This window comes from Ammospiza caudacuta, chromosome 14 (assembly GCF_027887145.1).
Source record: "Ammospiza caudacuta isolate bAmmCau1 chromosome 14, bAmmCau1.pri, whole genome shotgun sequence".
Taxonomy (NCBI): domain Eukaryota; kingdom Metazoa; phylum Chordata; class Aves; order Passeriformes; family Passerellidae; genus Ammospiza; species Ammospiza caudacuta.
Window position 1 is genome coordinate 1,699,592 of NC_080606.1, and position 121,896 is coordinate 1,821,487.

The window sequence follows — 121,896 nt, forward strand, 5'->3', positions numbered from 1 at the left end:
CTGTCCTGGCCCAAACACGGGGGCAGAGCCCAGTTCACCCAGTTCTGCTTCCCAGTTCACCCAGTTCTGCTCCCCAGCTCCACCAGCCTGGCCCTCACCCCACACTGAGCTCAGAGCTGGCAACTGGAGCCCCCAAATTTGTATTTAGGGAGAGCATCAGATGGAGAGGCAACAGAGTGAGTGCCAGCAGAGCCACCAAACACCTCCCATGAAATGTTTACACTTTGCTCCAGAAAACAGCGTGGGGAGCAGTGGGAGGAGTGAGCAGCCAGGAAAGCTGACATTTGTGTCATTCCTGCCAGCAAAGCTGACATTTGTGTCACTCCTTCCAGGAAAGCTGACATTTGTGTCACTGCCTGCCTCCAGTCCCTAACCCTGCAGGTTGCACAGTCCATCCCTTGTTTTAGCACACCAGCTGCCTCTCCCTGGCAGCAGGGCTGTGAAAACCCACCCAGCTCCACTCCAAAACAACATTGCTGTGCCTCACACTCACTGCTGCAGCTCACAGAACCCCTCTGAACGTGCTCAGGTGAATTTTGGGGTATTGCCAGGGTCAGCCAGCCCAGGAGGGGATGGCCAGTGCCATCCTGTCAGTGCCAGCTCCTGTCACCTCCTCTCCTTCCCTGCAGGACCCTGCCTGGCTCAGTGGAGGGTTCTAAATTAACGAGCAGCAATTCCATCTCTGTTTTCTCTCCTTGTGCAGCCCATCTCTGGTGCCTCCCCTCCTCAGGGGTTACTCAGAGCAGCTGAGCACCTCCCTGCTGGAATGTTTTATTGCAGAACAAGATCATTTCCTCCCTGCTCAGTTTAACCCACTTCACTTCTCCAAACTCCCGTTCTGCTCTGAGCACACATTGTTAATTTATCCCTGGTTTTTCCAAGGTTCACATCACAAATGCATTTTTGATTAACTTATTGTCCCACTTTTATCTCGACTGACTGGTGAATAAATTGTTAGGAAGGGTGTTGTAAAAGGGTTGGTGAATTTGGGATTTCCAGTTTGGCCTTGGCAGGAATGGGGACAGCAGGACAGAGTGAGGGACACTGGGAATGAGAGCTGAAGGTCTTTAGGATTGAAATGAGAGCAGAGATGGATGCACAGGGAGTGGAAACCACAGGGGTTTTGTGTCACAGAATCCCAGAATGGGTGGGGTGAGGTGGGAAGGGACCTTACAGCCCATCCAGACCCCCCTGCCATGGGACAAGAGGGACTGAAAGGGAATTCCAGGGGTGGTGCTGGCAGGGATTGTCCTGGGGTTCCTCAGGGTCATCTCAGAGAGCACAGGGGCCTCCTCAGCAGCCCTGACCTTCACACCCCAGCCCTGCAAACAGGGCCTGGCACGTTTCCAGAACATTCATCCTTTGATCCAGGCTTTTTCCAGGAGGTTTTTCATCCAGCAAAGAAAGGGAACTCAGCTCTCCAGTCACCAGCACTGGGGATTTGTGTGCACAGAAGGACCTCAGGGGAAATCCAGATTTATCTTCCTGTTGTGAAGCTGAATTTCCTCCTCCTGCAGCAGCCAGGAGTGTTCATGGAGAGGGAGCAGAAGTGTCTGCAAGGATGGATCCAGGGCTGTTTGTGGGATGGATCCAGGGCTGTTTATGGGATGGATCCCAGGCTGTTTGTGGGATGGATCCCAGGCTGTTTGTGGGGTGGATCCCAGGCTGTTTGTGGGATGGATCCCGGGCTGTTTGTGGGATGGATCCAAGGCTGTTTGTGGGATAGATCCCAGGCTGTTTGTGGGATGGATCCCGGGCTGTTTGTTGGGTGGATCCCAGGCTGTTTGTGGGATGGATCCCGGGCTGTTTGTGGGATGGATCCCAGGCTGTTTGTGGGATGGATCCCGGGCTGTTTGTTGGGTGGATCCCGGGCTGTTTGTGGGGTGGATCCAGGGCTGTTTGTGGGATGGATCCAGGGCTGTTTGTTGGGTGGATCCCAGGCTGTTTGTTGGGTGGATCCAAGGCTGTTTGTGCAGCCCCAGCTCCTGACCCTGGGCACCCCCAGCTGCTCTGAAACTGCTTTTGCACCCCCAGAGCCAAAGGGATGCAGGAGATCTGCCCCAGAGGGAATTTCCTCTTTGCATGTGCTGAGTTACAGCCACAACCAGAGGCACTGCTGACATTCTGGGTGCTCCCACTCCACAAGGCACCTTCCCCGGAATCCTTCAGGGCTTCCAGCCCCAGAGCACATCTGCAGCAAGGAATTCCATGGGGGAATTCTGTGGCCTGTGCAGCAGCATTCCTGTCCATTCATATCACCTGTAATACCTTTAAATTCCTTCAATCATTCCTGTCCATTAATATCATCTTTCCTTTCACATCCTTTCTATCATCAATGCCTCTTCTGGATTCCTCCTCACTCTCCCCAAATGGCAGATTAATTAGGAATTGCTGATTTCCTGCCCCAGGTTTCTACATTTCACACCCCCTTTTCTGCCTCCTCTCTGGAATGAAGGATTCAGGAGCTGTCAGTTTTCCTCAGGAGCCGTTTCAGGGGTGGGGGAGCAGCCTGAGAATTCCAACAATGCCTCAGACATCCCAGACCTCATTCCACGTTTCATGATCAGGCTGAATGCAATTAAAATTAGTGAGACTGAGAGATCAGCAGTGCTGGCTAAGCCACTTTTACATTATGAGCTCTTAACTGTTTTTTTTTTTTTTTTATTAAGTCAATTTTATCTCTCCTAATAAAGCCAATCCTTCCACTAGGATGGAAGGGAACAACAACCCCGCTCAAACTTTCTGCATGATGAGCTTTCATTTCACTCTGTTTGCCTCTAAATTTTGCTCTTCCCCTGCAGTCAATATTTATAACTTCATCCAGTGAGGAGGAATTTGATGGTCTGGTGTTGATGGGAAACTTTGCTTTGAATAATTCTGGTTTTACTGCCTCCCTGCTCAGTTGGGAATAGGAAAAGCCACATTCCTGACTCTCTGCTCCAAGAGGAGCTGGGACCATTAAAGGTGAGGAACCTGCTCCAATCTCTGCATGAGAAGAGCACCTTGACAGCAGCATGGACATGGAAAAACAACATTTCCCTGGGTGTGAAAACCCAGAGCACCACAGGGAATATTTCTGTGTCTGCTCTGGGGTGCCCTGACCCCCAGGGCAGCACTGACTCTGACCCTCATTCATGGAGAAAGTTTCCCAGACTTCAAGATAGACTGGAATCCACTAAAGTGTGAAATAGATTATAGAGAGCAGTGCAGGTGTATCACTTGGTGTGAAATTGAGGTTTTGGGATTTTTAGTGTGTTGTGGATGGAAGCAAGATGGGGGCCACAGGGTGTCATCCTGGGCTTCTTCTTCATGCTTTTTCTTCCTCCTTCTCCATGGGTTTGGGTGGCATTTTGTAATTGGGCAGGAAAGTCCTCATTGTGGGCTTCCAGGGATCAGTTATTGGGTTAAAAGGGGAAATAATCCAGGCGTCAGTTCTTAATTGGATAGTTTAGTCTTAAAAGACCTTGTGACAAGAGATTGTTGGCCATTTTGTGCCTTCTAATGAAAAGCTGCTGAACTCATGGTTGTGAGGCTGTTTTACTGATAAGAAATAATAAACGCCTGAATCTGAACATGAACTATAAGAGATAATAAACACCTGAGTCTGAACATGAACTACCTCCTCAAGTGCCTTCAATCCAGACCCAGAGAAACCAACAACTGGGAATCCTCTCCTGGGGCCACCCACCTGTACCCAGGGACACTTCCACTGTCCCAGGGTGCTCTAACCTGGCCTTGGACACTTCCAGGGATCCAGGGCGGCCACAGCTCCTCTGGGAATTCCATTTCAGGGCCTCCCCACCCTCACAGCCCAGAATTCCATCCTCAACTCTTACTGAAATCAAGGTTTTCCCAGTTTTCTGGGAATTTTAAATTTTGGAGGAGGCAGAGCTGTGCCATATCAACCCTGTCCCTGTCCCTGGCCAACACTCCCTGAGAGCCACAATCTGCAGATTATTGATGCAATTCCTGACCTGTGGCAAGCCTTAAATAGAGGAGATTCAGGAAGTGGAGATCTGATAGTGTGAGGAATGTGAGTGGATTAGTCATAGAGGATTAAGAGCAAGCATTTGAAGAAAAGCTTAAATGTAGCATAAAAATATATTAGAATCTTTTCAGACATTCCTTATGGGCTTAGCTCATTGGCAAAGTGTTGGGGAGGGTGAAATGTAATAAAACCAGAGGAAAAACTCCCCTTGCACCAATGCAAACAGGGAGGAATTTGCATTCCCAGGTCTTTGCATATGTATTTGGGTGAATTTATATAAATATGCATTTAGACACACGTTATGTATAGATTTTCACTTGACATCAGACACTTCAGCAAGCAGCAGGGTATAAAAATATAAAAGGAAAGTTTCATGAAGTGCAGAAAACTTCAGTTGGCGAGGAAGGAAGAACTTGGGGATGAGATATAAATAAAGGGTGACCAGGGCTGGGAGAGCCTTTGGCAGGTCCCCTCCTGCCTGGCAATGCAGAGAGATTGTCACAAATTAACCCCAAACAGCTGGAACAGCTGTGCACAGGGATGGATCCTTGAAATCCAGGCCAAAGGAAGCTGCACACCAAGCTCAGCCCCCAGGTCCCAACCCCAGGGAAATCTCCCTGTTTGAGAAGCCAGGTGTGTGCTGAGGAAGGCAGGAGCCTCCCTTGAAATGGGAAATGTAAACTGTGAAACCCCTCCCTTTGAATTGTTATTGTTTTGAAATTAAGGGGCTCTCAGGCAAAGATATGGGAGTAGGAATAACAGTTCTTTATTAGGAAAAAAAAAGATAAAAATCAGTAATAATAAAACCCCACTGCCAGAGTGAGAGCAGTCCCTGCCCCCTGTGTGCCAGGGCGGTGTCCCAGCCCCATGCCATGGGGGCTCAGCCCTCCTGCAGTGCCAGCTGTGGCTCTGCTGCAGCAGGGATCCTGCACAAGGGGGGAGTTTTCCTCTGCAGCTCCAGGGCTGCTGCAGATGGGCCTGGGCTCCCTCTGGCCATGCAGGGCAGCAGAAAGCTGCTCCTCTGGCAATGCAGGGGGCAGAGGCTGCTGTGCTGTGCCAGGCTCAGATTGTGCCCAGGCAGGAATGCTTGGCTCCTCCCCTGGGCGGAGCAGCTCCCCATGGGATGCTGGCATTGGATCAGCCCTGCAGGGACACTCAGTGGCCATGGACAGCAGAGATCTCCTGCAGGGAGGGTTGGTGTGGGAGAGAGAAAGGAAAAACTGCCCATGGACAGCAGAGAACTGCCCCAGCTCTGACAGATTTAAATAGAATTCACATCCCCATTTCCAAGCCCAGGCACCCCAATTTCCCTGTGCCAGGCCCAGGCTGGGGCTGTGCAGGAGCAAAGCTGCAGAGAGCTCCCTGCACTCTTTATTTGCCCTCCAAAGAACCAGCTGGGGCTGAATTCTCCCTCCAGCATTTTCCCTCCCTGAATTCTCCCTGGAGCCTCTGGAAACAGAGCCTGGGTCAGCTTCCCCCTTTTCTGGGAGAGGAAAGCAAGGAATGGGGAGTTCTGCTCCAACCAGGGCTGCAGTGCCCACCGAGGGACTCAGCTTTGCCTTTGGTGCTCTCTGATGTGAGGATTGTTTTCCTGGTGTGACATCCTCATTTACATCCTCTCTAATCCAGAGGCTTCATTAAGAAGTTGCCAAGAATCAACATTTTGACTGTTCCAGCCTTTAAGTGCCAAGGCTGGATCATTTTCTACAAGCTGGAGGAAGGAAAGTCCCTCTGTAGGCAGCTGCCACTTGTTCCATGGCTGCTCGAGCCATTTTTGGCTGCAGCATTCGCCCTCCCTTGGGTTTTTACCCTCCCAGGACACATCAGTGGCAATTCCCCTGGTTCCCAGCTCCCTCCATCGGTGTCCTGCTCCAGGATGGATTTTCTGTGGGGCAGGATGGAGTTTCCTTTGGGCAGAAAGCTGCTGGCAGCAGAGGAAGGAGCCAGCCTACTCTGCACAGCTCATTTCTGTCTCAGAGTGTGGACATGAGGAAGGTGGAGAGGGTGGGATGTGACTTCGAGGCAGATGGAAATGCACCAGAACAGTTGCTTAGCACCTATAAAAGTCAGGCCCACTCCTTCACAAGATCCGTGTGTATTTAGGGATCCACACTTGAATTCTGGCCTCTGAATAACCCAAACCCATGGCAGCTCTTTGGGAGTGTGTGCTGATGGAATAAACAATGGTATTAAAGTATTAAAAGTCACACAGGGCTCAAATTTGCTGGCCATTAATTAGTGAGAAATAGCAGGAAAGGGACTGGAGGAGCCCAAGGATTCCTCAGCCCGTGGGGCAGCAGGGATCAGCAGCAGCTCCAGCCTTTGTCTGAGCAGGAGATGCAAATTAAAGACAGAGAGATGCAGATTTGAGACAGAGGTGGATGTTCCACCTGGGCTGTTGGATGTGGGGCTCGGGAATGGGTGCAGCATCCATTTCTCTGGGGCTGGATCCATGCAGCCAGAAACGGGCAGAGAAAAGGCTGAGAAATGCCCGACAGGATGGATGTGCTCAGAAACGGGCAAAGAAACAGAGCCAGAAACGGGCAAAGAAAAGGCTGAGAAATGCCCGACAGGATGGATGTGCTCAGAAACGGGCAAAGAAACAGAGCCAGAAACGGGCAAAGAAAAGGCTGAGAAATGCCCGACAGGATGGATGTGCTCGAAAGCGCTCGGGAGCTGAACACATCCCTTTCACATTGCTATTTCCTTCTTGATTAGGAAAGCTCACCTGATGAAAGGAGCGGGAAATTTCCGTGTTCAATGGGCAGAGAAGGGGAGAAAGCCGCCGAATTCCCGGCTGCTCCCTGCCTTTGTCTCGGCTCTGTGCCGGTGGCCGTGGCTGGCTCGGCTCTCTGGCGGTGACCTGATTCCGCACCGCACGCTCCTCCCCGCTCGGTGAGGCTCCCATGTGATCCATTCTTCCCCCTAAATAAAGTTGACAAATTCGGCCGGGCTCAGATGGTGCTGCCGAGGGGGTGTGCGGAGCTCCGGGCTCGCTGCGGCTGCGGCAGCGCCGGCTCGGGGACACCGGGGGGATCGGGGCTCCCGGGGATCCGGGGCTCCCTGCTCGCTACCGGGGAATCCTGCCTAGCTCGGGGCTCCCTGCCCGGGCTGCAGCCGCGCTCAGCCCCGCAGCCGGAGGACGCGGCCGGAGCAGGTGAGTGAGCGGCTGCGGCGGCTGCTTTGTGCTGGACGGACAGAGGGACGGAGGGACGGAGGGCAGGGGCCGCGGGGCGATGCCCAACCAGCCCCAGCCCCGGCCCCGTGCCGTGCCCGGAGGGATGCGGGGATTCCCGGGGAGCGGCGGCGATCGCGGGGCGCGGGCAGCGCCTGCGGCACAGCCCGGGATTGCTCCGCTGCATCCCGGCCCCGCAGCCCGCGGGGACACGGCTGGCACGGCTGGCACGGCACCGTGATCCCGTGTGCAAGGCTGGCACTGGGTTGGCGCGGCACAGCACCGGGCAGCGTGGGATCGGTGTGCCGGTGAATGGCACGGCACGGTACTGGGGCAGGCTGGCGCGGCATGGCACGGCACTGGGCAGCGCGGTACCTGCTTGGCACGGCACTGAGGTACCTGCGTGCAAGACTGGCACGGCACGGTGATACCTGGGCTGTGAGGCTGGCACGGCGCGGCACCAGGACAGCCAGGGGCCAGACTGGCACGGCATGGTACCCGCGACTGGCACGGTCCCTGGCAGGCTCCCGGGCTGCCCTGCCAACCCGCTGCCCCCAGCCCAGGCTGCTCCCTGTCCCCACCGGGCTCCTGCTCCTGTGCCAGGTCTGCCCCTCCTGCTCCTGCCCAGGTGTGCCCCTCTAGGACACCCTTCTGCTCCTCCTGCCCAGGTGTGCCAGGTGTGCCCCTTCTGCTCCTCCTGCCCAGGTGTGCCCCTCTGGGCTGGGTGCCCCTCCTGCCCGAGCTGCATCCCCGCTCCCAGAGCTGTGCCGGGCACCCCTGGGCACCCCTGCCCTGCTCTCCATCCCTGAGCCCCCCATCCCTCCTCCCGCCCCCGAGCTGTGCCCTGGGGTGCCCGTGCCCTCCCAGCCTGGCAGTGCTGCCATCCCCACCATTCCTGAGCCCACACCGGGGCTTTTCCCGGCTGGAATGGGGTTGGCAGCCCAGAGGAGGGGCAGTGCTGGCAGCACGGGATGCTCCAGGCTCCATTCCTTGCTCACCAGCTCAGCTCCCCGGGCTGCAGCTGGGCACACAGCTGGGCACACAGCTGGGCACAGCTGGGCAGCAGCTCCTGCTCACCTGCAGCTCCCAAATCCCACAGAAACTGTGCCCAGTCTGTGCTGTGGGAAAAGAAATGTGATTTCATTCCAGAAATGTACAGACAAAGTAGCTGCCTCTAAACTGACACTCATCACTCCCCCTCCCAGCCCCTGCTCCCTCCCACACCCTTTAACTTCTTTCCCTGCACAATTTAAAGGTGAAATTCCCTGAGCAGTGAATTTATTGCAGTCCCAGACTGGGCCTGTTCATCAAGAGCAGGAGAATTTCCCTTTGAAAGGAGATGGACAAAAACTGGAACGTTCAAACAATCTCTGGCTCTTTTGCAATATTTTTTAAAAGAAATCTATTCCTGCAGGAGTTTCAGTCAGATTTTAGATCCAAGAGGAAGGCTGCAGTGTCCCAGCTGTAATAGATTTCCTTGCTCCTGGTAGGGCAGGAGAAAATGGGAAAGGAGAGATTGAATAGGGAGGGGGATGCAAACCCAGATCTGATTTGTTCATCCCTTCACAATTAGGCCAGAATGAAATCCCTCCTTCACCTGCACCAAATGAGAATTCTCACAAAATGAGAATTGAACAAAAGGCGATTTGTTGGCCCTGGTTGTATTTTATGGGGGTTCTTGGGTTTGGGGTTTTCATTTGAGTTCAGCTTTAAACAGCTTTAGTTTCCATTTTCCTTCTGACTCAACCATTAATCATCCACCTCTACCTGGACTTCTTGTCCTGGCTCCAAAATCCTGGAACTTTGGGGCAAACTGAGCTTAAAAGCAGCAAATGGGAAACAAAATATCACTGTGCAATTTAAGCTCAGTGCAGGTTTGGAGACTGCTCACCCCAGGGTTTGTGTTTGCACAGAATAAATTCTAAATCATGGGCCAAGGGGAAATTCCCAGGCTGCCTCTGCCATCGCAGGATGGAGCTGCCCCTGGTTTGGGAGGGGAACAGCAGTATAAAAAAATGAGTCTGAAGCAAATCAGCAGTGAGTGAACCAAAAAATATCATCTCAAAGGGACAAAGAATCCCCATTTTGCAGGGTGTGCTCTTGAGCTGAGCAGGAAAATCCACCCTCCAAAAGCAGGAATTGGGGTGCTTGGAGAAAAACAACCCAGCAGAGCTTTTAAAAGGAGTGAAGCCTCTTTGGAAGAAAACACCTGGATACAGCACTGTTCTCCAAGCTTAAAAGGGGGAAAAACCAAACCCTTTCCTAGAGAAATAATAATAATAATAATAGTAATAATAATAATAATAATAATAATAATAATAATAATAATAATAATAATAATAATAATAATAATAATAATAATTCCCTGCTTTAGGGAGGGAATCCATCAAATGTTCAGTCTGCCCATGGCTGGGGTGCAGTTTGCTCCTGGAACAGGAACCATTCCAGAGGGATTTGGACTTTGCACAGAGCAAAGCTGAGATTTGCCAAGGCAGGCAGTGAGAAGGAGGCTGTGATCACACCCTCAAAGCTGCTGCTGTTTATCAGATCACACTTAGGCTAAATTAACACATTAAACTATCAGAGGTCACCAGTAAAATCAGTGGGATGGAGATCAGCTTGAGAGAGAGCCTAAAGTCAGGCACACCTGTGGCTTTAATTAATCTCCACTTCAAGGATTACTGGACTAAAATGAAAACCAGAATTACTCACGTGGGTCCTCTGTGAAACAAACCCCAGGAAAGCAGCACCTTACATTGATGGCACTGCTGAGCACAGCCATAAATTACATTTATGGCCCTGCTAGCACAGCCCCTGCCCACAGCAGCTCCCAAAAATGGAGTTCTCTGGATCCCAGAAATCTCCAGGGGTGGTTTTGCTCAGGATCCTCCAAACAGAGGGAAGATGGGATCAGGTTCTGCTCTGAAATTTCCTGGTTTTGTTGTGCACAGAGTTCTCCCAGCCCAGGGAGAATGAGGATCCCACCAGACACTGATCCTTTTATAGGCACACATCTTTCCACTGGCTCGTGGATCTGGAATGAGAGATCCCAAACCTCCCAGCCTTTTCCTCTTCTTCAGGAATAACAAAGGCCGAGCACCTGAACAGCAAAGGAGAGCAGAGATTTCGGTTCACTGGGGTAAAAGCAGGGCTGGAGTTTACTAATTAACTTAATTAAAAGGTTAATTGGCCTGCTCCAGCCCTTCTCTAAGGTGCCAGCTCTGGCACTGGGGCAATCCCAAGGGAATTGTGCAAATAATCCTAGGGGTGACCACTTGGAAAAACTGAACCCAGATCTTGGTTCCTCTTTGGAGATTAATGCTGCAGAAGAAAGAGGCACAAAGAGGTTTAATGTGAGGGCTTTGCAGGGGAATCTGTGGTGTTGAACACCCACAAACCTGGTGACCCTACAGATGCAGTGCCTGGGAGCAGCACACACCCCAAAGGACACAGAACCCCCCAGGAATTAAACTCAGCAGCACTTTGGACACTTGAAACCTGCAGATTTCAAAAAGAATGTAACCATCCAAAATTAAATACATATATATTTATGGGGCTATTTTAAACACTCTCAAAGCCTGGCCTGCTGTTCCTATGAGTTTATAGAAGATGCAGCAAGGCTGAAACATCTCCCTGTGTTTTTCCAAGCGTTTTCTGCCTTCTCCCATCCCTTCCTCCTCCTTGTTCCCCTCCCACTGCTCCCACTCCCTTTTATCTGAGCACAAGTGCTGGAGTTGATGTCTCCAGCTCAGGGGGAGGAGGAGAAAGGGCCCTTTCCAGCCCAGGTTGAAGCATGAGGTACACCTTTCATCCCAATGTTTTCACATCAAAAAGATGCAAATGCAGAGAGAGGAGCTGCATTCTTCCCTAATGCAATTAAAATGGAAGAGGCAATTTGAAAGGCTGCGGGGGAGATTTACAAGGAAGCTGAAGGCAAAAGGGAAGAAAGCAAGCCTGAAACTATGTTCAAAAATCAATATATATTTAGGGTTACGTAAATGGAGTAATTCAACGGTGGGAAGAGCACAGTGAGGGGAGGATGAGGAGGTGAGAACAAAGACAGAACCCAAGGCTCTCCTGCTGTCAAAGAGATTTTTTCTATCAGCTCTCAAGGAGGGTTTGTGGTTTCAGGGCACTCACCTCTCCTTTGGAAGCTGTTTTTGTGTTCCTTTAGAGCAGGGCTGTTCCTTTTCCCCAGGTTTGATGTCCTGATCAGCCCCATCAGGAGGTGTGAGTTATCCCAGGGTCAGGGATGTGCCATCAGCTGCAGCAGCTCACTGGATTCCTGCCCTTCATCCTTCCAATAAACCTGAGTTATCCCAGGGTCAGGGATGTGCCATCAGCTTTTCCCTTTGGAGCTGCAGCTGCTCACTGGGATCTCACTGGGATTCCTGCCCTTCATCCCTCCAATAAACCTGAAATTCCCAGACATTCACTGAACTCAGCCACTCAGACTGAAATCAAAACCAGACTCCTCCAACTACATAGAAGCCCCAAACCGTGTCCAGTAAAACTTAAGTCTGCTCTTCCACACATTATTTGGATTTTTAAATTTATTTATTTTGGGGAACACAGTGCAAATTGTCATTTCTGTCTTGACTGCAACACTGATAACATCATTGTTGCCATGTCTGGCAAACAGCGGCAAGGTTTGCCCTAATGAAAGGGAGGACTCCCAGGGAAATCAAAAAGCTGTTGATGAACATTCTTATCTCTTTTCAGTAATTCAGTATTTGACAGATGCCAATAACCTGAATTCATCTTGAGACACTGCCTTTTTTTAGTCATTTCCTTTGTTCCTCTCACACAAATCTCTTCCAAGCCTCTCTTACTTTCCACCCTCAAAAACTGTAAAAAAACCTCAAAAATCTATTTCTCTCTGAGGTTCTCAAAGGTCAGACTTGGAGAACAAAGGGAAGACAGTGCCTGTCCTAAGGATATTGCAAATCAAGGAGCAGATTTTGTCTTCCCCATCTTGTACTGAGTTGTACTTTACTTTATAACTTGCTAAAAAAGACAAGGGAACATGAGCCAGGGCAGGAAGGTCCATCCCAAAGCAAGGACGTGCTACACCAAGAGCCTGAGCTTGTGTAAGTCCCAGAGTAAAACAGGATTAGTTCATTAAAAGCTTTAAAAATGAATTCAACTTCCAGATATTCTAATGTACTTGCACAAGAAGTTTATTCTAACATATTTCCAGATTTAAAAAAATAACATTATTTTTGTCAATACTTGAATCTTTGTAATATATTTTAATGGGAATTAAATGTGCCCAGCCCTGAGCTCCTGATTGCAATGTTTGCAGTGCTCAGGCCAAAGCCACTGAAGGCTTATGACTCACACAAAGCCAAGCAAACAATCTCAGCTTTATTTATTCTCTGCTGCTGGAATTCAGCTGAAGCCTGGGAGAGGAGGAGGTTTGGGGGATTTAAATGGGAAGTGCCTCCTGAGGATGTGCTGCCCCTTGTATTTCTGGGTTCCCAGATGGAGGAAGGAATGATGAATCTGAGTCTGTGTTCTTAGAAGGCTCATTTATTATATTATGATTCTATATTATATTAAAGAATGCTATACTAAACTAGACTAAAGAATACAGAAAGGATACAGACAGAAGGCTCAAAGGATAATAATGAAAACTTGTGACTCCTTCCAGAGCCCTGACACAGCTTGGCCCTGATTGGCCAAAGAGTGAAAACAACTCACACGAAACCAATGGAACAATCACCCGTGGGTAAACAATCCCCAACCACATTGCACATGAGCTCAACACAGGAGAAGCAAATGAGACAAGAATTGTTTTCCTTTTCCTCTGAGGCCTCCCAGCTTCCCAAATTCTGGGCCAAGAGATTTTTCAGAAATTTGACTACCCATGGTGCCAGTGAGATTCCAGAGGGTGGGATGGTAGCTGAGCTGAGGTTCCCAAGGGCTGAACCCCTGAACCCCACCGTGTTCCTGTGCTCTGGAGAGGAGCCCAGCCCCTCTGCTGGCCCTGCCAGGCTGCTCTGTGCCAGGGGCAGCTCCCCCAGCCCTGTGCCACCCCCCTGCCCTGCCCACAGGAGGAGCCTCTTCCTGGGCCCTGCTCCTGCCTGTGTCCACACCAGCCCAGCCTCCAGCCATGCATGGCACTTTTGGGGTCTGTCACCATTGCTCTCCAGTCTGGGTCCCCAATCCTTCCCTGAGCAGCAGCAAGGAGCATTCCTGGCCCTCAGGCAGCAGAGGTGGCACTGCTGTGACCCACAGGAGCAGAGGTGGCATTACTGTGTCACCCATGGGAGCAGAGGTGGCACTGCTGTGTCACCCACAGGGGCTGTGCTGGCCCTGCTGTCACCCACAGGGGCAGAGGTGGCCCTGCTGTGAGCCCCAGGTTTGGTCACTGTCACTCCAAGGTCACAGCACAGCACCAGCAGAGCCCTCGGGGGCTGTTCCCAAGGGATTTACCCAGAATTGCCCTTTCCTTCCCCAGATGGAGCCGAGCCCAAGCAGAGCTTTGCAGATCTGGGATTTAAAAGCTTTCCTGGTTTGGTTTGGATGTCACCTCCTGCCCTGGTGGGGCAGTGACAAACTCACCCTGCCCCTCTGGAGCAGCACAGAGCCAGCCCCATGGTGACTTTGTGTTCTGTTCTCTCCTCCCCAGGAACCCGAGAGCTGTGGGCACAGATGAGATGAGACCCAGGCCAAGGCAAGTGTGACAAGATCAGATTCCCCCTGTGCTGAGACATTCCCCAGTCTGGATTTCCCTGGCCAGGTGGGAACTTGGCTGCTCCATAAATCAGAGAGCATTTCTCAGCTCCTCAAGTGCTTTTATTGCCGTTCCTTTCTGCTTGAGAGAGATGTTGAACACACAGGGAGCACTGCAATGTTCTGTTGTCACCCCTCCTGATGCATGGCTTGCCAGCAGAGCCCCTTGTAGACATTCATCAAAGATGGGCCTCTGGGTCCCTCCTGTGAAATGAGCTTTCCTTCAGCTCTCCCTCAGCAAAATCTGAGTTCTGAACTCCCTTGAAAATCCCCATTTCTGACTCTGTGAGCATATTGTTCCAAACTGGCAGGAACTGTTATTTACATCTTTTAGCACCAACAGAATGCTGAGCTATATAAACAGTGGTTATTACTAATCAGAACGTGCTGTTAATTAGGAAAAGAGACCCTCGGTTCTCTGTGAGCCTGAGTGGGATGAACTTTATTTCTATAAAGAGGATGAACTGCATCCTATCAAACACAGCATCTCCAAACAATGATGCTCCAAGATCTCTGAAACCTAATTTTGGCCTCCAAGCATTTGGGAGGAGGGTGGAGGGGGTTTGGAGCAAGCTGTTTCTTGAAATAAATAGCCCTGAACGTGCTTACAGCTCCTCAGAGGAAAATATCCCGAGGCAAATCCCCCTGTCCCGATTGGAAACGGGAATGCAGAGCAGAGCAGCCTCGTTCCTCAGGTTTAACTCCAAAATGGGATTTGGATCAGGGAGGGGATGGGGAGGGCAGAGCAGCTTTGGGCTTCATAACTGCTCAGATGAGTGAATTTTTTAGGATTTGTCACACACAGCTCATATCAAAGGCAAATGATTTAAAAGTCTCTGAAATTCCAGCAGAACTGTGGAAGGGAGGGGGGCTTAAATTCAGTTTACAGCTCAGTGCCTGTAGGGGAGCTCACCTCTCCACTAATCCGGGTGGTTTTTCACCCAGGACCTTTCTCCTGATCCCAGATTTGCCATCAGTGAGGAAACCTCCTCAGTCCCACTATAAAACTCCAGAGGATTTAACCCCAAACTCCAGCCCAATCCAAGAGCAGATACATAGAAGAGGGGAAATGAAACCCCTTCATTAATGTCAGAACTCCCATTTGCAGCTGATTTTGTTACTGTGGGTAACGTACAAAACAGGCCTTTGATTTCCCTCTCTTCTGGGAACATTTTGGGAAAGAAAAAAAATCTTCCACTGAAACAATTCCTCTGATAGAAAGTTACACTTGTTGCAGCACTTGGTTTGCTTTCAGCCCCAGGACAAGCTCTGCCTCAGCAGAAAACTGATTGGATTTTCTCCAATTATCTCTTGCAGAAAACAAGGATTCCCAAACTGGCAGCTGGCTGAGCTGATGAAGAAAGCAGCACATTCTTGACCCAAATCAGGGAGAAAGCTGGGATATAAAGTTGGGATAGAGCTGACCCACCTGGGATAAAACTGACCCACCTGGGATAAAGCTGGGATAAAACTGACCCACCTGAGATAAAGCTGACCTGTGCTGGAGGCTGCAGCTCCTGCTCTCCACTGCTGAGTGTCCCCCATGCCTGCAGCACCCAGAGGTGGCTCCTGGATGTGACAGGGCACTCCTAAACCTGCTTCTCCAGGATCCTGAGAACACTCCCGAGTCCCAATGAGGCCCAAGCTGAGGGAGGCTCCTGGAGCTGCCCTTGTGGCCCCAGCAGAGTATGAGAACTTTGCTGCTGTGAACTCCACCGGGGACACGGAGAGCGAGCAGCTGCAGGGCTCCCTCTCGTCCACCATCGCCCTCATCGTGGTGCTGGTCATCCTCTTCTCCCTGGTCATGACGTCCCTCGTCACCTACTGCTTCCACAAGTGGAAACTCAGAGGGAGAAGACTGCAGAAAGCACAAGAGGAGTATCAGAGAGACCAAGAAAAGAGCATTTGCCAAAGCACACCTGAACTTGTTTCATAAAAAGAGTAAACCAGGATCCACCATGAAAGACTCTTGAATTACCGAAAATGAAAATAATGAGAGAACTGCAAATTTGGGATTTCCAAGCAAACACATCCTTGTTTTATCTCATTTCTAAGAGTTGTTAGCAGTTTGGAGATTTCCTACAGCTTTATTATACATATATATATATATATTTATACATTTAGTCTCATTTGTGCAAAGTAAAACCAATGCAATGATGTATTTTTAATCTCTTCTGTCATTTTAATCCTTGCTGGGCAAACTGGCAGTGCCTGGCAGGGTGGGCAGGCCCTGGCACAGGTGCCCAGAGCAGCTGTGGCTTTCCCTGGATCCCTGGCAGTGCCCAAGGCCAGGCTGGAGCAGCCTGGGACAGTGGGAGGTGTCCCTGCCATGGCAGGGCTGGAATGGGGTGAGTTTTTAGCTCCATTTCAAACTTAACCAGAATTTTCTGTACATTTTTCCAGTATTTTAAGTATTTCAAATATTCCAAATTTCACTCTGTTGCTCTCAGTCTTTCACAGAGCCCCTGGAAGGTGAAGAGGCAGATTTGGGGTACCCAGGGGGGCTGAGCTGTGCTGGGGGTGCTGCAGCGAGAGGCTCCCAGCCAGGCCGCTCCCCCAGAGCTGCTCCTGGGCCACATTTCAGTGACATTTCAGTGACATTTCAGTGCTCCCTTCACACCAGGGCTGTGCTGAGAGCTGCTTGTGGCATCCCAAGTGGATTAAGGACATCCAGTGTTAATGGAACTGAAATTCCTAAGGGATAAAACAGCCTAAACCCCTTTTTTAAAATTAACCACCTTTTTAAACCACCCATACCACAGAGTGTTTCTATTTCCATAGCCTGTCCTGTGATGTCACAGAGGAATGACAGATTTCTTGTGAGTAGCACATCTAAGTAATCTTTTCTAACCGAGTGATGGATGTAATATTAATAAATGTCATTGTTTTATAAAGTAGGAACCATGTGAAGTTGCCACCAGCCCCCTGCTCAAGTCTCCAGCTTGCTTGCAATTACCAGTTCTGCTGTATGTATTTTTAAACAAGCTATAATACTGTGATGATGCTGTAAACTTACCTCTGTAGGAAAAAATGTTCTATTTCAAAATGTCAGGATGAAGGATGTAAATGTTCTGAAAGTGCTATCAACAACAGCAACAACAAAAAAAGAATTTTCACAGAATATTCTAAGGGATTCTGTTACATGCTACAAATCTATTTTACAAGGGTATTTATGGATCATACAGCCTAGTCTGTGAGAACAGGACTATTTTATTACAGAATAAATAAATGAATAAATAAACAGTGAATATCCATGCCCAGAAGCTGGAAAATGTTTGGTTTGTTTGTTTTTTTTTAAGTACCCTGATCAATTCTTTGGGTAATCTGGAAAATGGAGGACCCTGACAGAAGGAATCCACTCCCCCTCATCTCCCATCCACATCCTGGTGCTGTCAGTGCTGCCAAAGAGCTTCAAAATCAGTTGTGGAGAAAAAGAAATGGACAAAGAGTTGCATGAAACCAATGCAAATGTGGTGTTGATAGGATTAATATCAGTGGGTAGGATTAATATCTGTGGATAGGATTAATATCTGAGGATAGGATTAATATCAGTGGGTAGGATTAATATCTGAGGATAGGATTAATATCAGTGGGTAGGATTAATATCAGTGGGTAGGATTAATATCTGGTTTGCCATCATTTGAAGGCAGAGCAGGCAGGAAAGCAGCCCTGGGGCAGGCAGGGCTGATCTGCACACTCCCAGTGCCTCCCTCAGGGGCACAATCAAAAGTCACTCTCTGAAAATCACATCCAGTGGTAATAAAATCACAGCTTGAGGAATGCAAGGAGATTGGAAAATGCTTGAAGAATGCAGAGCTGGGAGCACTGCAGCCCTTGCTGGAGGATGTGTGGATGGTTTGAAGTGCTCTCAGCTCAGGGTTCACTGAGAGCTGGGTGCCCTTGTCCTTGGTGCCAGCAGATGAGAACTTTTGTCAAGTTCCCAACAGGAATAAATGAGTTCAGCTCCTTTTCTTGGAACCTCATCAAATTAGCTGTGGTAAAAAATAGAATTAAAAAACCACCCAAGTCTCACCACACCCCAACCCTGCGAGGGGAATTTCTGAGGAGGCACTGAGGGACCCCAGGGGAGCCTGGAGCATTGCAGATATTCCTGGAACTTCAGGGAAATGTTCAGGATTAATGGAAAGAGGCCACAAAGGTGCTCTGAGGGCTGGAGCCCCTCTCCCATGAGGAAAAGCTGAGCTTTGGGAGTGTTCAGCTAGAGAAGCGAAGGCTCCAGGAACGTTCCTGTACCTGAAGGGGGTCACAGGAAAGGTGGGGGACAGCTCTGAGCAGGCCCTGAGGACAAGGGAGGGTGGGTTAACCTGCAGGAGGGCTCCTTTAGACCAGATACAAGAAGGTTTTTACACTGAGGATGGGCAGGCCCTGTAATAAAATTCCCAGAGAAGCTGTGGCTGCCCCTGGACCCCTGAAAATGTCCAAATCCAGGTCAGACCAGCCTGGAATAGTGGGAGGTGTAAGGTGGCCTTTGGGGGTTAGGTGGCCTTTGGAAGGTCTCTTCCAACTCAAACTCTTCTCTGATCCTACACTGGACCACTGGGACCACAAAGAATTTCCTCTACTGAGGAAATCCAACTTTAAATATCCCAGAATTGTGGGATGGTTTGGGTTGGAGGGGACCTTAAAGCTCCTCCAGTGCCACCCTTGCCAAGGGCAGGGCCACCTTCCACCAGAACAGGTAATTTGGGAATGTTCAGCTGTGTTGCCAGCTCAGATCCAGGGAGTGAATGCCACTAAAACCTCATTCCCACTCAGAGCTGCTGGGACTGAGCTGGAAGTTTTTCTAGAGATACAAATTCCCAGAGCAGGAGAGATGGCTGGAAAGGGGACAAGGAATGAGGGAGCCCGGAGTGCAGGGTGGTTTTTATAAAGCTAGAGCAAATGAAAGGGAAAGTTACAGTGCTGCAGTCCATGGGAAACTGATTTTAATGATAATGTGAGGAATGCAAGTTTCTCCAAAGGCTCAGTTATAAAATCCAACACCCCAAAAGTGGATATCAGCACACACAGAGCATGAAACAACTGAGATGGGAGAAACCTTCTCTGTGAGCACAGAGCAATGAACCCCACCACATCAGCAATCACCCAGAAGATGAAATCATCCAGGCTCTGGGTGCCATGAAAGCCACAAAGGCAAAGCTGCAGAGCACTTTGAAGAGGCAGATTGATTTGTTTCACAGCCACAGCCGCTTTTCCCAAGGAATCCCTCTTGAGCCACCCTGCTCCTTTCATGCCCCAGCAAGCACAAACCAGGCAGCAGACGAGCCAATATTCCTTGACCAGAGTTTTGAGGTTTCTTTGGATCAAAAGAAAAATCTCCTGCTGGAGGGAGGAGCTCCTGGAAGGGGAAAAAGGAAGATACGTCACCCACCCTCTTTCCCACATGGCAGAGTTTTGGATCTCCAGCCTCAAAAAGTGCAGGATTAGAAAATAAATTATTTAGGAGATCAGATCATCCATTCCATTGGCATAAAGAAAACACTCAGATCTCAGAGTCACTGCTGATAAAAGAATGAAACAACTGTAGTGAGCAGCAGGAAAATGCATCCAACAGCCATCAGCAAAATCTGCTTTGATTTTGCTGAGGAGTTACCTGAGTTCTGTTTGTAACATTTATGCAAACAAACGGGAGCTGTGCAGGCACTGTGTGTGAGCTCCACAGACAAACACTGTCAGACACATAACCCAGATAACTCACAGTTCAGATTTACAGAAAGGCTGACAGCAGCTGCAAAGGAATTTCAGTAGCTCCAGAAAGGTTCAGTGTTCTGAAAACAGATATATCAACATGTGCATGGCAGTCACTCTTTGTGGGTCTGCAAGGGCTGAAATCTGTGCTACAAAATGGCAGTTTCCAAGGATTCAGTTCCTGATCACCCCCTGTAAACCTGACAGCCCTTCCAAGGCCCCACCTGAAATTCTGGGTGCCTCTCCCAGTGTGTGCAGAGACTTCCAGAGGCTCAGAGAACCAGGGAGTGCAGAGCAAAACAAGGAACAGAGGTGGGGCACCCAGGAGGAGATTGGAAAGCAGGAGATTTAAGGGTTTAAACATTTCCAAGGATCCCAGAGCAACAGGAAGGAACAAGCAGAGTTTATTCATTATCCAAGTGCCCTGCAGGACAATTCCAAAGGGGATGCTGTTGGGGCAGTATTTTTGATGGACCATTGAAGCTGTTTGCAAGGACAAGCAGCACTGAGGAGCTCAGGGCTGGGCTGGGCTCCCACCTGGGCTTCACCTACTCAGGATCCACTCCCAGGGAAATCACTCTGAGCAGATTTTTAAGCAGCAGAAGGCAGAACTTTACTAACACTTCTGTTTATATCCCAGCATTTCCCTCCAGGTTTTCCATGGTTTGTGGGAAGGGAGAACAAGAGGCTAAACAGCTCTCAAGGACTCTGATAAACAATCCAGAGCAGAGGAGGGAAACAACCCCATGAAATACAAAGCCCCCTTAAGGCAGCAGTGAGGGCTCTGGTCCCAAAATGGGGGAAGAAAATGCAACAGGGGGATTTGATTCCATCTGCTTTGGCACAAAAATGCAGTGTGGGTTCACAGATAGGGATATCCCTCCAAGGTTTCCACAGAGATGGGAATACAGAGAAGTCAGGATATGGGAGGCTGAGGAGAGTCAGGCCATGGCTGAGCCCCTGCTCTCAGCTTTGGTCACAAAGGGCTGCAGAGGTGCCCAGAGAGCAGTACCAGGCTTTGGAGGCCACAGTGAGGATGATTTCACTGTCTAACCCAAAGATTCCCACCGTAATTCCATTTTATTTGGATGTGTACTGAACCCCAGATCCAGTCTTTGAACAACAGTGACTTCCTAAGCTTGAAAAACTACAACAAATTCCAAAGTATTTTCTTGCAATTTCTCTCCCAGTTTTCATCTGTTTCTTGTTTTTCTCTATCCTATATAGATTCCATGATTAATTTATTATCATTTCTCATCCCATTGGCACCCCCAGTCCTGCTGATTAATTTCTGTTACAACCTCATTAATTCCCTTCTATAAATACTTCATTTCATTTTACTGCTTTTTATAGTTAACTTTGCTTTTTGTCTTCCACCTGGGGCTCTCACTTTCAATTTACCATGAGGCAGTGGGCAAAGCCTGAGCTGAGATGCAGTAATTACACCTCCCTGCCCTGGCAAACAGAATCATTTATTTTCCTTATGGATGGAGGCAGCTGGGAGCTGCTCTGCAATCCCACAGCAATCCCCCAAAAAACAATTCTTCTGCCTCGCCAGATTAATAATGGAAACTGCTGGCTTCTGGAATTTGAGAAACCCATGGAGATGGATTACAATGTCCTGCAACATTTGCATTGAGGAGAGGTTGACTCACACCCCAGGCAGGCAGATCTGGTTCTACCTGCAGGAATATTAAAGCTGCACCCAATCCATCACTGCCACAGCAGCTCAGATCCAAAATCATTGGAATTCTGGAGCTGACTGCCCACAGGAGGCTCTCCCAGTTCTTCACCCACTGGAGTTATGGTCCATTCAGTCTTTCCATTCCTGACCCTTCAGCCTTTGCCACAAATCCCTGGGATCCTCTGAAGGTTTGGGAAAGCTTCTGAGTGCTTCTCCTAGAAGTGTGAGCATGTCCTGAAACAGAAAGCAAACATGGGATTATTCAGGACTGTATCCCTGCCATTTCTCATGGCCTGTAGCACACACCCAGCTCCTCAAGCCCAGCCAGAGGGGCAGCACTCATCCACACACTGGTGGGTTTGAAAGGATTCTGATTAAAAACTCTGGCCCAAAAAGCAGACTTCTTCCCTGAGGAGGGACAGGGAAAAGCAGCTGGCCTTGCATGGGGGAAAAATGGGAAAAAGTGAAGCCTCACCTGAGGCTGAAGCTCTCAGATCTTAGGTAGGGAGTGAGGAAGAGTCAAAATGCTGAAAACTGGAATTACACTAGGGAAGAAAGGAATGTGTGGTACAGCACAAACTCCCAGGTTGTTCAACATGAGAAGAGACCTGGGAGCTGCAGGAAGGCTCCTCCCTTCAGGCTCCCCCTCCCAAGGAGGGAGAGAAGAGCTCTTCCTTCAGGAGGATCTGTGACAGTGTTCACAGGGGTCTGAGGATGAGGGAAGAGATGAGGATCTGACTCCATGTTTCAGAAGGCTGATTTATTGTTTTATCATATATATTATATGAAAACTATACTAAAAGAATAGAAGAAAGGATTTCATCTGAAGGCTGGCTAAGAAAGCAGAGAATGGAATGATAACAAAGGTTTGTGACTGACCAGACAGTCCAAGCCAGCTGACTGTGATTGGCCATTAATTAGAAACACCCACATGAGACCAATCCCAGATGCACCTGTTGCATTCCACAGCAGCAGATAACCATTGGTTACATTTTGTTCCTGAGGCCTCCCAGCTTCTCAGAGGGAAAAATCCTAAGGAAAAGATTTTTCAGAAAATACCATGGCTGCAAGGATCCTCCTGAAGAGCAGCCACGGGAGGCCTAGGGAATTCTGCACATTTCACTGCTCCCCCAGCTGCTCCAGAGGCAATTCCTACCAACAAAGCTTCCATCTCTGGGACACTGGCACAGAGACAGGAATTGCAAGCAGAAATCTCAGAGTATCCCAGAAAAAATCCCAGTATTCCAGAAAAACCTCAGCCTCCATCAGTGTCCTAATGCAAGATTCCCAAAGGGTGAGCAAGGAAGCCCAGTAGGGGCAGTCACCCCCTATCACATCATTTAATTTGCCATTTCAGCTTGGACAGAAAACAAACTGGGGAGGTACAATCAAAAGGGACCCAAACCCATTCCAGGACAGCCTGGGAATGACCTTCAGCTTCCACAAATCAGCAACTCCAATGACTTGAGGAGAATGTTGGTCCCAAGCACTTTATTAATGAAATGGACCCAAATTCTATTTTGGTTTGCACTGATCTCAATGCCATAAATCAGGGAGAATCTGAATTACAGATTCTTTCATTACAGCACCTATAAAATGTAGCATGAATTTTTTTCAACAATAGTTGCTTACCCTGGAGTAAAACTGTTCTTCCAATTTCTCTTGGATTAAAGCACCTTCCAGCAGAGTCTTTTTTTGCCTGAGAAAGGCAACCTTGGCCAGCTCTGCTTCCTTCTGCTGGCAGCCAGGACAGGTTGAAACCTCATGGATTTCAGCTTCTGTCACCTGGAGGAGGAAACTTTGATGCCATGAGCAATGTCTGGCCTGGCAACTTTAAGAACAATAAAAAAAAATACACTAAAGACAAAAATTGGCTTTTTAGGCAGTGGTAAAATAATTCAGAGTCACAATTCCATCATCTATAACTGCTCCTATGCTGACTGTGTGCAAGGCTTTAAGCAGCAACCAGAGGAGTTATGATTATAAATTATATTTATATATTTTATAAATAAATTAAGAGGCAAATAAACTCTGGAGCCATTAGTTCAAACATGCAGCTCTGAGCCAGGATCCAGCCCAGACTCTGCAGCTCTGTCTGTGAGATAATCAGTGCTGCCAGTGATTCCTGGGTCAGGTTATCCACCATGAAATCTTAAGCTTATTTAACAGCATTACACAAATCCCAGGGTTTGTGCTTTTATGAAATATCAATGGTTTTATCTGATCTAATTGACTCAGATTCCATCTGGCTCCATAAACACATTCAATTGCTACAAAGACAGAGGAATCAGCCCAAGGAAGTCCCATCCCAGGCCTCTGTCTCCTCTTCCCTGATTTCTCTGGACAAAAATGTTGTGGGGAACTACAACAGAACCAAGCAGATGAAGTCACTTTTCTCAGGGAATGTATTCCCACAATGGAAGACAAAGAAAGATAAAATAAAAAATTCCACTAAATTTGCAAGGTAGATTAACATTAACAGAAATTTTAAAAGCAGATGGCTGAAATGTCAAAATTGTTTTAAAAGACAGGAAGGCTGAAATAATTATCACATCAGAACTGACTTTAAAGTGTTGTTTTTAGATGCAGGGCTGAGGGGAGGAGCTGGACATAAAACCCATCCTGTGGTGGGAAAAAACCACTGGACTGGTGACAAAAAAAAAAGATTTGCATAGGGTAAAGATGAGACAGAGGCTGAGGTCAGCAAGATTTTATTGGAACAGTTTTCATCAATATTATCTAATACCTGAGAAAGCTGGGAACACAGGGAGGTTTTGTTTTTGGAATTCTTCTAATCCTGGAGTCCCAAAGACTTCACAACAAATAATATGCAGAATAATTTGATAAATAATAGGAGCAAACACAATCAGAGAAAAAGGTTTTTCCTCTAGCTGGCCCAGGGCTTCTTGCAAAATAAATTATGACCCCAGCCTTGCTCAATCACACAAATTAGGATTTTATCAGCAGACAATAGTTTATGGTGATTATTTGCTACCAACAGTTGTACAGTGATGTATTGTGACAGTGTTCACAGGGGTCTGAGGGTGAGGGAAGAGATGAGGATCTGACTCCATGTTTCAGAAGGCTAATATAATTATATTATATTATATTATATTATATTATATTATATTATATTATATTATATTATATTATATTATATTATATTATATTATATTATATTATATTATATTATATTATATTATATTCATACTAAAAGAATAGAAGAAAGGATTTCATCAGAAGGCTGGCTAAGAATAGAAAAAGAAAGAATGATAACAAAAGCTTGTGGCTGGGACAGAGAGTGATTGGCCATTAATTACAAACCACCACACGAGACCAATCCCAGATGCACCTGTTGCATTCCACAGCAGCAGATAACCATTGTTTGCATTTTGTTCCTGAGGCCTCACAGCTTCTCAGGAGGAAAAATCCTAAGGAAAGGATTTTTCATTTAATGTGTCTGTGACAATGTCTGAGAAATGAGAAGATTAAATCTTGGGCTGTCAACCCAAAACCTCTTCCAGTGGCCTGAGCCTGGCATCAGTAAGGTCTGCCTGCCTTGATCCTCTAATTATGGCTTTTTTCTGCAGTGGTTCTCCAGAATTTAGGGGAAATCTCCCTTTGCCTCCCCCAGTACCTGTTTCAGAGCCTCCCTGGTGTTTTCCAGCAGGATCCTGTTCATCAGCTGGGCAGGAACAGCACAGGACTGTCCTGGCTCAGTCTGCCTTGCTGGGGCTCCCCAGTGCAGCCTCCTGCCCCTGCGTGCCTGCTGCTGCTGCATGCTGCTGATCCCGCTGCTGCAGAAACGGCTCAGAGCTCCCAGCTCTGCCTGGGAGAACCCAGAAACTCCTGAAAGCAACAGGGAAAGGCATCAGTGGCTGTGCCAGGGACAGAGGAATGGCTGCTCTGCACCTGTGTGAGCTCCTGTGGGCCAAGGAGTGTCGGTTTCTCGGCTGTTTTATGGCCTGGAAAGGCCCGGGGTGGCCTTGGGCAGCCCGCGCTCCAAAGGACGAGAAGAGGCTTCAGGTTTTTTCTCAGTCTTCAGTGTTTATTAGTTTTTTATCTAAAAGATTTTCTCTCGGCCCGACAGAGGTCTGCACAGCAGCCAGCCATGAGCACACTGAGCGCCCCCGGGGCGGTCACCTATCTTTATACTCAAAATTATGTATACAATATTTACCTATTTTCCCCAATACCTTTCACCCTTATTGACCAGTGCACTTTTAGTAATAACCAATCCCAAAGTGCTAACATCACCACAGAAGATGGAGGCCAAGAAGAAGAAGAAGAAGAACAGGACACGCCCCAATTCCTCCATCTTACTTCTCCAGACCCCCCTGTACAGAAATTCTAAACCCTGTGTTTCACACTCTAATTAACTTATCCCTTCACCATTTATCCCAGTGAAATCCTCCCATCCTCATACAGGTGTCGTCTCCCGTGCAGGATCAAAGTCCAGCCACCGACACTTCTGGCAATATTCCAGGACTCCCGAGCCCCCCAAGGGTGGTCTCGGCCACTCTGCACATCAGTCCTGAGGTGCTGAGATCCCACAAAGGAGAGCCAAACCCTGCCTGCAGCAACGCAGAGCACGGCTAAACACAAACGGGGTGGCAGCTGTGGCAATCTGCACGGTAAATGGCTCTAAAATAATAATTTACACAAGTGGGGATAGAATCTGTAGGAACCTGCACAATAAATGGCTCCAAAATCAGAATTTAAACATAAATATGGATGGCAGCTGCAGGAACCTGCACAATAACTGTCTCTAAAACAGGCTCCAAAATCAGAATTTAAACACAAACGGGATGGCAGCTGTAGGAACCTGCACAATAAATGGTTCTAAAATCAGAATTTAAACACAAATGTGGATGGGAGCTATACGAACTTGCACAATAAATGGCTCTAAAATTCTAAAATCAGAATTTAAACACAAATGTGGATGGGAGCTGTAGCAACCTGCACAATAAAAGGCCCTAAAAAAGGCTCCAAAATCAGAATTTAAACATAAATGTGGATAGGAGCTGTTGGAACCTGCACAATAAATGGCCCTAAAACAGGCTCCAAAATCAGAATTTAAACACAAATGGGGTTGGGAGCTGTAGGAACTTGCACAATAAATGGCTTAAAAATCTGAATTTAAACACAAGTGTGGATGGGAGCTGCAGAAACCTGCACAACAAATGGCTCTAAAATCAGAATTTAAACACAAATGGGACAGCAGCTGTAGGAACCTGCAAAATAGTTGGCTCTAAAATCAGAATTTAAACACAAATGGAGTTGGGAGCTGTACGAACTTGCACAACAAATGGCTCTAAAAGAGGTTCCAAAATCAGAATTAAAGCACAAATGTGGATGGGAGCTCTAGGAACCTGCACAATAATTGGCTCCAAAATCAGAATTTTAAACACAAATGTAGATGGGAGCTATAGGAACTTGCATAATTAAAGGCCCTAAACAGACTCCAAAATCAGAATTTAAACACAAATGGGAGGGAATCTGTAGGAACCTGTACAATAAATGGCCCTAAAATCAGAATTCTAAACACAAATGTGCATGGGAGCTGTATGAACCTGCATAATAAATGGCTTTAAAACAGGCTCCAAAATCAGAATTTAAACACAAATGGGGATGGGAGCTGTAAGAATTTGCACAATAAATGGCTCCAAAATCAGAATTTACACAAATGGAGATGAGAGCTATAGGAACCTGCACAATAAATGGCTCAAAAATCAGAATTTAAACACAAATCTGGATGGGATGGGAGCTGTAGGAACTTGAACAATAAATGGCTCTAAAATCAGAATTTTAAACACAAATGTGCATGAGAGGTGTAGGAATTTGCACAATAATTGGCTCTAAAATCAGAATTTTAAACACAAATGTGCATGAGAGGTGTAGGAACCTGCACAATAAAAGGCCCTAAAATAGGCTCCAAAATCAGAATTTAATCACAAATCTGGACGGGAGCTGCAGGAACCTAATTGGCTCTAAAATCAGAATTTACACAATTGGGGATGGCAGCTGCAGGAACCAGCAAAATAAATGGCTCTAAAATTCTAAAATCAAAATGTAAACACAAATGGGGTTGGGAGCTGCAGGAACCTGAACAATAAATGGCTCCAAAATCAGAATTTAAACACAAATCTGGGTGGGATGGGAGCTGTAGGAACTTGCATAATGAAAGGCTCTAAAACAGGCTCCAAAATCAGAATTTAAACTCAAATGGGATGGCAACTGCAGGAACCTGAACAATAAATTTGGAGCCTAAAACAGGCTCCAAAATCAGAATTTAAACACAGATATGGATGGGAGCTGTAGGAACTTGCACAATAAATGACTCCAAAACCAGAATTTAAACACAAATGTGGATGGGAGCTGTAGGAACTTGCACAGTAATTGGCTCTAAAATCAGAATTTTAAACACAAATGTGCATTGGAGGTGTAGGAATTTGCACAATAAATAACTCTAAAACAGGCTCCAAAATCAGAATTTAAACACAATGTGGATGGCAGCTCTAAGAACTTGCATAATAAATGGCTCCAAAATCAGAATTTAAACACAATTGTGGAAGGGAGCTGTAGGAACTTGCATAATAACTGGCCCTAAAACAGGCTCCAAGATCAGAATTTAAACATAAATGTGGATGGGAGCTCTAGGAACCTGCACAATAAATGGCTCCAAAATCAGAATTTAAACACAAATGGGATGGCAGCTATAGGAATCTGCACAAAAAATGGTTCTAAAATCAGAATTTAAACAGAAATGTGGATGGGAGCTGTACGAACTTGCACAATAAATGGCCCTAAAACAGGCTCCAAAATCAGAATTTAAACACAGATGTTGATTGAAGCTGTAGGGACCTGCACAATAATTGGCTCTAAAATCAGAATTTTAAACACAAATCTGGATGGGAGCTGTAGGAGCTTTTACAATAATTTGCTCTAAAATCAGAATTTACACAAATGGGGATGGCAGTTGCAGTAACCAGTAACAATAAGTGACTCAAAAATCAGAATTTAAACACAAATGGGGATGGGAGCTACAGGAACTTGCATAATAAAACACCCTAAAAGAGGCTCCAAAATCAGAATTTAAACACAAATGTGGATGGGAGCTGTAGGAACCTGCACAATAAATGGCTCTAAAGGAAGCTCCAAAGATGGGAGGAAATAAAAAGACAAAAGGTTAATGGCACAGGATAAACAGATTAGCAAAGCAAGCAGTTAAACACTATGACATTAAATAAACTGGCTGTCAATAATACAGATTTAGCACCTCACCACCTGAAACTGCAACTTGCTAAACCCAAATGAATTAATATATCAAGAGAGATCTCATCAATAACTCTAAGGAGCAATTTGTAAGAAAAATTAGAGGCAGTGTCCACTGAAGGCACTCTGGAAACACCTCCAATAAATTCCACAAACTACAGAAAGGCAATTTTTTTTTGGAGGAAATGCAATTAGAAAACACTTCTTATCTAAAGCTTCAACAATCATTTCCTAAATTCTTTAGAAGATCTTATTTCAAAAACATCATTCCCTCTTTCATCTTCCCTTATCCTTCCCAGTGGCACATAAAAATAAATAAAACAGAGATTAGACTTCAGCTGGGCGGGTTAGGATGGATTTACAACTTCATTCAGGGCTTTTGGGGAGATTTTCCAGAGGCTCAGAGCACAAGCAGGGCAGTATTTCATGGCCAGCAGCTCAGGATGGGCTCTCCAGGTTTCCATGGGCAGATTTCCCCCAAAATCAGGCAGGTGGTGACTCCAAAGTGTTTAACCCCAAGGATTCACACCCAAATTCCTGCTGGGAGCTTGGGTTCTATCATTTGAACAACCCCTCCACATTTTCTCTTTTCAGGATTAAATTCAATTTCCAGACTTGGCATTCCAGTGCCACAACACAAATCCTCAAAAGACTGAAAAACTGGAATATAAAACTTCCCCCAAACTTCCCTGGGATTTATTTAGTCCTGAGTGCACAGGACACAGTTGTGGAATTCTGCAAAGAAACTGAGCATCTCCTCAGAAATCCAGTGTTTCTAAAGGATAAGGGAATCCATAATTAAAACTAAAACAGGCTTCATGGACAACATGGAAAATATGTTTAAGTTCAGAATTGAGCACCACAGAGCAATTTACTCCCCCTAAGATGATGTTTCAAAATTATTAAAAGGAAAGACAATTTATAGACATATAACTGAGAATTAGCAACACCTTAAAATGAAATTTAATTTAAAAAAAATTCTGAGGGAGCATCAGAAATATCTGAGTGGAAACCTCCATTTCAGTCATCAGGTGATTTTCCTTACAAGAATTGTGTAAAAAAGTGGAAATCCTATGATGATGTATCAAAATGATTAAAAGGAAAGACAATTTATAGACACATAAACAAGAATCAGCAACATCTTAAATGGAAATTTAATTAAAAAAAATTCTGAGGGAGCATCAGAAATATCTGAGTGGAAACCTCCATTTCAGTCATCAGGTGATTTTCCTTACAAGAATTGTGTAAAAAAGTGGAAATCATGTGCCACTTCTGGGTTTAATCTCACTAATAAAGCAGGTTCATTTATGCTGAACACAGAATGAATAAAAAGATTAAAAAGTTACCATTGTGAGGGGGGAAAAAACCTAGAACAAAAGCATTTGAGTACTCAGAGGGAGAAGTAAAACACATCAGGTCCACTGAGCATTTAGTGACAGTTTAATACCAGCCTGAATAACTCACTTAAGGTTCTTCTGACATCCACAAGTGCAATTTTATTAAGAATTGGTTTCTAATAATGCATAAATCCTGTGCTGCCACACACCCACCCATCTGCTCATCTGCACTTCCAGACTTCAGAAGAAACACTGGCAAACACAGCAATTTTTAAACCTCACTGCACGACTCGGTGCTGGAGTTATTCCTCCACATTAACTCACGCTTAACAGGATGTTCAGAAAGAATTTAAATTAGGGATCAAGGACTAGAATTTTTCTGAAAGAAACCCAAAAAAAGATGAGGAAAGTTTGTCTTTTAACTGAAGTATTTGCACACTCAGATCTCCCCCAGGCGTGGGAGGTTCACCTGCCCAGGGGATCTCAGCTCCTGCTTTGGGTTGGGTTTATTCCATGTAGATTCCCTGTTTTCCATGTGTGATCCAGACCTGCTGCAATGTTCCTTCTGCAGTGCACAGAATCCCTGCCAGTGCCCATGGCTGCTCCACAAGCACATTTTCTCATGTTTGTTACTCCAAATCCAGTGTTTCCTCTCAGTAAGGCAGAGTAGGGGACAAAAGCAGCCCAAGTGACAGCAGCACAGCTCAACCCCAGCCCCATCTCACCCAGGAAGGTCACAAAGCGTGGAATGTTTAGGCAGAAAAGCTCCACAGAGTGCAGGAAGCAGCCCAGGAGAGACCAGCTAACCCTCATGTCTGCACCCCAAACCCTGCTGAGGGAACTCAGTGACCTGTGTAGCTTTTGTAGGTTTTTTCAGTGACCTACGTAGGTTTTAACTCCAGCCTTAAGTGAAACATTTGAAATCCACCAGGAGGGAGGAAAAGAAGAAAATATTTATGAGTTTCCTTTTCCTTTGATGTTTAACTTTGATTTAACAGGGAAATTGGCAGGCATTTTGTTGTTTTTATTCCTTACCAGTACTCTATTTTAAAGAAGGTAAAAAGAGATAACTGTGAAAAGCAATAATCAATAACTGCTCTGCAGTAAGGTTTTACCTCTGCAGCTCCAGATTGCATCTTCATAATGCCCTAGATTGATTTTACAGTTCAGATGAACATGCTGACAGCCTGACCTGCAAAGAACACAAGAAAGACCCCTGCAGGTACCACAGGGCAGAGAAACAGGTTGAAATGTCAGGCTGTTCATCACAAACAGGAATTTCAAATGAGTAAAACTCCTCCAGCACAGTGAATCATCCCAGAGTCACACAGCAACCTGGGTTGGAAGGACCTTAAAGCCCATCCAGTGCCACACTGGGACACATCCCACTGTCCCAGGTGCTCCAAGCTCCATCCAACCCAGCCTTGGGCACTGCCAGGGATGGGGCAGCTCCAGCTCCTCTGGGCAACTGTGCCAGGGCATCCCCACCCTCCAGGGAACAATTATAGGAGCAGGGCAGAAAAATAAACAGGCAAAGCATTTGATGGAGAGGCAGCTGGTGAGCACAGCACCAGCCAGGGCGTTACAGAGCCCCACCTGAATTCTCAGACACAGCCAAGCTGAAGAATTGCCTTTTCCTGAGTACATTTTAAAGATGACTAACATGGAGCAATCTCTGTGGAACTGAGGATTTACACTCATTTTGTGATGCATTTGCCTAATAACAGCTCGTGCTTCCACACTGGGGTGCAGGGACAAAGAACTCTGATGAAAATTCCTCACTTCACCTGAGGCCAGCATGTTTTCCTTCTTTCAGCCCACAAAGAAAACCATGAAAAATAAAAATGACATTCCAGAGTGTTCCTACAGGCAAAGCAGAACCTTTTGCTCCCCCATCACATCTAACCCTATTAGCAGTAAGATGAGAAGGAAAGTCTTGAGGCAACAAAACAAACCCCAATTCAGAGCACCCTGTGTGCTCAGTGATTCACTGAGCTGAGTGTTCTGAGGGGACTCACTGTGCAGCAATCCACTTCCAGGTGAGCTCATCTGCTGCACTAAAAAAACATCTCCAAGCTGCTAAAACAATACAAGAGTTGGGGGCTACCATGTGCTGAAGGATTAAGTCCAAGAGAAGCATTTACAGATATCAGAAGAATTGCTGTGGCTATTTTGTGGTAATATTCTGCAATTAAAAAATGCAGAATATTATGATTGATTTGGGGATAGCTGATTATGATTGATTTGGGGATAGCCTGGCTGGGTACTGTGCTTGCATCAAAGAAAAGCAGAAACCATATTTTGTGCTGCTCATATGGATCATTGGAAGCACCAAAGTACCTGAGGCTGCCACAGGGACAAGTGACAGGAGCAGCAAGGACAAGCCAGCTCTGCATCCTTCACCTCAAGATCATGGAGCAGGATTTGCTGCTCCAGCCTCAGTGCTCTCCCTGACTCCCCCTGCCCTCAGCACCCACCAGCCAAAGGCACAAGTTCCCTGGTGAGGAACTGCAGGGATCTGCCAGGGATTCTATGAATAAAATCCTCTGAGTGAGTGCAACTTCCAAGGGAAATCATCCCAACCTTCAGCTGTGGCTCATCCTCCCCTCAGTGCCTCTGAGCCCACCAGGTCCCGTTGTCTGTCTCCAGGAATCAGTCACAGGGCTCTGGTGTATTTTGGGAAGATTCTCCTGTAGGAGCAGCCCAGGATGAGCTGCTCCACACTGCCCTGACTGCAGAGCAATGCAGGAGATGAGCCAGGAGCCCCAGCACTGACACTGGGGAAGGAGCTCTGCTCTCACCAGCCTGGCAGGTGCTGCTTCCTTAGGGCAGATGGGTGCTCTGAGGATGCTGGAGCACAAATCCCACACCATGAAGGGCCCAGGCAGGAGGATCCCTGTCCCACAGTGACCTACAAAACTCCAAGTGTGCTCACCTCCCATCAACATGGAGATTGAGGAAGGTTCCCCGTCTGCTCCCATTATTTTTTGCTCAGTTACAGCTTTTTTGCTCTTTTTTCTTAATTAAAAATAGCATCTCTGACCCACTTTTTGACAGACTTTAGCAGGGCTTGCATCCCACCATCTGCTCTCACAGTTCCTTGCATAACTGGTACATGGAAATGGATCCTTCCTTCCTCCTTTCCCTTCTCCTCCTCCCTGCACTCCATCGTTATTTGGGTAAAGCTGCTCCATTGTTCCTGCCAAAATTGGAGCCCTACTGCCTCCCTCAGCTTGGGAAAGGAACTAGAACAGGGCAAACAAATAATTCAATTATCAATACTGTTGGTTAACAAGGGGGAAAACCTGTGTCACACAATAAATTCTGAAGTCATGTTTATTTCGGAGGGGAAAATGCCCAAATTTCCTCTACAGCTGGAGAGAAAAAAAACTGAATTAAATTAAACAATTAAATGTCAAACATGGGGACATTTTTGAATTTTGTGGTAATGCCTCACCAGGATAATGTCACTACATGGGGGGAGCATCAAAGCCATGTGTGATATGGGAGACAAGCTGCACTCCAAGAAAGCATAAAAGAGAAACTTTGCACTTAATTACTTGGCTAATTAAGCCAGGCTAATTAGCTGGCTTGATTTAATCGCCTGTGTATAAAATTTAAGTCAAGTTTACATCTCCTTCCAAAAGAAACAATTACAGGCTCTGCTGAAGTTACCCAACTCACCAGCAGGAGTTGTGATGGCAGATTTGTCTGGCCTAATCCCAGTGTCTTTATTTTTCAGATCAATCCACTTTCCCAGGGCATCAATCCATTTTCCTATGGCAGCTCTTTCCACAGCTGCAGGATCCACTGCTTCAGACTCCTCCTCTGCAAGGAAAAAAGGCAACTTTGAACACACATTGTGAGGAAAGCAAAGTGGGTGGCAAATAATCCTCCACTTGAATGTGCCAGTTCTCCCTGCTAGGGAGGAGAAACCCTGAGCCACAGCAATACACAGATGAGGCCACAGATTTCAGCTCCTGCTTTATCCTTCCTCTGCTGCAGCTTTGAGGTCCTACCCAGCCCTCTTCAGTATTTTAAATCATGGAACTATCCCATGGAAAAATTGTTTTATGGCCCAGCTACTTTTCATTCATGGTAAAAAGTAGCTTGGAGAACTGTTTTTTAAGGTGCCAACAGAATTTCAGCATCACAAGGTTACTAAGGAAGGATTTCTATGGCCAAGTCCTTCCCATGGAGCTGTCTGAAGCATGGATCTGGTGGGCACTCTGCACAGCAAGGACACTGCATGCAGTTTTCACATGTTTATTTTCACTGATCTGAGTCCCCAGTGCACTGATAGGAGCTGTGGAAGGCAGGCCTCAAGCAGGGAGAGCTCTGCATACCTGCAGCACTTTGCCCTGCCAGTGATGCTGAGCTTCCCAAAGCCTCTGACACAGCTGCCCCCTCCACATCCTCTGTGGAACACCAGGATCCAGGTGCTTCACTCTCCTCCTCCTCGCTGAAGGACTCAAAGGTGTCTCCTGAATAGTCCAAGGCAGAGCTGCTGTGACTTTGGCTCCGCTCCAGCCCCTTCCCATGGCTCCTGGAGCTCTCTGCTGGGGCAGCTGCCATGGGACAGCACTGCAAGTAAAAACAAAAACAAGGTCAGTTTCACAGGATTACTCACCGCAACATGGGAGGTACTTTGGGATGTTACAGCCACATCACACCAGATTTAACCACCACAACAGGTGGGTAAAATCACAACTCAGTCGTGACCAAGCCAAAGCATGGATTAGAGCAGCACACGCTCAGATCCACAGGGGAAATGTACAGAACCAACTAGCACTGAACAATAGCTGTGAAATCTGAGCGGCATTCTTTGCAAATCTGTAGTGGATTACAGTAATGCTTGGATTAAATTTTTCATTAAAAAAATAATCAAATTTTCCCCTTTCTAGTATCTTAAAGGAACTTACAGGAAAGAAAAGGTAAGACTATTTACAACACCAGGCAGCGTCAAAACAAGGGGGAATGAGCTGAAATGGAAAGAGGATGGTTAAATGAGATAGTGGGAAAAAACCTTCCACCATCCCAGGCTGCTCCAGCCCCAATGTCCAGCCTGGCCTTGGGCACTGCCAGGGATCCAGGGGCAGCCACAGCTGCTCTGGGCACCCTGTGCCAGGGCCTGCCCACCCTGCCAGGGAATAATTCCTAATTCCCAATATCCCATCCATCCCTGCCCTCTGGCAGTGGGAGCCATTCCCTGCGTCCTGTCCCTCCATCCTTGTCCCCAGCCCCTCTGCAGCTCTTCTGGAGCCCCTTCAGGCCCGGGCAGGGCTCTGAGCTCTCCCTGGATTCTCTCCCTCAGCTCTCCCAGCCCGGCTCCAGCGCTGCAGCTGCTCCGTGCCCGGCAGCTCCCCCAGCCAGGGCCGTGCCCGCCCCTCACGGGCTCCGGGAGCTGCTCTGCCCTTCCCTCGCTGCTCTCAGCCCTCTTGGACGGGCTCTAAGCGCGGCTTTTTCCCCCTGTGGCCCTCAGAACGTCGCTCCTTACCCCGTCCCCGCTCCCCCGGGCGGGAAGGGGCGGCCCCGGGAGCTGAGGGCGGAGCGGGGCGGGGAGTGGAGCCCGGGCCAGCCGCGGTTGAGGCGGAAAATCCGGCCCCGAGATCCTGCCGGGCTTGTGGGGTCGGTGTTGAATAGTGCCGGGCTTGCGGGGTCGGTGTCGAATGGTGCCGGATGTATGGAGTTGGGGTTGAATGGTGCCGGGTTTGTGGGGTTGGGGTTGTGCACATCCCGTCCCAGCTGAGCCCCACAGCGATTCCCCCCGGATTTGGAGAGGGCTCTGAGGAGCTGGAGCGAGTCCGGCGGCTTGCAAAGGGTGAGGGAGCAGGGCTGGAGGAGCTGAGCTGGGTCTTTATTCCCCCCTGGGTGTGTTTATCCCTCCCCTGGGTGTGTTTGATCCCCCCTGGGTGTATTTATTCCCCCCTGGGTGTGTTTAATCCCCACAGGATCCCCACATTGCACAAAAAGCGATAAAGAGGTGCCCGGAGCTGTGGCAGCGGCTTGTGGTAAAAACACCTCACGGCCAGCTACAGTTCTGCCACAAGGACGCAAAAGCCTAGAGAAACACTAGGGGATTTTTAAATTTTTTTTTTTTTTTTTTTTTTTTTAACTTTAGGACAGTGTATTACACCCAAGAAGATGAAGGCAGATGGCCTTGGATGTGACACTTCATGGAAATGAGATGCAAAAAGTATTCCAGGGCATGAAATCTTTCCGTTTTCAGGTACAATTTCTATAGGTTATATCATGATGAAAGCAACTCGTCTCTATTCTGGGATCTTGCTTTAAAATCGCTATTTCAGGTTAGCTAATACCACTTTCTGTTTTGTTTTGTTTTGGGGTGTTTGTTTTTTGTTTTGGGGGTTTTTTTTTTGTTTGTTTTTATTGGGATTTTTTGCAGATTTTTGGTTCTTGTTTGAGTTTTTTGGGGATTTTTTGTTTGTTTTTAGGTTTTTTTTTCATTGAAGTCTTTTTTTTTGTCAAGAAAAGCTGATTCTCCACTCCTGGGATGGCACAGTGTGTTTGCTGTCACTGGGGTTTTATCCTTATGCTGAGTTTGGACTGCCTGGCCAAAGGACAAGAGATTTTGTCTTCTCTCACATTTGAAGCGCAGCAAAAGTGATCTTGTGTCTCTTGGAACAGAGAACTCTGTGCTGGTCTCTACATTTCATGTAAGAAGGAATGGGCAGCATGAGATGGATGCAGGAGTGTAATAAATGCATTGATGCAGTGGTGGAATAAACAGCTCTGCACATTGTTCAGGGTGTAACATTCACTTCTTTGCTGAGTGAGCTGCTTGGGGCTCGCCCTTTTCTTGTAGTTTGCTGCAAGAAATTAAAATAATTGATGTGGGATAAACATTTCTTGTACCTTTTCCGCCCATCCAAAGGAAAGCAGTGATCAGAGGGGTGTGTGAGTGGAAGGGCAGTGCAGGAGCCAGCTCAATGCCAGGAGCTTGTGGAGACAGGAATCTGGAATTCTGGAATTCTGTACAGTTTGGATCAGCCAGACCTGCCTTGTGTCCTAAACCTCTCCAGCCCAAAGTTCACCTTGCACTGGCTGCTCTGAGGTGTTTTCATTCTCAAGAAGATAATGTGGCAGCCAGGCTGAGGGAGGTGAGGAGCTGGAAGGATCTAGAAGATAAAGAGAGATTTCATGGTCTGAGTTAAAAACCACAGGGAAACAGGGCTGGGAGAAACATTTCCTTTTCTTTAAAAATCTAATCATCATGCACAGAGAATAACCCAGAATAACTGAGAATAACCCAGATCCCCACAGCTCCCACTAAATGCTTTGATTATTTATCATTGCCCATTTTTTATGGAAACAGTTGACATTAGATTATTAGTGACCTGGGTGGTATTTGATTTTTTTCCCCTTGGAGGTTAAAGACTTTGTAGTTTCCTGTTCTAGGTCCTTTTTAAAATTCATTTTAGGGCATGAAAAATATATTGTTCCGTCAAGTTTATTTCTCTGACATTTATTCAGTGCAGAGTGTGATCCTAATATTAAAGGTTTTTGATTTGAAGCCCAGGATACAGACAAGGCTTTTCAGTGGTCTTCCCTAAACCAGGACATTTCATCACTGCCTGGGAAGTTATGATGTTGGAACAGCATAATTATTTGAAGGAGTGTTTGTTTTTCAGGGATTTGTGGGTGATATTAGATGGCTCAGCTCAGTTGTGTCACAAGGTATTAAGGTTTCTGCCTGCTGAAGTCATGGAGCTGGGCCTATATAGAGCCATAAATAATATTGTGGGAGAGCCAGTGACAGACTTTGACTCCAGCTCAACTCTTTATTACTTGTTATATTAAATTTAAACACAATTGTTGAATTCCTTGCTGTGGGCAAAATGCTTTTTGATGTCTCCTTCTATTAAAGTTGTAATATCCCTTTTAGCCTGTGAAACTCACTCTTGCCAGGTGTGTTTCTCCAATAATTAATGATGCTAGCAGAATTAATTGGGCTGGCACCACAGGGTTGGGTATCCAGTTGGGAATTATGGGGTGAGGCCAGTGGAATTAAGCACATTTTGATTGTGGGGAAAGTTCATGGGGCTCAATAATGAGATGCTCGTGGGCATTACTCTGTAGGAAAGGGCAGATCCAGGCTGGAACATTTTTTTAACTCTGGAAATATGAAGGACAAATGCAAGAACTGTTAGGAAATTTGAAAGCATTTGTTGACAATTTAAGATACAGTCAAGGTTCTCCTCTTTATCAGCACAGAAAGTGCTGCCAGGGAGCCCCCAGACACCATAAATCATCCAGGAGAGTGCAGAGGCTGAGAAGATTACAAAGGAAAGGCTCTGGGGCAGGCAGCACCCTGAGAAGTCATTGTTTAGGGCCTGCTGTATTTTAAATGGTCATTTCAGCTGCCATTAACTCCCATCCCTAATTAGAAAATGGATTGATCTTTGCTGGAGACTGGCAGGTGTCCCTGGCACATCAGAGCTCTGCATAGCAATGAGATGGTGAACGTGTCCACTGAGTTTCAGACAGGGGAAAAACAGAAAATCCATATTTCAGGCAGCTGTTGTTAATTGTGCTTTGGGATTGGTGTTGGAAGCAACACTCCATCAGCAAGGCCATCCCTGCCTTCCTGATTTTCCTTGTGCTTTAAACTGGAGAAATATCCTTCCTCACCCTGTCCTAAGGAGGTGGGAAACAGCAAATTTTATCTTCCTCCTTTGTGCCTGCAGATTTCCTCCTGAGTCCTCTCTTCTCACAGAATTTCAATAACCCGATGGGAAAACATCTGAAAATGCAATAAAGTTCATGAGGCAGCATTATCAAATCTCCATTCACAGGGATGGATATCCATGGGTATGGAAACATCCAGCTCCTCAGTGGACACTGAATTTCTAATTCCCATCTTCCCCAGCGGCCTCAAATTTTTTGTGTGTGAATAACTCAGTGCTGCTTCACCCCAGCAAGGTGTGAATCTGGGAAAAGCCCAGGTCCTGCTGTGCCAGGGACACCCAGAGGGGTTGGTTTCTAGCTCAGTTTGGTTGTTTGTCTGCAGGTTTGCATCAAGAATTATTTTACAGAGTTATTGTAGGTGATTAAAATAGCTGGATGTTGGAGAGCAGTGGTTTTTCCTTGTTTTTCCAAGGAATATTACAGCCTGAACATGACATTAATTTGTAGGAAAGAGGAGAATCAGAAACCTGTCTAGTGAAGGCTTGAGGTTCCTTCATTTTCTTCTCTCCTTTTATTATTTTTGCCCAGTGATTTCCCTGTGGCCCATCCTGCTGAATTCCAGTGCATGGCAGTGGGAAGGGGTTCCAAAGGGATCACCAAAGGCATCCCCTGCTCCTGGCAGATCAATACTGGACTTATTGATCAGTTTGCTTTGGTAACAGGTTGACTCTTTTGGCAATCTTTCAGGATTGGATTCAAACCAATGAGTTACTTTGCCAGTTCAGCAAATGCTTTAATTTAGAAATGGCAGCTTTTCATACTGACTGTGTGCTTAGCCTAAAAACACAGAATTTATTCATTCCTTATTCATTTCAATTTCTTGAAGCACTGAAGTGCCCTACACCTCCTGTGGGTCATAGCAGCAAGGGATTTTCTGTTTTCCTTTCCAGTCCTTTGCTGGTGGAATACTGTTTCTACTGGAGAGCCTGGACTGATTTTGTAGTTCAGAGGACTTTTCTAATCTCTCCTGAGCTTAAGAAGATTGCTCATTTCTGAGGAGTCTCATGGTCCTGGGGGCAGGAACATCAATGCTGCTCTGAGCATTTCCCCTCTGGGAAGGAGGTGACTTGTTTTCAGTGATTATATTTTTTTGGGAAAGAACTTCTCCCTTCATTTTCTGGGACTGTTTGATAACTCAGAAAACAAACATTAATTTGAAGTTTGGCAACCAGTTTGTGCCACTTTTTTGTGTAGATATTTGAGGACTTCAGTGTCCTAATCTGATGCAGATGCCCTCAATAAATGTAGCCCCTATAATCTTAAATAGTGATTTTATTTGTGAACCAGGCAAATTCCTGGCTGCTTTCTGGAACATTCCTCAGGTCTCTGTGCTGAGTAATGCTGCAGCTACTGAGTAAACCTGTCCTTCCCTTTGGTTATACACAAAACAACTGTAAAACTGGTAACTTCAACTCCTATTAATAGAATGACCCTCAGGTGTCAATAATCCCAAATTATTTCAGGCTTTTAAGAGTTCCTGTTAGACTTGGGAGCATGCAGATGCCTAAAATGGCCTTAAAACCCAATTAAGAGTACAAATGGGAAGACAATTTGTACTGACTCATATAATTTTGAAGAACATTTAAAACACTGATTACTCTCCAAAGACAGGGAAAATACGGGTGAGTGCTGGGACATCAAAGGCATAAAGAGTAAATGGCTCCTGTAAGGGCAGAGTGGCAGCCTGGATTCTCATTGGGGCTGTGACAGATGCTTGTTATTCATTATTAACCTTTGCTAATTGTCTAATTGCTTGTGGTATCATTGGGAGTGAATCACCTTTCTCATCCTCAGTATGAGACCCTCACAAGTCCTGTGCTTTCCCCCCAAGTTTCCTGAGCTCACTGGTGGATATTTGTGAAATAATTGTGCTCCATTTGAGAGGCTGAGGCACCACAGCAGGAGAAGGTTGGTGGGAGGAAGCTGGTGGGGAGTTGGGCAGGCAGGTGAGACACTGCCATGCCCAGGAGATTCCCAGGTGTGGGGATGAAGGGGATTTCAGGGTGCAGAGCTTCCCAAATGTTATAGATACATATTAAAATATTGGCTTTTTGCAAATATTAAAATGGATTTTATATGTGTGGTGTTCAAGTAACTTTATAATAAAGTTTTTATTTCTGTTGTTAATTAAGCTTAGTGAAATAGCTGATATCAGTGTGCCTGTGTTAAAATGCTGCTGGGATGGGATAACATCCAGTGAACACAGGATGAGGACCCTGCTGCAGATATTCCAATTATCAGCACTCAGTGCCTGAAGGCAGTGTGGCCCAAAAACAGGAGATGATAAGAATGAATTAAAACCACAAGCAAGGAATCTGCATGCTCTAAAAGGGTGGAATCAAGGAGGAGCCATGCTAAACAATTCTTGGAACATGTAAGCTAGTTTGGGAAGAAAGTTTACCATAATTGTTTATGAATATGTAACAGGCTGATGCAATAGAAATGGGATATAAAGGGTGTTCCCAAACTAGCAGGTGTGCTCTTGGCTGATCCCACAATAACCTTTGCTCTGTGGTCCTTGTCTCCTATGGTTCTTTATTAAACTTTTTACATTTTCCCAGGAGAGTGAATGTGTTTTTCACACAACGCTGTCAGAGCCAGCCCAGGTCTCCTGGTGGGGACCACAGAGATCCCTCCTGTGTGTCTGAGATGCTTGAGCACAGCTGTGCTCATGGTCCTTCCATCTGATATCTCACTGGTATCTCACTGGTCTCTGCTGGGACAGGGAAGCAATCAAGGCCAGGATTTGTGTCTGAGAGTTCACCTGAAGGCTCCTGCTCTGCTCAGGCCATGCAGGGGGAGCAGAGGCTGATTCCCTCTGACTCCATCCTGAGCCAGATTTCCTGAGCTCTGCCTTCCCAGCCTTCCTCCCTGAGAGCTGCCAGCCCACATCCACATCCACAAGTGCCACTGAGCCTTCTTGAGCTGTTTATTGAATTTCTGGAAGTATCAGAAAAGCACTAAACCAACAGCTCAGCTCAGCCCTGGTGTGTGCTCTGAGGTAAATCACCTATCCCGTGCCAGGAGACCAAGGCTCCAGTAAAAAGGAGCTTGATGATCTGATTCTAATTAGTTTCTTGATTTAATGGCAGTAATTTTCCTTTCATGATGGTTGCCATTGCCCCAGCTAGCAGGGATAATAGGCCTGGTTTCCTCACAGGCTCATTTCTGATGCAGCCTCGGTTGAATCTTAAGCAATAACAACCAGAAGCCCACAGTTACTTCAAAATTATGGGATTTCAGTGGTTAAAAATGTCATGTTCTCTCACCTGAGTTGTTGACTGGGAATTGCCAATGTAAGAAAATGAACAGTCATAAAATTAAAATATAGTTTGAGTTGACTCCAATTCCTTCTAAGATGATCTTTTTGTTTCCTTGCTGATTTAAACACCTGCAAGTTAAAGTCCTCTTGAAACCAGAAATGGGCAAATAAAATTTTTAAGGAAATTAAACAGCATGGGATGGGATGTGTTTACACCAGTAGAAAAGCAGAATGACTCCACAGAAGATAATGAAAAACAAGGGAAACAAATGGACTGGTCTTAATGACCTGATGGGTGAAACTTCATTTAAGTAACATTCAGTTTTGGTTACCTGAACCAAAAACTGAATGTTTTGGTTCAGTTAACCAAACTGTAATTTTTGTCCAAAATTACACCTGAGCTGCAGAGCTATCAAAACTTGCAGCTTTAATTATTTTATTTTCCTTTTTAACTTATAAAAATTTCATTCTCCACAGCTGGATTAGAATGGGATGAGGGATCTTCACTTTTCCCCCTCTGTGATTTGTACAATCCATGGATGGATTCAGCTGGGGAAAGTTTTCTGAAGGTTTTGCCTGGTTTGAGCTCCTTGCCAAGCTTTACTCCCTTCAGGAAGAGTAATTCTACATCCCCTGCCTTTGTCCTGCATTAAATGGAATTTCCCATTATTATTTCTTGCACCTATTTACCTTTCTAAATTCTTCAAACCAAGGAGTGCTCACAGCTCTGAGGCCTTGAGCTCTCCAATTCCTCATTCACACAACACCTGCTGACTCCTGTGATAACTCAAAACCCTCTGCTGGATTATTCCTGAATTTTGAAAAGCAAAACACAGTCACAGTCCTCTCTTAGTTATGAATAATAATAATCCAGACTCTGATCCTCTGCACACTTATTTATGTGTAAAGGTGTAGCCATATGTGTAGTGCCTTGGGAAAATAGTTTATTAAAGAAAAGCCAAATTGATTCTATGCTGCATTTTCTGTGATGTTCATTAAATATTTGAAGTAAAGTACTTATAAAGAATGTATGAAGATGCATTTTGAATGAAAATGCATAAATGGAGAAAACACACTGGGATGTGCTGATTGTTTTCATTAAAACATGAAGTGTGAAGATGTATTTCTGTTCTGCCAGGAGTTTGTGCTCAAATGTTCTGGAAGGTTCACAGCTCCTGAACATGTTCCCATCCTGCACAGCCCCAGACACACAGGATTTGTGAAGAGCTCTTCTGTTTGAGAGCTCTGTGACAAGCAGCCTGAGTGCCTCCAGCAAGGGATTAACCTGAAGAACAGAACACAGCCAAGAACAAATCCCAGTCAGAGCAGAGAGTGAAATACCAAAACCATAACTGAGACCCCAGGCTGACAGAGCAGGATGGGCCAGTGAGGCTGTGCCACCATCAGCATGGAACAGCAGCAGTTCTGGTGCTTCAGTGCATTCTACCCCAATAATAAATAATAAAATAAAATTAAATTGCTTGTCCTTACAGCAGGACTTGTCACTGTGGGCCCTGGCAACAGCAGAGAGCATCACACACCAGGCTGCTGTCTAAAAACTCAGGAGTCCAAACTTGATCTCAGCTGGGAGAATCCCAGCAGCTGCAGGAATTTTATTATTACTTAAAAGCCAGGCTCTTGTTTCAGCTTTATTCCCTCCTCTCCCTAAATAAAGGGAATATTGACAAAATCTCTGTGTCTGGCTGGGTCAGCTGAGGGCAGCTCCATGGAGTGCTGGCTGTGGCTGAGGTGCCAGTCCCGTGGGGGCTCTGGAGATGCTGCTGTTCACCAGGATTGTTTTTGGGGTCACACCTGAGTCCCAGCCACAGAATAATCCTGGCTGGAAAACCCTCCAGGCTCATCCATCCACTGAAATTCAGTCCTGTCCCACTGCTGCTCCAAGGCTGGCTCGTGGGGGCTTGTGGTGTTTGTGAGGGTCCCAAAAATGAGGTGAGAGATGAGAATTTGACTCCATGTTCTCAGAAGGCTGATATTATATTATATTATATTATATTATATTATATTATATTATATTATATTATATTATATTATATTATATTATATTATATTATATTACATTACATTACATTACATTACATTATATTACATTATTACATTGCATTACATCATAATATGTGTTATAATAATATATATTATATAATAATATATATTGTTATATTATTATATATAATATATAATAATATAATAAAATATAATTTATATTATAGTACATTATATTACATTACATTATATTATATTACATTATATTTATTATATTATATTTATTATATTGCTATACTAAAATTATGCTAAAGAAAGAGAAAGGATACATTAGAAGATTCAACAAGAATGAGTAATAAAAATCCCTGACTCAGAGTCTGACACAGTTGATGGTGATTGGTCATTAATTAAAAACAATTCACATGTTTGGATAAACAATCTCCTGACCACATTCCAGAGCACCAGAACATGGAGAAGCTGAGGCTTCTCACCTTCCCAGGAGAAGAAATCCTGGTGAAGGGATTTTTCAGAAAATGTCACAGTGACAGGGGCTGGCACAGCTGCTGCCAGCCTGGGCTGCTTTGGAGACAAAAGCAGAATTTCCTGCCTCTCCTCAGTGACCTCCAGCACCAATTCCACCTTCCCTTCCTGGTTCAAACCAGGTATTTTCACCACGTCCCTGTGAACACTTCCCACTTGGTGTACACATGGAAATAATGCCAGAATTTAGATTCTTCATTTCTTTGAGTCCTGGGATTCTCTCCCAGAATGGCCTGGAGGTTTTCTCCTTGTGCAGTTCCAGCTGCTGCTCTGGGGGTGATGTCCATGTGGGATTGGCTGTGTTTTCCTGGTTTCCCTGGGCATTCTCAGCTTTGTTGAGTTTTCCACAGGCACAGCTGCTGGTGCTGCCATTTGGGGTCTTTTCAGCCACATCTAAAACACTTCCTCCTAATTCGTTCCTGGCCTAGGTCACCTTATCAGTTCTACTATCACACCCAGGCCTCTTGTTGCAATGATATATTCAGTGTTACTGGGACAAAAAACCCCATTTTAGTATCTTTTATTTAGAAAGGAAAATAAAATTATGGAGTCACAGCAAGTGTTGCTTGTGGACAGGGCTTCCAATGGCTTCAGGTGCCTCTTCATTATTCATTTTGCATGTTTATCACTGAAGAGAAAGAATTACAGGTGTCTTGAGTGCCATCTGTGTTCAACTTCTGGGTAAAAGACACTGTCCTAATGGCAAAAAAGTAATTAAAAAATTACCTACTTGGCTTTTCTGTTCTTATGGCAGAGTGGAGGTGAGCTGGAGCATATGATGTTTTTAAGAAGTTATTGAACCACTCCCTGGCCGGCCCTTTCACCAATATTTTTGCAACAATTTCTGATTTTTAATTTAAATCTTGTGTAACAGCATGGCCTGGTGTGGGAGCCCGGCAGGGAAATCTTCAGGTGCTCCCATTTGGAATCTGCTTTGCTGTCCCTGGCCCCAGGCAAGGACAGAGCTGCTGCCCTGGGCTGGACACTGGTCAGTGAAATGTTCTTTATCCTGGTTTGATCAGCCCAGGGGGACGCTGAGGCAGAGCTGGTGGAGGAGCAGAGATGTCAGGCTGTCTTGGGCTAAATCAGGCAGCTGATTTAGGAGCATAAGGAGATTAATGTCCAGTGAAGGTCTGGAATAGCAGCACATCCTCAGTGCCCTGGTTTGCACAGCTATGGATTGGCTGGGGGGATGAAGGGAACTTGCCCATTCCAAGGAAAGTCAGTAACAAAATATTATTTCCACTGTTCCTCAAGCTTTCCTCTTCTCACAGGACAGCTTCATCATTTATCCTTTTTCCATGGGTAGAAATTCCATGTTTGAAAGGCAGAATGGGGTCTGATCTGTCTTTTACAGCCTGCTAAAATAAATCCCCAGATCTACACAACCGACATTTTCTAATATTCGAGTTTTAATGCTGAGGCTTGAACCCACATTTATTTATTAACCACAATACATTAACAACATGCATTTAACAGTTTAATTAGAAGCACCTCTTCTAAAGCCAGTGCATTTCTGCTGGGAAGGAAATCAAGGATATCAGAGTGCTTCCAAAGCCTTCAGCATCTGCTTCCCACTAGGAGAGGTGAATTCTGTAGCATCAAACCTATTGCTGTGCTTCTCCCTGAGTTCATCTGTCTCCAGCTGGATGCTCAGAGGAGTTGTTGGGTAATTTACTCAGTCAAATGTGCATTTAAGGCTTCAATTCTTCCTGGAGGTAGAGCCCCCTCATTCTGGATTTCACAGTACAACAGTAGAGAACTGAAGATGTAAAATGGAGGGCTTCAAAATGTGCTTTGCAGTGCTGGTTAACTCTGTCCACATCTCTGCAATCCTTCAAATTTACAGAAACAGGGTGGAGTTAATGAATGTAATGATATTTTTTGTCCTCCTTCCCAAGAAACTTTGTCTTCCAGGAGCAGCTGAAGCAGCAGCAGTGCTGTGAGCTGTGTGAAGCTGAGTTTCTGGATTATTTTATGGGTTTCTTTATTATTTTATGGGATTATTTACCATAATGCAGCAGCCAGGGTTCTGCTCAGCCACCCAGAACCATTCAGCAAGATCAGACTCAACATTTGGTTCCTCTCTCTTGTCCTGGCTCCCTGGGATGGATGAGGGCTGTGCAGGATGGAATGCTCCAGAGCATTGTTGTCACACTGAAATAATGGGAGCTGTGCTGGTGGCAGGAATTAGTTTTATTTATTTACCAGCAGCCCTGAAGAATGTGAGGATATTTGTTGTGTTAGCTGTGCTTGTCACAAAGAAACAATTCCATGCTGACTGTGATAAACCTGAAGCCATTGTTCTAAAAGATGGGCTGGACCTGAATTTCAGAGACGGAAGAATTTTAATTTCTCAGACACTGAGAGGCAAAAAAAGTTGTGGTTAAGTTTTACAGCACATTTTGCTTTCCTTGGTTGAGATTTTTCATCCTGATGAGATAAGCTTCCTTTTTAAGCAACATTTCTCTCTTTCCCAACACATCCACTTGGGAGGTTTCAGCCCCTGGGCTGCTTGATAATGAGATTGCAGATGTTTGCTTTTTTAAACAGATTACTGAGGTGGCTGAATATGATATTGAGATTTAACAGTTGTTATTAGGACTCATCTTCCTGCAGGTCTGGGATGGCAATTTCAGTTTAATCACTGCAACCCAGAGTTATGAAGTTCAGCTAAAATAACTATTTGCAATTATGTGGCTAAAGCCTCATGAGAGAGCTAAAACTCACTTCAGACTGAGATCCAGTAAACAAATTTCCAGCCCTTCCCTTTCCTTGCAGGATCCTTCTCTGCAGAGCTCGGGTGTTTGACACCTCTCTGGTTCAGAGGTGATGGGGCCAGGCTGGACAGGGCCTGGAGCACCCTGGGGTGGTGGGAATGTCCTTGTGGAGACAGCCAGGAAATGCAGATGTTGAAGATTGCAATGCAAGATGTATTCTATTACCATCTGTATGGCAGGTTATCTTTTGTCAAGTGGGCAGTTTGCCTTATCTCTCTCTTTGAGTGACCACATTCACACCTCCCTGGGAGGGGACATTGCTGATAACAGCTATTGAATGTCCCTGCATGGCTGATAAGAACTACAGCATCCCACTGGGAGATGTGAGCCCAGAGGGAGGAGCCAAGCATTCCTACCCAGATATAATCCAGAGGTTTTGAGACACCAGCACGGCTTCTCCACTGGATTCCCCAGAGGAACAGCAGCTGCCTCTCCTTCCACTGGATCTTCAGAGGAAGAATCCATCCTTCTCTACAGGATCCTGCTCCAGCAGAACCACCCCTGACACTGCAGGAGGGCTGAGCCACAATTCCAATGGGACTGCCACCAACACCCTGACCCACAGGGTGTCAGGTTGGGTTCTGACTCTGCCAGTGTTGTTCTAGTACCGCATTGTTTATTTTATCCTTTTTTTTTTACTTTTCCCTATTAAAGAGCTGTTATTTCCTGCTCCCATATTTTTCCCTGAGAGCCCCTTAATTTAAAATTTATAGCAATTTGGAGGGATGGGGAGGGTTTACATTTGCCATTTCAGGGGAGGCTCCTGCCTTCCTTAGCAGACTCCTGGCTTTCCAAACCAAGCCAACAGAGCATTTAGCTCTGGAATGCTTGCAGCAGCCCTTAGCAAGGGATTTTAAATTATCTGACTTTAAAATATGGCTTGGTTAAACTTCCTGGCTGGTTATCTCTGCTCACCTGAGTGGGGAGGACATTCAGAAAAAACCTTCTTTGGCGGAAGCTTGTTGTAAGGCACTAAATGGTTGTTCAGTTGTTGTTTTACACTGAGTCATTGGAGATTTACACTGAGTAGTCTTTATATTGCACCGAATAGTTTGTTTTATCACATGGTTTGGTTTCCCCTCTCATGGGATTCCCCTCTCTTACCACAAGGTTTTCCCCCTCTCCCCACTACCCCTTACAGAAGCTCTGGCAGATTTTCCCCATTTTCCTCTCTTCTCACTGGGATGTGTTTTGCCCTTTCCTTTTGGGGTCTGAAGGAAGCTCTGCCTGTCAGAGCAGAGTCCACCTGAGCACTCAGTGACTGCCCCACATCTGGAATGAACCTCTGGAGAGCAACACTGAGCACCTCCCTCCCTCCCTTACCCCAGGAAAACCCAAAGCCATTTTCTGCACACAACAGTGAAGAGTGAGGAGCACTGTGACTGTGGTCACAGGGGTTTTCAGGTGAAGGAAGACACGAGAATGTTGACTCCATGTTCAGAAGGCTTGATTTATTATTTTATTATATATATATATTGCATTATAACTATACTAAAAAGAAATGGAAGGAAAAGGTTTCCTCAGAAGCTAGCTAAGCTAAGAATAGAAAAAAATAAGAATGAATGATAACAAAGCAGCTCTCTCAGACTCTGTCCGAGATGGCTCAGTCCTTGATTGGCATTAATTATAAACATTCAAGATGGCCCAATCAAAAATCCACCTGTTACATTCCACAGCAGCAGATAACCATTGTTTACATTCTTTTTCTAAAGCCTCAGCTTCCCAGAAGGGAAAACCCTAAGGAAAGGGTCTTTAGTCAAAAAGATGTCTGTGACAGAGCACTCCCTGCTGACCTGTGGGAAATGGGACACTGTGTATGGGAGGGAAGCAGTGCTGAGCTCTGGGTGTCCTTCAGGCAATTCCATCAGGATTTGGGGTGGCCTCTGGAGCTCTGCCCCCCCTGCATGCCCACCCTGCCCCAGGTGCTGAAATCTCTGCTGTTCTCAGCTGCCCCACAGCCCCCACCTGGAACAGCCTGGATTCCAGCACAAAGGAACATCCTCTGGATTTCTGTTGCTCTTTAAACCCCAGAGCACGACTGAAACTTCAATTACTGAGGCAAAGACCTTGGGGAGCTTCAAATGAGGATTAGACAATTACCTGAATAAGAATGGGTGAGATAAAAAGATAAAAGCTGTCGAGTTCCCTGCATCTGCTTATCAATTCTTCACCAGCATCCAAGGAAAGCAGAAATCCCACAAGCACTGGCACCAGTGCTCTCCTGCAGCGGTGACTTTGGGGTATCTCTGGGTTGCTAAGAGATGTTTTGAACAGCCCTCATGTTTCAGGTTTTGCACTCTCTGCCATCCAGGCTCCTTTGTTGTGGGAAGAGATGATGCCTGAAATAGCTCAAGCCCTTGGAACAAGAAGGGTGTTGCCAGTCATCTGGGGCTTAGCTGAGCTCCAGATAGGTCGATTTTGCTCATATTTTTAAATTTCTGCCTAATATATGTAGCAATTATTCCCCAATGCCTGATGGGAAGGGAGCAGGACCCCAGCAGTCTTGGCACTGCACAAATGCTACAAAATCTGGAGGAAAAGTTTTGGTTTTAGGTTTGTCTTCCCCCAAGTGCCTGATAGTGAAATATCCTTCTGAAGGGAGCAAAGAGGTGCAGATCTCTGGTAAAAGCTTGCCTTGGTGTCTGAGTCAGCTCCTGCAGTGCATCTGTCCAGGTTCTGCCTCCAGGGAGAGCCGGAGCTGGGATACCCAAGTGCAGCTGGAGTTCATGGAGGCTTTGTGGTTCTCCTGCCTTCCCAGTTCCCATCCCTGAGCCCAACTCTGTCCCAGCTCTGTCCCCCTGGGCTGTGCCAGCCTGGCTCCAGATGTGTACCAGCATCCTCTGGGATGTTTCCCAAACACATCTGTCTGTTTTCCCCTCTCAGGACAGCCCTGAACCACATTTTTGGCTTCCTGGGCACTCCCAGTGCCAGCAGCACATCCACTGAGGTGTCTTAGGGCACAGGATGTTATTGGGGTGTGTGTTCTGTCCCATCTGTCAGAGCTGGGGCAGTTCCCTGCTGTCCATGGGCAGTTTTTCCTTTCTCTCTCCCACACCAACCCTCCCTGCAGGAGATCTCTGCTGTCCATGGCCACTGAGTGTCCCTGCAGGGCTGATCCAATGCCAGCATCCCATGGGGAGCTGCTCCGCCCAGGGGAGGAGCCAAGCATTCCTACCTGGGCACAATCTGAGCCTGGCACAGCACAGCAGCCTTTGCCCCCTGCATTGCCAGAGGAGCAGCTTTCTGCTGCCCTGCATGGCCAGAGGGAGCCCAGGCCCATCTGCAGCAGCCCTGGAGCTGCAGAGGAAAACTCCCCCCTTGTGCAGGATCCCTGCTGCAGCAGAGCCACAGCTGGCACTGCAGGAGGGCTGAGCCCCCATGGCATGGGGCTGGGACACTGCCCTGGCACACAGGGGGCAGGGCATGGTCTGACTCTGGCAGTGGGGTTTTGTACTATTCCACTTGTATTTTAATTTTCCTTATAAATAACTGTTATTCCTATTCCCATGTCTTTGCCTGAGAGCCCCTTAATTTCAAAATTATAATTATTATAATAATTATAATGTTATAATTATAATAGTATAATAATTATATAATCATATAATAATATAATTATTATATAATATAATAATTATATTATAACAATTACAATGTTATAATTACAAATTATATATATATATATATATATATAATGTGCTGTTTGAGGGTCTCCAGAATGAGGGAAGAGATGAGAATCTTGACTCCATGTTTCAGAAGGCTGATTCATTATTTTATGATATACATTATATTTAAAAAATGCTATACTAAAACTATACTAAAAGAAAGATAGAAAGGAGACATCAGAAGGCTAGAAAAGAATGAATAATAAAATCTCATGACAGACCAGAGTCCTGACACAGCTGGACTGGGATTGGTCATCAGGTAGAAACAATTCACATGACAGCAATCACAGATGCGCCTGTTGCATTCCACAGCAGCAGATAATCATTGTTTACATTTTGTTTCTGAGGCCTCTCAGATTCTCAGGAGGAAAATCCTAGCAAAGGTATTTTTCAGAAAATATGTCCATGACAATATAATTATAATTATATATTATATAATATTGTCGATTGTGTAATATTTATATTATATAGATAATTATTTAATATTTATATTATATATAATTATTTGGAAGGAGAGGATTTATATTTTCCATTTCAATGCAGGCTCCTGTCTTCTTTAGCAGACACCTGGCTTTTCAAACCCAGACAGTGAGTCAGATCCTCCCGAGGCAAAAAGAGGCTCCTTCTTCCCAAAATGGGGATCCTTTCCCAAGAAATGGGGAACACATTTCCCTGAGGTTGTGTCACCCCAGGATTTGTGGCACACAGGAACAGTTTGGGTCTCTCCAGCAGAAAGAACTGAAGCACACACAAAATCAGGTGAGAACAATGTTGTTCCCTCTGGTTTGTGAAATGCCACTCACTGAGGGGCTAAACCCACAGAAATAACATCTAACAAAATCCAGTTATTTTAGATAAATCTCTATCTCAGTTACCTACAGACAGCCTCTCTCACTGTTCCCCTCATTTCATGCATCATTGGCCAATATTCCCATGCAGCCATCTCCTAATAGAAAGGAAAGATTTCCTCCTAGGCGAGGGGAAGAGAAAAGAAAATATTATTTGCCTGCACAGATCATGTGGAGCAGGGAAATCAGGTGGGATTATTTATTCAGCAGAAGAAGCAGGAACACCAATGACAAAGAAAAATATCATTTATAACCCAGGAGACACAAACACTTTCCCTACCTGTGGAATCTTGCTTTTATTTGTAGTGCTTGTGGCACTGATGCGTTTATTTAATTCCAATACTGATGTAAATGTGATTTCCTGTTCTGTTGTTATCACTCAGGCAAACTTCAGGGTTGCTGGATGGGCGTCTTTGCTCCTGAATTCTTTTGTGATTGCAACTTGAGTAGTTGTGTTTATCTCTGAATAATTGATTGCAATAATTGTCTCATTGATCAGGGCATCCTGCCTTTCCCAACTCTGGGGTTCCTCTGGCAGGGATTTCTGTCTCCTTTAAGCCCTCCCAGCACCCTCTCCGTGGCACTCTGGTGTCCTCAGCAGCTCAGGGACATTCCCATGCAGTGTCTGGGTATCTGAGCTCATTCCCAGCAGCTCCTGTGGCAGCCAGGGCTCAGCTCCCAGGGGATTTCCAGCCCCAGAGGGGTGTCAGGAGGTGCTGAGCCATCTCCTGCAGGCAGCAGAGCAGCTCTGATCTCATCCTGCTGCTCTCCACAGCCCCAGCCCTCACTGCCACCTTCTGTAGGGCCAGCTGGATTCTGTGAAACTCCGGATTCACCCCCCTGAAAGAGCCAGGAATGATCAAATTACGACTTTTTCCCTACAAATGAGGCCACTTGGATATAATAGGAGTGTAACTGTGGGACTTGGTGCTCACCACAACTCTGATGCAACACTCTGAAGTAAAATAAATCAGTGTAAGGTCACTTTTGTTTATCCAGAGTCTGTGAATGCCAGAGAATTACAGGAGACATTTCCAAACTTTTGATTTTTCCAATCTGCTGTTGGATAGGCAGCACTAGGAGGGGGAAAGCTCCAGCATTTCCTTCTATAGAGATAAGATTTGTAAGGGCTCTGCTCCTGCTGGTGACACCTGTGGAGTCCTTTTAACAAGCCAATCCCTGAGGATTCCCAGCTGGCAGGAGCTGCTAAAACACTCCAGCAGTGACTTGTGGATTTTGACAACTCCTTCCCATCAGCATCCCACTGGGAAGGGCCTGGCTGCAGCCAGGAGCTGCTCCTCAGGAAAACTGCCTGGAATCTCACTTTGTTCTTCCCTCACCCTTTAATTCTTCAGGCATTTGCAGTGTCCAGTTATGGGAAAAAAGGAAAAAAAAACACCACCAAGCCACTGGAAGAGAGGAAGCAACACATTTGTGGTTTATTATATTTGTGTAGCATCTGTACTGAATTACATTTCAGTGAAATCAGAGCACTGAGAGTCCATGAGGGACAGGGCAGTTTCACCATCAATTTCCTGATGGAAGTGAGGGGTTAAGCCCAGTCCTGCTGTGCTTTACAACCCCACAATTAAAAGCCCCACAGAGGCACTGCCCTGTCCCGAGCTGCTGAGCAGTGACCGCCACAGAAACTGAGCCCAAATCTCTGAAATGTCCCCAGAGGGTGGCATGGCAGCCTGAAAGGACCAGGGGAGGCTGGAGCTTGTTTTTACAGCGTCAGTCAGGCCTTGAGCAGGTGTGCAGGCACCAGGATCTCATATTAAAATAATCACAGAATGACCAGCTTGGAAGAGACCTTCGAGACCATCGAGTCCATCCCAGCCCCAACCCCTCACCCAACCCCCGGCACCCAGTGCCACATCCAGGCTTTGTTAAACACACCCAGGGATGGGGACTGCACCACCTCCCTGGGCAGCCATTCCACAACTTTATCACCTTTCTGTAAAAACCTTTTCCTGCTATCCAGCCTGTATTTCCCTTGGCACAGCTCGGGGCTGTGTGCTCTGGCTGTGTCAGTTCCTGCAGACAGAGCCCAGCCCCAGCTGAGCACAGGCACCTTTCAGGAGCTGTGCAGAGCGATGGGGGCACCCCTGAGTCTCCTTTTCTGCAGGCTGAGCACCCCCAGCTCCCTCAGGGGCTCCTCTCAGGGTTTGTGTTCCCAGCCCCTCTCTCTGGATGTGCTCAGTGTCCCAAGGTCCTTCCCAAGCTGAGGGGCCAGAGCTGGGCACAGCACATTCTTGTGGCCAAAATGCAGGACTGAGAACTTGGACTTATTAAACATCATCTTATTGGACTTTGCCCATCCATCCAACCATTCCAGGTCTCCCTGCAGAGCCCTCCTACCTTCAACAGATGGACATAGCTCCCAGCTCAGTGTCGTGTCCTGGTTTGAAAAGCCAGGTGTTTGCTGAGGAGGGCAGGAGCCTCCCCTGAAATGGGAAATGTAAACCCCCTCCTCTGAATTATTATAATTTTGAAATGAAGGGGCTCTCAGGCAAAGGTATGGGAGTAGGAATAAGAGTTCTCCTCATCTGCAGTTACTAAGTTCTCTCCAGCATCCAATAGAGAACAAAGGTTGGTCTTTCCCTTCCTTTTCCTATTAATGTATTTGTAAAACCATTTTCTATTATCCTTTACAAAAGTTGCCAAATTAAGTGTGAACTGAGCTTTGGCCTAATTTTTCCCCTACATGCCCTAGCAACACCCTTAAATATTTCCTGAGAGACCTGACCCTCCTTCAAAAGATGATACATCCTCTTTTTATTCCTAAGTTCCTTCAAAACCTCCTTGCCCATCCAGGCTGGGTGTTTGCCTCATGAACTCATCTTTCAGCACACAGGGACAGTGTGATCCTGTGCCCTCAGGATCTCTGCTTTGAAGCACACCCACCCTTCCTGATCTCCTTTGTTTTTAAGGGCTGCTTCCCAAGGAACTCTCTGAATAAGTCTCCTGAATAGGCCAAAGTCTGCCCTCCAGAAGTCCAGTGTAAAAGTCTTATTGATGTTCCTCCTCATTTCACCAAATATTGAGAATTCTATAATTTCATGATCACTGTGCCCCAAGCAGCCTCCAACACCCACTTCTCCCCCCAGCCCATCTCTACTTGCAAACAACAGATCTAACCTAGTTCCTCCCCCGTGGGCTCACCCACGAGCTGTGACAAAAAGTTGTCCTCCACAAACTCTAAAAACTTCCTGGACTGCCTTTTTTTCTGCTGTATTGAGTTCCCAGTCAATATCTGTCAGGTTAAAGTCACCTACAAGAACAAGGGCTGATGGTCCTGAAACATTCTCTAGCTGTTTATAGAATGAGTTCTCCACATCCTCTTCCTGGTTGGTGAGTGATAACAGACTCCCAGCAGGATGTCAGCCTTGTTTGCCTTCCCCCTAATTCTCACCCAAAGGAATTCAACTTCATCATCATTAATTTCAATACCCATGGCATCCAAAGCCTCCCTAATATAAAGGAGCACACCTCCACCTCTTCTCCCTTTCCTGTCTCTCCTGAAGAGCCTGTAGCCATCCCGTGCAGTGCCCCAGCCATGTGAGCCATCCCACCACGTTTCCCTGATGGCAATTACATCACAGCTCTGCTGTTGGACCGTGGCCTCCAGCTCTTCTTGTTTGTTACCCATGCTGCATGCACTGGTGTTACTGGGCTTGCAAGGGTCTTCCAGGGTGAAGAGAGAGACGAGAATGTTGACTTCATGTTCAGAAGGCTGATTTATTATTTTATTATATATATTACATTAAGACTATACTAAAAGGAATAGAGAGAAAAGTTCTCAGAACCGTACTAAGCTAAGAATAGAAAAGGAATTCTAAACAAAGGAGCTCTCTGATTCTGTCCCAGAGAGAGCTCGGTCTTTGATTGGCCCTTAATTGTACACATCTAACATGGCCCAATCCCAGGTGCACCTGTTGCATTCCACAGCAGCAGATAACCATTGGTTACATTCTTTTTCTAAAGCCTCAGCTTCCCAGAAGGAAAAACCCTAAAGAAAGGATTTTTATGAAAAGATGTTGGTGACACACTGGTGTACATGAACTCAGCTGGGCTGCTGATTTCACCCCTAACTCATCCTTACCCCCCTTGGGCCTGCTTCCAGCCAGCCCAGCTGCATCCCCTTCCCCTTCAAACCTAGTTTAAAGCCCTCTTAACAAGTTCTGCCAGTTCATGAGCTAAAATTCTTCTACCCTTAACAGAGAGATGGAGCCCACCCAGTTCCAGCAGGTCAGGTGCTGTAAAATTGCCCTGCAATCAAAGAACCCAAAATTCTGCTGATGACACCAACCCTTGAGCCACTCGTTGACAATGTGGGCTCTCCTAATCCAAGTTTAAAAGCCCAAGAAGATACAGTAAGTTCTAAAATGGCACCTTCAGAGCTGTAAAAAGCCAAAATCAAGGCACAAAATTGCTCAAGATTGAAAATTTTTGTTTCAGTCCCAGAGAACTCCTTAGAATGATGAGGTGGGATCTAGCTGAGTGAAGCACCCTCAGACATGAACAGCTGGGACAGTACAGGGTCAGCCAGTGTCACCCCGATGGGGACAGTGCAGGCCCTGTGTCCATGGGTTTTGGGGAAAAGAGGGGCCCCAAGGGCAGAGTGGTCATTGGGACCCTGTGGTGACCACGGGAGGGGTGTGAGGGCTCTGCAGAGCAGGTGGGGAGGAACCGAGGGTCTGGAGCCAGCCCTGGGACAGGAGGGGACAGGGACACACAGGGGCTGCTGCTCTGGGGGCACTGCCACGGAGCTGGGCAGGGCACAGGGCACATCAGCTTCCAGCAGCCACATCTGGCCAGCCCTGAGTCCACCTGGCTGCCCCTCAGGCAGATCTGAGGCATTTGCAGCAGCAAATTCCAATGCAGGCACTGCCAGCAAACATCACAAACACAGAGCTTTGCGGGAGGGAGGGCAGGAACCCGGGCACTGCAGGGCACAGGGACAGCAGCCAGGCATTCCTGTGGGGTTTGGCTTCTGTTCCCATCCCTGTGGAGTTCCAGGTTCTATCCCCATGCCCATCCACATTCCAGGTTCTATTCCCATCCCCATGGGGGAGTTTCAGGTTCTATTCCCATATCCATTCAGATTTCAGGTTCTATTCCCATCCCTGTGGAGTTCAGGTTCTCTTCCCATACCCATTCAGATTCCAGGTTCTATTCCTGTTCAGATTCCAGATTCTATTCCTATCCCCATGGGGGTGTTCCAGGTTTTATTCCCATTCACATTCCAGGTTCTATTCCCATTCAGATTCTAGGTTCTATTCCCATCCCCAGGGGGTTCTAGATTCTAGCCCCATCCCCATAAGGTTCTAGATTCTTTGCCAATTCAGATTCCAGGTTTTACTCCCATCCCCATGGACTTCCAGGTTCTATTCCCATTCCCATTCCAAGTTCTATTCCCATTCACATTCCAGGCTCTATTCCCATCCCCCTGGGGTTCCAGGTTCTATTCCTGTTCAGACTCCAGATTCTATTCCCATCCTCGTGGGGTTCCAGGTTCCACCCCCATCCCTTAGCATACTCCTTCTCTAGGGTGGTTTTACTCTCAGCTCTTCTCTTGCTGCAGCAAGGAGGTTAAAAGCTGGCAATTGCTGCAGCACCTTGAAAAAACTGAAGTACAGGAGCTCAGAGCAGGCAATTACTTTTTTGCTTATTAACAGGTTGTTATTCTGTATTGATTGGTCACTCCAGCCCTCGCTGCCACACTTTAATTGTGCACCAGTTAGAAATTCAGACTGCTGACCCAGATTTGCAGTTAGGGCTGGAACTGGTGCTGGCTTCCCTCTAGCTCGGGCTTTGGGGGCTGCAGGGCAGAGCTGGAGCTCAGCCCAGAGGTGTTGGCAGGGCAGTGACACCCAGGGACACCCAGTGCTCACCAGGGACAGCCACTCCCAGCTGGCTTTGGGGCCACCTCCGAGGCTTCTCCAGGAGGAGAACTGACAGAAAACTGAGTGGAGCCCCCCAGGTTATTCCCTGCTCCCAGAGACTGGAACAGAGCAGCTCTGGCCATGAACAAAGGCTGTGTCAGGTGGGACAGGGTGGGAGGTGGCAGTGCCACAGGGGAGGGATGCCCAGGAGTGCGACCGTGTTCACAGGGGTTTGAGGGTGAGGGAAGAGATGAGGATCTGACTCCATGTTTCAGAAGGCTGATTTATTATTTTGTCATATATATTATATTAAAACTATACTAAAAGAATAGAAGAAAGGAAATCATCAGAAGGCTGGCTAAGAAGAAAAAAAGAAAGAATGATAACAAAGGTTTGTGGCTCAGCTCTCTGTCCGAGCCAGCTGACTGTGATTGGCCATTAATTAGAAAACACCCACATGAGCCAATCACAGATGCACTGTTGCATTCCACAGCAGCAGATAACCATTGTTTACATTTTGTTCCTGAGGCCTCTCAGCTTCTCAGGAGGAAAAATCCTAAAGAAAGGCTTTTTATAAAATGTGTCTGTGACACGGGAGCACAGCTGGCAGTGCCCAGGGCTGGAGGCCCTTACCTGGCACAGGTGTCTCTAGCATGGGCAGTGCCCCAGCCCAGCCGTGGCAGAGCTCCCTGCCCAGGCACAGCCCAGGGCCAGCAGCAGCGCCAGGGCACAGCCATGGGGGCCACCGCCGGCTGCCCTTTGGATTTTCCCGGTGATTTTGGGAGCCAAAGCTCAGGGACAGGAGGTTTTATGCCCTGCCCTGGGACCTGCCCCAATCCCCTCTTTGCAACAACAAAAAAGGAGCCGCTGATTGAAACCCACTCGCAGCTCCTCCCGCTCCACGTTCCTCATTTCCCTCCTGCATTCCCACTCCCAGTCCTGCTGGAAGTGGCACTGAACTGGTTGGACTTTTGTTCTCTGGTTTCTGTGGTTGAAATGGCTCCCGAGGTATTAAAAAATCTCTTTTTCCCAGCCCCGCGACTGAAGAAGAAATCGAGATTCCTCAGCTCTGTTTTCAAGGTTGTTTGTTCTCTCTTATCTGTTTCATTCTTTCTCTGACCCTCTGAGCTCTGTCCAGCAGGTCGGGTTGTGGCACAGCCCCTGCCCTTGGGGTGGTGTTGGCTTTTTATACTAAGAACTACCTGTACTTTATTTACAATAATTTTCCAATACCTACCACCTATGTTAGACAGTCTGTCTCTACTCTAAACCAATCCAAAAGTGTCACCATCACAGCAGGAGATGGAGGCCAAGAAGAAGGATAAGAAGGACAGGACACACTCAGATTCCTCCATCTTGCCTCTCTAGAAATCAAATTTCTAGAGCAGGAATAAAACACAGGGATGGATAATCAGCTCCTGGTGGGCTCTGAGGTGTAACTGATTCAAACTGACTCAAGGTGATTTTTACCTGGTTAACATGGATAATCTATGGCATAAATATAAGGATTTTCATCTGAAAAGGCAGGAAAAAATAATCTTGAAAACTTTAAGTTGGTTTGGTTTCTGTCTCTATATTTGAAGAACTGGAGGCTGAAAGTCTGAAAAGGTCTTTGACATTTCTGCTTTGTCCACACAAGGTGCAATCCGTGAGTTAAACTCTGTGGGTCAGGGAATAAAATGTCTGGTTTAAGATCTCCAGAAGTTTCATCTACACAGGAAAACCTGAAAATATTCCAAAGACCCCCTGGCAGCACAGGAATGGTGGTGACCTATGGGAATAAATCACACAGACTCCATTTTCTCCATGGTGGAAAAGCCCCTTCTTTATCCACACAATTCCTTTTTATCCACTTCTACAGACCTCCAGCTGGTCAGGAGCTTTCTTGCCAATCACTTTATTGGTTATTAACACGTTGTAATTCTGTATTGATTGGTCACTCCAACCCTGGGGTGGATGTGCAGGAAAAGTTGTTAGTGAGAGACAGTTTTCATTTCTCTATGTCACGGTGTAAAACCACTTTGTACAGGTGTAAGTTGTTTTTTACCCAGGAACAGATTGTTATGCTAACAAACTGCTCACACCAGGATTGCTTCCACATGGGAGCTCACAAAGTGCCAGCTTCAGAATGCCAGCCATCGATTTTATAAGGCTTTTCTTTATAATTTCTCTACCTTTCTACACCAGTGACCTTTTCAGCTCTGAACTAAAATTAAACCCAAAATTGGGTCTTTCAGAGCCCTCTGCCATGTCCAAGTGCTGCTGGATTCCCAGGGCCCATGTCTGGAGGCCTCCTTGAAGACCTCAAACATTGAATGTACACAAAAGCTGGGCCCACAGGAATGGAATTTTTTTAGGAGTGTTGCTATTGATTGTTAAGGGAAGCTGTCCAGTGATGTCAACTTTTAAAAAGATTTGCACCAAATTATCTCCTTTCTGATGGCTTTTGTTTTAATATTTGAAAACAGCTTGTGCATTTCTGGTTTATTAACTGTGCTGTAGGTTCAACTGAGTGGTAATTTAACCTGCTTAAGACATCAATTGCTCATCACCTCTTGTGCATCATTTTTAATTGGCTTTTTGGCAGATCCTTGGATTCAGGGATGTTCAATGTTTGGAAGCAGGGACACTTTGGGATGTGCCTTTGCCCTGCTCTAAGGTTGGCTGCCCGTGTGGGACTAATCCTGCAAATCCCTGGGAAGGATTCAGGAAATCCTGAAGCGTTTCCAGGCAGCCAGGGGTGAGAGATGAGCTACCAAATCACTGAGGTGATGCTGCAAGTCCAAAGCTCCTTTTGCCTTCAGGTAAATCCTGGTTCATTCCCACATTCTCTCAGGCCAGACCAAAGCCCAGCTTTCATTATTTGTTGCTGTGGGAAAAGCAGCCTCAGCCAGGCTCCTCCAAGTGCTCAGAAGAAAATGGACCTCGGTGAAGATAACTGGATGCAATTATTTCCTCCCATTTTCCAGGTTAAAGGAGTTCAAAGCCTCCTGCCAAGGCAGAAATTCAAATGCAGGAGATTCTTGGAGGTGAATTCCATTAACACTTCTTGCCTGCCCTGGCTGATCACCTCTCTCTGCATGCACAACAATGTGGATTATTTTCCCTCCAAGGGATTACCCTGCCTCATTTTGCAGGGATAAAATCCTGGAAACTGAATGGAGAGTTCCTGTTCAGGGTCAGAGTGTGTTTGGGTAGCTTTGTGAGAGGTTTCTCTGTGTGCTTCAGGGAGCATTTTTTCCTCATTTCAAAATATTTCACCTTTATTTTGCCATGGACTGTTGTGTGCTGAAATGTCCATCAAACCACTGAAGGGGCAGATGTATAATTGTATAATATCACACAGAATTGTGTATAAAATCACGTATTCTTACATGACTTGGGGCTCCCTCCAGGTTCTGCCAGGATCAAAAGGGCTGCATGGATATAGGGATGATGGTTGTGAACTACCAGGTGAAACCAGGAAGAATTTTCCCAATTTTCCCCCCAATTCCTGCTGTTCTGTCACTCTCAGCTTTCTTAGCTTGCAGCTGCCAGGGTGGAATTTTGCAAGCTTGTCCCCTGCCAGCTTTGGGGAGGTTTTAAACCAAATCCAGCCTGATTTGCGTGAGAAGACAGTGATGGTTTCATAATTAACAGCAACCTTGGTACCTTTGCCAGTACTCCTGCAGCCAAAACAGCTGGAGCTTGGCATTTACACGTTGCCATGGAAATAGCCCTTGGAGAGAAGCCTTTTTTCCATGTGAGGCTTGTTTCTCTTATTTAGGGAAATGCTCATTCCCCTCCTGTCAATTTGATGTAGGCAGGAAGGTGATTAAAAATTCCTGTTATTCTCCAGGCACAAACTGGAAACTTCCTGATGTGCAGCTGCTCTGCCTTCCCTGCAGAAGCAGGGAATGGAATCAGGATTTTCCAGGGAATTATTGAGTGGAGAGAGGCTCAAAGGTGGAGAATCAGACCTGGCTGAGCAGGGAAACAAATGAGCTGGAGGTGGGAGCTCATCCTCAGCAAAGAGAGGGGACAGAGGTGGCTCAAATCCATGGATTTAACCCCTCTGGGTGTTCCTGTGCTCACATCCATGGATTTAACCTTTCCAGGGGTTCCTGTGCTCAATTCCATGGATTTAACCCCATTAGATGTTCCTGTGTCCAAATCCATGGATTTAACCCCATCAGATGTTCCTGTGCCCAGATCCATGGATTTGACCCCTCTGGGTGTTCCTGTGATCAAATCCATGGATTTAACCCTATCAGATGTTCCTGTGTTCAGATCCATGGATTTAACCCCATTAGATGTTCCTGTGTCCAAATCCATGGATTTAACCCTTCCAGATGTTCCTGTGCTCACATCCTTTGATTTAACCTTATCAGATGTTTCTGTGCTCACATCCATTGATTTAACCTTATCAGATGTTTCTGTGCTCACATCCATGGATTTAACCCCTCTGGATGTTCCTGTGCCCAAACCCATGGATTTGACCCCTCTGGGTGTTGCTGTGCTCACATTCATGGATTTGACCCCTCTGGGTGTTCCTGTGCCCAAACCCATGGATTTAACCCCATTAGATGTTCCCGTGCTCAGATCCATGGATTTTACCCCTCTGGGTGTTCCTGTGAAAATTGAATCATTGCTCAGACAAAATAAGCCTGATTTTCCAGAGCAGAGTCCTGGTGGCTTCTTTGGGAGGCAGCAGGAGCTGCTGGAACTCTGTGCAAGAACCAGGTGAGCTCTGTCTGTGCTGGAAATTAACTAATCTTTAATGAATTGTTTTAATTAATGGTAAGCCATGCCCACTTTTAGCAAGCATCAGTTCATTTTTTTCACAGCCTTTTGTTGTTACATTGATCATTAAATCACCAAAACTTTTAATCTGCTAAATGTAACACTGATGAGCTTCAATAAGCAGGGCCAAAGGGGGGTGAAGGTTGGACATCTGGGATCTTTAATTTATGACCCTCCAAGGATGTTTGAATAACCAGAAGATACAAGAAATTAAGGCCTGGAAAGTTGGAAATTCCTTGTCTGAGCTAAAAATGACAGAAGGACTAAAGAATGTGGCCCACCCTAGCTTGAAGAGAGAAAAAAAATCAATAACCAACAAAGGGTTAGTTATTAATAATACTGATTAATGAAGAGAATTATGTGACTTAGAACCAATGAACATTCATTTCTTTGTTAGAAATGTAGAAATAAATAAAAAAGTTTTGCATCAGGGTCTCTGAGGAGGCTGGGACTTTGTCAGCCACACACAAATCCTAGCCAAGAATAAAGTAATGCCTGACTTGCAGTCAATAAAAAAGAGACTAGAAAGTTAGGGAAGCTCATCTTTTCCTGTGTTTTCAGAGGATTTTGGTAACATCCATGGAAAGCTCTGGCCCAGGTGGTGCTGAACATTGCAGGTGGAACCAAAAATCAAACCCAGGAAGAGCTGAACCAAATCTCTGCTGCCTCAACATCTTTGGATCTTAAACAGGGCTGCAGATTTCTCAGGTTAGGCAGCTGTAAGTTTCCTTTTCTGAGATGCAGCTCCTCCAGAACTGAAAGGATTAGAAGCCTGAAATGCTGCAAATCTCCCAGGAAAACCTGCTCTTAAAATCTCCAGCTCTGAACTGGCCAAGTTGTTTTGCGGAGATAATCAAAACTCTACCATTTTTGTGAAAGTTGTAAAGCTGGTATGTTTATTACAGCACTGGACACATGTGGGAATTGTTCTTTTAAAATGACATGTGTACTTCTGGGAACTTTTTTAATCTTTTCCTCAGATACATATGCATACAGTTTCACAATAGGTTCATACATGTTTATTTTTACGAATTTCTTGTAACATTTGCTGCTAGTTTTTCTTTATCAGAAAGAATTCTTAGGTTAGGTTGATTTGCTCTTATAGCAGTTTCTCTGTCTCTATCACTTTGTGTCTTCTTTATCTCTGTCTTTCATTGAAGCAGTTTCTTTTGAGCTTAGGCTTTGCAGTCAGGCTACACAGACTTAAAGATGTACATTTTACTTAAAGTAATTTTTACTTAAAAATTTATTTCTATTCTGGAGAATTTTTACTCTGTCTTAGAGTCTCTGACCCCTGGGCTCTGATGATTTTCTGCTGAATTTTCCTGCAGCAGGATTGCTGAGCTGAGAGTTGAACACTGCTGCCACAGCTTGGCTTTGCAGCTCTGAGGGGACCCTGACAGCTCCAGCTGTGCTCTCTGCACCACTGGGGCTCTCCAGAGCACAGCTGGCAGGCTGGGGAAGAGCAAATTAATTTGTATTTCTGGCTGTGCATTCCCTGCCAGACAGGAGAGCTGGGCAAGGTGCTGGAAAATAACCCAGGAATGATTTCCTGAGGAGCTCGTGATGGAGCAGAGGGGCTGGGGATGAGCTCAGGGTGAGATGCAGCTGCCAGCACAGCAGAGATGCTCTGGAGGAGGAGCTGGGCACCTTTTCTCAATTAGGGCAGTGGAAAGTGCACAAAAACCCAATTTCACTGAAGCTTTAACAAGCTGGAGGCTTTCTGTGGGCTGGCAGGGAACTGCAATGAGCAACCTCAGAGCAAAAGGTAAAGAGCAATCATGAAGGTTTTGGAAACTGGTTGAGGAAAAAGCTGTGGAGATGCTGGAAATAAAGAAAAGAAACTTATTGAGAGGAAAATGTCAGCAGGGAAGAGTCAGAGAGAGGTTGGAGCAGACAGAACTGGGTTATATTTATCAAGGTGATAACCATAACAATATGCTGGAAGTCTGGCAGGGCTGCTCCCAAGAACACTTGAAACACTGAAAATCAAGACAAGAAAATTACCAGCTAATTTCATGCAGGAACACATCCTTCACAGTTATGTTAAGAAAAGAAGATGGGATAATGGAGAAGCTTTGCTAAATGGCTTTTTTTTTTTTTTTAGACAAGGAATGAGGTGGTGCCCAAATGGAGATTTGGGAGCCCAGAGCTGCAGGACAGACACAGAGAATACACAAAGCAGCAAAGAGCAATTCTGAATAAAACACTCAGTGTGCAATGGCCTGTGGGGACGAAATCTTGAAACTGGGCTTGAGGAGGCTGCAGAGCCCTCCCTCCAGGCTGCTTGTCCTGAATTCTCCCAAAACAAAGTCTGGGCAAACCCTGGGAATGTGGATGTTGTTTCACACTCCAGCCCCATCACCCAGGCTGGAATAAAAGCAGGACTCAATGGGCTACAAAACCTGGGATAGCACAGGGATCAAATCTTTTCCTGGTGCCCCTCTCTCCTTTTCCCTCAAAGTTTCACCAGGGATGAATTTGGATCTGGAGATCTCAAATGTCCTGGCAAGATCTATGTGAACACAAAACAGTGAGCTCAGGAAGGAAAAGCAGCTGGGAAGTCCCTGAACCACAAACTGTGGCATGTCCAGTACAACTGAGCACCTGGAATTTAGGCGAAGGCAAATATTTAGGGCCAACAGTTCACCAGACTGTGCCCACAAATATTTAAAAAATTCAGAAAAGTTCCGTTCACTTGGTGTTTTTACTGTATTTTAATTTTTGCTCCATGGCCATTAAAATAAAATCTGATTGATTTTGAGTAGAAAAGGAAGGAAAATGGCCACATTTCATTGTATCCCTATGCCCAGGGAACAACAGAAAATGTTACAAAACTGAATTGTCCTTCCTGTCCTGTTAACCAAGAGGCTCAGAGCACTGGTATTTAAGGATACTCAATCAGAGCCAAACCTCAGCCTCTGAGCCTCTTTCAGCTTGATGATTACTACTATAAGTGATGTTTTAATTTTCATCTAAAGCCAAGAAAAGTGTTTTATTCTCCCCAGCTGGCTCAGAGATAAGGACTGAATGAATCCCCAAAGAAGAAGTCATTGAGCAGTTCTCATGTGTTTCTTTATTCCCCTGCTCAAAGCCCTCCACTGGTCTCTGATAAGAATGCAGAATAATCAGAAAGGGAGGAGAGGGTTTAAAATGTGGCTTTGAGGTCTCTGCCACGTTCAGGGCTGTGGCCTTTCTCTCTCCTGCCACCTAAGGGGTTAGCTCAGATCCCTGAATTGTGTCAGGGAACATTCCAGGAATTGAAGTGTTCCCTGATGGAATGCCCACTTTTAGCCAGCACCAGTTCAGTTTTTTTCACAGGCTCCTGTTGTTACATTGATCATTAAATCACCAAAACTTTAAATCTGCTAAAACTAACACGGATGAGCTTCAATAAGCAGAGCCAAAGGGAGGTGAAGATCTGGGATCTTTAATTTGTGACCCTCCTCTTTCACTGGGATTTGCCTCTGATTTCACCAGTGCAGGGAGGCTCTGCCATGCTCCCAGCAGAGATCAGCCCTTGCTGGTCCCAGGATCTTGCCAAGACCCACCACAATTCCAAGGGCTCCAGGACAGGTTCAGGCAGTGCCTTCAGTGCTAAAAGAAACTCCTCTCCAAGAGCCCAGCTCTGCCCTGCTGCCTGAGCAATGAAATGCTCCCTGAGAGCCCTCTGACACCAGAGGGTGCCAGGCACTGGGAAACACGGATTTCAGAGCTCCCAGCGCTCCTGAGCACGGGGGAATACACAGAGATGAGAAAATCGGCTTTTATTTTCAGCTCCCTTCCTGGAAGGGGAGGTGTTGAGCCTTGGCAGAGCTCAGGAGGGCTGGACACAAAGCCCCAGCACTGGCACCAAGGTTTTCCAGGGGAACAGCCAGGTCCAGCCCCATTCTCCATCTGGATCCACCCCCAGGTGTTCTCACCTCTCTGCATTCTAAACCACCACCAAGACCTTTGGAAGGCTTTCCCAGAACCACAGGGCTGGAAAAGCCCTCCCAGACCATGGAGTCTGTTCCCCCAGCACTGCCAAGCCCAGAACAAACCCCTTTGCTTTCCCCAAGTAAAGGGAAAATTGAAAGGGCAGTTCCTCACGTGAAATAAAACTTTTCAACTTGATAAATGATCAGCTGAAGGTTTGGCCTAAAATCTCTCATTTCTTTGACAGAGAAGATAAAAATAATTCGTTCTTCTCTGTTCATGTATTTTTACCTGTCCCAACAATGGCAAATTTACTCCTTTTTCTCCTACCAGCCCTCTAGAAAGATCAAGGTGAGAAACCACCAGGCTGGAGTTTGTTTGGCCTTGCCTGATACCAACCTGTGGGTGACAGGAATTTCAGCTGCAAACCCAGAAGTGAAATTCCCTCATTTTCAGATCCTGTTCCCATTGAAACATCCCCTGGCAGTGGCAAGGCTGAACATTTGAAATGAAGGGTGGTGTTTGGTCTGGAAATCTTTAATTCTAATCAAAGGGCTGAGCATGGAGAAATATCCATGGGGTGAGTCTGTCTGTGCTGGGATGGGGATTTATACATAATGGACCTGGAGCTCTGGGATGGGATTTAACTTCCCCATTTATTTTACAGAGCTCCCCTTTGGTGCTGTAACCAATCCCTGAGCTCTGCTGCAATGTCAGGCAGGAATCACCTGCAGCAGTGAGAGGCTGGGGGACAGGGACAGGGACAGGGACAGGGACAGGCAGGACTGCAGGACTAATGAGGCAGCCTTCATGTGCTGGGGGGAGGCAGATGTGATACAGGAATGAGCCTGAGTCTCATCTGGCTGGCATTTCCCAGCTGCACAAGTGTCACTGGAGTGAGTGGCACTGTCCCCATAGGAGGGTGATGCCAGGAAGGGCTGGTGATGCTGGCTCAGGCACTGGGAGCCCTGGCACTGGGTGAGTCTGCAGAGCCGTGTGGGCAGTCCCTGCCCTGCCCTGGCACAGAGAACCCTGAGCACGCTCTGGGACCACTCGTGGCATTCCTGGCACCCCCAGCAGCTGTGGCAAACCTGGGCTCTGCCAGCTGCTCCTTAACTCAGGAGCTGGAACTGAACTTAGAGAGGCACAGAATTGTTCAGGTTGGAAAAGCTCTCTGAGAACATCAAGTCCAACATCCCCCAGCACTGCCAGGTCCCCCAGTGCCACATCCACACAGCTTTTAAATCCTCCAGGGATGGGCACTCCAACACTGCCCAGGGCAGCCCTTTCCAGGAAGGAATTTCCCCCAGTGACCCATCTAACCCTGCCCTGTTGCAACCTGAGGGTGTTTCCCCTTGTGCTGTCACTTGTTACAGGGACAAAGGACTGACCCCACCTCATGCCCTCCCCAACAGCTCCAGCAGCCTCTGGAGATGTGGCTGCCCCAGGATCAGGGAGCTGGTGCTCTGTACACAGATTTCCTTGGCCATGGCACAGGAGAGTTGGTTCCAGAAAGAAAAATCCTCATAAAATCCTCATAAATAATAAAAAAATAAATAGCTTCAAACCAAGGGGATGTGGCAGAACATCCTCCCTGCCCCTCGGGGTGCTGTGCTCCTGCTCTGGGGGTGATGGATGGGGTTTGAGTCACACAGGGACTGACAGAAATCACTGCTTAGCATGAGCTCCCCAGCCAGGCTTTTTTTGTTTATTGACTCCCAAATTGCAATCAAATCTTGGTTCTTGGTGAAGCCACTGCTGTCCCAGCTGATGGCCTTGGAGAGGGGGTGGCAGCTCCCACTGGGGCACATTAAACTGGCTCTAGGACACACTGATGGATGGCTGGGCTGCCTGTTTAAGGCTTGATGTTCTTCTTCTCTGTCTTTAAAACTGCTCTGGTTTGAGTCTCACGGCCAAAAGCAATCAATATAACCCACAAATGTGCATGTTAGAAAAGAAAGGTGTAATAGGAGAGCACAAGGAGGGTGAGGAATTGTTCACACTCAAGGCAATAATGGGTTTCCTGAAGGGGATGTCAGCTTTAGGGCTGTGAGGCACAGAAGCACAGCTCATCTTGTGGCAACTTTCCTTCCTCCTGCATTTCCCAGCCTTTAATGGAGGTAATTATCATACTTCCATTAATTGACCCTGTCAGCAGTGAGCAGAGGTAGCATGGAAGTTCTGGGATGGTATTCCAGATGGGAAATGGAACCTAAGAAAGCACTCTGCCCCTCTGGAACAGGGCAGCTGACTCTGGAAAGATCAGGGAAACCCTTGGGATCAGGGGTGAGTGGGCTGATTAGGAGAAACACCCACGTTCAGTTTGCCTTCCCTTGAATCTGCCTTTGTACCTGTGGATAAAGCCACAAATTTCAGCAGAGTGTGTTTGGTTTTCCTGCCTAAGGACAAAGTCACCTCGCTGTCCTTTCTCACCCAGAGCCTGAGTCCTCCCCACGATGCTGGTGACACACCCTGCACTTGTCCCTCTGTCCCCCTGGTGCTCCCCTGCCCCTGGGCTGACTCAGCCCAGCCATGTGTACTGGCTGAGCACAATTTCACAATAAAATCATCGGTCACTTCTCAAAAAGGGGCACATTTACTCAGCCACTTGGAAGAAAAAAGGGAAATGCAGCCTATAATTCCTTTTATTTACAGTGAGAAATGAGGCATGAGTAAGATGATTAGAACTGTAATTAAACAAGAGAGTCAGACTCACAGATTGGCACAAGATGGAGAAGGAGGCACTTGGAGAGAACAGCATCCTGAATCCTCAAGTATTTTTCCCACTGCAAGCCCCAGGGACACCTCTCCTTAATTTGCTGTCTAACAAGAAGCTCTGCCCCAAAGCCCCTCTGTTTACCTAGGAATGAAAGCTGGGCCTGAGGAAAAGGTCGAGCCAATTTTCTCACTGAAATATCCTGCACACAGAGACATGCAGAGATCCTGAAATCTGAGCTTCATTACAAAGGGAAAAACAATTTCCTAAGGATGACAGGGGAAAAGCCCAGAGGAGACTCTGTCTGCAGCCAAGTAAAACTGGAGTCTGGCTCCAATCCTGAATTCTACCCCTCTCTGGCACTTGCCAAACACCAGCTCAGCTCTGCAGATGCCATGAACATCCTCACACCATGTTGCATTCCAGTGCCACGGCTGCTCTCCTTCCTGGATGATGCAGTTCTTGGCATGTTTTCCACAGCTCTCCCGAGCCCACATCCCAATTCCCTGGGATAGGTTTCGGTGTCCTGCTGGGAGACAGATAATCCACCCATTGTCACCAGGGATTGATGCCTCAGAACAACTCCATTGCATCAAAGAAAAGCAGTTAGGAATAAATTTGCCACTGCTAACAAGCTTGACTGGGTCAGAGCTTTGTGTGCTGGAACAAAGAGTTTAAGACCCTGGAACATGTTTGGATTGCAGAGGAAATTCCATTCAGTCTCGGGAATAAATCACTTGAGTTTGTAGATCAGGTCTTGCACTGGAGGAAGATCAGACCCTCACAGGGCACCTGCTCTGCTCTAGAGCTGGTTCAACAAGATCTGGGGTTTTTTGAGGTGTCAGTGGCTGACAGAAGGCACCAAATTCAGCACAGTGCCAAGGGGAAGACAGTAATTCCCAGCTCTGTCATTGGCTCATCCATCCATGCAGGGCTTAAATCCAGCTGGGAGCCCAGTGTGCAATGGGAGCTGGTACAGAAGAGTTCCAGGAGACAACTTTGGCACCTGGCAGCGGGGTGAGGAGAGCAGCTCTGTCCTGGGGGATCCAGGAGGGTGGAGAATGATGGGCTGTGCTGTGCAGCAGTGACAGACACGCTGCACTGCCTGAGATTTGTCTGGAGCTGTAAACACATCTGCTCTGGCCTTGCCCAGCCCTCCTCCCGCTCCCAGCCTGTGGATGCTCATGCCAGGGAGTTCTCAGGAAGCTGTCTCCTTGAGAAAGGCAGGCTGATGGCTGTTTGCTCAGCTTCAGAGCAAGGAGAATTTCTCTGAGTGTGTCTTGGGATGCTCAGGAGGCTGTTCCCACTCAGGAGGGCAAACCATGCCCCTGAATTATTAGACTGTTGAAAATAAGAAGTGCAGCTCAAATTGCAAGACAATAAACAAGAAGATTCTTGTAGAATAATTTTGAAACTGAGAATCATCACAACCTGCTCCTGGCTGCTCACTGGAACAGAGAAGGAAGTTCCTTGTGTGGGCTGTTTGTTCATACATCCAGTTCAGCCCCAAGAGTGACAGTGAAACTCTGTGTTCTTTACTTCCCTTCCTGGACTCTGCTGGAAGAGGACACAAGTGTCAGGTGATTCCATCACACCCACTAAGATGACATTTTAGCTTCTTTCCATTAAAGCCATCCAGCCACAGCAACTGTGAAGGGAAAAAAACCCCAACTCTACCTAACCTTTGCTTCCCTCAGAGCCCCTCAGTGATTTTCCATCTCGGCAAGTGATGCTTTAATTAATGCCATCTCCTGCCTGGGAGCAGGGTGGGGGCTGTCCCAGAGCCCCAGCACAGCGTGGGGAGCAGGTCATTAATCCAAGGCACAGCAACACAACCAGGGAGGCTAAAAATCCCCAGGACACCTGATTGCTCCACCTGATTGTAGGGAATTGAGGGGAGGAGAGGGATGGGCCCTGCATGCTGAGTGCCAAGGCTGCTGCAATCACAGCCCCTGCCTGCTGGAAAACCTCTGGAAGGAAGAGCAGGGCTGGGATTTGGTGTTACTGCAGCAGGAGCAGCTCAGAGGCAGCACCTGTGGGACTCCTTCAGCAGCACAAGGGATGAGCTGATTGTGTTCAGTCCAGCAGGTCCCTGGATATCCCATGGCATGGAAATACAACCCCAGAACCACTGCACTGCCCCAGAGTGGTGGCACTAACATCATCACTGTCCAGGGATGGCAGCAGGAAAAGGTGGAAGGAACAGCAGAGATTATTTTCCATGAGGTACTTTCAAAACCTTCAGTTGCACCATTTCAGGTCTGTCAGCATAGGCTGTAATTATAATCCCAGAATCCCAGACTGGTTTGGGCTGGGAGAGACCTCAAAGCTCATCCAGCCCCTCCTTGGCAGGGACACCTTCCCTATCCCAGTTTACACAGAGATGTGTAATTCCTACAAGGACCCTGACACCAGCTCAGGAGAGCAAAACTCACTTAAAAATCCCCTGGGGATAAGGAGAGTCCCAAGGGTTGAAGTCCACAGGAGCCCCTGCCCAGCTCTGCTTTGTTCCTCTCAGCAGCCTCACATTCCCTGGATTAAGCTCCTTGTGTGTTTCTCCTCTCTGGGAAGATACTTCACAACCTATTTGTGACAGTCAAAATTCTAAAACATAGGCAGGATCTGTTCTCCCTGAGACTCTTTTTGAGAGAGCTCTTTCTTGACTATCCCTCAAGTGAGGAAAACAAACTCCAAAGGCTGAATTCCTGCGGTGTTTCAGCTGCCCTTGGCACCCTCTGCACATTCCTTGGGCTCTCTGCCTCCCAAATTATAGCACCCAGTGTTTGGGCAGGTGCTGGGGGTGGAATTGTATCTAAACTCATCCTCTCAGGGTATTTTTGGCAGCATTCTCTTGATGACACTTGTACACAAGGCTTTGCAACAGCCCCTCTGCCACTCAGTGGGGGTGTCTGGTAATGCCCCCTCCCACCTTCTCGCAGTAAAAATAGCACAAGAAGTTGTTCTTTTCTCAAACATCTCCCCCCAGAATGTCATTTTCATCTGCATCACACAAGATTTCGCTGTTTTGTTGATAGGGATTTATTGTGTTAGATTTTATCTGCCTGTTAAACACTTCCTAAGTGGGGAGTGAGTAATAAAAATGAAATTACAGGAATTGCTTGGTGGGGAACAGACCAGACCTACAATTTAGCTTGCTTGTTCCTGTAAACTGAGGAACTTCAAACTGATCTGCAAATTGCAAAATAAATTTAGAAAATCACTTTTCTAAATTTTCACAGCACAAAGCCTGTCCAGCAGGGTGAGAGTGAATTGCAGAATCAATGCCAATGTAGGGAACTCAGAGCAAGACCAAAAGAGTTACAGATTCCTGTAGCACAGGGGAAATTCTGGAATAAATGTGACTTCAAATGACATTAAAAAATGGGTATCCTGAAGATGCTGTGGGCAGTACTCAGCAGTTCAGTCAAGGATGGGACATTGCCGTGGTGGCCTTGGACAGGACATGTCCAGCATTGTGCCAGTCTTCCTTTCCCTTTCCCTTTCCCTTTCCCTTTCCCTTTCCCTTTCCCTTTCCTTCCCTTCCCATCCCATCCCAAACCTTCCCAAACCTTCCCAAAATTTCCCCCTGGAGGAGAGGTAGAATTGCCCCTTTAAGTCCAATTCATCTCTGATCTGGGTGAGTTTTTATGCATTCAGCTTCTTCAGATGTACCCAAAGTGCATTTTCTAAGCTTCACACCGTGGCCTAGTTCTCTGTTTATTTTCTTCTGATATCTTTGCCTCATCTTCTCAGGCTCCATAAATGCAGATTTCAGACAGAAGATGGGCACAACCCATCTGTGACTTGGGAAAAGCTCTCTGGAAGAAGTCAGCTCTCCTTATTCCCTGAGATTCCCACTCAAACTGATCCCCGTGGCACAAGTTTGGGGAGAAGCTGTGAGGGTGGCAGTGCCTGGCTGAGCAATGCAGCTGTTCCTTCAGCTCTCCTCATCTCCACATCCTTAATTCTTCCCTCATTTTTTATTTTTGTCTTGTTTTTGCACTTTGCTTAGGGAAGAGGAGGAAGCTGCATTGCTATTCCACAGGTACATTTTGTGCAGTGCTGCAAAGTCCCCTAAGTGATGCCCACCCCGTTTATTATTAACTTTAAAAACCACGCTCATCCTTCTGCAAACCCCAGGAGAAGCTACCGGGAGGAAAAACGACTTTGGATCACGTGGAGCACAAACACAAAGCCTTAATTAACGAGCGCTGCCCCCACTAATTGCAGAGGAGGAGTCTGTGCTGCTCCGCACCGAGAATGACAGGGAATTACAGCCCGTGTGTTTCTTCTTGCCTTGATCTCAGGCTGTGTGGGTTTGTACGAGCGGTAGAAATTATACAGTATGGAATAACACCCATGGAAGGTGTCCCAGCCCATGGCAGGGATTGGAACTGGATGAGCTTTAATGTCCCTTCCAACCCAAACCAGTCTGGGATTCTGATTTTGCTGTAATTAAAAGCTGTCAATTCTCATGCTCGATACAAGATCACCAATAATTAAAACCTGTAAATTTTCAGGTTCGCTACAAAGTCACTAACATTTAAAACCAGTACATTCTGAGGCTCCTGAAGGGAATTTTTCGGCAATTCAAGGTTTGGCTTGGAACAAACGCCTGGGAGCTGCTGCCCTCGGGGCTGTGAGACACCAGCAGTGAACAGCAATTCCAGCAGTTCCTCGGGCTGGGCACCCACGGGACACAGCGCCGTGCTTGGAATTTCAAACACACGGCAAACAGGACCAACAGGTGTCACTGGCTGTGGGAAGTGTGACAAGTGTTAAAGTGACAAATGTGCCTCCAACCCCTTTCTCCAGGGGAGGAAGCTGTCAGCCTGCTGCTCACCCAGACGGCACAGCTGATGGCCGCGTGCTTTGAGGGGGGGAAAAAGGTGTTTTTTCCTGAAATATTCCCTGAGAGCTGCGCGATCGCCGGTGCTGGGAGGGGAAAAGACACGGGGAGAGAGTGGGACTGCAGCAGGATGGAGGGGAGGATGAGGAGGGTCCCGGGGGCTCCGGGCACATCCCGAGTTCCAGGCATATCCCGGGGGCTCTGGGCACAGCTCGGGAGTTCCAGACACATCCCGGGGGCTCCGGGGAAATTCTGGGAGTTCCGGACACATGCCGAGGGCTCCGGGCACATGCCGGGAGTTCCAGGCACATCCTGGGGACTCTGGGCACAGCCCGGGAGTTCCAGGGACATCCCGGGGGCTCCGGGCACATCCTGGGAGTTCCGGGCACAATCCTGAGGGCTCCGGGCACGTCCCGGGAGCTCCGGGCACATCCCGGGAATTCCAAGCACATCCCGAGGGCTCCGGGCACAGCTCGGGAGCTCCAGGCATATCGTGGGGGATCTGGGCACATCGTAAGAGCTCTGGGCATATCCTGGGTTCCAGGCACATCCCGGGCTCCGGGCACATCCTAAGGGCTCCGGCCGCGTCCCGAGGACTCGGGGCAGCAGGTCGGGGCGCATCCCGTGCTCTCTGGGCCCACTCCCCGCTCTCCAGGTCCATCCCCCGCTCCCCGAGCCCATTCCCCGCTCCCCAAGCACGCCGCGGCGGCCCCGGGCGGGCTCTGCCCTCAGCGCTGCCCTCAGCCGCGATGGCGGCGCTGGCGCGCGGCTCTCGCGAGGCGGGCGGGGCCGGGCGGGGCGGGGCGCGCGCGCCCTGATGGCGGCGGGGCGGCCCCTCACGGCGGGGCCGGGCGGCCATGGAGCACATCAGCACCCCCAAGGTAACCCCGCCGCCCTCCGCCCGCGGCCCCGGCCCGCTCCCCGCCGCCGCTGCCTCCGCTCCCTTCATCCCCCCGCCGCGGAACGGCCCTCGGGGCTGCGGGTGGGGGGGCACAGCCGCGGTCCCCCGTGTTGGTGGCTCCGGCGCTCTGTGGGGAGGGGGTTGCAGTGCTGGGCAGAGCCCCCCTTTGGTTGCGGTGGTTTGGGGGTGATTCGGGAATGTTTCCTTTCTGTCAAAGCGCGGAGATTCCTCCCAGTCCCAAGGAGGGAACCAAAGGGTGCTTTTCTTTTTTTTTTTTTTTTTCCTTCCATTGAATTAAGTCAAACATGAGCTCCGGGAATGCTGTGCTAAAAGGAATTGCATTTATTCAAGCAGCAGTTAATAATTTAATTTTCTCCTTCACTGCAATTAAGGTTATTGTTACTCGTTTTATTCTGTAGGACGTTAGTTTGGGGATGCTCCTCACCCCCTGCTCTGAGGTGCTCTGCTGGTGCTGCATGTCTGTACTGCCCTGAAAAGGGCAATATTGTATTTGATAGTTATATCTGCTGAAAAATAAACCTTCTAATAGGACACCGAGCCCAGGCCTCAGCTCTCCAATTTATTTGCTGAGATTTTCCATTTGCACTTGAGACATATGGAAGCTTGCACATTCAATACCCAGAACTGAGCTATCATTTACTACTAAAACATTTGTTTTCATTGTCCATCCAATTATTTTTTCCTATTATTTCTGCTTAATGGCGAAAGAAAAATTCCATCTACGTTCATTAGGCGGCAAATAGGCCAGGAGAAAATCAATCCAGTGCTGTAACATATTTTATTATGTCTGTGCCGAGTTCTTTAAAGCTGTTTTTTATTAATTAGCTTGGTGTGGTTTATGAAATACACTTGGAGGCCAGGAAGTGAGTTACAAGAAGTAGCTACTAACAGGGAACGAGCAGTGGGAAGTCAGACTGGAGAGGGCTGTTCCTTTCAGAGCAACATGTTGATCACCCTGAGCACAGGCAAGTCTTCCCTTTGCAGTTCTTTGGCTTGTTATTTCTGCAGCCTCACGCAGTAACAAACTGGGATCATCTTGGCTACAAATCCAGTAATCTTGTTAGGGTTTGCTGGTGTTGAACCACGGCTGTTTGCTTAACCTTCATGGCTTTAATTCATGGAGAAATAATTTGAGTTTATGGTGCAAGGCTGGCTTGGTGTTGCAGGGGGGACTTAAGACCTTGTGTTTTTCTGTCTTGCTTCATGAGCTGTGTATTAGAAGTTGAAAGAATGGAGCTCAATGGGTGTTCAGGCAGTGCTTCCATCAGAGCTGGACTTGGAGGAATTTCCCCTTGGAAGGGGCTGCCAGAGAGGTTTGGAGTCCCAGTCCCTGGGGTGTCTGAGGAAAAAGTGGATGTGTGCTGGGTGACAAGGTGGGAATTGGGCACAGGCTGAGCTCCATGATCCCAGAGGGCTTTTCCAGCCTCAGCAGTCCTGGATTCTGTGTTGTTGTCACGCTGTGCTCCTGCTGCAGGTGGAAAACGTGAAGCTGCTGGATCGCTACGCCAGCAGGAAGGCAGCGAGCGGGACCCTGTACCTGACAGCCACACACCTCATCTACGTGGATACCTCTGCTGAAGTCAGGAAGGAAACATGGGTATGCTGGCCTGCAAACACACCTGGGAAAGCTGCTTCAGGTCACAGGGTGGATTGGTGGGGAGAGAATTGAAGGATTGTCCCTTTTCCCCCCTGCAGGGACACCTCCCACCATCCCAGGCTGCTCCAAGCCCCAACGTCCAGCCTGGCCTTGGAACTTCCAGGGATCCAGGGGCAGCCCCAGCTGCTCTGGGCACCTCCCCACCCTCCCGGGGAACAGTTCCTAATTCCCAACATCCCATCCATCCCTGCCCCCTGGCAGTGGCAGCCATTCCCCTTTGTCCTGGAATTTAATGCGCTCATTTCCAGAATGAGCAAGTTTGGGAATTCCAGAGCCATAGCGGTCTTTTAGAGCATTTTGATCCCAAATGCTTCCCAGAACAGCTGGTTTGGAAGGAAATGAGCACAATGGTGACGTGACTTGATAAAGTTCACTTAAGGAATTAGTGTCAGTTCAAGGAATGTAGAAAACTTCTGTAATTTCCTGTTTAAAACACAATATACAAGACCACTAAACGTGAATTTACAGCTTTTAGAAGTGCAGACTTAGCCTGAAATGAGCCTGTTTTGTTAATTCTGAGGTGAAATGGGAATGACAGAATGTATTTCAAGTGGAAGTGAAAGCAAAGCAAAGTGCATCAGGTAAACTGAGCTGCACATCTGTCTCTGAAAGCAATTTATGTAACTCTGTGGTTTTTCAGTCCTGCTTTAGTTCCCTGGGTTTTGGGTGCAGTTTAGGTTTGATGTCACAAATAAACCCATTTCCTGCTGCTCCTTAGCTGCAGGAAGCACAAACAGCTGATTGTATTGCAGAGGTTTTCTATCTGCTTGCACTGCTCACAGCTTTATCAGTGACAAATGATGTTTATTCCCTTTTCTGCAGATCCTGCACCACCACATCTCCAGCGTGGAGAAGCTGCCCCTGACCACGGCTGGGTACCCCCTGCTCATCCACTGCAAGAACTTCCACGTGGCTCACTTTGTCATTGGGCAGGAGAGGGACTGCCACGACGTGTTCACCTCCCTGCTCAAGCTCTCCCAGCCAGGTGCAGGGCTTGGGAGCTTGGGAATGTGTGCTGGGAATGTCTGCAATGCTCCAAGCTGAGCCCTGGGAAAGCTCTGCTGCTTTGGGAGGGAGGAGTGGGGTCAGAATCGGCATCCAGGGACAGTGGCAGGGCTCAGGGGCTGAGCTCTGTGGAGCAGACATTGCTTCCAAACCAAACACAGTCTTGGGAGCCAAGGAGGATGGAGAGAGATTGTTTACAGGAGCCTGGAGTGACAGGACAAGGGGGGATGGATTCACACTGACACAGCAGGGTTGGCTGGGGGGTTGGGCAGGAATCCTTCCCTCTGGGGGTGGGCAGGCCCTGGCACAGGTGCCCTGAGCAGCTGGGGCTGCCCCTGGATCCCTGGCAGTGCCCAAGGCCAGGCTGGACATTGGGGCTTGGACAGCCTGGGACAGTGGAAGGTGTCCCTGCAGGGGTGGCACTGGATGGGCTGTTGCAACTCTGTGATTTTGTCACTCTCTGGCAGTGGGAGTGATGTGGTCTCCCATGAGGAACTTCTGGAGAACTGTGCAAAGTTCATATCCCTGACCTGGGCACTGCCAGTCCCTTGTGTCACCCAGCTGTTGGCTGTGTGCAGTTCTGCCCTTTGCAGCTGATCCAGGCATTCACAGAATTCCCAAATCCCACAGTTTGGCATCTTGGCTGTGTTTCAGCAGTGTGGTTAGGCTGCTCTGCAGTGTTTGCTCAGAAAAGCCTCTGCTTCACCCTGCCCTGACTTGGAGTCACTCTTGCAGTGTGACCCAGACACCCTCAAACCCCTGTGCTCTCTTCTGGATCCAGCTTTTTATTCCAGCATGGATGAATCTTCAGGCTTTTCTTGCAGGACAGCATTCCACTGAGCTCCTACCTGGCTTCTGCCTCTGGCACCCTCTGCTTTTGGGATGCTGGAACCCATTTTGGAGTTGTGTTATTACAAGGATGTCATTTGTAGTTGCAATTTGTGATGGTGTCACCAGGCTGAGGGAGGGGAATTAATGGCACCAGGGCTGGGCTGAATATCCTGTAGGAGAAATGGGCTTTGCCCAGTTTAGATGTTCTTTAATTTGATATTAAGGGTTGTGTCTACTCCCAGCACCACCCTTGTGCTCTTTGGAGTTATTTTAGTTCTGAAGTTCTGCCTCTGATGCTGTAGCTGGCAGGTTTGTGGTGTTATATTTAAAAGCTGTCACTGGTTTTTGAGGTTTGAAAATTAGAGGTCTGGGTAGTGCCTGATGTGTGGGAGGTGTCACTGCAGGGGCTCACACCAGTTTCCTTTGGTCTCTACTTCACTGTGTAAATGCTGTAGCTCTTTCTTTTCTTCTGCTTCTTGTTTCTTAACAGCACATTTTTCTTGTTTTAAGATGTCTGAGTGTGCTCCCTTCATGGATTTTTTGGCAGAGCACATCATTGCTGGTTATTTGCACACATGTGATGGACAGCTCTGGGTTACCTGCTCGGTACCCAGCTGCTTTATCAGCCTCTGACAGGTTTCCCTCTGTCTCTGGAGCTGCCTTGGGAATCACCTGGATGAGTTATTGGTTGGATTTGCATTTTATGAGGAGAGGGAAGGAGGTTGGGATGGTAAATGGGCACTTGTCAGAGCCAGCCTGAAGCCTTTGTTTGGCAGACAGCAATATTCCAGACACCCCTCATGTCTTCCAGTCTCTGAATTTGTTGCTGAGCAATGATCTTACAGGTGTGCAGGGGCTGTTGTATGAACTCTCCACAGAAAACAGATCTTTTAGTCCAGGTTTTAATGGTGATGATATAAATCCCATCTAACATGCTTACTGCAGTGAATTCAGGAGGAAATCATTAGTTTAGGAAAAATTACTTCTTCCACCTTGGGCTAAAACACTTTGTTAGAATTAATGTATCTCCCTGCATTGGGGAACTGAGTATTGGAAATTCCTGAGGATTTCAGGATGACTTTCAGCACTTGGTACTATCCCAAACCAAAAATCTATAAAATTTGAGAAGTCTTAAATACTTTCAATGCTCCTCTGTAGCACTCAGTCGTTGATTTCCAGAAGTTTTGGCCTCCCTGGATATCTTTGCATCTCTAACTTGTTGATTTTTTTCTTTCCCCTTCCCAGTGAAACCTGAAGAACTTTATGCTTTCTCTTACAACCCCAAAATGTCCAAAGAGAGCCGGGAGATGGGCTGGAAGCTGATAGATCTGAAACTGGATTATCAGCGCATGGGGATCCCCAACGACTGCTGGGAGATCACAGATATTAACAAGGACTATGAGGTAATTCCTGCCCAAGGAGCCATTCCTGCTCTAGCTCCTTGTTGTTATTAATGACAGACCTGCACTGCCTCTGGGAAGGAAGGAGCTCTCTCAAGCACATCATCTTGATGGGGAGTTGCAGCTGATGCTCCGGGAGAGTCACCTTGTTGTGTTTGATCCCCCTGACAAGGGAGCAGAGCCTTGTTTTTCTGCAGAAATGTCAGCCCATCTGTTAGGCAAAGCCTCAAGTACTCTGAGCTGCTTTTGGTATTTCCAAGCCTGTCCCACCTGGCTGGTGACAGATGTGGAGGAGAGAAGGAAATGGCAGCAGTTGGGATTGGTGGGAAATGAGGCAGAGTGGAGAGGGACTAGGGAAGGGAGGAAGGGAAGACAGCAGTGGAAAACAGAGCCTTTTTTGCTTTCTCAGTTGGATCTACTACCTAAGGGCCCTCTGTCATTTCAGTCTGAGCTGCCTGCTGCTGTTATTTTCCCTGAAAGGCCAACTTGGATCTAAACAACATGAAACAAAAGCATTTGTCAGCAAGCTTGTTCAAAATCCTGCTCCACATTATTTCCCTTTTTATTTCCTCTGGGGCTCTGTGCAGTCAGACCTGGCTGTTGAAAAGCAAGGCAAGCAACTTCAAGGGAGACACCAACATATTCATAACCCTGAATCTCCTTCCCTGGTAACTTTCTTTACTTTAAGCTCTGGATTGAAGAAATACAAGCCTGTGCTGTCAGAGGTGGCTGCCAGTTTTACCTGCCTGTGCCTGTGGTGCCTGAATTGAGCTCTGATGTGAGAGGTGCTTTTTCCAGAACTGCTGTGGCCTCTCAAATCAGCAATCACCCAGAGGCTTTGCTTGCTGCAGTGGAACTCTCAGGTGCTTTAGAGTTTCCTCACAGTTTCCAGCCTGTGTTTTGGAGTTGTCAAGCCTGATTTAAAGCCAGGCTTGGAGAGCAGCTTATCTTTGAAGTCCATGCTGCACAGACTGTGCTTGTTTGAGGAGAAAGGATGAAGCTGCTCTCTGGGGATTCCACCTGAGTGTTGGAAGTGACTTCCAAGTTACATAACATTTAGAGAGAACTTTTTAAATAGTGTTAATTTCTTTTTTAGAAAAAGAATGGAAAGGAGTTCTTGCCTGTGAGGGTGGGCAGGCTCTGGAATAGAATTCCCAGAGCAGCTGTGGCTGCCCCTGGATCTCTGGCAGTGTCCAAGGCCAGGCTGGATGGGGCTTGGAGCACAGTGGAAGCTGTCCATGGCAGGGTGTGGGATGGCTTTAATGTCCCTTCCAACCCAACCCATTCTGTAAATCTAATTTAGAAACTTCCATGACATTTCTGCATTTAAAGAACTTATTTGAAGCTGCTTTGTGTCCAGTTTTTAGGTTCAGCTGCAGCGTTGATTGTTTCCTGCATTGTTTTCCTGAACACCTCGTCACCTAATAAGCTAAAGATGAATTTTTCATGAATTTTGAAGTGCTCAGGAGCAATATGTGTTTTTTTTTTGCTCTGTTCTCCCTCAGGTTTGCAGCACCTACCCTCCTGAGATCGTGGTGCCTCGAGCTGCCACCAAGGCCGTGGTGATGGGAAGTTCAAGGTTCAGGAGCCGAGGGCGGATTCCGGTGCTTTCTTACTTGTACAAGGAAAACAATGTTAGTGCTTCACTGCCTGCTGCCTGGGGGGAGTGAGGGCTCTCCTTTTTGTCCACTTCCCTTCTAATGGAAGGAAAGAATAAGATAATTATTAGATTTGAGGCCTTTGAGAACTGTGCTTCTCTTAATGGCTTTCATTCTGAGTCACAGAATGAGCTGAAGGCAAACACTTGGAATGCATCCAGAGCTCTGCCAAAAGCACAGACTTTCCAGGCTTCCTGTTGGGAATTTTTTCTTAATCAGCTTTCAGCAATTCCTTCTGATGTGGGGTTTTTTAATCTCCTCTTTAGTTATATTGAATAATATACCAAGTTTTATGTTGACTCTGCTGGATTTTCTTAGTATTGAAGAGGAGGAACCACCCTGAAATAAATCCCCACTAGTTCAGAATAAGTGAAGGTTTCATTTTTATTTTTTTCCACTGAAGACCAGAATGTAAATTTGTAACTTTGCTGCCTCAGCAGTGTTTTAGATGCTGATCTTAGGAAAATTCAGTCACAGCCAAATTGTTGTTTTCCTGAGGAAGCGTGCCTTGACCTGGGCACTGCCTGGAGCTGTGCTGGAAACTAATGAAATTTCCTTAAAATACACCCTGTGCTGCTCTGAATGTCCAACAGCAACTGATAACAAAAACTTCAAAGAATGGTTTGGAATAGAAACCAAATGGAAAACATGAGAAATTGCTGCCTTCCAGTACTTTCAGGAGGCTCATGGAAAGGAGGGAGAGGGACTTTTATATGGGAACCTAGTGACAGGGCAAGTGGGAATGGTTTTAAATTGCCAGAGGGCAGGGTCAGATGGGATATTGGGAAGGAATTGTTCCCTGGGAGGGTGGGCAGGTCTGGCACAGGGTGCCCAGAGCAGCTGTGGCTGCCCCTGGATCCCTGGCAGTGCCCAAGGCCAGGCTGGAGCACCTGGGGATAGTGGAAGGTGTCCTTGCCCATGGCAGGGGGCAGAATGAGATATTTTGAAGGTCCTTTCCACCCAATCATTCTGGGATTCCATGAACTGCTGACATTTGGGGTGGTGACCATCAGGCAGAGCAGGTGGAACCTCCTCACCCTCACTACTGCAAGTTCCCTGAATTTGTCACTTTGTGGAATCTCCCAGTGTGTGTCCCGCGACTCTGAGGGCTGTGGGGCAGGAGGAGAGGTTGAAGCTGTGAGCCCAGGGGCAGGAGGGGAGGCTGAAGCTGAGCCCAGGGGCAGGAGGGGAGGCTGAAGCTGAGCCCAGGGGCAGGAGGGGAGGCTGAAGCTGAGCCCAGGGGCACTGGGGCAGGAGCAGAGGCTGAAGCTGAGCCCAGGGGCACTGGGGCAGGAGCAGAGGCTGAAGCTGAGCCCAGGGGCACTGGGGCAGGAGCAGGGCACTGGCAGCAGGCTGACCCTGTGTCTGTGTGTCTGTCTGTGTGTGTTGCAGGCTGCCCTGTGCCGCTGCAGCCAGCCCCTGGCCGGGTTCAGCGCGCGCTGCCTGGAGGACGAGCAGATGCTCCAGGCCATCCGAGAGGCCAACCCCGGCTGCCCCTTCATGTATGTTGTAGACACGAGGCCAAAGGTACCTCCACGGGCTCTGGGCTGCTTTTGAATCTCTTGTGTGAACGTGCAGTGCTGTTTCCAGTCATTCTGTCACCATTCTGGATCAGTCAGTCCTGCAGAGGAATGTGGGATTGGGCTCCTGGTCCAGAGTGTACAAATGGAATGTGAAGTTGATCCTGAGGATTTTTGCCTCTGGGAGTATCCTGGGTTTGAGGTTTGACGAGGTCTCTTGTGTTGAGATGACCCCAAGGTGTTAGAAAGTCTCTTTTTCCCAGCCCTGAGACTGAAGAAGAAGACAGGATTCCTTGGGTCTTGTTCCCAAGGCTGTTTATTTTCTCTTATCTAATTCATTGTCTGTCTGATCCTCTGAGGTCTGTCTGGCAGGTTGGGTTGAGGGACACTGACTGCCCTTGGGGGTGGTGTTATTTTTTTGTCCTAAAAACTACCTGAACATTATTTACAATAATTTCCCAATACCTATCACCTGTGTTAGACAGTCTGTCTCTACTCTAAACCAATCCAAAAGTGCCACCATCCCAGCAGAAGATGGAGGCCAAGAAGAAGAAGGAGACAGACTGGACACACCCAGATTCTTCCATCTTGCTTCCTGAACCCCCATTCTAAAAACCCCAAAATTCTACATTTTCCCTCTGTGATAAATTCACCATCATTCTACTCAAACTCTTGTGGCTTGTAACTCTTCGCACAAAGTTGGTAATGGGCTAAAATCGAAGGTACAGGTGTCTTTGACTCTGTGCCAAGGTCTCTGAGCCCCTGCCAGGATCTGGAATCCTCCAGGGCAGCCACAGCAATGTCCTGGCTCCTGACAGGTTTGTGTTCAGGATGACCTGATGGAGCTGGCAGTTGTGAACCTGGCTGGGACAGTGAAGCATTCTCCTGCAGAGTCCTAAAGGATAAAGGAGAGAACTGGAAGTGGAGTTGGAGAGAAGCCTCAGGATTCAGTTCCACAAGGCTGAAGTGCTTTTACTGGCAGATCTGGGAGGAAGTGCAGCTGTGAAAAGCAATCCCTCCCCTTTTCTTTCCTTTTAAAAATAAGACTCACGATGGAGCTTAATACAACCCAGCCCCACGATTTGGGGCTAGAGCTTGAGAGCTGAGGGTTTATTTGAAAGGAAATACTTGCAAAATGAAAATTTTAATGACTGTCATCTTGAGAAACTGAGTTTAGAAACCAATTGCAATGATTCTCCTGTAAACATATGGATTAGAAGTGTTGTTAGAAGCCAATTAGAACACAAGGGTTTCATAGCTTACAGTTATTTAAATGCAAAGATTTCGATTATTTGAAAATGGAGCTTTCTGAGAACCTGCTTCACTGTTCAGATCTTGCAGTTATTTCATATAAACTACAAGATTAGTTAAACTGTGGCAAGGGCAAGAAAAAAAGTGTATTTTTGGGGAAACAAGGAGTGTTTCCCGCCTTGCTCCAGTGTGTATTTTGGTTTTTAGTGTGACATTCCCTGGAGATCCCTGTTCTGCCATGATATGTGCATTTCTTCTGGGACAGACAGCTGCCAGTGGCAGGGATGTGCCACTGAAATCCATCCCTGGTGGCAATTTGTGCTAAAGCATTTGGTGACAAGGGGAGAATTTATAATTGGTGGCACTTCTTGTAAGCCATCCTGTCCCACTCTGGCAGAACTGAGGCACTGGGGTTATTTCACAGTTCTAAAGGTGGCTGCACCACATCTGACTCTTCTCTCCCAAAAGCTGCCCAAATTGATAAGGAGGGGTTGAGCTGCTCTGTTTTGTGTCCCCACCAGAGATGTCCTGGTAGCTCTTGAGCTGCTTTGGGGAATGTTAAAGCAACTGATTTCCTTTCTGCTTCTGTCTTGCAGTTGCTCTGTTCTTTCTGCTCAACTTCAGTGTTTCTGTGTTTCCCTCAGGTGGTTTCATTTTCTCTGTGCATGTATGTCTGAAAATTGGGAATTCCCTTGCTATTTCTATACCATGTTTGTAAAAATGTTAAAAATTGCTTTCCAAGTTCTGCTTTCCTGTGCCTGTCTCTGAATTTCCCTAGATAAACTCAGGGCAGGTTTAGTGTCTCTGATAGCAGAAACTGGGTGTTTATACTACCCTAAGCAGGGCTTTAATGAGCCTCTGACTAATGAACTGCAGTAATTTTAATGAAACAGCTGAAAGAACTGTCTGGGAGTTGGGGAAGTACAGCTGAGTAACAGCTTTGTCCAGAACTTTTCTGGGAGATTTAAACAAAAAAAAAAAATTAAAAAAAAAAGAAAAAGAACTTGCAAAACAGCCTCTCTGAATTTTGTTGTGATTTTCTTTCTTTTCTGCTCCTTGAATTTGCCAGTTGAATGCCATGGCCAACAGAGCTGCTGGGAAGGGCTATGAGAATGAAGATAATTATGAAAACATTCGTTTTAAATTCATTGGCATAGAGAACATCCATGTGATGAGGAGCAGCCTGCAGAAACTGCTGGAAGGTGGGTACAGCCCTGGAGGGCTTTGTCTTTCTTACCCCTCTGGACAGAACTTCCTGCCAAACATCCAAATATTCTGTGCACAAACCTGTTCTGATGGAAGCAAAGTCAGCATCTTGTTTTGTTTGCTGCATTCAGGTGGCTGAAAGTGTTAATGCTGTTAAAATGCTTTCCTGCTTGACATTTTCTTTGTACTTGGTTTTATAGTGGTTCAAAAATAGCAACTTACACTAAAAGCATTCCTTGATGAATGTGCTAAATTAATAGAAAAAGGTTAGAGAAATATTACATTTTACAGCTAAGCCAGTCTCATTGCTGCTTCATGACTTATTGAAGGAAAACCAACAGAGGTTGTTCAGAAATGCTTTTTGGGGTTTGCTATATTTGGATTATTGACAGTATTTCTGAGTTGAGATGCATGATCTTCCAAAGACTTGAGTCTCATACATACTTCATTCTGACTTTTCATTTATTTCTGATTCCTTTTAACCAAACTCCTTTAAAATGTATTAAATTAATGTTTTAATATATAAATATATGAAAATGCAGAGTAATTAAGCTCATTGTGATCATAGGGAGGAATGCAAAGCACAGCAAAAGAGTCACCTGAGATTGGGAATTGAGAGGGTAATGAGGCCCAGAGTTTCATTGATAGAATTTTGGACAATTGTGCAATTCCAATCCTCCAAAATAGGAGTTTAATATTTTAGTAAGCACCATAATGCTCATCTTTTTTCCAAAATAGTTGGGTAATTGGTGTTCCCAGGTGGCCCTGCAGGATCCATGGTGACCTTGAACACAAATGGGGCTGTTCCCCCCCCAGAAGAGTGGCCTGATCACAACTCTGAGTCCTCAGTTGCCTCTTCCTGACAGATTTATTGTGTGCTGGGAGAAGAGGCAGAATAAAAACTTGTTTGCTCCCATGTTCTTCTCCAGCAGTGATAAAATCTCATTCACTGGGGCTTGTGGAGTGTTCTGAACTTTATTACTCCAAGTGTTTTTTCTGCTGGGTTTCATTAGAGCAGCTGAGTTGCCTTCAAGGTTAGATTTGTTATTTCTGCCTCTAAATTAGAGAGAAATAACTTCAAATCTTTGGCAAGTCAGTGAGTGGTGGTAGATGTGATGGTGATGTAGAGTGAAGCAACAGCTCTTTGCTGGAAAAACCACAGCTGAATAAATAATGAGTTACCCTTTAAACAAAGAGCAGGAGGAGATTTGCAGAGCCTCAAATTTGTGAGAATCGCCGGTTCTCACAAAACCAGCGATTTTTTTGTTATGAATTTTAGATACACAACAGTTAGTGTGTCCTTTAGACAGGATATTGTTGCAAGCACTTTAAATATTCAGGGGCATGGTGAGGAGTGCAGGGGATGCTGTTCTGACTCTGTGTGTGCTCCCAGTGTGTGAGATGAAGTCTCCCTCCATGAGCGATTTCCTGACGGGGCTGGAGAACTCGGGCTGGTTACGGCACATCAAGGCTGTCATGGATGCAGGTGTCTTCCTGGCCAAGGTAAAGCTGCTCACCAGAATGCCTCCTGCTCTGCTGGGCACTGCTGCAGGGCTGGGAAGGTGGCTCTGAGGAGAAGGTGTTGTTCAGGTTGGTTTAATCTCTCCAAAAATGTTGGGTTGTGCAGCTGCTGGGCAAATACAGGTCCTGTGCCATGTGTCAGGACTTTCTTAGCTCTCACGTGAAACATAAGATCACAAAATGTGAATAAATTACCTTTATAGACCTTTATATATAGCAGTGCAAACAACTAACCCTGTGCTCATTATACACCCACTGCTCTGCTTGAATTGAGGGATTGTTTTGACTGATTTGTTTTCTCCTGGTTTGATGTGGACACTAATTTTGATTGTTCAACACAGTCCTCATTTCTGCAGAGCTGGTGGCTTTGCAGGTCAGGCAGAAGGAAGGAAATCACTCAGGAGTAGTACAGGGTGTGCAGGAAGTATGTGGTGAGAGGAGTGAGTAGTAAATGTTGGTTATCTCACAATTTGCCCACATCAGCAGCAAGAAACTTTTGTTTTTCTCCTGCCCTAAGTGGCAGAAGGTGATGGGATAGGGGGAAGCTGGCATCAACTCTTCTAATTTAACTTGAAGTTCTAATCCCTGGGTGTCCAACTGTTTTTTACTTGTCCACCAAATTTTTTCCTCAGAGGGAAGAGCCTGGGAATCCTTGGCCTTCCAGAGATCACAGGGTGTGTCAGTGTTCGCAGGGGTTTGAGGATGAGGGAAGAGACAAGGATCTGACTCCATATTTCAGAAGGCTGATTTATTATTTTATTATATATATTATAGTAAAACTATACTAAAAGAATAGAAGAAAGGATTTCATCAGAAGGCTGGCTAAGAATAGAATAACAAGCGATGAATAACAAAGGTTTGTGTCTGGGACAGAGTCTGAGCCAGCTGACTGTGATTGGCCATTAATCAGAAACACCCACATGAGACCAATCCCAGATGCACCTGTTGCATTTCACAGCAGCAGATAATCATTGTTTACATTTTGTTCCTGAGGCCTCCCAGCTTCTCAGGATGAAAAATCCTAAAGAAAGGATTTTTCATAAAATGTGTCTGTGACAACAGGGGCTGTTTTTTACCAGCCTGCTGCAGCACTTGGCTGTAGGTGGGGCTTCTCTTGATGGACAGGTGCATTTCCACAGGCCAGAGGAGAGATGGCCCCCATTGCCCCGGGACTTGGGGTGGTGCAGGTGGGGAACAGCCTTTCCCTGAGCCCTGTGCTGTGTCCCTGCAGGCTGTGAGGGAGGAGAGGGCCAGCGTGCTGGTGCACTGCTCCGACGGCTGGGACCGCACGGCCCAGGTCTGCTCCCTGGCCAGCCTCCTGCTGGACCCCTTCTACAGGACCTTCAAAGGCTTCATGGTAAGGACATGCTGCAGTTCCAGAGCCAGCAGGCCCTGGGGAAGGGCTCGGGCCATTTCCTGGGACAAGTATGGGTGACCTACATGAAGCAGCTTTGGTTCTGTAATGAGCTGGAATTGCTGTGAGCAGCACGGCAGCAGCTGATTGACAATTCCCAAATCCTTGTTTCCTGCAATGTCTACATGGGAGCCACTAATGAGACATCTCAGCAAAGGATGCAGCTCTGGCAGCAATCCACCAAAAAGTGCTGAAGGAGTTTGTCCTGCAGGTCTCTTATCTGCTGGGATTTGAAATTGGGTGAACTCAGCCCTGTCCATCAGTCACATCTCCATCATTTCACACCTTTTTTAAAGCCATTTAGTTTTCTTTTGGCTGTTTGCTTCTAGTGCAGGCTTTTTCTTAATTTACAGCCATCCCTGCCTGAATTCAGGGCAGTCTGTGATGTTTCTTTCCATTCATCTCTGGTTAAATACCTGAGGAGCTGCTCTGTCTCAGGAGAGCTCCTTGAAGGAATCCCTGAAATCAGAACAATGCAGATTTTGCCTTTTCCAGTGCCAGGACTGTTTCTTTGCACTCCAGGCTGGTTTTATTGTTTCTATTTTTATTTCTGGATTATACTGCAGTCTTTTAACAGTTAAATTCCATCAGCACATGAAACATCTGCCTGGGTTTTGTCCCTGAACAATCCTGCATGAACTGAGAGCAGGATTTCACTCAGGAGCTGAGCAGTGACACAGACACATCCCTGTCTGTCCTCATGGTTTGTGGGCATAAGTCCCCTGACATGGGCTTATTCCTGAATTAATTCATCAGCAGTGCAAGGAATGGAAAAATTCAAAAAGCAATTTAAATGAAGTTTTCTAAGAACTCTGTTGTGAGTTTCTCCCTTCCTCCTCTTAATCTGGATCATGATAGCAGGAATTATCTTTAAATATGATCCAGCAAAGTAATGATGGATGCAGCTTTAGTCAGGTGGTTCCTTGTGAGACATCTGTAAGGAAAACAGATTCTTTTATCTTATTTTAAGGAAAACAGATAATAACAGTTATTATTTTCTAGAACTACAGGCATCTATTTAAAAAATGCCACATAGTTGTTCTGATTTCATCCTGAACTCCTCATTACACAGCTGTATTTCATGTATTTCTTTTTGTCTGTTAAACATTTGTTGAACTCCACTTGCTGATTTATTTTGCTGAATATTACAACACTCTTTTCTAAATTAAATAGCACAGTGTAATATTAAGCTGTTAATTCTTTGAGCTCAATATATTTATATATTATGATTTTAACAACTTAGAAACTCCCTCAAAATGATAGTTTTGAAATGAGTTCTGATTCCAGCAGGGCCATTGCCTTGGTAACTGGATAATCTATAAATCACAATTGCTGTTCCCATTGATTTCTGGGGATATATTCATAGCAATAGGGTCAGCAGGTTGTCAGCTTTTTAGGCTTTAACATCAAAGGTTTCATTTTGCTTTTTTAACCAAATTAATGCTCTTTTCTTAATCCCTGCTTTGAACCTGCAGGTCCTGATAGAAAAGGAGTGGATTGCAATGGGCCACAAGTTCTCACACAGGTGAGAGGGGCACATTCCTCTGGGATGGGGGAGTGAAACCAAAACTGTCTGCAGGTTTAGGGGATCCCATGAAAAATTGAAATTGAAAGGAGAAAATGTTGGGAAAACATTGGAATGGTGACACAGAGCCAGGGTCTGCTAAGGCTAAGTTATAATAACTGCTAAGTTATTTCATCACTGTGTTTTTATTGCTTTACAAAATCATGGATTGAATTCTGGGTGTTTTCCTGCCTGCAAAATTCTGTTATTTGAGGAGTGCTAATCATGGAATCACAGGACCATGCAGGCTGGAAAAGACTTCCAAGATCATGAAGTTCAGCCAGCACCCAGCACCAGCACTAACCCTCGTCCCCACATGCCACATCCACACATCTGTTGAGCATTTCTAGGGACAGTCACCCCACTCTGTCCCCTCCATAGTGCTCCAGCCAGACCTGGTAATGCTCCTGGTAAATCCCTGGGAGAGCATCCCAGCCACTTTCCCAAGATCAAAACATAAACCTGACCTGGAAGAAAAGGGGTTGATTTGGATGGATGACAGAAGGATGGCAAGGGGATGTTTTGTGGTGGGTGACAGAAGATTTATTCTGCTTTTTGCACCTCTGTAGGTGTGGCCACCTGGATGGGGACCCCAAGGAGGTGTCCCCTGTGTTCACACAGTTTGTGGAGTGTGTGTGGCAGCTGATGCAGCAGTTCCCCTGCTCCTTCGAGTTCAGCGAGCGCTTCCTGCTGGAGATCCATGACCACGTCTATTCCTGCCAGTTTGGCAACTTCCTGGGCACCTGCCACAGGGACAGGGAGGAGCTCAGGTGAGCTGGGGGCTCCTGGAGGCCACACATCCCCTGGAATGGCTGCAGAGGGGTGTGCTTTATGGATTGGAGATTGTGGATCATAACCATTTATCAAGGCAGTGTTACCCTTAACCTATGGGAGAAAAAAAAAAAAATTATATCCCTAAAAAGGTGTTTTGCTTTGGAGCACAACAAAAACTTGCAGATATCCCTGAGTGTCCATTTTAATATCCTGTGTTTATGAAATCAATCAGATCCAGCATAAAAACAATTCTTAGCTCCCTTAATCTAATTCTGCTCCCAACAGTTGCAATTATTAATCCACTTGCTGCTTTTTTTAGTGATCAGATGTTCTTTGTACTTGCCAGAATCTTTGAGAAGACCCATTCCCTGTGGCCTTTCCTCTTGCAGAGGAAGCAGGAGTTGAGAAATCCTTTGTACAGAGGATTTACAGCTTACAAAGAGCTTCAACCAAACACTCTACCTTTCAGTTTCCAGTAAGTGGCTGAGCTAAGAAGGGGAAGGAGGGGGACATTTCTTTCATTAAGAAGTCATGGTAAATCAAATAAATTTGCCCTGATTAGCTTGGTTTGTTTTACCTTTCCCCTCCATTCCTCAGGCATAAGCTAAGAGGAGCAGTGCAAAGGTAAAATAAATCCAGATGCTGTAATTTAAAATAATACTTGTAATTTGGTGTTGAGAAAAGAGGGTGGGGAAAGGCAAAGAAAAGCAGAACTTCAGACAGAACCACATGCACCCCCTGACTGCTTGCTCTGTCACACTGAAGTGTGAAACAGTTCCTCTTTTCCTCCTTTTTAATGTATATTAAGGAAGTCTTTCAAGCAAGAATTTTGGTGCCCAGTTCAGGATTTTCCCCAGGCTTTGTTTCTGCCTCACTCCTGGGCCCTGCTGAGAGAGAGGGAGATGAAAATGAGATTTTAAGTGCTGCGTGTGCAAATGAAAGTTGGGAGGTTGGGCTGATGCCTTGTGAAGGCTGGCCTAGAACAGAGACTACACAGAGCACAGAATAAAGCAGGGATTTATTAAAAGGCCTCAATGGATCCACCTTGGGCAGCACAAGAGCCCAGCCAGGGCTGCACCCAAGATGAACCAAAATGGTCACAAAATGCACAACTGGTCACAGGGTCTCTCACTGTGATCAGTTCTGCTCCATTTCCATATTGCAGTTCACTGTCCCATTCCAGCTTTAGCCCATGCAGTCCCATCCTGCTTGTTTTTCTCTCTCAGCCCAGGGTGTTTGTGCTCTTGGGCTGAGATTTGGATCATTTGTCCTTGGTCCCCAGCTGGAGCAGGAATGCAGGAATGCTCCCTGCTCTGTGCACAGAGCTCACCATCCCTTAATATGAAGCCCAGACCCTCACACCAAAGCAGCACAGAATGTGAAAAATAGAAAAGCTAAACCCTGAGGCATCAGGGCAAACTAGGGAGTGGAAGATAAGATGCCCAAGCTTCCAATAAATCTGCTATTAAAATAAAAGCATTTTCATCCTATTCTAATATTTACTGCCAGATTTTTTAACTTGAAGAAAAGTTGCCCATTGCTACCGAATTTAATAATCCAATGCCGTGGCAGGTTTTCAAATGAATTCCTAATCTTGATTTGTTATAAATAATACCCAGCATCTGTTTGTTGGCAGCGATGCCCAGCTGAGCCCCTAAGTGCTGTTTCTGGCTGGTTTTAGGTTCTGGTGTGGGATGTACAACCGCTTTGACAAGGGCATGCAGCCCAAGCAGAGCGTGCTGGAGCAGCTGCTGAGCTGCCTGAGGCACAGCGTCAGCCTGGAGGAGAGCGCGGCGCAGCTGGAGAGCGTGAGCCAAGGGGGCACAGCCGGCGCTGAAAGGGTGAACTGGGAGTGGTGTTGGCCTTAGCATGGAAATATTGTAATGGAAATATAGAAATATGGGCCGTTCATTAGAGAAATTGTACATGTAATATATAAAGATATATTATACATAAATATATGTAATATAAATATAGAGCGGAAGTATATTAAATAAATATACTGGATAAAAGTATATATAATATTAATGTAGAAATATTGGCCATTAAATAGATAAATTGTACATGTATTATATAAATATGGTACATGTATTATATAAATATATTATATATATGATATATGAATATATATCATATACATATGTAATGAAAATATATTAAATAAATATACGGTATAAAATTATACATATACATATTTTATGTAATATAAATAGACAAATATTGGCCATTAAATAGCTAAATTGTACATGTATTATAATATATATATTATACATAAATATATATAATGTAAATATTGAATGAAAGTATATTAAATAAATATACTGTATAAAACTATAATATAAATATATAAATGTTGGCCATTAAACAGATAAATTGTACATGTATTATATAAATATATTATATATATGATATATGAATATATATCATATACATATGTAATGAAAATATATTAAATATTCGGTATAAAATTATACATATACATATTTTATGTAATATAAATAGACAAATTTTGGCCATTAAATAGCTAAATGGTACATGTATTATAATATATATATAATATAACTATAGAATGAAAGTATATTAAATAAATATACTGTATAAAACGATATATATAACATAAATGTAGAAATATTGGCCATTAAATAGCAAAATTGTACATGTAATATATAAATATATATTATACATAAATATATATAATATAAAAATAGAGTGAAAGTATATTAAATAAATATACTGTATAAAACTATATATAATATAAATATAGAAACATTGGCCATTAAATAGATAAATTGTACATGTATTATATAAATACATTTTATATATAATATAACTATAGAATGAAAGTATATTAAATAAATATACTGTATAAAACAATATATATAACATAAATATATAAATATTGGCCATTAAATATAGGAATTGTACATGTAATATATAAATACATATTATACATGAATATATATAATATAAAAATAGAGTGAAAGTATATTAAATAAATATACTGTATAAAAATATATATAATATAAATATAGAAACATTGGCCATTAAATAGATAAATTGTACATGTATTATATAAATATATTATATATATGATATATGAATATATATCATATACATATGTAATGAAAATATATTAAATATACGGTATAAAATTATACATATACATATTTTATGTAATATAAATAGACAAATATTGGCCATTAAATAGATAAATTGTACATGTATTATAATATATATATAATATAACTATAGAATGAAAGTATATTAAATATACAGTATAAAACTATATATAATATAAATATGTAAATATTGGCCATTAAATAGATAAATTGTACATGTATTATATAAATACATTTTATATATAATATAACCATAGAATGAAAGTATATTAAATAAATATACTGTATAAAACTATATATAATATAAATATAGAAACATTAGCCATTAAATAAATTGTACATGTAATATATAAATATATATTATACATAAATATATATAATGTAAATATTGAATGAAAGTATATTAAATAAATATACTGTATAAAACTATATATAATATAAATATATAAATGTTGGCCATTAAATAGCTAAATTGTACATGTATTATAATATATATATAATATAACTATAGAATGAAAGTATATTAAATAAATATACTGTGTAAAACGATATATATAACATAAATATATAAATATTGGCCATTAAATAGCTAAATTGTACATGTATTATATATAAATATATTTTAATTATATATTTATATTATATATTATGAATGTATTGTATAAAGCATATTATATAAATATACAAATATACAAATATATAAATACTGGCCATTAAATGTATAAATTACACATGTATTATATAAATATGTATTATACATATATAATATAAATATCTATTATAAAATTATACATATAAATATAAATATATAAGTATTTGCCATCAGATATATAAATTATACATTATACATATATGATAGAAATATATAATATAAATCTATGCTAAAAATTTTTGCATGTATGTATAATATATAATATAAATTTATAAATATTGGCCATTAAATATATCAATTATACATATATGCTAGAAATATATAAAGATATTGTATAAATATATATATACTGTAATAATGCAATATAAATATATAAGTCTTGGCCATTAAATATGCTATATATTATAAACATATATATATTGTATGAAATTAGACTTGTAGATTAAATGTAAATATTTAAATATTGGCATTTATTTCCTCATTTCCCATCACATAAAATCAAATCAGATAAATATACTGCAAATTCATGCAAATTTATTAAACAGGTCTTAAAATAATGTAACCAAAGACATCTCTTCATATCTCTGCTAGGAAAAAGAATCCTGTTAAAATTTTAGTTTAAAAATGTGAGTGGAGTCGTTTTGTTGTGGGTTTTTTTGCCATGCACTGTTGTGGGGCCAGGATCCAAGTCAGATCATTTCAGAGTAATGCCTTCCTTACTTGGCTCCCAACATGGGTACTCCCTGTGCCTTGTCTGTTATTGAGAGCTCCATGACAATGAGTGATGCTTGTGCTGTTTCAGGCTCCTGGAGCTTTGTTCTCTGCCTGTTCTCCAGGGCACTGCAGAATCCTTGGGCTGAGGGCAGGAGATGCTGACACCAGGCCAGTGGAAATGGCAGAGGAATCAAACCCCAGCTGGGTGGAAATGAGGGTTCAGTGAAAACCTCTGTGTGATAAAATCCCCAAAACACCCCCAAACAAATCAAAATACAGTTTTTAAAATACACCAGTGAGAAGAACATCAGTGCCCTTTGCTGGGGTGATGTGAATACTGAAATGTTCAGCTTTATTCAGCTTTATTGGTTAAACACTGATGTTTGTGTAAGACATGGCAGGAATATCTGGACACAGATCCTGATGTTTGTGTCAGGCATTTGAGGATTTGTGTCCAGCTACTTCAGACCTGGAAAAGAGGCACTGCCACAGGGCTGTTGTTATATTGACACCTGGTTTTTGTCCCTCTCTGGCATCTAGGTATTAATTATTTGTTTTTGTGCCTTTTTATTTGTGCAGAAACTCCCTATCCTGGACAGCCCCTTGGCCAGCAAAGGCTGCACCTCACCCAAGGCAGGAGCTGCTGCTGCCAAAGCCCCAACTCCTCCTCAGGACTGTGCAGAGGGAGCAGCCCCTGTGCTGAGCAATGGCCCCTCCCTGGGGCAGCAGAAGCACAAGGAGAGCCCAGCCCAGCCCCAGGATCCCGGAGCCTGCAGGGAGGATGGGCAGGCTCAGCACCAGGAATGAGCTCTGGGAGCTGCTGGGAGAAGCTCTGGGGAGCTGCTGCAGCCCCCATTTGCAGCTGAGTGTGAGTAGGGGTGTGCAGGGCTGGGGAGCAGCTGCTGGGGGACACCTCCTGCAGCTCAGGTGATGCAGAGCTGCCAGGAGCCTGCCTGGCATCCCTGGGAACTTGGCTTTTCTGAGGGTTAGGGCTGCCTATGAGCTCTGCTGTTTGAGGCTGGAAGAAATCTTGCCAATTCCATGAGGAGCTGGGCAGTAACTGCAGGAGGAAGGATGCAAATCCCTCTGTTCTCAGTGGTGGTCCAAGGTCATCTTAAAACAAGAAAAAATTTCAGTCTGTCTTCAAATGATAAAACCCCCCAACCTTTCTTAGCTGTGAATGAATCTCTGCATGGACCCTTGCCTTGTAGCAGAGCTGATTCATGTTTTGTTTCCTATGCATATTTGTTACACAAAACCAAACCCCCTGTGCCTTCTCTGAGACTGTGTCCATGTCCAGCCAGGCCACTGCAGGTTTGGTGCTGGAGTTTGCAGTGTGCTCTTGGTCCTGTCTGTAGTCAGTGTTTGTGAGAGGTTTTCTTCTGCTGCAGTTTCTCCGGGGTTTTTGCTGTTCTTCTGAGTTCAGCAGCTTTTATGGAGCTCCTTTATTGATGGGAGTGCAGGGCCAGCCCATAACACATGGATTTGTGATAAGAGGGAGGATTGGAAATGAGGAAAGGCAGCAGAACATTTATGTGGAATTTTTCTCTCTTATTTTATGATCTTGGTTAAACTGAAGCAAGAGAGTAACTCTGTTCCAAGGTGGAATCATTGATGAGACAGCAGTTACAGATGGGGCTGTGTTCTGGTATTGAAATGGGGCCTGAAATGATAAAATCACTTGCTGAGTGATTCTAGGGAATGTTCAGATTCCAGCAACTTTAGGGATGTTTTGTCTGTCTCATGAACAGTATCTCTCATGGCAGTGAACTTGGGAAGAAACAGAAGCAAGGACTTCTCTCCCAGGGATTGGGGGTCACAAATGAGTGCTTGAAGGTCACCCAAAGAATCCTTGGGAGAGGCATCAGCAAAAGCAGGTTTGATATAAAAAAGTGTGACCAAATTCATTAGCAAGTTTCACTCTGTAACTTATTAAATGGTTAAAGCACACAGAGAAAAAACTAAAATAGAAAATCAGGCAATCTAAAACTACAATCAACCAGCATGGAGGCTGGGGATGGAAAAGGGTCAGGATGAAATGGAATGAAATAAAATGAGGGAGATTCTCCTGTTGAGTCACAGGGTTCAGAGTGGAGCATCCTCCCAGACTGAGCCCTGGAATTATCAGCAGTTCAGGCCTAAAGGTTTCCTGGAATCAGAGAATCACTAGCAGCACTTGAACTCAACAGCAGTGAATCAGCAGGTAAGGAATTGAACAAGGGGTTTATGTGGAATTCCCTGTAAGCACAACAGGAGCTCCCTTAGAGGCTGAACTCACAAATCCAAAGTACTCCATAGTCCAGGAGAGCAGCATTGCCAGTGCTTTGGCTCTGGCACAGCCCCAAGGACCAGGTCCAGGTGTATCCCTGGGGACAATTCAGTTCCCTGTTTATAGAGAGCTGCTTTTATCAGAGTCACTTCCCAGCCTGGCTGCAATTTGGGTCAATACCTTCCTTTGAAAGGTCAGTAACAAAAATGTTCCACTTGCCTTGTTATTCAGGCAAGAAAAATCAGATTGCAGGGCTGGTGGCTAAACCCAGGAGTTTGTACTCCAGCCCTGGGAGCAGCCAGTGTTCCTGATAAGCTCAGGGTGCTGCTGCTTATCAAGGTCAAGGCCTGAGGACATTTCTGAGATGGTGGTGAGGCCTTGGGAGCCTGGAGGGTTCCCCTCCCCAGGAAAGCTGTGCCACTGTCCTTGTTCTGTGCTGGATTGCACTGAATCCCCCTGTGCAGCTCTGTTCAGGATGCTGCTCTTTCCTCTTCTCAAGCTGTTGTTTCAGTTAGGTGCTGCCATTAAGTTTTCAAATCAGATTTGCTCTTTTATAAAAAGTTTGGAAGCCAAGTGAAAATATTTGAGCCTTCCCAATCTCCAGTGAAAGCAGAAACATTCCATTGTAACAGCAGAAAGCGCAATAACTCTGCTCGTGCGCTTTTAACCCTTGGTGAAATCACTGGGTGGATCCAGTGTCCAAAACCCAGCCCAAACCTCCCTGAGTGGCTGTTCTGGGTAAGAAAATACCCATTTTATAAAGCACATGAAAGATCTGGGGAAAAAGAGAGCACAGAGTTTTGCCACTGCCTGGAATGGCAAAGAGGAAGATTTTTAGTATTGAGGGTTTGTCACACTTAAATAAAGTTGTTAAAGAAGAAGTGGGAGCTGCAAGAGTGATTGATTAAAAATGGAACACTGGAAATACCCAGGTGTGAGTGATGGATCAGCCCTGTCTTTTCTTTCCAGGGGCAATGGGCAACATCCATCCCCAAATCTGAGAGAAAATGGGGCATAAGCCAAGACAGGCACTAATTAGGACCAGTTATTCTATGGATCATCAGTTCTTTGAATATCTTTAATAAATTCTCTCATTTTCATTAGAGATCTAAAACTGGAGAGGGTTTTGATTGACTACTGAAGGACTTAAAGGTGCCATTGGTTAATTACTGTACAAATCCATCTTGCAGAAAGCTCCTGGAAATGTTTGTATGGTGCTTTGCCTTTGGAATTGCCATTGTAGGAGTTTAATAATCTTTCCTTGTTCCTAAAAAAGTTGTCTCCACAAAACTCCAGTGTTACTACAAGTGGGTACAACCACCACCAGGTTACTCAGTGTTGTAAGCTTGGAGTAATCTGTTGCTTTTAATTTTTGGGTTTGGCACAACAGAGCCAAACCCAAAAATTTATGTCTTTCAAACCTCTTGGATTTCATGTGTGGAGTGTGAGGCAGAGGCTGCAGTGTATTAAAAGCCTTTCATGCTGGAGCTAGAATTTAGGGGCTGGAAAAGATTCCAGGGTTTCCTCTTTTTCCACAAGCCCATGGTTTGAAAACCAATGAAGGAGAAGCTTTTTGGGTTTGGTGGCAGCTCTGGGCTGTTTGAAGAGCAGAAGTGAGCAGCTGCTCAGAGCTCTGCAGTGTCCTGAGCTCAGCTGGGATCTGCTGCCCAGGAAATGTGTGTTCCCTGCCCCTGGAGCATCCTGGAGCATCCTCTGCTCCCTGGAAGTGTGGGAGCAGTGGAGGAGCTGTTACTGCTGTTGGGAATCTGCTGCTGCTGCTGGGGAAAGTTCCTTTCACTGATTGATTCCTAGGGAGCAGCTGTGCTTTGTGAGAGCAGAAATCCTGCTTTGATTTGGAGCTGTGCAGTTCTTTCCATTTGGATTCCTGACACTGGGAGAACTGGGAGGGAAGAGGGATCAGATTTGCTGCAGTTTGTGGAAAACTCTCCCTTTTCTGGAGCTGCTCCTGCCTCACCAGGACATTCCATGGCCTCACCAAGACATTCCATGGTTTCTCCAGGACATTCCATGGCCTCACCAGGACCTTCCATGGTTTCTCCAGGACATTCCATGGTTTCTCCAGGACATTCCATGCCTTCCTGCCTTTTCCCAGTGTCTCCTGTGCTACAACCAGGTGTAACCTTGTAGTGGCCTGTCATGCTCTGTGTTAAAACTCCTACTCTGAAGCACAAGAGGGACTCGTGGAGCTTCATTTGAAACGTCTTCAATGTGAACTTTGTTCTGTGGATTCTTAAATTGGGGTTTTCTTTTGCTGTTGTCACCTGTGGGAGAGAAAATCCAATTGGTGCTGTTTGCTCTGCAGGGAAAAAGGGGGAATGATTGGGTTGTCCATAGTTTTAGTTCTCCATGGCCTCTTTAGGGGTGAGGAAAAGCAGTTTGTAAAAGCTTTTAGGTCTGTTCTTGTGCTTAGTGATTGCCTTTCCAAGTGAATTCCTTGGAGTAAAAATCCACCTGCTCTGATCCAGAGCCATCCTGGCTGGGCTTGGAGGGAGCTGGGGACCTTCAGGAGTTTCCCCAGCCCTGCAGAGTGGGATTTGGCAGGAGCTGAAGGTGCCCAGAGCCCCACAGGATCTCCAGGTGGGAATGTTGGTGTGGAGCAGCCCTGGGGTGTTGTTTCCATCACCTCTGGGAGCAGAGAGCCCTCAGAGGTGCCCCCAAAGCTGAGGCAGCCCCAGGAACAGCCTTGGAAAGGGAAGAGCTCCTGTTGAGGCTCCTTCAGCTCCTGGCCTTGGGCACTCAGAGGAATTTGCTGGCAGGATGCAGTGCTGGGTACCCAGGAGTGACCAGGAACATTCCAGAAGGGTTCTCCTCTCCTCTCACCCCTCTGCTCTGGGCTGGGCTTGTTTTTATAGGGACCTCTCCCAGCTGTTCTGGTTTCCATCCTTCCCTCATGCACACCCAGCCATTCCCTGGGGGAGGAACCTGCTGTGCATGTCCTATTTGTGTTTAATTATCACCCAGCACTTGATTAATTAGCTAAGGAAGCAGGGGGTGATAAAGGCTGTGCTTGGCACCAGGCAGCCAGGTGGGCCATTCATTAGGGCAGGTTTGCTAATGACTTTAATTAATGTGACCCCCTGGGAGCTGCAGGAGCAGGGCAGGATCAAGGGCTTGTTTTTATATCATTTCTGTATTTCCATCTATTTATTGTAGCAGAAACTACTGGAGTAACTCAGCACTGGATCCTCTGGCTGGATTTTCCTTGGCATCCCCAACCTGATCCTTGTAGGAATGTCCCTAAAACTGTGTCTGGTGCTGGCTGGGAGTGTCCCTGTGGCTGTTTGTGTCTGTGTCACTGCTGGGGGACATTTGTGGGGGGAATGAGCCCCAAATGGGTCTCTGTGGGGCATTTCAGTTCCTGCACTGCTTGAAGCTGATCTTGTCTAGAGGAGAATTGTGTCTTTTCTGTTTGTCCCATGGAGTCTCTCTTGGATTGCAGGTATTTTTATTCCCTACAAAAATAAACACTTGGCCTTTTTAAAGGAAGTGGCTGCTCTGGTTATTGGGTGCTAACTCAGAACCCCACCTTGGAAAGGGGTAGTCACTTAAAGGATGTTAATTAATCAAGTGAGTGTGGAGCTACATCCCCTCTACAGAACAGAAATGGGGTGATCCCCCTAGTTTGGGGAGTGCAGGGTGTTAAAAACAACCCAAAAAGGAACATAACTAATGGGGAAAAGGGAAAATAACCAATGGCACTGTACAAATCTTGGCGTCTTCTGCAAATTGTGCTATTCTGGGTCTTTTTTTAAATTTAAATTTTCCTTTCTATGTTAAACCCAAGTGTCTCCTCAGTGTTCCCTTGCTCCTGGAGAGCTCTGTCCCTCACTCCCCTGGCCACAGGTGTGTCCAGGCTGACTTCCCCAGCTTTCTGAGGAGCAGCCAGAGCTGCTGGAAGGAGCTGACTCCCAGTTCATGGGCCAGTGAAGAGATGTTTTCTGATGGCTTCAGAGTGAGGAACCCACAGCCCAGCTGCTGGAAAAATCCTCTTTTATCCCATTCTTTTTAGTCATGGGTAGTGAGGTGTTAGAGATTTGAGTGCAGACAAATTCAGCTGAGATGAAAAGATGCTCAAGAGGGAGATTCCAGGTACAAAACTTCCCTGGGAGCCCTGGAACAGACTCCAGACCCATCAGCCAGCTCCTGATGAATAATTTACACCTTAAAAATGGGAATTTTCTATGTTTTAAGGGCCTGGCACTGGAGTACACTCAGTCCCTGGGTGTTTCTCAGGCTTTTTCACTTCTTGCTAATTTTAAATGTTCTTAATGCTGCCAGTGAAATCCTTCATTTACCTTAATTAGACTCACTTTGCATTTAATTGGATTATTAGCATTAATACTGGCTAGAATTGCTAAAGCTGCAATTTAATTTGGGCAAAATTTGGACAAAAGGTGTGATAATTGGAGCTGCTTTGGGCTGCAAACAGCTCATGGATTCCAGTGTTCTCCTGGAATTTTATTTTCCTTTTCTGTGGAGGGTATGAGAGGGGAATACAAACCTCTCTTTCAACAACAGGTCTTGGAGCTGTGGGAGAGAGGGAAGGGATCCAGTGTGAATGGGAATCAATAAAAATGAATCAATAAAAACCTATAAATAATCAAAACCTCCCATGGATGGAGCAGGGGGCTCTGGGCTGGGCAGCTGTGGCTGCCCCTGGATCCCTGGCAGTGCCCAAGGCCAGGCTGGACACTGGGACACCCTGGGACAGTGGGAGGTGTCCCTGCCATGGCAGGGCTGGAATGGGATGGATTTTAAGGTTCCTCTCCACCCAAACCATCCTTTTATCCTGTTTTCCAAAAGGGAAGGTGCAGTGGAAGGAAAGAGATGAACCCCTGGGGCTGCCAGAATTCCTCAAGAAATGACTCATGGAGGAGCAGCAGCATGGCTGGATTCACCATTCCTTTCTAACTCTGTATTTTGTGTGTGGATGCACCAAATAAATCAGGAATTTCCACCAGCAGGGCCCTGGCAGGGATGTGCAGTGCAGGCAGGGGATGCTGGGCTGCTGTCCCTGCCCTCTCCTGGGTGATTCCTGCATAACTCCTGGGTAATTCCTGGAAAACACCTGAGTAACACCTGGATAACAAACATCTGGGTAATTCCTGGGTAACAAACACCTGGGTAATTCCTGGGTAACACCTGGATAACACCTGGATAACAAACATCTGGGTAATTCCTGGGTAACACCTGGATAACACCTGGATAAGAAACATCTGGGTAATTCCTGGGTAACTCCTGGATAACAAACACCTGGGTAATTCCTGGGTAACACCTGGGTAATTCCTGGATAACAAATACCTGGGAAATTCCTGGGTGATTCCTGGGTAACAAACACCTGGATAACTCCTGGATAACACCTGGGTAACTGCTGGATAATAAATACCTGGGTAACACCTGGATAACAAACACCTGGGTAATTCCTGGATAACAAATACCTGGGTAATTCCTGGGTGATTCCTGGAAAACACCTGGGTAATTTCTGGATAACAGACTGCTGGGTAATTCCTGGGAAACTCCTGGGTAATTCCTGGATGATTCCTGGATAACAAATACCTGGGTAGCACCTGGGTAACAAACACTTGGGTAATTCCTGGGTAACACCTGGGTAATTCCTGGATAACAAACACCTGGGTAATTCCTGGATAACAAACACCTGGGTAACTCCTGGATAACAAACACCTGGGTAACTCCTGGGTAATCCCTGGTAATACATCTTCAGTACCTTTTGTCATCCTGGTGTCTAATAAATCATTTTGGAGGTTGCAAATGGCCATTTGTATCGCTCTGAAGAGGGGGAGGGAGGGCTGGAGGGGGGTTAAGAGGGAATTTGAGTGCCTGGCAGCAGCCAAGGTATTATCCCTGGGTAATTCCTGGATAACAGACACCTGGGTGATTCCTGGACAATAAATATATGGGTAATTCCTGGGTAACACCTGGGTGATTCCTGGATAGGAATTATTATTCCAGGTGCTGCTGGGGCCACTCCCAGCTGGGAGAAGCCCAGGGCTGAGGTTTGGGATGTGGAGCAGAGCTGAGGGCACAGAGGGAGATCCCAGATTCCAGAGCTGTGCTCTGGCAGTGACTCCCAGCCCAGAGGCAGGAGACACAGCAGCCCCATCCCCAGCTCTGCTCTCCCAACCTTGAGCACTGTTAGTAAATCCCTAATCCCTGCAAAATCATTTATTTGGGACTGTTTAGCTCTAAACTTGTAACTGCTGAGCCCTGCTAAATCCACAAGCTCATTAGCTCTCTTCAGCTGCGTTAATAACGATAATCTCTTTAATGGGAGCAACTCTGGACAGGATTTACCTTCCCAAAAACCCATGACTGGCACTCAGTACCCTTCTGCCCTCCAATTCTTCCCCAATTACCAGGGAGCTGATCAAGCTTGAGGAGCAGAGGCCAGCTCAGGAAGCTTTTCCCAGCTCCTTGTCCTTCCCTGGAGACTGGAGCATGGGAAGCTCATCCCCAATGGCTCAGGCTGGAGTGTCACCCCTGCCTGGGCTCCTGCAGGCTGGGGCTGCCCCTGCTGCTGAAACATCCCCTGGGATGGATGGAAATGTTCCTGCTCCTGGCTGGGTGGGATTCCAGCTGGGCTGGGGGGGTTTGCCTCATTAGAAGTGGGTTTAATCTGCTCCTTGTTCCTAAGATCTCTCTTGGTTAACAACTAAACAGCAGCAGCGACAACAAAAGAACAAGAGGTTTATCATTAATTTGCCTTTCAAGGATTTTCCTTTCATCTTTAAGTTTCCTACATTTCACATTTTCTAGCACTTCTGTTGTCTGCACTCCCTTTTTTTCCCCTTTAAAACAGTGTCTTTTTAATGGCTGCTTTGATTTCTGTGGTTTGTGGAAGGGGTTTCCAGCCAGGCTTGGCTTTTGTGGCTGCAGCATCCCTGTTGTGGTTGCATCTTCCTGACACTCAGGAAAAACCACCCCAGACCTCCCTCTCCTGCTCCAGGGTTCATCCACATCCCACTCCATAATCCCATTCCTGTGCTGGCTTTGGGGAATTGACCTTTGTGAAGAAATAATCTGTTTTTGAGTGAATTTGCAGAAGAAAACCAAAAGCCCAAACCAAACCAATGTTGACCATTTTCCTGCATTCCAGGCTCCAAAGCAGGAATGTGGTGGTGGCACAGATCACACACTTCACAGAGCACCCTGATTTCACTCCTTGCACAGTGGGGATTTTCCTGCTGGGTAATTTGGGTCTCTCTCTTATCTCCTGCCATGATAAGGCTGCCCCAAACCCCCAGCCCATTCCTGCTCCAGTGCTGAGGAGTTTGGGGAGGGTTTAAAGGGAGCTGGATAAAATAGGATTGCAATTCCCAGCTGACAGCTTTTGATAAGAGCCCCAGTGCTGCTCCCCACTCCCTTTGTTTGCCCTGGGAGGTTTTTCCTGCCTTCCTGGGTCCTGTGCAGCCTCAGGAACCCTGGCTGTGGTTCCTTCTGGCAGATGCAGCTCAGGTGGGAAATCTGGACCATCTTCAGTACCTTTTGTCATCCTGGTGTCTAATAAATCATTTTGGAGGTTGCAAATGGCCATTTGTATCACTCTGAAGAGGGGAAGGGAGGGCTGGAAGGGGGTTGAGAGGGAATTTGAGTGCCTGGCAGCAGCCAAGGTGAGGTAGAGGCTGGTGCTGCCCTGGCAGGGACCCCAAACCTCCCCATTCCCTGCGATTCCTGCAGGGAAACAGCAGAGAAAAAGCTTTGGGTGTGCTCAGAGGGGTCGAGCAGCCTCCAGCACCTGTCCCAGCCTCCCCCCACCCCGCTGCCCTCTCTATATTTACCCAGGGGGAGCTTTCCAAGAATGGAAGTGGTAAGATAAAACCCCAGAGGGGCTAAAATTAGCCTCAGTGCCCCGGGCCGGTGCTGCCGTGGCATTTCAGCTGTGAGTGAGTGCACAGCCCCGGCCCTGCCAGAGCCTCTCCTGCTCTGCCCTGAGGGGCTCAAACCACGGCAGGACCCCCATGGGACCCCCCTGGCCCCGGGGGCTCTGAGCATCCCCCACACCCAGGTAAGGTGGCACCGGGACCTGCTGGGGTCAGGGGGCACTGGGACACAGAGGGACAAATGTGGGCCCTGTGTGCTCTGTCACAACCTCACTTTGGGGTCCGCAGGTGCTCAGGGGGTGACAGAACTGTGAGGGTGGGCAGGCCCTGGCACAGGGTGCCCAGAGCAGCTGGGGCTGCCCCTGGATCCCTGGCAGTGCCCAAGGCCAGGCTGGACACTGGGGCTGGAGCAGCCTGGGACGGTGGGAGGTGTCCCTGCCATGGCAGGGGTGGGATGAGACGAACTTTTAACTTTTTTTCAAAACCAAACCATTTTTTAAAGTTCTATTCAAAAGAACTTTCACCGTTTTGTGATTCTATGAACCCTGGTTTGGGCTCTCCTGGTTGAGGAGCCTCCCTCAGCCCAAGGAGCCTCCCTTTGGAGATGCTGTCTGTTTGTTCAGGAGATGTCACAGCTGCTCTTTTCCTTTCCCACACCATTTCCCTGGGGGCTCTAACTGGGAACTCTACTGTCTTTTTGACTCAAACCCGCAGGAACCCCCAGCCCATTCTCCATGAGGGTGGGTGATCCCAAAGCTCCAGAGCTCATCCCTGGTGTGTCCAATGAGGAGCAGCAGTGTTGGAATTTCCCACATTTGTGTATAAATTGGGCTAATGGGTGGCAGCCCGGCAGAGCTTTGGTGCCATCAGACTTGTCCCAGTGTCCCCAGCTGTGCTGGTGGCCTGGCTGGGGTCCCCCTGAGCTGGTGGCTGTGTCCCCATGGGTGATGTGGGACGGGTCCCCATGACTGCCCTGGACAACGGGGCTAATTGCTCCTTCTGATTATCAGATAATTAACTGTTTGTTACGCCTCCTTTACTAATTAATTGCCCCATGCAGCTCCTTGGCCTCTCCCAGGCCAGCCCAGCCCCGGCTCTGCCTCTTCCAAGGGAGCCCGAGCTGTCCCGGGCTATGAGACATTCCTGTGCCCACCCCGAGTGTTTCCAGCTGCCCAGGTGCCAGCCGGGACATCCCATCCCTGTGGGACATCCCATCCCTGTGGGACATCCCATCCCTGTCCCCACTGTCCTGAGGCCACATCCCGGGTGCAGAGCCCAGGGAAGCCCCAGGGTTCAGTGCCACTGGTGTGATCAGCTGAGCACTTCCACCCTTCCTCCCCAAATCCCTGAGCAGAAACATCCCAGACCCTTCTGCAGCCGTGATCAGGGGGCTCCAGCAGGAGGAGGGAGGAAAACAGTGGGATTGTAACGCTGGCATTGTTTGGGAAGGGAGATGCTGGGAGATGTTTGATCCCTAATCAAACTGACTGCTTCACGTTCACCTCATCCCTCAGGATTGGGGACACAGGACACAGGGAATGGCTCCCACTGCCATAGGGCAGGGCTGGATGGGATATTGGGAATTGGGAATTGTTCCCTGTGAGGGTGGGCAGGCCCTGGCACAGGTGCCCAGAGCAGCTGTGGCTGCCCCTGGATCCCTGGCAGTGCCCAAGGCCAGGCTGGACACTGGGGCTGGAGCAGCCTGGGACAGTAGAAGGTGTCCCTGCCATGGCACTGGGTGGGCTTTAAGGTTCTTCCCACCCAAACCATTCCATGATTTTATGGGATCCTGACCCACATACCCACAACAGCACTGAGCTCCGTTGTTCCCTCAGCCTTTCACCCATGTGGATTTCCTCATGTGGTGCCAGGGCACATCAGCAGCATCCTCATCCAATTTTGTCAATTTTTTTTGTGAATCTTCCTTTTGTTGAGTACAAACTTGCACTAAAATGCAGCTGTGGGTGTCAGGGACTGGTTCTAACCCGGGTTTGATGCCGATTCTGCCATCCCGTAGATCTTTGGCTTCATCCTTTACCATGAGAGCGGCACATGGAGCCCAGCCCCGACAAGATGACCCTGATGGACATCAACAAGATGTTCTCGCTGCTGCAGCCCGGGGATGACGAGGAGGCCAGCGGGGAGAGCGAGGAGCTGAGCCGGGCGGTGTGCCAGGATGACCACGAGGCGCTGGCCCGGCTCCTGTCGCAGGACCGGTACCGGAGGCTGATCAACCGGCGGAGCGGCTGGGGCGTGCCCAGCACCCCGCTGCGCCTGGCGGCGGCTCGGGGCAGCGAGCGGAGCCTGCGGCTGCTGCTGCAGCACGGAGCGCTCGTGGACAGCCTGGACGTGAAGGCGCAGACCCCGCTCTTCGTGGCGGTCAGCAACGGGCACGGCGAGTGCGTGCGGCTGCTGCTGGAGGCGGGCGCCAGCCCCGCGGGCAGCGCCTACAACAACTGCTCGCCGCTGCTGCTGGCGGCCCGCGACGGCCGGGCGGGCATCGTGCGGCTGCTGCTGGAGCACGGCGCCGAGCCCAACGCGCGGGCCCGCCTGCCCGAGTGGGCGGCCAACACCGCGGCCTGCTCGGGCCCGCTCTATCTGGCGGCCGCCTACGGGCACCTGGAGTGCTTCCGCCTGCTGCTGCTGCACGGCGCCGACCCCGACTACAACTGCACCGAGCCGGCCGTGCTGGCGCAGATCCGCGAGCCCAAGACGCTGCTGGAGACGTGCCTGAGGCATGGCTGCCGCCCCGACTTCATCCGCCTGCTCATCGACTTCGGGGCCAACGTGTACCTGCCCGGCGTGCCTCACAGCGACCGGCCCGGCCCGCGCAGCGAGGGGCTGGAGCTGCTGCTGCACGCCAGAGGTACCGCAGTCGGTGCCCGGGGCTGGGATGGACACAGCTCGGCTCCGATTCCCCCTTCCCGACAGCCACACCCGGGGTTCCTTCAGCCTCGGTCCCCTCGCGGCGTCACTGCGCTGTTCGGGTGTGGGGCTGCCCCTGGATCCAGGGAATTCACTGAGTGAACCCAAAGGGGTTCGGAGTTCCAGATTTGGGGATGGGAAGTCAATGATCTATGAGGTCCTTCAAAACCAAATCATCCATGGGCTCTGTGGTTTGGAAGGGATACATGGAGGCCTCCAGCCCAATTCCCTGTTTGGAGCCAGGCCAGTCAGGGCAGGTTTGTGCAGTGGAGTGTGAAGTGGGGCTGAATCAACCTGGGATAGGGGAAGGTGTCCCTGCCCATGGAATGAGATGAGCTTAAGTTCCCAACCTAAGCCCTCCTGTGGTTCCATGATTCCCACAGCCTGGGTTTCCCCTCACTTGTGGGGTTACCTCCTGCTTTTCACCCTTGCTCTCCTTTCTGCTGCTTAGCTTGGGCTCTCCTGTACTGCCCAAGTTTCAAATCTTGCACCTATTTCCATGTGGGTATGGGAGATTTCTTCTCTATGCCCATCTTCTGTGGGAGCTTGTGCCGGAGTCCATAGCCCCAGCACAGAGGTTGATCTGTGGGATCTGTTAATCAGAGGTTGAGTTTTCATAGGATCATGGAATTTTTATAGAATTATGGAATGGTTTGGGTTGGAAGGGACCCAAAGATAATTTTGTCCCAATGCTGTTGGTTTGCTCAGCCCATGTCCCTTTCCTTAGGGCAATGCTGGGTTGGAGGGCAGCAGGGCTGTGTGTTCTGAAGGTGACCATGTGATTTTCCTTCCACAGCTCATCCCAAATCCCTGCTGTCCCAGTCCCGGCTGGCCATGAGGCGCCTCCTGAAGCAGCCTGGCCGCTCGGCCGCCCTCGGAGAGCTGGAGATCCCCACAGCCCTGGCCAAGTACCTGCAGCACCAGCCGTGATGCCAGCCTGCCCAGGGACATCACTGAGCACCCCAGTGAAAACCTGCTCCACCCTGGTAGTGAATCCCTGAGATCTGTGGAACCTCTGGGAATTTGGGGTCACAGGTTCATTTTTGCTGCCAGGTGTCCCCAGAAGGCTGTGCCCATGTGGAGAGGTGGGAAGGGAAGAGAAGGAGGAGAGAGAACAGGAGGTCTCAGCTCTGGTTTGCTGCAGAGCAAGGATAGAGCAGGATCTCTGTTCCTCTAGGTTTGTTTCAGACTGTCTGTACTGAGTGATTTTACACCTTTAGCTGATTTTGGTTGGAGAAGGGGCTGGGAAAGAGTGTGGAGGAATTCTTGGCTGTGAGGATGAGAATTGTTCCCTGGCAGGGTGGGCAGGCCCTGGCACAGGTGGCTGCCCCTGGATCCCTGGCAGTGCCCAAGGCCAGGCTGGACACTGGGGCTTGGAGCAGCCTGGGACAGTGGGAGGTGTCCCTGCCATGGCTGGGGTGGCACTGGGTGGGCTTTGATGTCCCTCCTGATTCCAGGATTCCCAGAGAAGTTCCCAAGTGCCTCCACCAGTTGGGAGGGGCAGGATTTGGGCTGGCCCTGGCCGTGTGTGCCCACCCCAGCAGGGGCAGAGCCCAGCACTCCCAGCTGGCAGCACAGGAGAGGCTGGGAGAGTCCCAGATTTGACCCTAAACATCATCTTCTCAGCCCAAAAGTGCTTCCTGTTGGGGCTGAGGGTCTCCCGTGGTTGGGCAGGGCTGGGGTTTGGATTAAAGTGTTCTGTTCTTGGTATGAAGCTGCTGTGCCCTGTCTGGTGAAGCTCCCCACGCTGGGCAGCCCTGCCAGGATGGCTGGGCAGGAATCAGGGAATGGCTGCACACAGGGAATGCCAGGCTGGAGGGGGCCATCCCAGCACTGCCGTTGTGTCCCTCCATCCCTCCTGCCCTGGGCACGGGGATTGCCCTCACCAGTGGGGCTGGAGGTGCCCTCCTGGCTCTTCCCACAGCGTGATGGGAGCTGATGGATCAATCTTGCTGCTCCCTGGCAGCTCAGTCCCCACACAGCCGTGTGCTCTGGATGTTCTGCAGGCTTTTGGGAAGCAGCAGAAGTGTCCCATGCTTCATTCCCTTCATTCCCTCCTGCCCTGTGCCATCCCAAAGGGAAGTGCTCCCAGGCCTCAAAGCTCCAAGGGTGGCTCTGGGCCTAACACAGGCACGTCCCCGCAGGATTTATGGGCCTGTGTCAGGGGCTGGGGGATCAATTAATCAGCATCTATTAATTAGGCTCTGGGCCTCTCCCAAGGGGAGCATTAGGGCTTGGAAGCAGCCTGGACAAGGCTCCATAGGGAATGATGACACTGCTGCTGCCACTTCTGTCCCCTCCCAGCCACCTGCAGGAGCACACCCGGAGCTGGGAGAGGCTGTCCTGTGGGGACATTGCCATGCCCTGCTGTGATTCCCACTCGTGGCATCCTTGCTGTCATCCTCACGTGGAGATCCGAGGGGCTTTTGGGAGTTGGGGGTCCCAAAAATGGGGTTTGGGAGTCCCAAAAATGGGGAGGGCTCTTCCCTGCCGGGCTGCTCAGTGCCCGTGGGACTGTGGGTGTGCAGCAGTGGGGGGCTGGCAGTGCCGTGGCACGGGTGACACGCCTGTGGGGTACACAGCACATCCAGGGAGGTGTCCCACGGCACACACGCCGTGTCATCCCGGTGTCACACACACTGTCACATCCTTCACCCCCCGGTGTCACACAGTGTCCATCCCTTACCCCACAGTGTCACGCTCCAGGACAGAACAGGACATCCCTCCGTGTCCGTGACCCAGCGTGGTCCGCGGGTGTCGCCCTAAGGCCACGCCCCGTTCACAGACCACGCCCCCTTGTCAATCATTCCCGCTAACGAGGCCGCGCCCCCAGCACGGGGACCAGCCCTGAGGCCACGCCCACCCCGCCACCGGGACGCCCCCGGCTGTGGCCGCCCCGGGCCACCGGGGGTGACACCGTGGGACGGTCATGGGGGGACACCGTGGGGACACCGTGGGGACCGCGCCCAGCGGCCCCGCCCCGTCACCGTGACCCCGCCCCGTTCCATTGGGCCCAATGCGGAGACCGCGCCCTCCCTCGCGCACAGGCCCCGCCCCCCGCCGCCGCGCCCCGTCAATCACCGCGCCCCGCCCGCCAGGCCCCGCCCCCTCCGCCCCCCATCAGGAGGCCCCGCCCCGGTCGTCACGCGGCGCCGCCCCTGCCGGCCGCGCCGGGCGGACCCGCGGCCCCGCGCCCCTCGCGCGGCCTGAGGGCTGGGCCGGGGCCGCGGTCCCGGGGGTGCCGCGGTGCCGCCGCCGCCCGCCCGTGGTAAGTGCTGGGCACGGGCCGGGCCCGGGGCCGCGCTCCCAGCGCCGCCGCTCCCCGGGCCCGGACCGACCCCCCCCTTCCCCCCCCCGCCCCTCGCGGTTTCACGGATCCTCCCGAAAGTTTGGGAGCGCGGCGGTGGGAGCGGGGAGGGCCGGCCTGGGGGAGCGGCCCCGTGCGGGGCTGGGCGGGCCGGGGGTCCCGAGGGTCCCCTCTGCGGGTGAATCGCTGCATTTCATTGTTACCGTGCTGCTTTTTGTTGGCTTTTAAACCTTATTTTCCACGTTCTCTTGGTGGTGGCTCTTTGCCCTCGGTGCCCTTTATTAGCCTTTCTTTCATTTTTATTTATTTCATTTTTTATCCTACCCCAGCCTCCCCTCCGCAGCCGTGCCGCGGTGCTGACGTGGAGCTGGAGAGGAACGATTCCCAAAAGGAATTTTTGTAATGCTGGCTCTGTCTCGTGCCCTTCCCCGGCTGTTCTCCAGCCGCCCCTGTCCAGGTGCAGCTTTAGGCTCATTTCCCCCCTTTTCCAGCAGCCCCGCTCCCGGCCAGGTGCGAGCATTTCTCCCAGGCCCCCCTCTCCAGCTCTCTCCAGAGGCTTTGGAGGCTCCTGGGACTCGTGGTGGGCTCTGGTGGAGCTGGACAAGCCCAGTTTGCCGCTGGGGAGGCGGCTGTGCCAGCCGGCTACGCCCCAGCTGCTGCTTCCAGCGGGACAGGTGAACGTGAGGGGTTATCAGCAATCCCAGAATTCCAGAACCTCGGAATGGGCTGGGTTGGGAGGGACCTGAAAGCCCGTCCAGTTCCAGCCGATGCCAGATCAATATAGAGGCAGAATAACCTAGGAATAAAAATCACCTGGAATTGCAGGTTTGGTGTGGGGTCCAGGAGCATCGTTTGGACGTATTTTTAATTTGGGATCTCTGGCTAAACATCTTGGGAAGGTTTGCTTGGCCTCCTGTCAGTCAGAGCTCAGCCTGGGGCACTTACAGCTTGGGAGCACATTAGGATTTTATTGCATTTAATTTCTCCACCCTCACCTCTGTAAAAGAAACATGATTATAATTGTTTTATTTCTGCTGTTCCTAACAGCAGTCCAGGGTCAGATTTCAAACCTACCTCTCTGCTTCTGGGATAATCTGATCAGGGGGTTCACAGTGGGTGTTTTTAAGGCGATTCTCTCTGGCTGCACAGATTATTTTAAAAACAACTGAAATCTTCTATTAAAAAAAGCCAGGGTAGTAACCAGAGTGATTTTTCCCCGGACACGTGCGTAGGGGGGGCTGTGTCCTGGTTTGGCCTCCCTCAGGATGCTCTTTGGAGCCTGGCATGAGGCCTGGCAGAGCTGGGAGAGGGTTTGGAAGCTGCTTGCTCTCACTTTAAGGTGGCCAAACCTGATCACCCTGGAGACAGAAAATCTGGGAAGCTGCAGGGCTTGGAGCGAGGAGGTGCAGGGGTCAGACCTGCGTGTCCCCAGGGATTTACCCAAGGGGGAATGTGTGGTTTTCCTGCTCTGGTGAGCTGCTACATTTAGGCGACATTTTGGTGCCTGGATTTTGGAAGTGGAGGCAAAGCTTGGAGGCTCCTCCAGCCGGCGATGGAGACCCCGGTGCCTTCAGCTCTGCCCCTTCCGCTGCCTGTCCTCCCTCACGTGTGCCCTCTCCTGTGCCTCAGGTCGGCGGTGATGTGTCCATCCCTGCGCCCCGAGCTCCGCGCTCCCCGCGCCGCCGCTTGCAGCTAGAGCCAGGCCCGCCCGCTGCCATGGAAACGGGCAGCCCGGAGGAGCGGGACGGAGCGGACCGGCGGCGGCAGGAGGGCGGGGACGGCCCTCCCGACAGCGCCGACGGCTCCGTGCTGGCGGCCGAGCCGCAGCAGCCGCCCCCCGGCAAGCTGAGGAAAACGGCCTTCAAGCTGTTCGGGGGCAAGCGCAGCATCTGCACCCTGCCCAGCTTCTTCGGCGGCCGCGGCAAGAAGGGGCTCAGCAAGTGCAAGACCCACGACGGGCTGAGCGGCGCCGCCTGTGACAAGGGCGGTGCGGCGCGGCCGGGCAGCCCCGCGGAGGGCGGCAGGGACGGGCAGCCCGGGCCCCTGCCCGGCTCCCGCAGCGCCCAGCTGGCCCCGGACAGCGGCGGCAGGGCGGAGGCGGGCCAGCAGGACGGCTCTCCCCCCGGCAGCATCGAGGGCTGTGACAAAAAGCCCAACGGGGAGAAATCCTCGTGCCCCAGACCCAAGAAAGGGCTGAAAGGGTTTTTTAACAGCATCCGGCGGCACCGGAAGAGCAAGGCAGCCGAGAGTGAGAAGGCGGAGCTCCCCGAGTGGAACGGGGACACCGAGGAGGCCGGGAATGCCCCTGGGATGGGAGCAGAGAGCCGAGGGGCCGTGGAGAGCAGGGGAGCAGGGCCGGGCCCTGAGGCCACGGCCGGCCCAGGGGACTCGGGGGGCGACTCCAGCTGTGGGGAGGCCACCGAGCCCACGGGCCCCGCAGCTGATGGAGGCACCCCCGAGGGTGACACGGTGGCCGTGCCAGGGAACGGGGACGTTCCGGATACAAAATCAGAGCCCGAGGCTGCTGCCTGCGCTGAGTTTGACCGTGAGAGTTTGCTGCTGGCCTTCCACCCTGACTTCATGGACAGCGAGCCTCCCTGCCTGCACTCCGGGGACCTGCTGAGCCTCATGCTGGGGGACGTCACCTCCCTGAAGAGCTTTGACTCGCTGACGGGCTGCGGGGACGACATCGCCGAGCCCGACATCGCCGAGAGCAGCATCTCTGTGGAGCGCAGCCGCGACGCCGCCAAGCGCAGCTCCTGCCTCGTCACCTACCAGGGCGGTGGCGAGGAGATGGCCATCCCTGAGGAGGCTGAGGAGTACCTGCAGCAGGTGTGGGACGGCGGCGTGCCGGGGGACAGGAGCCACGGGGCCCAGGTGTCCAGCAGCAGCCTGGAGACGCACGCCTCTCACGAGGCCGATGCCAACCCCTACGTGGGGGATGCCATGGATGGCGTTGACCTCCTGACGCCCCAGAGCGACCAGCAGGAGTCTGCCCCAAACAGTGATGAGGGGTATTACGACTCCACCACGCCAGGGCCAGAGGATGAGGCTGGAGAGGAGCTCAAGAAGGACCGGCTGCCCCGGGACAGCTACAGTGGCGATGCACTTTATGAGTTTGACACCCTGATGAGCCCCTGTCACGGGGAGGAATCCCTGTTCGAGGGCAAAGTCCCACGCCAGGGCATCTTCAGCTACTTCATGGACTTCTGCCTCCCTGCAGAGAAGAGCCTGATCCAGCAGATGATGGATCAGAAAAGAGGGCTGATGGAAAGTGAAGAGGAGGGGCTTGCAGCCATTCAGAAGGAGCTGCTGTACTGGGAGCTGCAGAGGGAGCCGGTCCTGAAACGCCTGGATGTCTCCAGCAAGGAGAAGTGTCCCCGGGAGAAGCAGTGCATTGAATGTAAAACCAGAGCAGCCAGCTCCACTGGCAAGAGCCAGAGTGGCCTTGGGAGTGAGCAGGTGGCCTCACACACCCCAGGCCGGGCTGTCAATGGTGGGGTTGCAGTGGCTAGGGCTGAAAATGCAGAGTGGAGGGATTTTCCAGGGACTCGGTGTCTGGAAAACTGTTACAACAGCCAAAAAGCCCCTGGAAGTTGCCTTATTCAGCTCACAAAGAACAACCCGGGGTTCGATGCAGACCCGGACTGTGGGATGTTTGGGGACCCCATCCATGGCAGCAAGGCAGGGATGTTCCCTGCGTTCAGGCTGCCCGAGCAGGAGCACGGTGGTGGAGCAGAGCCCGGTCCTGGTGAGCCCCAGGTGGGCAGCGAGCCCGAGCACGCTGTGAACTTCTCCCAGGCTCTGGTGGAGTTTGCCAGCAGCGGGACCCTCTTCTCCAGCCTCTCTGAGAGCCTGGGGAGCTCGGCCTCCAGCTCATCCTTCACCCAGAACCTCCCTGCCCTCCCCACCATGGTCACCTTCGACGTGGTGGACGTGGAGCAGGACGGGGAAGGGGAGTGTGAGCAGCACCCGGAGCTGACGGCGGGCGAGGACATCGCCGAGGCCTTTGACGATGGCTACGGACAGAAAGAGTCCTTGGCTGAATGTGACGAGAGAATGTCCCTGGCCTTCTCCCCGGGCTCCTTCCAGAGCTGCAACTGGGGCGTGGCCAGCCTGCCCCGCCACCTGCGCCTGCACGGCCTCAGCCCCTCCATGCCCGCGCCGCTCTCCGTGGACCGGCGGAGCCGCTCGCTGGACACCGAGAGCCTGGAGTTCGAGCTGGCCGAGCCGCCCGGGGCCCGCAGCGCCCCCCAGCCCTGCCGGCTCTGGGCCAGGAAGGACTCTGCCGGAGCCAGGAGGAGCAGGAGCAAGGAGGAGGGCGAGCTGCTGGCTCCCGAGGGTGGCCTGAGCTGGCCGGGCCTGCGGCACCTCCAGCGCGGCCCCGAGGCGGCTCCCGGCGGGATGGAGCTCTGGGACTTGGCCCCGGCTGGCGCTGTGGAGAGCGTGTGGGAGCCCTCGGAGCCGCCGGACACCGTGTCCCCGTTCCTGCCTCTGTCCCAGTGCGGTGCCGTCGGGGAGGCTCCGGAGCGGCGGCCGCAGGAGGCGGAGCTGAGCCGGCTCCCGCTCCGGCCCTCCAACCTCCCCCTGCAGGCCGAGCCCAGGAGGGCCCGGGAGGCCGCCGGGTCCTTCCGCTACCCCGGCGATGTCCCCAAGCTGTCCCGCCTGCTACCCCTGGGAGAGGCAGAGCTGCCCCCGAGCTTTGGCTTTGCCTGCTCCCCGGAGCACCGTGCCAGGGGCAAACCTGTGGGCATTGCCCAGGGCGTGCCACAGCATCCCGGGAATGGCAGCGGGGACACGGAGAGCCCGGAGCGCTGCACCGAGCCCCTCAAGGGCAGGGCCACCCCGGGGCATGGCCCCTGCCGGGGCACCGTGTGCAGTGTCACCCAGGCTGAGTAGCTGCAGGAACATCACCCTGTCACCCAGCTGAGTGTCTGCAGCAATGTCACCGTGTCACCCAGGCTGAGTGTGTGCAAGAATGTCACTGTCACCAAGCCAAAAGGCTGCAGGAATGTCACCGTGTCACTCACCCCGCTGAGGCCGCTCTGGGCAGGAGTGAAGGGGTGCAAAGGGAGGGAAAAAACTGGGAGCAGTTTGGGGAGGACTTGAGTTGAGCTGGGCTGATGCTCCTCTCCTGCAAACATCCGTGGCCTTGCCCCTGTGGATGCTCTGGAAGCAGCTTGGAGCTGCCTCCAGGATTCCTGCATCACCACTGAGGCACTTTGTGGTTTTCCAGCCCTCTCCAGCACCAAGTGCAGCAGCAGCAGCCCCTGGCAGGAGCTGGGGATGGACCTGCTGCTGGTGTGGCAGGTTGGGGTTTGTGCAGGGCTGGGGAAACAGGCCTTGGGCAGAGTTTTGAGGGAAATGGGGCTGTTTTCCTCATGTGGGTGAAATGTTTTGGTTCACACTCACTTTGAATGTCTTCCAGCCCAGGCTCAGTGTGGGGAACAGGGAGGAACGTGCTGCTTGTTCCAGAGTGAGGATGGGGCAAGGCAGCTGGAAAGGGGAACTTTGCAGCAATGTTTTTATTTATTTGATTTATCCTTGCCCCAAAGGAAAGCAGGAGCTTTTGTGTGTGTGCTGATAACATTCTCCAGGTCTAGTTTCAATTTGCTCAGAAAGATGTGCTGTCCATGGTGTCCCTTTGAAGAACAAAGTGTTGGTCCCTTCTTTGTTGTGGTCTGTCCTGACGGTGCAGAATTCCTGGTGGAATCCTTTCCTGGGCCTTGTCCTGGGCTCCTGGCCTCTCCAGGGCCATGGGGACAGGGCTGAGGCCTTTGAAATAAGCTACATTTGCATCATGCCTGTAGCTGTGAAGTGGCAGATGATGTTACTTTCTCAAAAGGAAGCTTTGTGGCTTTTTAATTTTATTTTATTATTTTAAGATTGTTTTCTTTGCATAAACCCACAGGAGGGAAGTTTTGTGTTCCTTGGAATTTGGGATGGGCCACAGCTGCATTGGGCTTCTCTCCTGTCTGGAGGGAACAAAAAGCCTGGAAGCTGCTGGAGGGTTGGGATTTTTTGCCTCTTTGAGGGAATGTGGAGGAGGGACAGACTGTGCTGTGAGCTCCTGTGGCATCTGTTCCAGGCTCCTGGTCCCCTCTGTGATCCCAAACCCAATCCATGACACAAAGCTGCTTCCCTGTCCTGTCCAAGCTCTGTGTTCTGATTCAATTCCATTACCAGTGATTTTTATTTTCCCCACCTCATTGCCCTTTCTCTATTTTTCTTTGCAGCAGAGTTTGTAGCATTCAAAATAAATAATCCCAAAGTGGGAACGCTGGAGTTTTACCACGTGTGTGGAGTGAGGGATGGCTCTGCTTGGGCCAGACTCCATTTTCCTGCTGAGTGCTGCCCTGCTGGGTCACCCTCGTGCTGCTCCTGCTCCACATGGATGTGGCTCCATCAGCTGCCATCCCCCAAAGCACAAGGAGCTGCTTTGGGTTTGATGGGTTTTTTCCCCGCCAAGCAAAATGAGGTTTTGATATTCCTTTTGAGAAAAGATTCCTCTGCCCTGCCCTTGGGTGTGTGGGAAGGAGCAGGGAGGGCAGGGCAGGGCTGGGTTCAGCCTCTGTGTGTGCTGTGCTTGTCCTGCTGAGGCAGAGCAGATCCACCCGTGCATCCAGGGGCTCGCACCTGGATTTTTCCATGTTTTCCTGGCAGCTGCTGGGCCATGGTTCTGTTCCCTCACCCCTCTGGGACACCAGGGAGGGTTTCCTGGGACACACCTGGGTGTTGGTGCCACTGCCACCCCTGGGGGACAATGGTGAAAGTGTCCTCGCTGTGGGGGTGTCTCCCCTCGTTAGCACAGCTGCTAATGAACGTGGGATATCCCTCCCTGGAGCAAGGGCAGGGCCAGCTCTGTGCCCATCCCACCCCAAACCACGGGCACACCCTGCTGGGGACACCACAGGGCCACTGTCACCCCCTCACACCCTGCCTGGGGTCAATCCCTGCTTTATTTCCTTTCAGCATCTCACCAAAGGCATCTGGGGGGGTTCCAGGCTCTGGAGCTTTGTTCAGCCAAAGTCCTGCTGGGGGCTGGCAATGTCTGGGTGCTACATGAATGTTCCAGGGTGTCCCTGGGGGGCTGGCAATGTCTGGGTGCTACATGAATGTTCCAGGGTGTCCCTGGGGGGCTGGCAATGTCTGGGTGCTACATGAATGTTCCAGGGTGTTCTGGGATCCTGGGGAGCTTCGCAGCCAAGGCTTGGCCATCTGACTTGATACCAAAGGTTTCTCCTCTTAATTCGATGGGAATTCAATGAGGCAAATATCTCTGGAATTCAAATGAGTTTTCCTAATGCAGTTTAGTCACTAATTTGCTGGATTATTGGCAGATTCTGCCCCATTAACCCAAAGAAATTGGAATTTCTAGTGCAGTAATTCAGCCTGGCAATGATGACTGCAGTAGGGATTGGATTTCACTGCCTGCTGAGCCACTCTTCCCAAAAATCCCCACTTGGCATCGATGGGAACAAAGCTGGGCTGGAGCTGGGTCAGCCCAACACTGCCTTACCCCAGGAGCTCCCAGCTGGGGTGGCCACTGAGGCTTCTGATGCAAAAGGGCTTCCCAAGCAGAAACCAGTCACAAAGTCAGGAGCAGAGAAGGTCCTGCCAGGATATTTAGGAAAAAACGTGAGGAATTCACCTGTTCCTTGCAGGGAAGTGAGGGACTGGGGCTGTGGAGCTGGGATGGAAGCACTGCCCAGAGGTTGTGTTGCATTCTGGGGACTTGGGGGTTTTCTTTTGTTTGTTTGTTTTTATACACATAAGAAAACGGTCAATTTTCTCTATTTTTGTATAGTTTTGCATTTTATAATCATGGGGAAATTTTACAGACTGTTCTTTTACTCGTGTGTCTTTGTCTTTCCAAGTGCTGTGGTTTGCTTTTCCCGTGGATAAAAGGCCATTCCTGCTGCTGCTGTGCCCAGATCCCACCTGCTCCCTGGGAATGTGCCCCCAGGCCTCACAAACACACTTTGCACACACTTGAGATGTCCTTAACCCTCCTCTGTCACACTCAGCTGTCCCTTCTTTGCTTTCCAGTGTTGTTTTTAATCTGAATCTCTGGATTTTGGTAATTTCTCCCTCCAAATGTTATAAAATGCCCACAGGTTCCAGCTGAGGCTTTTCCTGCTGTCTGCTGATGTTATTTTATCTCAAATTTGGGCTTTTCAATCCTTGTGCAGGAGATGCTGTTGGTGCATGGAAGTGCTCTTGGACAGGTTTCCTCTCCCCTGGCCAGGCTGGGATTTCACCCTGGTGCCTGAGGATTGCTCCTTAAATAATCCTGGGATTAGCAGGGCTCCCCACCTTCCCCTCCCTCCCTCTCCAGGGAGCTCCAGCCTGTGCTCTGCCTCACCAAACATCTCCCTGCAATGACACTGCCTTCAACTTCAGCATCAGAGGAGAGCAGAGCTTCTGGAATGCTCAAATCCAGCCCAAAGCAGATTTTCCCCTCTTTTTCCCCCCAGCAGAGGTGGGAGTTGTCACTGATTTGGCTCTGCAGAGATTTTTTTTAATCTTCTAATTAATAACTTCACACCTGATGGTGCTTTTAAAAGTTTCTCTGGTTTGGGTTTGCCCCATTCCCCACAGGGATGGGTGGGAAGGTTTCTCATTGAACATTCCTGGGGCACTCAGACCCACTTTCCACATTCCCTCTGGCCTGGAATTCTGGGCTCCCTCCTCTCCAGCTGGGGCCTCCTGCTCTTCTCACCCACCCTGAGCCACCCCAAAGCTCCATTTGGGTGAAGTGAGAAATTCAGATCCCAAGAAGCCTCTCAGCTGTAAGGGAATAATGAATTAGCCCTTGTCCTCAGCTGCCCCTCCCTGCTGCCCGGCTGGCAGCTCCTCCCAGGTGACCAACCTGGCTGAATTTGGGTTTTTTGTTTCCTCCCCGGTCTCAATGCTACTAGTCCTTTCAAGTTTTTAATGTATTGATTGTGTTTTAAAAATGAATGTTCCTTTCACTGAATTCTAATGAATAAACCGCAGATTTTTAGAGAACATTGGATTTCACTGGTGCTTTGGTGTTTTTGTGCTTATTTTATCCTTGATTTAATGTTTTTCTTCCCCTTCCTCTTTGTCTGTTGGTTATCTGCCAGTGAGGTTGAATTTTCCATGGGAGAAGGCAACAGAGATCCTTTGGAACAGGGTAAAGCTCCTCAAACCCTCATCAAATGAGCCCTGGAAATTCTCCATCATTATTCATATTCTCCATATTATTCATTAAATACATAATATAACCAATGCTATATATAATATAATAAATATATAATATAATCAATATATATCTATCTATAATATTTCTAAATAAATATATAAATTATATTATAAATATTATCTATATTATAAATATTGTTTATAATATTTAATAGAAATACTATAAACAATATTTATAATATAGTCATATTTAAGATAAATATATAATCACAGTATATTGATATTTAATATATATTTATAATAATATACAATAGTATACATATAATATTTATAAATAATACTATTTCTAATATATAATATTTATTTATACATAATAAATATATAATATATATAATTATATAAAACTACATGTTTTTATATATATATATACTTTAAAATATTTAAATAGTTCAATATGTATGCTTTTAAGTAAATTTTAATGTTTATTTCACTGTATTGTTTTCTGCTGCATTTCAGCTGGGAATAACCCCCCTCATCCCGCTGGAAAAGCCTCCAGCAGCTCCCAGAGCTCTGGGTTTGGCTTCTCCTTTGGGGTTAAATGAGGTTGGTGTGGCCCAGGAGCAGCCCCGACTGTGCCACTCGTGTTTGTCACAGCTCTGGTGGCTTTCACCCCAGCAGGGCAGGGCAGGGTCCCTGGGCAGCGCCATCCCTGCTGTGTCCCCAAGGTCCCTCCCACGGGAGCCTCTGGGGACAGCGAGGGACAGGGGCAGCAGCTCCTGTGGGGATGGAGCTCCTGCAAACCCCTGGCTGAATTTAGGGAGGGAAAAGCTGCCCAGGCAGGGACAGAGGGCAGGAGATGAAGGAGCTCTGCTGATTCTCCTTCCTTTTAAACGTGGGAAGAGCCTGGAAGGCAATCCGGGAAAATGGCACGTGGGGCTGGGTCAGCACTGCCTGGGCTGGAGAACTCTGCCAGAGGAGCCACAAAAACTGTGGAAAGGCTGGGCAGGGGTGAGCGTGGTGTGCCTGGGGGTTCCTGGGTCAGGAGCTCAAAATTCAGGGTTCAAAGTCCCCCTCTGGAGCTGTGCTCCCATCCAGCCTCCCTGCAGCCCGCTGGGTGTCATTCCAGGCACCCTCCCTGCACCCCAAAGCCTTCCTGGCTGAGAACATTCCCCACAGCCCCGGGGTTCCCTTTGCACATCCCGCTCTGAGCTCTGAGCCTGCAGCAGCTGCAGGGGCATTTTCCCCGAGGTGATGGCAAAGCTGGGATTCCCTGCCAGGGCTGGGCTTATCCAGGGGGTC

The 121,896-nt window shown here is 47.8% G+C and overlaps 4 protein-coding genes across 4 annotated transcripts; 3 read left to right on the forward strand and 1 right to left on the reverse strand.

Annotated features, from left to right (window-relative positions):
- Positions 1 to 20,286: 20,286 nt before the first annotated feature.
- Positions 20,287 to 35,623, reverse strand: C14H8orf48 (chromosome 14 C8orf48 homolog). The gene is made up of 7 exons (XM_058814060.1): positions 35,404 to 35,623; positions 34,829 to 34,888; positions 34,253 to 34,490; positions 33,591 to 33,734; positions 24,932 to 25,143; positions 22,927 to 23,079; positions 20,287 to 21,528 (listed from the first exon to the last, which is right to left on the reverse strand). Exons 3-7 carry the CDS (start codon positions 34,479 to 34,481, stop codon positions 21,424 to 21,426), a joined length of 843 nt encoding a protein of 280 aa, XP_058670043.1. The 5' UTR covers positions 34,482 to 34,490; positions 34,829 to 34,888; positions 35,404 to 35,623; the 3' UTR covers positions 20,287 to 21,423.
- Positions 35,624 to 36,087: 464 nt separating this feature from the next.
- MTMR8 (myotubularin related protein 8) lies at positions 36,088 to 95,864 on the forward strand (the record flags this gene model as incomplete). Its single annotated transcript, XM_058814059.1, has 14 exons — positions 36,088 to 36,135; positions 76,258 to 76,380; positions 77,263 to 77,425; positions 79,522 to 79,679; positions 81,182 to 81,310; positions 82,727 to 82,861; positions 85,175 to 85,307; positions 86,705 to 86,814; positions 88,064 to 88,189; positions 89,722 to 89,771; positions 90,380 to 90,580; positions 90,931 to 91,059; positions 92,266 to 92,425; positions 95,649 to 95,864. Coding segments are annotated over exons 1-14 (1,875 nt in total), but the record flags the coding sequence as incomplete, so codon positions are not given.
- Positions 95,865 to 105,265: 9,401 nt separating this feature from the next.
- ASB12 (ankyrin repeat and SOCS box containing 12) lies at positions 105,266 to 109,823 on the forward strand. Its single transcript, XM_058814245.1, has 3 exons — positions 105,266 to 105,382; positions 107,215 to 108,063; positions 108,919 to 109,823. The coding sequence occupies exons 2-3, from the start codon at positions 107,250 to 107,252 to the stop codon at positions 109,050 to 109,052; spliced, it is 948 nt and encodes a 315-aa protein (XP_058670228.1). The 5' UTR covers positions 105,266 to 105,382; positions 107,215 to 107,249; the 3' UTR covers positions 109,053 to 109,823.
- A 1,501-nt stretch (positions 109,824 to 111,324) lies between these two features.
- Positions 111,325 to 120,424, forward strand: AMER1 (APC membrane recruitment protein 1). Its single transcript, XM_058814029.1, has 2 exons — positions 111,325 to 111,390; positions 113,059 to 120,424. Exon 2 carries the CDS (start codon positions 113,146 to 113,148, stop codon positions 116,326 to 116,328), a length of 3,183 nt encoding a protein of 1,060 aa, XP_058670012.1. The 5' UTR covers positions 111,325 to 111,390; positions 113,059 to 113,145; the 3' UTR covers positions 116,329 to 120,424.
- The last annotated feature ends 1,472 nt before the right edge of the window (positions 120,425 to 121,896 follow it).

What these genes read in the sequence shown, in the direction of transcription:
- C14H8orf48 (XM_058814060.1), bottom strand. Translation starts at nt 34,481, where the DNA reads ATGGCAGCTGCCCCAGCAGAGAGCTCCAGGAGCCATGGGAAGGGGCTG. An exon ending in TGCCATCACAACTCCTGCTG is followed by an intron (nt 25,144 to 33,590) that starts GTGAGTTGGGTA and finishes TGTTGCTTTCAG; the next exon opens with GAGTTTCTGGGTTCTCCCAG. An exon ending in AAGAACAGTTTTACTCCAGG is followed by an intron (nt 21,529 to 22,926) that starts GTAAGCAACTAT and finishes TTTCTGTTTCAG; the next exon opens with GACATGCTCACACTTCTAGG.
- ASB12 (XM_058814245.1), top strand. Translation starts at nt 107,250, where the DNA reads ATGGAGCCCAGCCCCGACAAGATGACCCTGATGGACATCAACAAGATG. An exon ending in GCTGCTGCTGCACGCCAGAG is followed by an intron (nt 108,064 to 108,918) that starts GTACCGCAGTCG and finishes TTCCTTCCACAG; the next exon opens with CTCATCCCAAATCCCTGCTG.
- AMER1 (XM_058814029.1), top strand. Translation starts at nt 113,146, where the DNA reads ATGGAAACGGGCAGCCCGGAGGAGCGGGACGGAGCGGACCGGCGGCGG.